At 46.7% G+C, this 144,179-nt stretch overlaps 2 protein-coding genes across 2 annotated transcripts; both read left to right on the top strand.

Annotated features, from left to right (window-relative positions):
- The first annotated feature begins 3,494 nt into the window (after window positions 1-3,494).
- LOC122933867 lies at window positions 3,495-37,096 on the top strand. Its single transcript, XM_044288951.1, has 12 exons — window positions 3,495-3,722; window positions 5,043-5,147; window positions 10,824-10,880; window positions 13,670-13,852; window positions 15,293-15,397; window positions 21,348-21,404; window positions 22,098-22,178; window positions 35,324-35,411; window positions 35,620-35,783; window positions 36,127-36,230; window positions 36,388-36,508; window positions 36,793-37,096. Exons 1-11 carry the CDS (start codon window positions 3,558-3,560, stop codon window positions 36,500-36,502), a joined length of 1,224 nt encoding a protein of 407 aa, XP_044144886.1. The 5' UTR covers window positions 3,495-3,557; the 3' UTR covers window positions 36,503-36,508; window positions 36,793-37,096.
- A 23,724-nt stretch (window positions 37,097-60,820) lies between these two features.
- On the top strand, window positions 60,821-106,337 carry LOC122933880 (C-type lectin domain family 2 member A-like). The gene is made up of 9 exons (XM_044288979.1): window positions 60,821-61,054; window positions 66,001-66,075; window positions 74,307-74,390; window positions 89,229-89,309; window positions 91,853-91,940; window positions 102,755-102,942; window positions 103,375-103,478; window positions 103,652-103,772; window positions 105,347-106,337. Exons 1-8 carry the CDS (start codon window positions 60,926-60,928, stop codon window positions 103,764-103,766), a joined length of 864 nt encoding a protein of 287 aa, XP_044144914.1. The 5' UTR covers window positions 60,821-60,925; the 3' UTR covers window positions 103,767-103,772; window positions 105,347-106,337.
- The last annotated feature ends 37,842 nt before the right edge of the window (window positions 106,338-144,179 follow it).

Below are 144,179 nucleotides of genomic sequence, written 5' to 3'. Positions count from 1 at the left end.
TAGTGTTGTGTAGGTTACAGTAATAAACAGTATGCACTCATCATCACCTACCAGTCGGCATTCCTGCTGTGTGTGAGTCACGGCATGAGTCGCCAGCTCCCTCCTGTCCCAGCTGCTGCTGCCCGCCGCCACTCGCCACGCCAGTCACACCCTCTGCTGACCCCGTTACTGTGTTGCACATGCACGCAGGCTGGGGCGGGCGGCGCAAGAACTACTAATCTTATTAATCATCTTTGATAAAATTATTTAGCCCCCATTTAAATATTTTCTAAATACATATCATAAAAAACTACTGTTCTCTTTTAAATCAAATTTTTATAATCCATTGTTTATCTTCGCTGCCCATGGATACGGCCACCGCTCGTTTGCCACATCCATGGGCCGCGCTTGCACAGTCGTTTTCCTTTCTGCTGCAGCCGGCCTCTCACTCACACTGTGAGCGCGCACATCGCCGGCCGCACATGCGCGGCTCCAACGCAGCACAAAAGAATATTGTTTTGCGCATGCGCGGCCGCCCAAACAGTTCGTGCACAGAAGAGACGAGTCCGGACAGCGGAGAGCCATCGGAGAACCGGGAGACAACTTCATAAGCAGTGGGTGAGTATTATTTTTACATGCACCACCAATTCCACCAACGATTGGGGGCTGATGGAGGCACTTGGTGGACTTATGGAGGCATATGGGGGGCTTTTGGAGGCACATGGGGGCTGTTGGAGGCACATGGGGGCTTATGGAGGCATATGGGGGGCTGATGGAGGCATATGGGAGGCTGTTGGAGGCATATAGGGGCTGATGGAGGCATATGGGGGCTGATGGAGGCACATGGTGGCTGATGGAGGCATATGGTGGCTGATGGAGGCATATGGGAGGCTGTTGGGGCATATAGGGGCTGATGGAGGCACATGGGGGCTGATGGAGGCATATGGGGGCTGATGGAGGCATATAGGGGCTGATGGAGGCACATGGGGGCTGATGGAGGCATATGGGAGGCTGTTGGGGCATATAGGGGCTGATGGAGGCATATGGGAGGCTATTGGAGGCATATAGGGGCTGATGGAGCCACATGGGGGCTGATGGAGCCACATGGGGGCTGATGGAGCCACATGGGGGCTGATGGAGGCATATGGGGGCTGATGGAGGCATATGGGAGGCTGAGGGAGGCATATGGGGGGCTGAGGGAGGCATATGGGGTGGCTGAGGGAGGCATATGGGGTGGCTAATGGATGTAGCAGAGCTGAATATGCTGCTGTTCAGCCATAGTTCTAATGGGGAAGGGAATCAATGCCGGTGGAAGAGATAAACAGATGTAGCAGAGCTGAATATGCGGCTGTTCTGACACAGTGCTGGTTGAAGAGATAAACAGACAGATGTAGCAGTGCTGTATATGAAGCTTTTCAGACACAGTGCTAGTGGGGGAGTAGAATAAAGGTGTAGCAGGGCTGTATAGGAAGCCATTCAGCCAAAGTGATGTTAGGGGACTGGAGAAGACACATGTAGCTGAGCTGTATATGCATCTATAAAGATACATAGTGTAAGGCCTCTTTCACACGGGCGAGTATTCCGCGCGGATGCGTGAGTTGAACGCATTGCACCCGCACTGAATCCGACCCATTCATTTCTATGGGGATGTGCACACGAGCGGTGATTTTCACACATCACTTGTGCGTTGCGTGAAAATCGCAGCAAGCTCTATATTGTGCGTTTTTCACGCAACGCAGGCCCCATAGAAGTGAATGGGGCTGCGTGAAAATCCGCACTAGTGCAGATGCGGTGCGATTTTCACGCACGGTTGCTAGGAGATGATTGGGATGGGAACCCGATCTTTATTATTTTCCCTTATAACATGGTTATAAGGGAAAATAATAGCATCCTGAATACAGAATGCTTAGTAAAACAGCGCTGGAGGGGTTAACTCACCTTAATCCACTTGCTTGCGCAGCCGGCATCTCTTCTGTGCTGTGTACAGGAAAAGGACCTGTGGTGACGTCACTCCGGTTATCACATGGTCCATCACATGATCTTTTACCATGGTGATGGATCATGTGACGGACCATGTGATGACCGGAGTGACGTCACCACAGGTCCTCTTCCTGTACACAGCACAGAAGAGAAGCCGGCTGCGCGATCAAGTGGATTTAGGTGAGTTAAATTTTTTAATGTTTTTTTTAACCCCTCCAGCGCTATTGTACTACGCATTCTGTATTCATAATGCTATTATTTTCCCTTATAACCATGTTATAAGGGAAAACAATACAATCTACACAACACCTAACCTGAACCCGAACTTCTGTGAAGAAGTTCGGGTTTGGGTACCAAACATGCCGATTTTTCTCACGCGCGTGTAAAACGCATTACAATGTTTTGCACTCGCGTGGAAAAATCGCGCATGTTCCCGCAATGCACTCGCACCTTTTCCCGCAACGCCCGTGTGAAAGGGGCCTAAGGTTTATACACAACTGGAGTACAGCTGTAATGGAAACCAATCTGCATCAGTGCTGGTGGGTGGGGGATGGTCAAGCTTTTGGGCTAATGTGTAATATGGAATTATAGTTTTTGATGCACAGAATAGGTTTGTAAAAGATCAGACTGAGACTTTGTGTGTAAAACTGTGCAGAACATGTTCCTGTACACTGAGCTCACTTCACATGGCTCTCTGATGATTTCCCAGCAGGGGGAGGGGCCTCACAGACACTGCAGGCTGCCAGACTGATGACTCATACTCTTCACATGAACTAGCACGCAAGGACATTCTGTTTTTATTTGTGCAATGTGTAGGAGCAGTGACAATGACCATTTTTGTAATATACTTTAATTACTGAAATCATACATTTCTATTCGAAAAATAGCTGTAAATTGGCCCATTTTGAGCCTTAGCAGCGTCCGCCCGTCTTCTGTTTACATAACTGTGGAGACCTGACACTGACCGCCTCCGCTTTCAGGACTGTCAGGCCCCATCCACACGTCCACCATTCTGTTCCGCATTTTGCAAAACGGAATTGCGGACCCATTCATTTCTATGGGGCGACACAATGTGCTGCCGGGATCCGGAATTGCGGACCCGCACTTCCGGGTCCGCAATTCCGTTCCCGAAAAAAATAGAACACGTCCTATTCTTCAAGATTAGGCATTTTCTATTAAGTGTCCTTGTTTTGGGGATCCACGGATCTGCAAAAGACTTACGGACGTGTCAATGGACCCTTAGGTGGAGAAGGCACCGGCAGAACTGTTACTTTTACTTTGGTTGTGAATGGAGAAGGAAATGACACATGAACCAGGATCAGTGAAAGAGAAGAGGAAGGATTTACACCGCCACTCTAGTGTCTCTGCAGTTTCCTTTACAATCACTGCCTGGGTATAGGGGCCACACCGTTTGGGGCCACCAGGGGATCATCCTGTAACTTGGCGTTGTATCAGATCTCATGTTGCACTGTGCAATGTCAAATGGGAGCTTCTGTGTCACACCCAGGAGTATCAGACGTCAGTGTGCGCGCTCCGCCTCTGTCATGTACCTCACGCCTCACTGTCTCTCCTGTTAGTAGCCGTCTACCTGCCAGAAGATGCACAGCGATGAGTGCAGCCTGGACGAGGACAATGGAGGGGTCGCCTCCTCCGGGGAGACCACCATCCAAGTGACGCCCTACTCCACCACCGACCGCAAAAAGTACCGCAGGTCCTCAGACATGGTAGCGGTGGCCCAGAAGGTGGAGCACTGGATGGAGATGGTGAGTGTATCTGCAGGTTATTCCTCCCTCTGTATATGCAGGACATGGTATCCACTCATCCAGAAGCGTGGGAAGTGGGGGCCCCGCATGCAGGTTTGGGGTACAGGTGTCATGCCACTATATACAGGGGTCACTAAACATAATTGCCTCATATTCGGGTGCTGCTCTTGGTGATCAGTAAAGGCACCACTGATCGCCGGTCAGAGCAACGACTCTTCGTTGTTTACCAGACACAGCGCCATACATCCAGAGGTGGTGGTGCCCGGTACTGCAGCTCAGGATAGCTTACTCCTATTTAAGTGGTTGCAGTACCATGCACAGCCACAACCGAATGTAGGCACTATACCTAGATAGAGATGGACACAACCCTTGTAATTAGATGATCTGTGGGTTGTCAGTAGTCGGGACCCTACCTTTAGGCTACATGCACACTGTCACTTTTTAAGTGATGTTTTTTCACTGATGCCTTTGTGAAAAACGGACACTAAAAATGGCCCCATTCAATTGTATGGGGGCTGTCGGTCAGTGAAAACGGACCTTCTATTTTTTTATGTCAATTATTTACTTGCCGTCTAAAAAACTGCCGTGTGAGTAACCCCATAGACCATTGTTCTTAACCATTGTGCGCGTGACGGCGGTTAAAAAAACACCCATCACACATCCGTTTTTCACTGTAAAGTATTAAAAAGCCCCTGTACCTTTAAGAGTACATTCACATGTTCCATCCATTTCACGCTGTCCATTTATTCTGCGCAGATTTTTTTAAACTCAAGTTATGACACAGTTGGGCAGAACCTAAAATCCGCCCTCCTGCCGTGCAGGTGCATGTGGGGGGGGGGGGGCTGCTCCGGCGGTGTGTGATGTTTGGGGCGTGACGACGGTGACTCAGGACACAGCAATGTGTCAGGCGACTCACAAGCGGAAAGTTATTTCTGTATGCTGAGTGTCTGACAGGAGGAGGTAGAGAGGGGCGGCCGCCTCGGTTGCAGAGCGCGCTGCAGTAGATTGCACAGCTCGTGAGAAATCCTGCTTTGCATTTCTGCTGCTTTTTGCACCATTTTCGGTCGCTAGAAGCGATAAGTCATTGGAATCGGACGGACGACCCCATTAATTTTCCGGAGGTTGCAGAAATCTCATTCAGATTTGTGTGTGAACGTGACCTAAATCTGTCCCAGTGAGGGATCCAGCGAGCGCAGCAGGTAACTCGCTGCATCGCTGTCTGCCGCTTCTTACGGACAGAGCTTCCGCAGTCCTCACAGACGTCATGTGCTTTTTACATTACTCACATTTTTATATTTTATACTTTTTCCGTTGTTTTAGGGACAATGTGATCAATCCGCCAGATGCAGGAGCGCAGCAGAGGAGTCACTGAATGCAGCAGAGGAGTCAGCGAGCGCAGCAGAGGAGTCACTGAATGCAGCAGAGGTGAGAGAGCGCGGGGAGGAGAGACGCTTGTGCCGGATCTCTACCTTCCCCCCCCCCTTTCCACCTGGCAGGTGACTTATGTGCTTGTACGACCAAGAAATCCACAGTCTCAAGTGCCACGGGGGCGGTCCCATCATGCTTTGTGCCCTTGGCTCTTTGCACTGAACGTGTCCCTAGCTCCTCCCCTCTGTGCAACGGCTCTAGCAGCCTCCTGATTGGACACTACAGAAAGGGGGAGGTAGGTGTTCAATGCAGAGAGCGGAGGTCACTACAGAGTATGGGGCCATCCCCCGTGCCCCTTTCGATTCCAGCGAGCATTAAAAGTTGGATTTTTTGCTCTTAGATCCTGCACGATCAAGCTCACACTGTTCCCACCTATATATAGCACTGTCAGCAGCTTTGAAGGGTCAAAACTTCTGACAGACTCCCTCTACACCCCTCACACTCATATGGCTCTGCAATCCTCACCTTCTAATGATAACGAGATGACTCTGCTTATAATGTCCCAGTCTATACAACAAAGCTCAGAAGTGGCCAGCAGAGATCAGGGGAGTCCGGCCTTTTGCGTCTGCTCTAGTGGTCAGTTTGAGAACTGCAATTTCATTCATTAAAAATTGTGAAACCTAATTATAAATGACCTCATGTTTTCTGATGATCAGCTATCCCTTTAAGCGATGCTATTATATTACTCTAGGATGATTATGCAGCGTGCGGCGATGATGTGAGTACAGTACAGCAGATCTGTGGTCAGGCAGGGACTCATTGTATCATAAACCACTATGATGCTGTGAGTTCTGGTCAGATGAGCCGCAGATGGTCTGGAGCAGTGATGCCCAACCTACGGCCAAATGCGGTCCGCGAAGCAGTGTCATGTGACCCGCGCAGTAACAGGACTTTATCAGCGCACTAGCGCAGGGCGCGCTGCGAACGGCACAGCCAGCAAAGCGATGCTGCCTGTGCCTGCAATCTCCCCGCCCAGCGCCGCCTCCTAGCTAATTTATTCACTGCACTTGCCTCTGTGAAATTGAAGAGAAGCGCCGTAATCTCGCACAGGCGCACTGGCAGAGGCATCGAAGTGCGCATGTACTGTCTTCCTGGCCTCTGCCAGTGCGCCTGTGCGAGATTACGGCGCTTCTCTTCAATTTCACAGAGGCAAGTGCAGTGAATAAATTAGCTAGGAAGCGGCTCTGGGTGGGGAGGAGATCTGTGGATGACACTGAGGGGGGATTTGTGGATGACACTAAGGGGGGGGGATCTGTGGATGACATTGAGGGGCGGATATCTGTGGATGACACTGAGGGGGATCTGTGGATGACACTGAGGGGGGGATATCTGTGGATGACACTGAGGGGGATCTGTGGATGACACTGAGGGGGGGGATATCTGTGGATGACACTGAGGGGGGATATCTGTGGATGACACAGAGGGGGGATCTGTGGATGACACTGAGGGGGGATATCTGTGGATGACACTGAGGGGGGATCTGTGGATGACACTGAGGGGGGATATCTGTGGATGACACTGAGGGGGATCTGTGGATGACACTGAGGGGGATCTGTGGATGACACTGAGGGGGGATCTGTGGATGACACTGAGGGGGGATCTGTGGATGACACCGAGGGGGGGGATCTGTGGATGACACTTAGGGGGATCCATGAATGACACTGAGTGGGGATCTGTGGACGACACTGAGGGGGATCTGTGGATGACACTGAGGGGGGAATATCTGTGGATGACACTGAGGGGGATCTGTGGATGACACTGAGTTGGGATCTGTGGATGACACTGAGGGGGGATCTGTGGATGACACTGAGGGGAATCTGTGGATGACACTGAGGGGGGATATCTGTGGATGACACTGAAGGGGATCTGTGGATGACACTGAGTGGGGATCTGTGGATGACACTGAGGGGGGATCTGTGGATGACACTGAGGGGGGATCTGTGGATGACACTGAGGGGGGATCTGTGGATGACAATGAGGGGGGGATCTGTGGATGACACTGAGGGGGGGATCTGTGGATGACACTAAGGGGGAATCTGTGGATGACACGAGGGGGGATCTGTGGATGACACTGAGGGGGATCTGTGGATGACACTGAGTGGGGATCTGTGGATGACACTGAGGGGGGATATCTGTGGATGACACTGAGGGGGGATCTGTGGATGACACTGAGGGGGGATATCTGTGGATGACACTGAGGGGGGATCTGTGGATGACACTGAGGGGGGATCTGTGGATGACACTGAGGGGGAATCTGTGGATGACACTAAGGGGGGGATCTGTGGCTGACACTTAGGAGGATCTAGGGGGGGGGGATGTTGGGGTGGGAGGTCCTGGAGGGGTGTTTGGGTGGGAGGTCTGGAAGGGGTGAGAGGTCCGATAGGTATGTGGGGGTGGGAGATCCGGGAGGGGGGCCCATAATTTTTTTTGCTATGGGGCCCAGTCATTTCTAGCTACGCCCCTGATTGGTAAGATTGGGCGGGCACTGGAGCGATAGAGCGCCCTGCTGTAGGAGAAGCCGGCGGGAGATGAAAAGAAGATGGGGCCAGCTCCGGTGGTGTCGGGCACACGGTGCAAGCATGGCGGTGGAGGATCTGACTGAAGCCTAAAGACCAGACATCAAGGTAGACCTGTAGAAGAAGGTGACAGCGCAGTATGTGATGTATACATGTGTGTAATGTATGTAGTGCAGTGTGTGATCATCACATACATGTATACATCACATGCCCCCTCACAGTAATAATGCCAAGATATGTGCCCTATTCACAGACTTAATGCTCACACATGCCCCCTCACAGTAGTTATGCCCAGATATGTGCCCCCTCACAGTAATAATGCCAAGATATGTGCCCTCTTCACAGATGTAATGCTCTCACATGCCCTCTCACAGTAGTTATGCCCAGATATGTACCCCCTCACAGTAGTTATGCCCAGATATGTGCCCTCTTCACAGTAGTTATGCCCAGATATGTGTCCTCTTCACAGTAGTTATGCCCTGATATGTGCCCTCCTCACAGTAGTTATGCCAAGATATGTGCCCCCTCACAGTAGTTATGCCAGATATGTGCCCTCTTCACATTAGTAATGCTCACTTGTGCCCCCTCACAGTAGTTATGCCCTGATATGTGCCCTCTTCACAGTAGTTATGCCCTGATATGTGCCCTCCTCAGTAGTTATACCCTGATATGTGCCCCCTCACAGTAGTTATGTCCAGATATGTGCCCCCTCACAGTAATAATGCCAAGATATGTGTCCTCTTCACAGATGTAATGCTCGCACATGGCCCCACACAGTAGTTATGCCCAGATATGTGCCCCCTCACAGTAGTTATGCCCTGATATGTGTCCTCCTCACAGTAGTTATGCCCTGATATGTGCCCCCTCACAGTAGTTATGCCCAGATATGTGCCCCCTCACAGTAGTTATGCCCAGATATGTGCCCCCTCACAGTAGTTATGCCCAGATATGTGCCCTCTTCACAGTAGTAATGCTCACACGTGCCCCCTCACAGCGTTTGCATTTATTTCTAGCAAAGCTACCTGTTTCCGGCCCGCAAAATTTATACCAAGTCTAGTGCGGCCCTCAGACGAAAAAAGGTTGGGCACCACTGGTCTGGAGGATGTGACATGAACTGCACACGGGCAGCTGGCACTGGATTTAAAGGGGTTGTCTCACTTCAGCAAGTGGCATTAATCATGTACAGAAAGTTAATACAAGGCACTTACTAATGTATTGTGATTCTCCATATTGCTTCCTTTTCTGGCTGGATTCATTTTTCCATCGCATTATACACTGACCGTCTCCATGGTTTACGACCACCCTGCAGTCCATCAGTAGTGGTCGTGCTTGCACACTATAGAAAAAAAGGCCAGCCTCTCTGGTGGCCGGGACCATTGGAGCGCACATAGGCTGGTGCTTTTTCCTATAGTGTGCAAGCACGACCACCACTGCTGGAATGTAGAGTGGTCATAACCATGGAGACAAGCAGTGTATAATGTGATGGAAAAATGAATCCAGCCAGAAAAAGGAAGCCATATGGAGAAATCACAATACATTAGTAAGTGCCTGGTATTAACTTTCTCTACATGATAAATGTTATTAGCTGAAGTGAGAGGACCCCTATAAGCACATGGGCAGAAAATCACGCCCTGGCATTCATTCACAGTGAGCTTAGTTTTTCCACATCTCCGACCAGAAGAACCTGTTCAGTCACAATGAAGGGAAATCAGCACAATCAGCAGTCAGTGAAGGGAAAGTACCTGAGGTGATGTTTCTGCATGTCATAAAGAATGTGAGGGTGATATCATACCTGGAGGCTGTACAGGTGTAGCTGTAATTTGCTGCACCATAAACCACCTCAGCATGTCTTCTCTCCTCAGGATACTTCTGACTGCTGGTGTCTACCACTAGAGGGAGCTCATTGTATACATAGATATATAGTCACCACTAGAGGGAGCTCATTGTATACATAGCTATACAGCCACCACTAGAGGGCGCTCATTGTAAACATAGCTCTATAGTCAATACAAGGGGGAGCTCATTGTATACATAGTTATACAGCCACCACTAGAGGGCGCTCATTGTATACATAGTTATATAGTCAATACAAGGGGGAGCTCATTGTATACATAGTTATACAGCCACCACTAGAGGAAGCTCATTGTATACATAGCTCTATAGTCAATACAAGGGGGAGCTCATTGTATACATAGTTATACAGCCACCACTAGAGGGCGCTCATTGTATACATAGTTATATAGTCACCACTAGGGGGAGCTCATTGTATAAATAGTTATATAGTCACCACTAGAGGGAGCTCATTGTATAAATAGCTATACAGTATAGTCAATACAAGGGGGAGCTCATTGTATACATAGTTATATAGTCAATACAAGGGGGAGCTCATTGTATACATAGTTATACAGCCACCACTAGAAGGAGCTCATTGTATACATAGCTATATAGTCACCACTAGGGGGAGCTCATTGTATACATAGCTATATAGTCACCACTTGGGGGAGCTCATTGTATACATAGTTATGTAGTCACCACTAGGGGGAGCTCACTACATACAGATATACACTCACCTAAAGCATTATTAGGAACACCATACTAATACGGTGTTGGACCCCCTTTTGCCTTCAGAACTGCCTTAATTCTACGTGGCATTGATTCAACAAGGTGCTGATAGCATTCTTTAGAAATGTTGCCCATATTGATAGGATAGCATCTTGCAGTTGATGGAGATTTGAGGGATGCACATCCAGGGCACAAAGCTCCCGTTCCACCACATCCCAAAGATGCTCTATTGGGTTGAGATCTGGTGACTGTGGGGGCCATTTTAGTACAGTGACCTCATTGTCATATTCAAGAAACCAATTTGAAATGATTCGAGCTTTGTGACATGGTGCATTATCCTGCTGGAAGTAGCCATCAGAGGATGGGTACATGGTGGTCATGAAGGGATGGACATGGTCAGAAACAATGCTCAGGTAGCCCGTGGCATTTAAACGATGGCCAATTGGCACTAAGGGGCCTAAAGTGTGCCCAGAAAACATCCCCCACACCATTACACCACCACCACCAGCCTGCACAGTGGTAACAAGGCATGATGGATACATGTTCTCATTCTGTTTACCCCAAATTCGGACTCTACCATTTGATGTCTCAACAGAAATCGAGACTCATCAGACCAGGCAACATTTTTCCAGTCTTCAACAGTCCAATTTTGGTGAGCTTTTTCCTATTTGTAGTGGAGATGAGTGGTTCCCGGTGGGGTCTTCTGCTGTTGTAGCCCATCTGCCTCAAGGTTGTGCGTGTTGTGGCTTCACAAATGCTTTGCTGCAGACCTCGGTTGTAACAAGTGGTTATTTCAGTCAACGTTGCTCTTCTATCAGCTTGAATCAGTCGGCCCATTCTCCTCTGACCTCTAGCATCCACAAGGCATTTTCGCCCACAGGACGGCCGCATACTGGATGTTTTTCCCTTTTCACACCAGTCTTTGTAAACCCTAGAAATGGTTGTGCGTGAAAACTGACACTGACGGTCTCCGCTTTCCGGACTGTCAGGCCCCATTCACACTTCCGCCATTCTGTTCCGCATTTTGCAAAACGGAATTGCGGACCCATTTATTTCTATGGGGCGACACGATGTGCTGCCGGGATCCGGAATTGCAGACCCGCACTTCCGGGTCCGCAATTCAGTTCCCGAAAAAAATAGAACATGTCCTATTCTTCGAGATTAGGCATTTTCTATTAAGTGCCGGCGATGTGCGGTCCGCAAAATGCGGAACGCACATTGCTGGTGTCCGTGTTTTGGGGATCCACGGATCTGCAAAACACTTACGGACGTGTGAATAGACCCTTAGGTGGAGAAGGCACCGGCAGAACTGTTACTTTTACTTTGGCTGTGAATGGAGAAGGAAATGACACATGAACCAGGATCAGTGAAAGAGAAGAGAAAGGATTTACACCGCCACTCTAGTGTCTCTGCAGTTTCCTTTACAATCACTGCCTGGGTATAGGGGGCCACACAGTTTGGGGCCACCAGGGGAGGGGCGTCGCTAGGTTAAAACATTCGGGGGCCCCGGATGTTTTGTCCCATGCCCCGAATGTCCTGCCTGCCTGCTAGATACAACTGTATTGCCGTACACAGAACAGCAAATACAATTGAATCTTACACTGGGAAGAGGCGAAGGACCTTTGGGACATCACAGGTCATGTGATCAGCAAAACAGGCTGTGATAGGATGACCTGGATGATGTCACCATCCAGGTCATCCTATCACAGCCTGTTTTGCTGATCACATGACCTGTGATGTCACCAAAGGTCCTTTGCCTCTTCCCAGTGCAGGATTGGACCGGAGTCAAGAGGAGAAGGAGCCTAATGGTGATGTCTGTACAGGAGAGGTAAGTGAAGGGAGAGGCAGAGAAATGCTGGGAGTTGTAGTTATTTAACTGGGATGTATGTTAGGGCTGAAGGGAGGGATGTTATTGACATGGAACTGTGTGCTTGAGGTGGCTGGGGGAGGGAGGGATGTTATTTACATGGGACTGTATGTTGAAAGTGGATGGTGGGGGGGATGATGTTTATGTACATGGGACTTAATGTTTTTTTAGGCTACGTTCACACTTGCGTTTGGTGATCCGCTTGTGAGATCCGTTTCAGGTCTCTCACAAGCAGCCCCAAATGCATCAGTTTAACCCCAATGCATTCTGAATGGATGCGGATCCATTCAGAATGCATTCGTTCGGCTCCGTGCGGTCCCCCGTTCCATTTTGGAGGTGGACCCCAAAATGCTGCAAGCAGTGTTTTTTGTGTCCGCATGGCCTTGCGGAGCCAAACGCATCCGTCCTGACAATGTAAGTCAATAGGGACGGATCCCTTTGCATTGACACAAAATGGTGCAATTGTAAACGGATCCGTCCCCCATTGACTTTTAATGTAAGTCAGGACGGGTCCGTATTGGGACTTAGAAATTAAAATCTAATACAAACGAATCGGTCCTGAACGGATGCATTCGTTTGTATTATATCGGTGCGGATCCGTCCTGTACAAGTACATGAACGCAAGTGTAAAAGTAGCTTTAGGGGGTGATGTTTACATGGGATTGTGCGTTGGAGGCGGCTGGGGAGGAGGTGATGTTATTTACATGGGACTGTATGGTGGAGGGAGGAGTATAACTGCAGGGGGCACTGCAGATCCAGGGGACATTATAGGCGTTCTTATTACTACTGGGGGCTCTATAGGAGGGTCTTATAGATCCGTCTTATTTCTACTAAGCGCATTATGGGGGCCTTATTACTACTGAGGGGTCTGTAGGGAGCTTTATTACCACTGGGGGAACAATAGGGGGCCTTATTTCTACTAGGGACTCTGTGAGGGTATTATTAATATGGGAGGGCTCTTCTAATAATGGGGGAATTGTTGAGGAGCATTATCACGGTTGGGGCAGTGTTACTAATGAGGGCATTCTAGAAGGGAATTACTATTGGTGGGACTATGAGGAGCACTATTACTATGGGGGGCAGTAATGTTTCTTTAGGATAGTATTTGGGGGTATGGGGGGGGGGGTTGAGGTTTTGGCACAGCAAGCAGCAGGATAACACTGTGGGGACTCCAGTTGGGGGATAATGATAGAATGTGAGGAAGCTAAGATGTCTGTGTGTCGCACTCTGCTGAGACGAGGCGGCTGAGAGAAGTTGTCCGGACCGAGAAGATGATGACAGAGAGGAGACGTCACCTGGAGGCCCTGGATGTGACAGGTAAGTGCTGCTGTATAGCAAGTACAGCATAGTGCGGGGGGGGGGGGGGCATATTTATTGGGGCTTGTGCCCCGGATCTTTTGAGACCCTAGCAACGCCCCTGGATCATCCTATAACTTGGCGTTGTATCAGATCTCATGCTGCATGGTGCAATGTCAAATGGGAGCTTCTGTGTCACACCCAGGAGTATCAGACGTCAGTGTGCGCGCTCCGCCTCTGTCATGTACCTCACGCCTCACTGTCTCTCCCGTTAGTAGCCGTCTACCTGCCAGAAGATGCACAGCGATGCGTGCAGCCTGGACGAGGACAATGGAGGGGTCGCCTCCTCCGGGGAGACCACCATCCAAGTGACGCCCTACTCCACCACCGACCGCAAAAAGTACCGCAGGTCCTCAGACATGGTAGCGGTGGCCCAGAAGGTGGAGCACTGGATGGAGACGGTGAGTGTATCTGCAGGTTATTCCTCCCTCTGTATATGCAGGACATGGTAGCCACTCATCCAGGAGCGTGGGAAGTGGGGGCCCCGCATGCAGGTTTGGGGTACAGGTGTCATGCCACTATATACAGGGGTCACTAAACATAATTGCCTCATATTCGGGTGCTGCTCTTGGTGATCAGTAAAGGCACCACTGATCGCCGGTCAGAGCAACGACTCTTCGTTGTTTACCAGACACAGCGCCATACATCCAGAGGTGGTGGTGCCCGGTACTGCAGCTCAGGATAGCTTACTCCTATTTAAGTGGTTGTAATACCATGCACAGCCACAACCGAACATAGGCACTATACCTAGATAGAGATGGACACAACCCTTGTAATTAGATGATCTGTGGGTTGTCAGTAGTCGGGACCCTACCTTTAGGCCAGGCATGTCCAAACTGCGGCCCTCCAGTTGTTGCAAAACTACAACTCCCAGTTGTAGTTTTGCAACAGCTGGAGGGCCGCAGTTTGGGCATGCCTGCTTTAGGCTATACGCACACTGTCACTTTTTAACTGATGTTTTTTCACTGATGCCTTTCTGAAAAACGGACACTAAAAATGCCCCCATTCAATTGTATGGGGGCTGTCGGTCAGTGAAAACGGACCTTCTATTTACTTGCCATTAAAAAAACTGCCGTGTGAGTAACCCCATAGACCATTATTCTTAACCATTGTGCGCGTGATGACCGTTAAAAAAACACCCATCACACATCCGTTTTTTACTGTAAAGTATTAAAAAGCCCCTGTACCTTTAAGAGTACATTCACATGTTCCATCCATTTCACGCTGTCCATTTATTCTGCGCAGATTTTTTTAAACTCAAGTTATGACACAGTTGGGCAGAACCTAAAAATCCGCCCTCCTGCCGTGCAGGTGCATGTGGGGGCTGCTCCGGCGGTGTGTGATGTTTGGGGCGTGACGACGGTGACTCAGGGCACAGCAATGTGTCAGGCGACTCACAAGTGAATTTGTCGGGCAGGTGTTTGCCTTCTTGCATCACAGCGGAAAGTTATTTCTGTATGCTGAGTGTCTGACAGGAGGAGGTAGAGAGGGGCGGCCGCCTCGGTTGCAGAGCGCGCTGCAGTAGATTGCACAGCTCGTGAGAAATCCTGCTTTGCATTTCTGCTGCTTTTTGCACCATTTTCGGTCGCTAGAAGCGATAAGTCATTGGAATCGGACGGACGACCCCATTAATTTTCCGGAGGTTGCAGAAATCTCATTCAGATTTGTGCGTGAACGTGACCTAAATCTGTCCCAGTGAGGGATCCAGCGAGCGCAGCAGGTAAGTCGCTGTATCGATGTCTTCCGCGTCCTACGGACAGAGCTTCCGCAGTCCTCACAGACGTCATGTGCTTTTTACATTACTCACATTTTAATATTTTACACTTTTTCCGTTGTTTTAGGGACAATGTGATCAATCCGCCAGATGCAGGAGCGCAGCAGAGGAGTCACTGAATGCAGCAGAGGAGTTAGCGAGCGCAGCAGAGGAGTCACTGAATGCAGCAGAGGTGAGAGAGCGCGGGGAGGAGAGACGCTTGTGCCGGATCTCTACCTTCCCCCCCCCCTTTCCACCTGGCAGGTGACTTATGTGCTTGTACGACCAAGAAATCCACAGTCTCAAGTGCCACGGGGGCGGTCCCATCATGCTCTGTGCCCTTGGCTCTTTGCACTGAACGTGTCCCTAGCTCCTCCCCTCTGTGCAACGGCTCTAGCAGCCTCCTGATTTGACGCTACAGAAAGGGGGGAGGTAGGTGTTCAATGCAGAGAGCGGAGGTCACTACAGAGTATGGGGCCATCCCCCGTGCCCCTTTCGATTCCAGCGGGCACTAAAAGTTGGATTTTTTGCTCTTAGATCCTGCACGATCAAGCTCACACTGTTCCCACCTATATAGAGCACTGTCAGCAGCTTTGAAGGGTCAAAACTGCTGACAGACTCCCTCTACACCCCCCACACTCATATGGCTCTGCAATCCTCACCTTCTAATGATAACGAGATGACTCTGCTTATAATGTCCCAGTCTATACAACAAAGCTCAGAAGTGGCCAGCAGAGATCAGGGAAGTCCGGCCTTTTGTGTCTGCTCTAGTGGTCAGTTTGAGAACTGCAATTTCATTCATTAAAAATTGTGAAACCTGATTATAAATGACCTCATGTTTTCTGAGGATCAGCTATCCCTTTAAGCAATGCTATTATATTACTCTAGGATGCTTATGCAGCGTGCGTCGATGATGTGAGTACAGTACAGCAGATCTGTGGTCAGGCAGGGACTCATTGTATCATAACCACAATGATGCTGTGAGTTCTGGTCAGATGAGCCGCAGATGGTCTGGAGCAGTGATGCCCAACCTACGGCCAAATGAGGCCCACGCAGTAACAGGACTTTATCAGCGCACTAGCGCAGGGCGCGCTGCGAACGGCACAGCCAGCAAAGCGATGCTGCCTGTGCCTGCAATCTCCCCGCCCAGCGCCGCCTCCTAGCTAATTTATTCACTGCACTTGCCTCTGTGAAATTGAAGAGAAGCGCCGTAATCTCGCACAGGCGCACTGGCAGAGGCCAGGAAGACAGTACATGCGCACTTCGATGCCTCTGCCAGTGCGCCTGTGCGAGATTACGGCGCTTCTCTTCAATTTCACAGAGGCAAGTGCAGTGAATAAATTAGCTAGGAAGTGGCTCTGGGTGGGGAGGAGATCTGTGGATGACACTGGCGGGGGGGGGGGGGGAGATATCTGTGGATGACACTGAGGGGGGATATCTGTGGATGACACTGAGGGGGGGATATCTGTGGATGAAACTGAGGGGGGATATCTGTGGATGACACTGAGGGGGGGGTATCTGTGGATGACACTGAGGGGGGGGGGATCTGTGGATGACACTGAGGGGGGGGGATCTGTGGATGACACTGAGGGGGGATATCTGTGGATGACACTGAGGGGGGGATATCTGTGGATGACACTGAGGGGGGGATATCTGTGAATGAGACTGAGGGGGGGATATCTGTGGATGACACTGAGGGGGGATATCTGTGGATGACACTGAGGGGGGGATATCTGTGGATGACACTGAGGGGGGATATCTGTGGATGACACTGAGGGGGGGATATCTGTGGATGACACTGAGGGGGGATATCTGTGGATGACACTGAGGGGGGATATCTGTGGATGACACTGAGGGGGGATATCTGTGGATGACACTGAAGGGGGATATCTGTGGATGACACTGAGGGGGGGTATCTGTGGATGACACTGAGGGGGGATCTGTGGATGACACTGAGGGGGGATATCTGTGGATGACACTGAGGGGGGATATCTGTGGATGACACTGAGGGGGGATATCTGTGGATGACACTGAGGGGGGATCTGTGGATGACGCTGAGGGGGGATATCTGTGGATGACACTGAGGGGGGGATATCTGTGGATGACACTGAGGGGGAATATCTGTGGATGACACTGAGGGGGGATATCTGTGGATGACACTGAGGGGGGATATCTGTGGATGACACTGAGGGGGGATATCTGTGGATGACACTGAGGGGGGATATCTGTGGATGACACTGAGGGGGGATATCTGTGGATGACACTGAGGGGGGATATCTGTGGATGACACTGAGGGGGGATATCTGTGGATGACACTGAGGGGGGATATCTGTGGATGACACTGAGGGGGGATATCTGTGGATGACACTGAGGGGGGATATCTGTGGATGACACTGAGGGGGGATATCTGTGGATGACACTGAGGGGGGATATCTGTGGATGACACTGAGGGGGGATATCTGTGGATGACACTGAGGGGGGGATATCTGTGGATGACACTGAGGGGGGGATATCTGTGCATGACACTGAGGGGGGGATATCTGTGGATGACACTGAGGGGGGGATATCTGTGCATGACACTGAGGGGGGATATCTTTGGATGACACTGAGGGGGGATATCTGTGGATGACACTGAGGGGGGATATCTGGGGATGACACTGAGGGGGGATATCTGTGGATGACACTGAGGGGGGATATCTTTGGATGACACTGAGGGTGAATCTGCGGATGACACTAAGGGGGGGATCTGCGGATGACACTGAGTGGGGATCTGTGGATGACACTGAGGGGGAATCTGTGGATGACAAGGGGGGATCTAGGGAGGGGTTGTTGGGGTGGGAGGTCCTGGAGGGGTGTTTGGATGGGAGCTCTGGAAGGGGTGGGAGGTCCGATAGGTATGTGGGGGTGGGAGATCCGGGAGGGGGCCCATAAATTTTTTTGCTATGGGGCCCAGTCAATTCTAGCTACGCCCCTGATTGGTAAGATTGGGTGGGCACAGGAGCGATAGAGCGCCCTGCTGTAGGAGAAGTCGGCGGGAGATGAAAGGAGGAGGGGCCAGCTCCTGGTGGTGTCGGGCACACGGCGCAAGAATGGCGGTGGAGGATCTGACTGAAGCCTAAAGACCAGACATCAAGGTAGACCTGCAGAAGAAGGTGACAGCGCAGTATGTGATGTATACATGTGTGTAATGTATGTAGTGCAGTGTGTGATCATCATATACTGCACTACATACATTACACACATGTATACATCACATGCCCCCTCACAGTAATAATGCCAAGATATGTGCCCTCTTCACAGATGTAATGCTCTCACATGCCCTCTCACCGTAGTTATGCCCAGATATGTGCCCCCTCACAGTAGTTATGCCCAGATATGTGCCCCCTCACAGTAGTTATGCTAGATATGTGTCCTCCTCACAGTAGTTATGCCCAGATATGTGCCCCCTCACAGTAGTTATGCTCAGATATGTGTCCTCCTTACAGTAGTTATGCCCAGATATGTGCCCCCTCACAGTAGTTATGCCAGATATGTGTCCTCCTTACAGTAGTTATGCCCAGATATGTGCCCCCTCACAGTAGTTATGCTAGATATGTGTCCTCCTTACAGTAGTTATGCCCTGATATGTGCCCTCCTCAGTAGTTATGCCCAGATATGTGCCCCCTCACAGTAGTTATGCCAGATATGTGCCCCTCACAGTAGTTATGCCAGATATGTGCCTCCTCACAGTAGTTATGCCCAGATATGTGCCCCCTCACAGTAGTTATGCCCAGATATGTGCCCCCTCACAGTAGTTATGCCAGATATGTGCCCTCCTCAGTAGTTATGCCCAGATATGTGCCCCCTCACAGTAGTTATGCCAGATATGTGCCCTCTTCACAGTAGTAATGCTCACATGTGCCCCCTCACAGCGTTTGCATTTCTTTCTGGCAAAGCTACCTGGTTCCGGCCCGCAAAATTTATACCAAGTCTAGTGTGGCCCTCAGACGAAAAAAGGTTGGGCACCACTGGTCAGGAGGATGTGACATGAACTGCACACGGGCAGCTGGCACTGGATTTAAAGGGGTTGTCTCACTTCAGCAAGTGGCATTAATCATGTACAGAAAGTTAATACAAGGCATTTACTACTGTCATGAGTAAGGGCTAAGATTGCATTGTGCCCGAAACATGTAGTCTCTGCTTTCTGTACCTGGATTTTATACTGAATTTTCAATAAAGAAGCTTTGGATTACCACAACTACAAGCTGGACAAAATCTCTTTTCCTCTATATTTCCGTATTTCTCCTGACTCGGGTGAAGGAGCTGTTCCGTGCTATACCAGTGGAATCCCTGGCAGGTGAGAGCTGCTCAATACTTCTGTTTTCTCCAAGGCACTTACTAATGTATTGTGATTATCCATATTGCTTCCTTTTCTGGCTGGATTCATTTTTCCATCGCATTATACACTGACCGTCTCCATGGTTTACGACCACCCTGCAGTCCATCAGTAGTGGTCGTGCTTGCACACTATAGAAAAAAATGCCAGCCTCTCTGGTGGCCGGGACCATTGGAGCGCACATAGGCTGGTGCTTTTTCCTATAGTGTGCAAGCACGACCACCACTGCTGGATTGTAGAGTGGTCATAACCAGGGAGACGAGCAGTGTATAATGTAAGTGCCTGGTATTAACTTTCTCTACATGATAAATGTTATTAGCTGAAGTGAGAGGACCCCTATAAGCACATGGGCAGAAAATCACGCCCTGGCATTCATTCACAGTGAGCTTAGTTTTTCCACATCTCCGACCAGAAGAACCTGTTCAGTCACAATGAAGGGAAATCAGCACAATCAGCAGTCAGTGAAGGGAAAGTACCTGAGGTGATGTTTCTAGATGTCATAAAGAATGTGAGGGTGATATCATACCTGGAGGCTGTACAGGTGGAGCTGTAATTTGCTGCACCATAAACCACCTCAGCATGTCTTCTCTCCTCAGGATACTTCTGACTGCTGGTGTCTACCACTAGAGGGAGCTCATTGTATACATAGATATATAGTCACCACTAGAGGGAGCTCATTGTATACATAGCTATACAGCCACCACTAGAGGGCGCTCATTGTAAACATAGCTCTATACAGCCACCACTAGAGGGAGCTCATTGTATACATAGCTATATAGTCACCACTAGAGGGAGCTCATTGTATACATAGTTATATAGTCACCACTAGAGGGAGCTCATTGTATACATAGTTATATAGTCACCACTAGGGGGAGCTCATTGTATACATAGTTATACAGTCTCCACTAGAGGGAGCTCATTGTATACATAGTTATATAGTCACCACTAGGGGGAGCTCATTGTATACATAGCTATATAGTCACCACTAGAGGGAGCTCATTGTATACATAGTTATATAGTCACCACTAGGGGGAGCTCATTGTATACATAGTTATATAGTCACCACTAGGGGGAGCTCATTGTATACATAGTTATACAGTCACCACTAGGGGGAGCTCATTGTATACATAGTTATACAGTCACCACTAGAGGGAGCTCATTACAGACAGATATACACTCACCTAAAGAATTATTAGGAACACCATACTAATACGGTGTTGGACCCCCTTTAGCCTTCAGAACTGCCTTAATTCTACGTGGCATTGATCCAACAAGGTGCTGATAGCATCTTTAGAAATGTTGGCCCATATTGATAGGATAGCATCTTGCAGTTGATGGAGATTTGAGGGGTGCACATCCAGGGCACGAAGCTCCCGTTCCACCACATCCCAAAGATGCTCTATTGGGTTGAGATCTGGCGACTGTGGAGGCCATTTTAGTACAGTGAACTCATTGTCATGTTCAAGAAACCAATTTGAAATGATTCGAGCTTTGTGACATGGTGAATTATCCTGCTGGAAGTAGCCATCAGAGGATGGGTACATGGTGGTCATGAAGGGATGGACATGGTCAGAAACAATGCTCAGGTAGGCCGTGGCATTTAAACGATGGCCAATTGGCACTAAGGGGCCTAAAGTGTGCCCAGAAAACATCCCCCACACCATTACACCTCCACCACCAGCCTGCACAGTGGTAACAAGGCATGATCGATACATGTTCTCATCATGTTTAGCCAAATTCGGACTCTACCATTTGAATGTCTCAACAGAAATCGAGACTCATCAGACCAGGCAACATTTTTCCAGTCTTCAACAGTCCAATTTTGGTGAGCTCGTGCAAAATTGTAGCCTCTTTTTCCTATTTGTAGTGGAGATGAGTGGTGCCCGGTGGGGTCTTCTGCTGTTGTAGCCCATCCACCTCAAGGTTGTGCGTGTTGTGGCTTCACAAATGCTTTGCTGCAGACCTCGGTTGTAACGAGTGGTTATTTCAGTCAACGTTGCTCTTCTATCAGCTTGAATCAGTTGGCCCATTCTCCTCTGACCTCTAGCATCCACAAGGCATTTTCGCCCACAGGACTGCCGCATACTGGATGTTTTTCCCTTTTCACACCATTCTTTGTAAACCCTAGAAATGGTTGTGCGTGAAAATCCCAGTAACTGAGCAGATTGTGAAATACTCAGACCGGCCCGTCTGGCACCAACAACCATTCCACGCTCAAAATTGCTTAAATCACCTTTCTTCCCCATTCTGACATTCAGTTTGGAGTTCAGGAGATTGTCTTGACCAGGACCACAACCCTACATGCATTGAAGCAACTGCCATGTGATTGGTTGACTAGATAATCGCATTAATGAGAAATAGAACAGGTGTTCCTAATAATTCTTTAGGTGAGTGTATATCCGCCACTAGGGGGAGCTCATTACAGATATATGGAGGATGTTGCAGACAGTGGGATCAGTTTGTGGTCGCCTCTGCCAGTGTCCGTCTGTTCTCACCATAACTTTTTATCTTTTTACAGAAACAAGATGATGGACAAAATGTGTCATCTGCTTTACTGAATATTGCCACGGTAACGGGGAAGAACGTGGAGAAGAAGTCTGTAAGTGACACTGTGTCCATAACGGAAACCCTCCTCAAATGTGACATCATATATGCTGAGTGAATAAGATGCGGCACCTCGAGAAGGGTCCAGTTAAAAATTCAGGGGGAGATTTATCAAAACTGGTGTAAAGGAAAACTGGCCCCTAGCAACCAATCAGAGTCCGCCTTTCATTTTCAAAAGTCGCTCAGAAAAATCTCTCCCCTACAGCTCAGATGCCCTGGCGGTGCATCCTGATATACTGCCCTCATGTGGTGATTAGTGGTGCTGCATCCTGATATACTGCCTCATGTGGTGATCAGTGGTGCTGCATCCTGATATACTGCCTCATGTGGTGATTAGTGGTGCTGCATCCTGATATACTGCCTCATGTGGTGGTTAGTGGTGCTGCATCCTGATATACTGCCTCATGTGGTGATTAGTGGTGCTGCACCCTGATATACTGCCTCATGTGGTGATTAGTGGTGCTGCACCCTGATATACTGCCCTCATGTGGTGATTAGTGGTGCTGCATCCTGATATACTGCCCTCATGTGGTGATCAGTGGTGCTGCATCCTGATATACTGCCCTCATGTGGTGATTAGTGGTGCTGCATCCTGATATACTGCCCTCATGTGGTGATTAGTGGTGCTGCATCCTGATATACTGCCTCATGTGGTGATTAGTGGTGCTGCATCCTGATATACTGCGCTCGTGTGGTGATTAGTGGTGCTGCACCCTGATATACTGCCTCATGTGGTGATTAGTGGTGCTGCACCCTGATATACTGCCTCATGTGGTGATTAGTGGTGCTGCATCCTGATATACTGCCTCATGTGGTGATTAGTGGTGCTGCACCCTGATATACTGCCCTCATGTGGTGATTAGTGGTGCTGCATCCTGATATACTGCCTCATGTGGTGATTAGTGGTGCTGCACCCTGATATACTGCCTCATGTGGTGATTAGTGGTGCTGCACCCTGATATACTGCCTCATGTGGTGATTAGTGGTGCTGCATCCTGATATACTGCCTCATGTGGTGATTAGTGGTGCTGCATCCTGATATACTGCCTCATGTGGTGATTAGTGGTGCTGCACCCTGATATACTGCCCTCATGTGGTGATTAGTGGTGCTGCATCCTGATATACTGCCTCATGTGGTAATTAGTGGTGCTGCATCCTGATATACTGCCTCATGTGGTGATTAGTGGTGCTGCATCCTGATATACTGCCTCATGTGGTGATTAGTGGTGCTGCATCCTGATATACTGCCTCATGTGGTGATTAGTGGTGCCGCACCCTGATATACTGCCTCATGTGGTGATTAGTGGTGCTGCATCCTGATATACTGCCCTCATGTGGTGATTAGTGGTGCTGCATCCTGATATACTGCCCTCATGTGGTGATTAGTGGTGCTGCACCCTGATATACTGCCTCATGTGGTGATTAGTGGTGCTGCACCCTGATATACTGCCTCATGTGGTGATTAGTGGTGCTGCATCCTGATATACTGCCTCATGTGGTGATTAGTGGTGCTGCACCCTGATATACTGCCCTCATGTGGTGATTAGTGGTGCTGCATCCTGATATACTGCCTCATGTGGTGATTAGTGGTGCTGCACCCTGATATACTGCCTCATGTGGTGATTAGTGGTGCTGCACCCTGATATACTGCCTCATGTGGTGATTAGTGGTGCTGCATCCTGATATACTGCCTCATGTGGTGATTAGTGGTGCTGCATCCTGATATACTGCCTCATGTGGTGATTAGTGGTGCTGCACCCTGATATACTGCCCTCATGTGGTGATTAGTGGTGCTGCATCCTGATATACTGCCTCATGTGGTAATTAGTGGTGCTGCATCCTGATATACTGCCTCATGTGGTGATTAGTGGTGCTGCATCCTGATATACTGCCTCATGTGGTGATTAGTGGTGCTGCATCCTGATATACTGCCTCATGTGGTGATTAGTGGTGCCGCACCCTGATATACTGCCTCATGTGGTGATTAGTGGTGCTGCATCCTGATATACTGCCCTCATGTGGTGATTAGTGGTGCTGCACCCTGATATACTGCCTCATGTGGTGATTACTGGTGCTGCACCCTGATATACTGCCTCATGTGGTGATTAGTGGTGCTGCACCCTGATATACTGCCTCATGTGGTGATTAGTGGTGCTGCATCCTGATATACTGCCTCATGTGGTGATTAGTGGTGCTGCATCCTGATATACTGCCTCATGTGGTGATCAGTGGTGCTGCACCCTGATATACTGCCTCATGTGGTGATTAGTGGTGCTGCACCCTGATATACTGCCTCATGTGGTGATTACTGGTGCTGCACCCTGATATACTGCCTCATGTGGTGATTAGTGGTGCTGCATCCTGATATACTGCCCTCATGTGGTGATTAGTGGTGCTGCATCCTGATATACTGCCTCATGTGGTGATTAGTGGTGCTGCATCCTGATATACTGCCCTCATGTGGTGATTAGTGGTGCTGCACCCTGATATACTGCCCTCATGTGGTGATTAGTGGTGCTGCATCCTGATATACTGCCTCATGTGGTGATTAGTGGTGCTGCATCCTGATATACTGCCTCATGTGGTGATTAGTGGTGCTGCATCCTGATATACTGCCTCATGTGGTGCTGCATCCTGATATACTGCCTCATGTGGGGATTAGTGGTGCTGCATCCTGATATACTGCCTCATGTGGGGATTAGTGGTGCTGCATCCTGATATACTGCCTCATGTGGTGATTAGTGGTGCTGCACCCTGATATACTGCCTCATGTGGTGATTAGTGGTGCCGCACCCTGATATACTGCCTCATGTGGTGATTAGTGGTGCTGCACCCTGATATACTGCCTCATGTGGTGATTAGTGGTGCTGCATCCTGATATACTGCCTCATGTGGTGATTAGTGGTGCTGCACCCTGATATACTGCCTCATGTGGTGATTAGTGGTGCTGCACCCTGATATACTGCCTCATGTGGTGATTAGTGGTGCTGCATCCTGATATACTGCCTCATGTGGGGATTAGTGGTGCTGCATCCAGATATACTGCCCTCATGTGGGGATTAGTGATGCTGCATCCTGATATACTGCCTCATGTGGTGCTGCATCCTGATATACTGCCTCATGTGGTGATTAGTGGTGCTGCATCCTGATATACTGCCTCATGTGGTGATTAGTAGTGCTGCACCCTGATATACTGCCTCATGTGGTGATTAGTGGTGCTGCACCCTGATATACTGCCTCATGTGGTGATTACTGGTGCTGCACCCTGATATACTGCCTCATGTGGTGATTAGTGGTGCTGCATCCTGATATACTGCCTCATGTGGTGATTAGTGGTGCTGCATCCTGATATACTGCCTCATGTGGTGATCAGTGGTGCTGCATCCTGATATACTGCCTCATGTGGTGATTAGTGGTGCTGCATCCTGATATACTGCCTCATGTGGTGATTAGTGGTGCTGCATCCTGATATACTGCCTCATGTGGTGATTAGTGGTGCTGCATCCTGATATACTGCCTCATGTGGTGATTAGTGGTGCTGCATCCTGATATACTGCCTCATGTGGTGATTAGTGGTGCTGCACCCTGATATACTGCCTCATGTGGTGATTACTGGTGCTGCACCCTGATATACTGCCTCATGTGGTGATTAGTGGTGCTGCATCCTGATATACTGCCTCATGTGGTGATTAGTGGTGCTGCATCCTGATATACTGCCTCATGTGGTGATTAGTGGTGCTGCATCCTGATATACTGCCTCATGTGGTGATTAGTGGTGCTGCACCCTGATATACTGCCTCATGTGGTGATTACTGGTGCTGCACCCTGATATACTGCCTCATGTGGTGATTAGTGGTGCTGCATCCTGATATACTGCCTCATGTGGTGATTAGTGGTGCTGCATCCTGATATACTGCCTCATGTGGTGATTAGTGGTGCTGCATCCTGATATACTGCCTCATGTGGTGATTAGTGGTGCTGCATCCTGATATACTGCCTCATGTGGTGATTAGTGGTGCTGCACCCTGATATACTGCCTCATGTGGTGATTACTGGTGCTGCACCCTGATATACTGCCTCATGTGGTGATTAGTGGTGCTGCATCCTGATATACTGCCTCATGTGGTGATTAGTGGTGCTGCATCCTGATATACTGCCTCATGTGGTGATTAGTGGTGCTGCATCCTGATATACTGCCTCATGTGGTGATTAGTGGTGCTGCATCCTGATATACTGCCCTTATGTGGTGATTAGTGGTGCTGCATCCTGATATACTGCCTCATGTGGTGATTAGTGGTGCTGCACCCTGATATACTGCCTCATGTGGTGATTAGTGGTGCTGCATCCTGATATACTGCCCTCATGTGGTGATTAGTGGTGCTGCACCCTGATATACTGCCCTCATGTGGTGATTAGTGGTGCTGCATCCTGATATACTGCCTCATGTGGTGATTAGTGGTGCTGCATCCTGATATACTGCCTCATGTGGTGATTAGTGGTGCTGCATCCTGATATACTGCCTCATGTGGTGCTGCATCCTGATATACTGCCTCATGTGGGGATTAGTGGTGCTGCATCCTGATATACTGCCTCATGTGGGGATTAGTGGTGCTGCATCCTGATATACTGCCTCATGTGGTGATTAGTGGTGCTGCACCCTGATATACTGCCTCATGTGGTGATTAGTGGTGCCGCACCCTGATATACTGCCTCATGTGGTGATTAGTGGTGCTGCACCCTGATATACTGCCTCATGTGGTGATTAGTGGTGCTGCATCCTGATATACTGCCTCATGTGGTGATTAGTGGTGCTGCACCCTGATATACTGCCTCATGTGGTGATTAGTGGTGCTGCACCCTGATATACTGCCTCATGTGGTGATTAGTGGTGCTGCATCCTGATATACTGCCTCATGTGGTGGTTAGTGGTGCTGCATTCTGATATACTGCCTCATGTGGGGATTAGTGGTGCTGCATCCAGATATACTGCCCTCATGTGGGGATTAGTGATGCTGCATCCTGATATACTGCCTCATGTGGTGATTAGTGGTGCTGCATCCTGATATACTGCCTCATGTGGTGATTAGTAGTGCTGCACCCTGATATACTGCCTCATGTGGTGATTAGTGGTGCTGCATCCTGATATACTGCCTCATGTGGTGATTAGTGGTGCTGCATCCTGATATACTGCCTCATGTGGTGATTAGTGGTGCTGCATCCTGATATACTGCCCTTATGTGGTGATTAGTGGTGCTGCATCCTGATATACTGCCTCATGTGGTGATTAGTGGTGCTGCATCCTGATAAACTGCCTCATGTGGTGATTAGTGGTGCTGCATCCTGATATACTGCCTCATGTGGTGCTGCATCCTGATATACTGCCCTCATGTGGTGATCAGTGGTGCTGCATCCTGATATACTGCCTCATGTGGTGATTAGTGGTGCTGCATCCTGATATACTGCCTCATGTGGTGATTAGTGGTGCTGCATCCTGATATACTGCCTCATGTGGTGATTAGTGGTGCTGCATCCTGATATACTGCCTCATGTGGTGATTAGTGGTGCTGCATCCTGATATACTGCCTCATGTGGTGCTGCATCCTGATATACTGCCCTCATGTGGTGATCAGTGGTGCTGCATCCTGATATACTGCCTCATGTGGTGATTAGTGGTACTGCACCCTGATATACTGCCTCATGTAGTGATTAGTGGTGCTGCATCCTGATATACTGCCTCATGTGGTGATTAGTGGTGCTGCATCCTGATATACTGCCTCATGTGGTGATTAGTGGTGCTGCATCCTGATATACTGCCTCATGTGGTGATTAGTGGTGCTGCATCCTGATATACTGCCTCATGTGGTGATTAGTGGTGCTGCATCCTGATATACTGCCTCATGTGGTGATTAGTGGTGCTGCATCCTGATATACTGCCCTCATGTGGTGATTAGTGGTGCTACATCCTGATATACTGCCTCATGTGGTGCTGCATCCTGATATACTGCCCTCATGTGGTGATCAGTGGTGCTGCATCCTGATATACTGCCTCATGTGGTGATTAGTGGTACTGCACCCTGATATACTGCCTCATGTGGTGCTGCATCCTGATATACTGCCTCATGTGGTGATCAGTGGTGCTGCATCCTGATATACTGCCTCATGTGGTGGTTAGTGGTGCTGCATCCTGATATACTGCCTCATGTGGGGATTAGTGGTGCTGCATCCTGATATACTGCCTCATGTGGGGATTAGTGATGCTGCATCCTGATATACTGCCTCATGTGGTGATTAGTGGTGCTGCATCCTGATATACTTCCTCATGTGGTGATTAGTGGTGCTGCATCCTGATATACTGCCTCATGTGGTGATTAGTGGTGCTGCATCCTGATATACTGCCTCATGTGGGGATTAGTGGTGCTGCATCCTGATATACTGCCTCATGTGGTGCTGCATCCTGATATACTGCCCTCATGTGGTGATCAGTGGTGCTGCATCCTGATATACTGCCTCATGTGGTGATTAGTGGTGCTGCATCCTGATAAACTGCCTCATGTGGTGATTAGTGGTGCTGCATCCTGATATACTGCCTCATGTGGTGATTAGTGGTGCTGCATCCTGATATACTGCCTCATGTGGTGATTAGTGGTGCTGCATCCTGATATACTGCCTCATGTGGTGCTGCATCCTGATATACTGCCCTCATGTGGTGATCAGTGGTGCTGCATCCTGATAAACTGCCTCATGTGGTGATTAGTGGTGCTGCATCCTGATATACTGCCTCATGTGGTGATTAGTGGTGCTGCATCCTGATATACTGCCTCATGTGGTGATTAGTGGTGCTGCATCCTGATATACTGCCTCATGTGGTGCTGCATCCTGATATACTGCCCTCATGTGGTGATCAGTGGTGCTGCATCCTGATATACTGCCTCATGTGGTGATTAGTGGTACTGCACCCTGATATACTGCCTCATGTGGTGCTGCATCCTGATATACTGCCTCATGTGGTGATTAGTGGTGCCGCACCCTTATATACTGCCCTCATGTGGTGATTAGTGGTGCTGCATCCTGATATACTGCCTCATGTGGTGATTAGTGGTGCTGCATCCTGATATACTGCCTCATGTGGTGATTAGTGGTGCTGCACCCTGATATACTGCCTCATGTGGTGATTAGTGGTGCTGCACCCTGATATACTGCCTCATGTGGTGATTACTGGTGCTGCACCCTGATATACTGCCCTCATGTGGTGATCAGTGGTGCTGCATCCTGATATACTGCCTCATGTGGTGATTAGTGGTGCTGCACCCTGATATACTGCCTCATGTGGTGATTAGTGGTGCTGCACCCTGATATACTGCCTCATGTGGTGATTAGTGGTGCTGCACCCTGATATACTGCCTCATGTGGTGATTAGTGGTGCTGCATCCTGATATACTGCCTCATGTGGTGATCAGTGGTGCTGCATCCTGATATACTGCCTCATGTGGGGATTAGTGGTGCTGCATCCTGATATACTGCCTCATGTGGTGATTAGTGGTGCTGCACCCTGATATACTGCCTCATGTGGTGATTAGTGGTGCTGCACCCTGATATACTGCCTCATGTGGTGATTAGTGGTGCTGCACCCTGATATACTGCCTCATGTGGTGATTAGTGGTGCTGCATCCTGATATACTGCCCTCATGTGGTGATCAGTGGTGCTGCATCCTGATATACTGCCTCATGTGGTGATCAGTGGTGCTGCATCCTGATATACTGCCTCATGTGGGGATTAGTGGTGCTGCACCCTGATATACTGCCTCATGTGGTGATTAGTGGTGCTGCACCCTGATATACTGCCTCATGTGGTGATTAGTGGTGCTGCATCCTGATATACTGCCTCATGTGGTGATTAGTGGTCCTGCATCCTGATATACTGCCATCATGTGGTGATTAGTGGTGCTGCATCCTGATATACTGCCCTCATGTGGTGATTAGTGGTGCTGCATCCTGATATACTGCCTCATGTGGTGATTAGTGGTGCTACACCCTGATATACTGCCCTCATGTGGTGATTAGTGGTGCTGCATCCTGATATACTGCCTCATGTGGTGATTAGTGGTGCTGCATCCTGATATACTGCCTCATGTGGTGATTAGTGGTGCTGCATCCTGATATACTGCCTCATGTGGTGATTAGTGGTGCTGCACCTGATATACTGCTTCATGTGGTGATTAGTGGTGCTGCACCCTGATATACTGCCTCATGTGGTGATTAGTGGTGCTGCACCCTGATATACTGCCCTCATGTGGTGATTAGTGGTGCTGCACCCTGATATACTGCCTCATGTGGTGATTAGTGGTGCTGCATCCTGATATACTGCCTCATGTGGTGATTAGTGGTGCTGCACCCTGATATACTGCCTCATGTGGTGATTAGTGGTGCTGCATCCTGATATACTGCCTCATGTGGTGATTAGTGGTGCTGCATCCTGATATACTGCCTCATGTGGTGATTAGTGGTGCTGCATCCTGATATACTGCCTCATGTGGTGATTAGTGGTGCTGCATCCTGATATACTGCCTCATGTGGTGCTGCATCCTGATATACTGCCTCATGTGGTGATCAGTGGTGCTGCATCCTGATATACTGCCTCATGTGGTGATTAGTGGTGCTGCATCCTGATATACTGCCTCATGTGGTGATTAGTGGTGCTGCATCCTGATATACTGCCTCATGTGGTGATTAGTGGTGCTGCACCCTGATATACTGCCTCATGTGGTGATTAGTGGTGCTGCACCCTGATATACTGCCTCATGTGGTGATTACTGGTGCTGCACCCTGATATACTGCCCTCATGTGGTGATCAGTGGTGCTGCATCCTGATATACTGCCTCATGTGGTGATTAGTGGTGCTGCATCCTGATATACTGCCCTCATGTGATTAGTGGTGCTGCACCCTGATATACTGCCCTAATGTGGTGATTAGTGGTGCTGCATCCTGATATACTGCCTCATGTGGTGATTAGTGGTGCTACACCCTGATATACTGCCCTCATGTGGTGATTAGTGGTGCTGCATCCTGATATACTGCCTCATGTGGTGATTAGTGGTGCTGCATCCTGATATACTGCCTCATGTGGTGATTAGTGGTGCTGCATCCTGATATACTGCCTCATGTGGTGATTAGTGGTGCTGCACCCTGATATACTGCTTCATGTGGTGATTAGTGGTGCTGCACCCTGATATACTGCCTCATGTGGTGATTAGTGGTGCTGCACCCTGATATACTGCCCTCATGTGGTGATTAGTGGTGCTGCACCCTGATATACTGCCTCATGTGGTGATTAGTGGTGCTGCATCCTGATATACTGCCTCATGTGGTGATTAGTGGTGCTGCACCCTGATATACTGCCTCATGTGGTGATTAGTGGTGCTGCATCCTGATATACTGCCTCATGTGGTGATTAGTGGTGCTGCATCCTGATATACTGCCTCATGTGGTGATCAGTGGTGCTGCATCCTGATATACTGCCTCATGTGGTGATTAGTGGTGCTGCATCCTGATATACTGCCTCATGTGGTGATTAGTGGTGCTGCATCCTGATATACTGCCTCATGTGGTGATTAGTGGTGCTGCACCCTGATATACTGCTTCATGTGGTGATTAGTGGTGCTGCACCCTGATATACTGCCTCATGTGGTGATTAGTGGTGCTGCACCCTGATATACTGCCCTCATGTGGTGATTAGTGGTGCTGCACCCTGATATACTGCCTCATGTAGTGATTAGTGGTGCTGCATCCTGATATACTGCCTCATGTGGTGATTAGTGGTGCTGCACCCTGATATACTGCCTCATGTGGTGATTAGTGGTGCTGCACCCTGATATACTGCCTCATGTGGTGATTACTGGTGCTGCACCCTGATATACTGCCTCATGTGGTGATTAGTGGTGCTGCATCCTGATATACTGCCTCATGTGGTGATTAGTGGTGCTGCACCCTGATATACTGCCTCATGTGGTGATTAGTGGTGCTGCATCCTGATATACTGCCTCATGTGGTGATTAGTGGTGCTGCACCCTGATATACTGCCTCATGTGGTGATTAGTGGTGCTGCATCCTGATATACTGCCTCATGTGGTGATTAGTGGTGCTGCATCCTGATATACTGCCTCATGTGGTGATTAGTGGTGCTGCATCCTGATATACTGCCTCATGTGGTGATTAGTGGTGCTGCACCCTGATATACTGCCTCATGTGGTGATTAGTGGTGCTGCATCCTGATATACTGCCTCATGTGGTGCTGCATCCTGATATACTGCCCTCATGTGGTGATCAGTGGTGCTGCATCCTGATATACTGCCTCATGTGGTGATTAGTGGTGCTGCATCCTGATATACTGCCCTCATGTGATTAGTGGTGCTGCACCCTGATATACTGCCCTAATGTGGTGATTAGTGGTGCTGCATCCTGATATACTGCCTCATGTGGTGATTAGTGGTGCTACACCCTGATATACTGCCCTCATGTGGTGATTAGTGGTGCTGCATCCTGATATACTGCCTCATGTGGTGATTAGTGGTGCTGCATCCTGATATACTGCCTCATGTGGTGATTAGTGGTGCTGCATCCTGATATACTGCCTCATGTGGTGATTAGTGGTGCTGCACCCTGATATACTGCTTCATGTGGTGATTAGTGGTGCTGCACCCTGATATACTGCCTCATGTGGTGATTAGTGGTGCTGCACCCTGATATACTGCCCTCATGTGGTGATTAGTGGTGCTGCACCCTGATATACTGCCTCATGTGGTGATTAGTGGTGCTGCACCCTGATATACTGCCTCATGTGGTGATTAGTGGTGCTGCACCCTGATATACTGCTTCATGTGGTGATTAGTGGTGCTGCACCCTGATATACTGCCTCATGTGGTGATTAGTGGTGCTGCACCCTGATATACTGCCCTCATGTGGTGATTAGTGGTGCTGCACCCTGATATACTGCCTCATGTGGTGATTAGTGGTGCTGCATCCTGATATACTGCCTCATGTGGTGATTAGTGGTGCTGCACCCTGATATACTGCCTCATGTGGTGATTAGTGGTGCTGCATCCTGATATACTGCCTCATGTGGTGATTAGTGGTGCTGCATCCTGATATACTGCCTCATGTGGTGATTAGTGGTGCTGCATCCTGATATACTGCCTCATGTGGTGATTAGTGGTGCTGCACCCTGATATACTGCCTCATGTGGTGATTAGTGGTGCTGCATCCTGATATACTGCCTCATGTGGTGCTGCATCCTGATATACTGCCTCATGTGGTGATCAGTGGTGCTGCATCCTGATATACTGCCTCATGTGGTGATTAGTGGTGCTGCATCCTGATATGCTGCCTCATGTGGTGATTAGTGGTGCTGCACCCTGATATACTGCCTCATGTGGTGATTAGTGGTGCTGCATCCTGATATACTGCCTCATGTGGTGATTAGTGGTGCTGCATCCTGACATACTGCCTCATGTGGTGATTAGTGGTGCTGCACCCTGATATACTGCTTCATGTGGTGATTAGTGGTGCTGCATCCTGATATACTGCCCTCATGTGGGGATTAGTGGTGCTGCACCCTGATATACTGCCTCATGTGGTGATTAGTGGTGCTGCATCCTGATATACTGCCTCATGTGGTGATTAGTGGTGCTGCACCCTGATATACTGCCTCATGTGGTGATCAGTGGTGCTGCACCCTGATATACTGCCCTCATGTGGGGATTAGTGGTGCTGCACCCTGATATACTGCCTCATGTGGTGATTAGTGGTGCTGCATCCTGATATACTGCCTCATGTGGTGATTAGTGGTGCTGCATCCTGATATACTGCCTCATGTGGTGATTAGTGGTGCTGCATCCTGATATACTGCCTCATGTGGTAATTAGTGGTGCTGCATCCTGATATACTGCCTCATGTGGTGATCAGTGGTGCTGCATCCTGATATACTGCCCTCATGTGGTGATTAGTGGTGCTGCATCCTGATATACTGCCTCATGTGGGGATTAGTGGTGCTGCATCCTGATATACTGCCTCATGTGGTGATTAGTGGTGCTGCACCCTGATATACTGCCTCATGTGGTGATCAGTGGTGCTGCATCCTGATATACTGCCCTCATGTGATTAGTGGTGCTGCACCCTGATATACTGCCCTAATGTGGTGATTAGTGGTGCTGCACCCTGATATACTGCCTCATGTGGTGATTAGTGGTGCTACATCCTGATATACTGCCTCATGTGGTGATTAGTGGTGCTACACCCTGATATACTGCCTCATGTGGTGATTACTGGTGCTGCATCCTGATATACTGCCTCATGTGGTGATTAGTGGTGCTGCACCCTGATATACTGCCCTCATGTGGTGATTAGTGGTGCTGCATCCAGATATACTGCCCTCATGTGGTGATTAGTGGTGCTGCATCCTGATATACTGCCTCATGTGGTGATTACTGGTGCTGCACCCTGATATACTGCCTCATGTGGTGATCAGTGGTGCTGCATCCTGATATACTGCCTCATGTGGTGATTAGTGGTGCTGCATCCTGATATACTGCCTCATGTGGTGCTGCATCCTGATATACTGCCCTCATGTGGTGATCAGTGGTGCTGCATCCTGATATACTGCCTCATGTGGTGATTAGTGGTGCTGCATCCTGATATACTGCCTCATGTGGTGATTAGTGGTGCTGCACCCTGATATACTGCCCTCATGTGGTGATTAGTGGTGCTGCACCCTGATATACTGCCTCATGTGGTGATTAGTGGTGCTGCACCCTGATATACTGCCTCATGTGGGGATTAGTGGTGCTGCATCCTGATATACTGCCTCATGTGGTGATTAGTGGTGCTGCATCCTGATATACTGCCCTCATGTGGTGATTAGTGGTGCTGCATCCTGATATACTGCCTCATGTGGTGATTAGTGGTGCTGCATCCTGACATACTGCCTCATGTGGTGCTGCACCCTGATATACTGCCCTCATGTGGTGATCAGTGGTGCTGCATCCTGATATACTGCCTCATGTGGTGATCAGTGGTGCTGCATCCTGATATACTGCCTCATGTGGTTTACAATGGAACTGCGTTAATGCATTTTTCTTCTCTTTAAGTTCTGCAGCCGGCCTGTGAAGATTCCTTGCTTTTGTCTGATTATCTGCTCGGTGCTGGTCGCCTCTTTGCTGTCTGGCTTGCTGTATGGTGAGTGATTTATCTGTACGAGGTACATTATTATCTGTGAGAATGCGGACATGACACAGGCGTGTTCTGAATACAGTCTTATGATGTCACACAACAGTGAATTAGGGGAGGGGCAGCGGGTGATGTCATACATGTCATGAGATGATACAATGTTGCAACTTCTTAGCAGTCAGTAGTTGGGAAAGTGACTGTTACTTGATACGTTTAGTGTGTTTGGTCGACTTCCGGGGACCCCCATGTGAAGAGTCCTGGATTTGGGTTGGAGGTCGCTGTTACTTCTTCTCAGTTGATTCTAAGTCCTGGACTGACAGCCGGGAGTTCTGCACTACACATGGCTCCACACTGGCCGTGCTCATCGATCCGGAGATACAGGTGACTTCATCCCCCTCCTCCCTCCCCCTGTCCTTGTCCTCATACATCAGGTCACCCCCTCGTTCATCACACCGAGCTCCTCCATCCTCAGGTATTTATGTTGTTCTGCTTCATCTCAGAATACCAAACCTTAAAGGGGAACTCCACCTAAAAAGCAAGAGACAGAGAAAGCTGGATGTGATCAGAAATATCTGAAGCTGCAGTGACTGGGAGATGAAGAGGGGACAGTATGATGTGTTGGCCTATCAGCAGTATCATATGGGGGAGGGGCAGAGACATCGGGGGGGATTGAGTTGCTACAGAGTTTTTGGGTACATTTATAACAATCCTTTTCCTCTTCTAGAAAACCATAAAAAGATACCGGGAAAAGGTTAATTACTGGATTGGGCTCAGCAAGAACCAGGACGGGCGGTGGATGTGGACTGACGGTTCTCTGTATGATGGCAGGTAGGTGTCCCCAAAATTCATGAAAACCCCATAAATATATTTCACTTCTTATATCTGTTCCTGGAAAGCTGGATGATAGTCAATCCATGATGCACAGATAGATTTAGTGGGGGGAGAAGATCTGCCGATACATAAGCGATACGATTGTATTTCCTAGTGTGGATAATGAGAACATCAGCCTCCTGAGATGCGCTTACCTGAACTCCCACCTGGGGGCGCTAGACTGCTCTACAGGACGTCAATGGATTTGTGTGAAGAACTCCGCCAGGTAGCAGCCGGTATGTTCTGGGACCCCCCAGAGTCGGTTTTGTGTAAGCTGTCTACAGGCTTCCCTTCCGTGTGAAAGCTGCTTATCTTGGCTCAGGCAGCAATTATCTGTCTGCAGTGTAACTGTTTGACCACTAGATGGCAGCACATGAGAAATCTGAAATACTACATCATTTTATTTAACTGGGGAATACACAAAATAATTGCCCCCTGTTGGGCCCTGAGCAGACAACTCACCCCCTATGCCCTACTCCTCCTGTATAGTCAGCCATTTATGTGTGATCTTGTCTTGTAGATTCCATATTGGAAGCCCAGAACCAGGGAGAAGATGGAGACATCACCATGAGATTCCTGGGGTCTTATTCTGGAGGCACTGGGCTACTTGAAGGGGGTTTTCTGATCATCTCTTTGACATATCATAAGACTGTGCTGGAGAAAGCAGTAGTGGTGCTGATGGGGGTGATAGTGGTGCTGATGGGGGTGATAGTGGTGCTGATGGGGGTGATAGTGGTGCTGATGTTACATAGTTACATAGTTAATACGGTTGAAAAAAGATATACGTCCATCAAGTTCAACCAAGGGTTCAGTGGGGACACGAATCCCAGAAGGAAGTGAGACTCAGATTCCTACACGTTTTCATAAGCATTAATGTTGTTTACATTTAAGAATTCGTCTAAACCCTTTATAAACCCGTCCCCTGTTCCTGCTGTGACCACGTCCTGAGGAGTCTATTCCACAGATTCACGGTTCTTACAGTAAAGAAGCTTTGAGGCTTCTGGAGACTGAGCTTTTTCTTCTCCAGTCGGAGGCAGTGCCCCCATGTCTTTTGAGCACATTTTACATGGAACAGCTTTTCACCGTATTTTTTGTATGGCCCATTTATATACTTGTACAAGTTAATCATGTCCCCCCTTAGACGTCTCTTCTCAAGACTAAATCAATTCAATTATTTTAATCTTTCTTCATAACTAAGACCCTCCATGCCCTTATCAGTTTAGTCGCTCTCCTCTGCACTTTTTTCAGCTGCAGAGCGTCCTTTCTATGGACTGGTGCCCCGAACTGGACTGCGTATTCCAGATTAGGCCGCACCAATGCTTTGTAAAGTGGTAATATGACATCCCTGCCCCGCAAGTCCATGCCTCGTTTAATGCATGACAATATCCTGGTGGCCTTAGAAGCAGCTGATTGACATTGTGCTGTTATTTAATCTACCATCTACAAGGACACCCAAATCCTTCTCTATAAGTGACTCTCCCAGTGTTACCTCCACTAGGACATATAATGCACAGAGGTTATTACTACCAAGATGCAGAACTTTACATTTATCCACATTGAACCTCATTTGCCAAGTTGATGCCCAATCACTCAGAGGACATCTTCCATAGACTGTACAGAGCTACACAGCTTAGTGTCATCTGCAAAAATAGATATGGTGCTATTAATCCCCTCCTCAATATCATTAATAAATAATTAAATAATAAAGGGCCGAGCACTGAACCTTGGGGTCACCACTTATAACCCGGGACCATTCTGAATAGGAATCATCGACCACAACTCTCTGGATACGGTCCTTCAGCCAGTTTTCAATCCAATTACAAACTATACTTATCAAGCCAATATACCTTACTTTACTTATTAAACGTCTTTGAGGGACAGTATCAAAAGCCTTAGCAAAATCCAGAAACACTACATCCACAGCCGCCCCTCTGTCCAGAATACATAGCTCTGCGACAATGCGGGGGGGCAATTCAGACCTACGGTTTGCTGCCTTTCCAGGTTATTCGGGTCTCTGGGGACCCGATAACCCGGAACAGGATAGTGATCGGTTGTGTGATAATCACCATCCTGCGATCCTGAGAGGTGATGGTGACATCACCTCTCAGGATCGGCTCTGATTGGTAGGTGGGCAGGCAGGAGTTTCAAATTACTGCAGCGCTCCTCTCCTCCTCCTTTCTGTGTCCGGGAGCTGAGGAGAGAGGAGCGCTGCATCGGATCTCTACAGCCAGCACCCGCAGCACCTGCATCTGTGACCAGCACCCCCTTCTGACCCTCCACAGTGCCCTCTGGCACTAAAAGGTATTTAGGTATTGGTTAGGGACAGGTTAGGCAGGGGTATTCAGGGATAGTTTAGTTGAAAAAATAAAAATATTTTTTTTTGTTGCATCACCCTAAATCGGGTGTCTGGGGTCCACAGCATAGCTGTGTGACCCTAGAACCCCCAGGGGTGCTGTAGCTTGTCCCCCCCCAACTTTTTTTTGGGCGCAAGCAGTTTATTTTTTTATTTTTCTGCGTACGCTGACTGTGGCTGACACTCTTAGAGTCCGGCCACTGTTAGCGCATCGCACACCCCACTGCTGATCAGCAACTTGAATTTTTATTTTATATTATTTTTTTTCAAATTTTTTGCCCTTTTTTTAATTTAGTTTATATATTTTTTCTGTTAGGTTTAGGCTAAGTTCGCGAACACCCGTGCCCCCACACACACGCACACTGAATAAAGATTTCCACACACGCACATACACACTCCCATATGGCCCGCCGGATGTTCTCGGCCGAGGAGGCATACGCCCAGCTTGCCTCCAACTCTGATAGTCCCAGTGAGGACGAGGATGACCCCACTTTCCTTTTGTCATCCGCGTCTTCATCATCTAGCGATGATGATGAGCCCCCAAGGCATTGGAGACGCCGCCAGGTGGAGCAAGGGGACCGCCATGCTAGGGACCCTGTGGCCCACCCTAGTACGAGCAGCTCTGGGGCTCGTACTAGTTTTCTGGCCGATCAGTTAAGTCGACCTGTGCCCCCTACCGGTGAACTTGCATGGTGTACCCCAGAGCATTTTGAGCCTGCGATTCCTGATTTTGTTGGCCAACCAGGAATCCATATTTCCACAGTGGGCTTCACTGAATATGACTATTTTAGTCTTTTTTTTCAGTGACCAACTGGTAAATCTAATGGTGGAGCAGACGAACCTGTACGCCCAACAGTTTGTTGCTCAACACCCGGGCTCCTTTTTGGCTAGGCCCGGTGGCTGGACCCTGGTCAGTGCAGCCGAGATGAGGACATTTTGGGGCCTCGTGCTGCATATGGGCCTAGTCAAGAAACCTAGTGTCAGGCATTGCTGGAGTGGGGACGTCCTCTACCAGACCCCACTTTACAGTACGGCCATGACACGCTCCCGGTTTGAGGCCATCCGGAAATGCCTGCATTATTCAGATAATGCAGCATCTCCCCGCGAGGTGATCCTGCCTATGACCGTCTGTACAAAATCAGGCCGGTCATCGATCACTTTGGAGCCAAATTTTTGGAGGCCTATGTACCTGGAAGGGAAGTCGTGGTTGATGAGTCTCTCATTGCTTTCAAGGGGAGACTCCTTTTCCGCCAGTATGTTCCCTCTAAGCTGGCGAGGTATAGCGTGAAGCTGTACAAACTTTGTGAGAGTACCTCAGGGTACACTTACAAGTTTTGTGTGTACGAGGGGCGAGATTCCCGTATTCAACCCCCAGACTGTCCCCCCACTCTGGGTGTTACCGGGAAACTTGTGTGGGACCTTATGTACCCACTGCTGGATAAGGGTTACCACCTGTACATGGATAACTTTTATACTATTATCCCCTTGTTCCAGTCCCTCGCTGCCAGATCCACGGTCGCTTGTGGGACCGTGCGGAAAAATCTACACGGCCTCCCTGCCTACCCCCTCCAGGTACCTATTCCCAGGGGTGAGACCCGTGCCCTTACCAGTAGAAACCTGTTGCTGGTTAGATATAAGGACAAGAGGGATGTCCTTGTACTGTCCACAATTCATGGTAACAGCACCACCCCCGTCTCTGTGCGAGGTACCGTGGCAACGGTCCTCAAGCCCGATTGTATTGTCGACTACAATCGGTATATGGGAGCAGTTGATCTCTCTGATCAAGTCCTCAAGCCATATAATGCCATGCGCAAAACCCGGGCATGGTACAAAAAAGTTGCAGTTCTATGAGGCAGTCCTCAAGGACTTGATCTTTTCTGACCGGTAAAGAGCAGGCCGGAGTACCTCGGGAACTGGAGGCGCCCGGATCGTCCCTGGCCAACACTTTCCAGGTGTGGTCCCCCATACTGGAAAGAAGGGACGGACCCCAAAAAAGTGCAGAGTGTGTCACAGGAAGGGGATACAGAAGGACACGACTACTCAGTGCGACACGTGCCCCGATCATCCGGGCCTCTGTGTTATTGGTTGCTTCAGGGAGTACCACACTAAATTTATAATCCCCTTCCCCAATTTTAATTCCATTTAGCCGCTGACAATAAAAAAATTATGGTTCTCAGACTTGAGACACTAAAACGAAAAAAAAAAAAATTCTAAAATATTATTTTGTAAAACGAAAATAAATAAAAAAAGTAGACTTATTAGGTATCGCCGCGTCCGTAAGAATCTGCTCTATAAAAAATACCCCATGACCTAACCCCTCAGGTGAACATGGTCAAAAAAATAAAATAAAAACGGTGCAAATAAAGGTATTTTTTGGGCACCTTACATCACAAAAATTGTGATAGCAAGTGATCAAAAAGTAATATGCCCCCCAAAATAGTGTCAATAAAACAGTCTTCTCATCCTGCAAAAAATGAGCCCCTACCTAAGATAATCTGCTAAAAACGAAAAAAAAACTGACTCTTAGACTATGGAGATACCAAAATTTTTGGGGGGTTTATAAAAAGATAATATAGTGTAAAACATAAATAAATTTAAGAAAATTAGACATATTAGGTTTCGCCGCGTCCGTAAGAATCTGCTCTATAAAAATACTCCATGACCTAACCCCTCAGATGAACACGGTCAAAATAATTAATTTTTTGGCAAATTTTCCATTTTAATCCATTTTTTTCCAGTAACAAAGCAAGGGTTAACAGCCAAACAAAACTTAATATTTATTATCCTGATTCTGCAGTTTACAGAAACACCCCGTGGTCGTAAACTGCTGTATGAGCAAACAGCAGAGCGCAGAAGGAAAGGAACGCCGTATGTTTTCTGGAAGGCAGATTTTGATGGTCTTTTTATCTGGGCACCATGTCCCATTTGAAGCCCCCCTGATGCACCCATAGAGTAGAAACTCCATAAAAGTGATCCTATCTAAGAAACTACACCCCTCAAGGTTTTTTTAAACTGATTTTACAAACTTTATTAACCCTTTAGGTGTTCCTCAACAGTTTATGGCAAATGGATATGAAATTTCAGAATTTATATTTTTGGTAACCATGCCTCACAAAAATGTAATATAGAGCAACCAAAAATCATATGTACCCTAAAAATAGTCCCAACAAAACCGCCACCTTATCCCGTAGTTTCCAAAATGGGGTCACTTTTATGGAGTTTCTACTCTAGGGGTGCATCAGGGGGGCTTCAATTGGGACATGGTGTAAATAAACCAGTCCAGCAAAATCTGCCTTCCAAAAACCACACAGAGCACCTTTCGCTCTACGCCCTACTGTGTGCCCGTACAGTAGTTTACGCCACATATGGGGTGTTTCTGCAAACTACAGGATCTGGGCAATAAATATAGTGTTTTGTTTGGCTGTTAACCCTTGCTTTATAACTGGAAAAAATTGATTAAAATGGAAAATTTGCCCAAAAATTTTAATTCTGAAATTTTATCTCCATTTGCCATTAACTCTTGTGGAACACCTAAAGGGTTAACGACGTTTTTAAAATCAGTTTTGAGTTCCTTGAGGGGTGTAGTTTCTAGAATTAGGTCATTTTTGGGTGGTTTCTATTATGTAAGCCTCACAAAGTGACTTCAGACCTGAACTGGTCCTGAAAAAGTGGGTTTTAGAAACTTTCTGAAAAATTTGCTTCTAAACTTCAAAGCCTTGCAACATCCCCAAAAAATAAAATGTAATTCCCAAAATGATCCAAACATGAAGTAGACATATGGGGAATGTAAAGTAATAACTATTTTTGTAGGTATTACTATGTATTATAGAAGTTGAGAAATTGAAATTTGGAAATTTTTCTAAATTTTTGGCAAATTTGGTACTTTTTTATAAATAAAAATGAATTTTTTGACTCCATTTTACCAGTGCCATGAAGTACAATATGTGACGAAAAAACTATCTCAGAATGGCCTGGATAAGTCAAAGCGTTTTAAAGTTATCACCACATAAAGTGACACTGGTCAGATTTGCAAAAAATGACTTGGTCCTTAAGGTGAAATATGGCCGTGTCCTTAACCACCTCCGGACCGCCTAACGCGCCGATGCGTCCGGAAGGTGGTTGCTTTTCTCCTCCTGGACGCATCGGCGCGTCATCTCGCGAGACGCGAGATTTCCTGTGAACGCGCGCACACAGGCGCGCGCGCTCACAGGAACGGAAGGTAAGCGAGTGGATCTCCAGCCTGCCAGCGGCGATCGTTCGCTGGCAGGCTGGAGATCCGAATTTTTTAACCCCTAACAGGTATATTAGACGCTGTTTTCATAACAGCGTCTAATATACCTCCTACCTGGTCCTCTGGTGGTCCCTTTTGTTAGGATCGACCACCAGAGGACTCAGGTAGGTCAGTACAGTCCCACCAAACACCACACTACACTACACTACACCCCCCCCCTCCCCCGTCACTTATTAACCCCTTATAAACCCCTGATCACCCCATATAAACTCCCTGATCACCCCCCTGTCATTGATCACCGCCCTGTCATTGATCACCCCCCTGTCAGGCTCCGTTCAGACGTCCGCATGATTTTTACGGATCCGATCCATGTATCCATGGATCCGTAAAAATCATGCGGACGTCTGAATGGAGCCTTACAGGGGGGTGATCAATGACAGGCGGGTGATCACCCATATACACTCCCTGATCACCCCCTGTCATTGATCACCCCCCTGTCAGGCTCCATTCAGACGTCCGCATGATTTTTACGGATCCGATCCATGTATCCATGGATCCGTAAAAATCATGCGGACGTCTGAATGGAGCCTTACAGGGGGGGTGATCAGTGACAGGGGGGTGATTACCCTGATCACCCCCTGTCATTGATAACCCCCCTGTAAGGCTCCATTCAGACGTCCGCATGCGTTCTGTGGATCCGATCCATGTATCCATGGATCCGTAAAAAATCATGCGGATGTCTGAATGGAGCCTTACAGGGGGGGTGATCAGTGACAGGGGGGTGATCACCCTGATTACCCCCTGTCATTGATAACCCCCCTGTAAGGCTCCATTCAGACGTCCGCATGCGTTCTGTGGATCCGATCCATGTATCCATGGATCCGTAAAAAATCATGCGGATGTCTGAATGGAGCCTTACAGGGGGGTGATCAGTGACAGGGGGGTGATCACCCTGATTACCCTGATCACCCCCTGTCATTGATAACCCCCCTGTAAGGCTCCATTCAGACGTCCGCATGCGTTCTGTGGATCCGATCCATGTATCCATGGATCCGTAAAAAATCATGCGGATGTCTGAATGGAGCCTTACAGGGGGGGTGATCAGTGACAGGGGGGTGATTACCCTGATCACCCCCTGTCATTGATAACCCCCCTGTAAGGCTCCATTCAGACGTCCGCATGCGTTCTGTGGATCCGATCCATGGATCCGTAAAAAATCATGCGGATGTCTGAATGGAGCCTTACAGGGGGGGTGATCAGTGACAGGGGGGTGATCACCCTGATTACCCTGATCACCCCCTGTCATTGATAACCCCCCTGTAAGGCTCCATTCAGACGTCCGCATGCGTTCTGTGGATCCGATCCATGTATCCATGGATCCGTAAAAAATCATGCGGATGTCTGAATGGAGCCTTACGGGGGGGTGATCAATGACAGGGGGGTGATCAGGGAGTCTATATGGGTGATCACCCCCCTGTCATTGATCACCCCCCTGTCATTGATCACTCCCCCCTGTAAGGCTCCATTCAGACATCCGCATGATTTTTTACGGATCCATGGATACATGGATCGGATCCACAGAACGCATGCGGACGTCTGAATGGAGCCTTACAGGGGGGTTATCAATGACAGGGGGTGATCAGGGTGATCACCCCCCTGTCACTGATCACCCCCCCTGTAAGGCTCCATTCAGACGTCCGCATGCGTTCTGTGGATCCGATCCATGTATCCATGGATCCGTAAAAAATCATGCGGATGTCTGAATGGAGCCTTACAGGGGGGGTGATCAATGACAGGGGGGTGATCAGGGAGTCTATATGGGTGATCACCCCCCTGTCATTGATCACCCCCCTGTCATTGATCACTCCCCCCCTGGTAAGGCTCCATTCAGCCATTTTTTTGGGCACAAGTTAGCGGACATTTTTTGTTTGTTTTTGTTTTTTCTTACAAAGTCTCATATTCCACTAACTTGTGCCAAAAAATAAAATCTCACATGGACGCACCATACCCCTCACGGAATCCAAATGCGTAAACATTTTTAGACATTTATATTCCAGACTTCTTCTCACGCTTTAGGGCCCCTAAAAAGCCAGGGCAGTATAAATACCCCACATGTGACCCCATTTCGGAAAGAAGACACCCCAAGGTATTCCGTGAGGGGCATATTGAGTCCATGAAAGATTGAAATTTTTGTCCTAAGTTAGCGGAAAGTGAGACTTTGTGAGAAAAAAAACAAAAAAAAATCAATATCCGCTAACTTATGCAAAAAAAAAAAAAATTCTAGGAACTCGCCATGCCCCTCATTGAATACCTTGGGGTGTCTTCTTTCCAAAGTGGGGTCACATGTGGGGTATTTATACTGCCCTGGCTTTTTAGGGGCCCGAAAGTGTGAGAAGAAGTCTGGGATCCAAATGTCTAAAAATGCCCTCCTAAAAGGAATTTGGGCCCCTTTGCGCATCTAGGCTGCAAAAAAGTGTCACACATCTGGTATCGCCGTACTCAGGAGAAGTTGGGGAATGTGTTTTGAGGTGTCATTTTACATATATCCATGCTGGGTGAGAAAAATATCTTGGTCAAATGCCAACTTTGTATAAAAAAATGGGAAAAGTTGTCTTTTGCCAAGATATTTCTCTCACCCAGCATGGGTATATGTAAAATGACCCCCCAAAACACATTGCCCAACTTCTCCTGAGTACGGCGATACCAGATGTGTCACACTTTTTTGCAGCCAAGGTGGGCAAAGGGGCACCTTTCGGATTTCGCAGGCCATTTTTTACACATTTTGATTTCAAGGTACTTCTTACACATTTGGGCCCCTAAATTGCCAGGGCAGTATAACTACGCCACAAGTGACCCCATTTTGGAAAGAAGACACCCCAAGGTATTCCGTGGGGGGCACGGCGAGTTCCTAGAATTTTTTATTTTTTGTCACAATTTAGCGGAAAATGATGATTTTTCTTTTTTTTTCTTTTTTCCTTACAAAGTCTCATATTCCACTAACTTGCGACAAAAAATAAAAAATTCTAGGAACTCGCCATGCCCCTCACGGAATACCTTGGGGTGTCTTCTTTCCAAAATGGGGTCACTTGTGGGGTAGTTATACTGCCCTGGCAATTTAGGGGCCCAAATGTGTGAGAAGAACTTTGCAATCAAAATGTGTAAAAAATGCCCTGCAAAATCCGAAAGGTGCACTTTGGAATATGTGCCCCTTTGCCCACCTTGGCAGCAAAAAAGTGTGACACATCTGGTATCGCCGTACTCAGGAGAAGTTGGGCAATGTGTTTTGGGGTGTCATTTTACATATACCCATGCTGGGTGAGAAAAATATCTTGGTCAAATGCCAACTTTGTATAAAAAAATGGGAAAAGTTGTCTTTTGCCAAGATATTTCTCTCACCCAGCATGGTTATATGTAAAATGACACCCCAAAACACATTCCCCAACTTCTCCTGAGTACGGCGATACCACATGTGTGACACTTTTTTGATGCCAAGGTGGGCAAAGGGGCACATATTCCAAAGTGCACCTTTCGGATTTCACCGGTCATTTTTTACAGATTTTGATTGCAAAGTACTTCTCACACATATGGGCCCCTAAATTGCCAGGGCAGTATAACTACGCCACAAGTGACCCCATTTTGGAAAGAAGACACCCCAAGGTATTCCGTGAGGGGCATGGCGAGTTCCTAGAATTTTTTTTTTTTGTCGCAAGTTAGTGGAATATGAGACTTTGTAAGGAAAAAAGAGAGAAAAAAAAAAAATCATCATTTTCCGCTAACTTGTGACAAAAAATAAAAAATTCTAGGAACTCGCAGTGCCCCTCACGGAATACCTTAGGGTGTCTTCTTTCCAAAATGGGGTCACTTGTGGCGTAGTTATACTGCCCTGGCAATTTAGGGGCCCAAATGTGTGAGAAGTACCTTGCAATCAAAATGTGTAAAAAATGCCCTGCAAAATCCGAAAGGTGCACTTTGGAATATGTGCCCCTTTGCCCACCTTGGCATCAAAAAAGTGTCACACATGTGGTATCGCCGTACTCAGGAGAAGTTGGGGAATGTGTTTTGGGGTGTCATTTTACATATAACCATGCTGGGTGAGAGAAATATCTTGGCAAAAGACAACTTTTCCCATTTTTTTATACAAAGTTGGCATTTGACCAAGATATTTTTCTCACCCAGCATGGGTATATGTAAAATGACACCCCAAAACACATTGCCCAACTTCTCCTGAGTACGGCGATACCAGATGTGTCACACTTTTTTGCTGCCAAGGTGGGCAAAGGGGCACATATTCCAAAGTGCACCTTTCGGATTTCACCGGTCATTTCTTACACATTTTGATTGCAAAGTTCTTCTCACACATTTGGGCCCCTAAATTGCCAGGGCAGTATAACTACCCCACAAGTGACCCCATTTTGGAAAGAAGACACCCCAAGGTATTCTGTGAGGGGCATGGCGAGTTCCTAGAATTTTTTATTTTTTGTCGCAAGTTAGTGGAATATGAGACTTTGTAAGAAAAAAATAAAAAAATAAAAATCATCATCATTTTCCGCTAACTTGTGACAAAAAATAAAAAGTTCTATGAACTCACTATGCCCATCAGCGAATACCTTAGGGTGTCTACTTTCCGAAATGGGGTCATTTGTGGGGTTTTTCTACTGTTTGGGCATTGTAGAACCTCAGGAAACATGACAGGTGCTCAGAAAATCAGAGCCGTTTCAAAAAGCGGAAATTCACATTTTTGTACCATAGTTTGTAAATGCTATAACTTTTACCCAAACCATTTTTTTTTTGCCCAAACATTTTTTTTTTATCAAAGACATGTAGAACTATAAATTTAGCGAAAAATTTATATATGGATGTCGTTTTTTTTTGCAAAATTTCACAGCTGAAAGTGAAAAATGTCATTTTTTTGCAAAAAAATCGTTACATTTTGATTAATAACAAAAAAAGTAAAAATGTCAGCAGCAATAAAATACCACCAAATGAAAGCTCCATTAGTGAGAAGAAAAGGAGGTAAAATTCATTTGGGTGGTAAGTTGCATGACCGAGCGATAAACGGTGAAAGGAGTGTAGTGCCGAAGTGTAAAAAGTGGCCTGGTCATGAAGGGGGTTTCACCTAGCGGGGCTGAAGTGGTTAAGGGGTTAAGCACTCTTGGATGTGATCCATCTGGACCCGGAGCATTGTTCACATTTACCTTATTTAACTTCTCTTGGACCATATCTACAGTTAGCCAATTGAGTATATTACTGGATGTACTAACAGCCCCAGCACCACAGATATCAGCTCCTTTCTCTTCTTTTGTATTTACAGAGCTAAAAAAAACTATTTAGGAACTTTTCCTTTATCTTCAGTGACTACCCCCCCCCCCTTTACCATTATTTAGGGGACCTATCTGCTCAGACCTAGGTTTTTTAGCATTTATATATTTAAAAAACGTTTTGGGATTTTTTTTGCTCTCTTTTGCCACCTGCTGTTCGTTTTGTATCTTTGCAAATTTTATCGCCTTTTTGCAGATTTTATTAAGCCTTTTGTAATCTTCAAACGCTCCAGCTGACCCCTCAGATTTGTATTATTTGAATGCCCTCTTTTTGTCTTTTATTGCTCTTTTTACAGTAGCTATAAGCTATGGGGGGTTTAATTTTAGCTGTTTATACTTGTTACCTAAAGGGATACATTTTTTGTGCAATTACTAGCTGGATTCTATCTTACAGGATGGTTGTTCACAGAGATAAAGGACTAAGACGCTGTTAACCCCCTGAATGAAGTTTATGAAACAAATGTTATTTAAATTTGAAAATTTTACTAGTTGTACTGTTTCTCTAATACAACAATTGTAAAAACATGTTTTTAATTGTGAATAAATTGTGTAAAAAAAATGCAATTTAAGTTGTTGGGAATTGTTTTATTTTTTTGGAGTAACGTCACTATATTGAATCCGATTGTTTTTCGCTTTTCTTCTTCATAAATGTAAACAGCAGTGACTCCTATTCTCCATCACAATGTATTTCAAAGGTGCATCCAATATGTCCACACACAAAACCCCCCTCACCATGTATGTACAAGGGCAGTTCATAGGGACATCACGTAACCACTACAAAATCAATAAAGCTCCTGGAGTAAAGAGAGTCTAAATTTGCTTAACGAAATGTATCTTTCCTTGAGTCCAAAGGCAGCACAACACAAATGGTTAATGTCTTGCTCCTCTTGTCTAGGACAGAAGATAAATCTTTAGTAAATCAGACTAATTAACCCCTCTATAAAGGAGGACATGCAGCGTGCCAGGCAACAGGGGCGTTTTTGTTATGTGAGTGTCACGGTGGTGATGTTCCGAGTGGGTGTAGTAGTACTCACAGTTCAGTTGCTCCCTGAGCCGGCCGTGCAGTGGATGGGAAGACAGCACCAAATCCTGCGAGGCCCTCTCGGTTACAGGGGACCCCAACCAGATGGAAGCTGAGGTGCCCTTGATGGTGGTGGTATTTAGGGTGCTTGTGGTGGCTGGGCCCCTGGTTCGTGACGTCAGGAGCAATGAGGAGATGGAATGGAATGATGAGAGAGGCAGTAGTTGAACCAAACAGGAACTTTACTTGTCAGATGTAATAAAGCATCTAATATCATCACTTTGTCTTGCATACAGATGGCAATAATGGTAAAGGTGCAAATCCTAATTAGCAGGCTCCTGGAGGTGAAGTGTAGAGGTTAGCTCCCGCTCACCTTAGTAGAGGTGATGTTCTTCCTTGTACTTGGTTCATGATCTTGCTCTGCTTACTCAGCCTTTAAATGTAGCTTAGATCCTCTGTAAGTGAATATTCTGACAGATGGCCTTTCTGTCCTTAGTTATGGTGGGCAGCTTGTAGCTTAGAATCCCTCCACCTAATGCAAAGGTGACTAAAGCCTGATAAACAGCAGTTATCTTCCTTTGTCTTTATAGTTCAGTAATTCACAACTTGACAACCAAACAGGGCGGTCTCCCTAGCGGCAGGCATCAGTCTTCTGCTCCATTATTTGAACAGGTTGCAGTTCTCAAAGTGATAGTTCACTTAATACCCTGGAAGGGCAGTCTACAGTATAGGGTCAGCTAGTCCTACTCTTGGACTCAAAGATTGAAGTAACATGCTTCCCTGGACACCACGGAGGTCAGAGACAAGGCTGTCTCCTCTCCTTCCTCCTCCTAATCTCCCATTTCTCAAATCTCCATTCTTCAGCTCCCCATTTTTCAACTATCTCCTAACTTCCTGTGGCTGCAATATATAAAGGGTGTGCTATAGTGACCTCTAGTGGTGGAAGTATGTAATGCATGTAAACAGCCTGTAATATGGATTTAGCTGCATAGACCAAGGAATAGTGTACAATAACATCATATTATAAAAATCACTTTGGAGTGGACCATACACACATATGTGGGACACTACAGGCACACCCACTAGGCAGACGTGTTTTTTCCAAGCAATGTCTTTTTCAAGGAGGGATATTTGTGCTGCCTTTGGACTCAAGGAAAGATACATTTCGGTAAGCAAATATAGACTTTCCTTTTCGTCCTTCAGGCAGCAAAATACAAAGGGATCTGAAAAGCAGTATTAAACAAGAGGGGGGCGAAATAGTAGCCTTACTAATCACTTGTCTGTCAAATGCCGAACCGCAGGCACCAGATACAGTACAGACCAAAGTTTGGACACACCTTCTCATTCAAAGAGTTTTCTTTATTTTCATGACTATGAAAATTGTAGATTCACACTGAAGGCATCAAAACTATGAATTAACACATGTGGAATTGTATACATAACAAAAAAGTGTGAAACAACTGAAAATATGTCATATTCTAGGTTCTTCAAAGTAGCCACCTTTTGCTTTGATTACTGCTTTGCACACTCTTGGCATTCTCTTGATGAGCTTCAAGAGGTAGTCACCTGAAATGGTCTTCACTTCATAGGTGTGCCCTGTCAGGTTTAATAAGTGGGGTTTCTTGCCTTATAAATGGGGTTGGGACCATCAGTTGTGGAGAAGTCAGGTGGATACACAGCTGATAGTCCTACTGAATAGACTGTTAGAATTTGTATTATGGCAAGAAAAAAGCAGCTAAGTAAAGAAAAACGAGTGGCCATCATTACTTAAAGAAATGAAGGTCAGTCAGTCCGAAAAATTGGGAAAACTTTGAAAGTGTCCCCAAGTGCAGTCACAAAAACCATCAAGCGCTACAAAGAAACTGGCTCACATGCGGACCGTCCCAGGAAAGGAAGACCAAGGGTCACCTCTGCTGCGGAGGATAAGTTCATCCGAGTCACCAGTCTCAGAAATCACAGGTTAACAGCAGCTCAGATTAGAGACCAGGTCAATGCCACACAGAGTTCTAGCAGCAGACACATCTCTAGAACAACTGTTAAGAGGAGACTGTGTGAATCAGGCCTTCATGGTAGAATATCTGCTAGGAAACCACTGCTAAGGACAGGCAACAAGCAGAAGAGACTTGTTTGGGCTAAAGAAGACAAGGAATGGACATTAGACCAGTGGAAATCTGTGCTTTGGTCTGATGAGTCCAAATTTGAGATCTTTGGTTCCAACCACCGTGTCTTTGGGCGACGCAGAAAAGGTGAACGGATGGACTCTACATACCTGGTTCCCACCGTGAAGCATGGAGGAGGTGTGATGGTGTGGGGGTGCTTTGCTGGGGACACTGTTGTTTTTTTTTTTCAAAATTGAAGGCATACTGAACCAGCATGGCTACCACAGCATCTTGCAGCGGCATGCTATTCCATCCGGTTTGCGTTTAGTTGGACTATCATTTATTTTTCAACAGGACAATGACCCTCCAGGCTGTGTAAGGGCTATTTGACCATGAAGGAAAGTGATGGGGTGCTGCGCCAGATGACCTGGCCTCCACAGTCACCGGACCTGAACCCAATCGAGATGGTTTGGGGTGAGCTGGACCGCAGAGTGAAGGCAAAAGGGCCAACACGTGCTAAGCATCTCTGGGAACTCCTTCAAGACTGTTGGAAGACCATTTCAGGTGACTACCTCTTGAAGCTCATCAAGAGAATGCCAAGAGTGTGCAAAGCAGTAATCAAAGCAAAAGGTGGCTACTTTGAAGAACCTAGAATATGACATATTTTCAGTTGTTTCACACTTTTTTGTTATGTATATAATTCCACATGTGTTAATTCGTAGTTTTGATGCCTTCAGTGTGAATCTACAATTTTCATAGTCATGAAAATAAAGAAAACTCTTTGAATGAGAAGGTGTGTCCAAACTTTTGGTCTGTACTGCACATCCAACTTTTGTTTTGTAAAGGTGCATGGAGAAGACCATGTAGCGGCCCTGCAGATTTTATCCAATGCCTACCCCCCCCCCCTCTTTTCTCTGCCCAAGCGACTAAGTGGACAGAGTTGAGTGTGCTGTAACTCCACCTGGTAACTGGAGTACTCGGAATTAAGAAGCAGACTTTAATTGTATTCTTAATCCAAGCAGTGTAGTTTGCTGGCTTTTATACTTCTGGTCAGCCGACCTGAAGGAACCTGGTTTCCCAATGACCAGTAGATGGGGTTTGTCTTGTTCAGCTGATTGAGGATTCTGATAGATTAATTTCTTAACTTACATGATGAGAGCTTTGGTAGGATATAGGGCATCAACCTTAACATCAGGTCCTCTTGATGTACTGGTTGATATGACAGATATGGCACATGATAGAGCTTGCAAAGTCAGACACCTTCTTGGCTGATGCAAATGCCACCAGAAATAAAACCTTCCAAGATACGAACCTTAGTGGTGCTTCTGTAAGAGGCTTAAATAGAGATTCAACCAGGGTCTTGAGGAAAACAGCCAGATCCCAGGCTGGAATAGGAGGCTTAACCAATTCATTTAAAATGTAAAAAAAAATGCATGAATGCACGAAGGCTCCATCTATGCGAGCAATGACATCCGTGAAATGCACTATTACAGTGTTAGGTTTTAACCCAAACTGGAAACCTTTCTGTAAAAAAATGTAAGACTTCAGAAAGATCAGGATTCTGTAAATTTTCCACCACCACACCTTACAAGCCCTTCTTCAGTCCTGAACCGTCAGATTCCAGGCTGTAAGCTGAAACATCTCCGGTGTTGATGCTGTAGGCCTGCTTGAACCAGAAGATTTGGCTGGACTGTATCGCAAATAATTTGCTCTGGTAAGTTGTAGCCAGTGAAGGATCATGCCCTCCTGGCCGGATGAGCACTATGGCTTTGGCTGAGACCCTCATTTTCATGAGTACTCAGGATACGAGGGGAAATGGAAGAAAATGTGGATGAAATATTCCTTTCCAACTGAAAGACAGGCCATCTATTCTTTCTGGTGGATCCGCTGGATTCAGGGATCAGAACTTCTTGAGCTTTGTATTGGAGGCTGTCCCCATTGCATCTAAATGGGGGTACCCCATGTGCACACAATCTGTTAAAAATACAGTCGCTAAGACTTCAACTGTGACCTACTTAACAGATCCGCCTGAACATTTAGAGTACCCTGAATGTGGATGGCTGTCTACGGTTTGACATTCCACTGCCCAAGTCATAATTTGACTGTATTGACTGTTCCGTGGATCAGAGCGAGTCCTGTGCCAATTGTTGATGTAGCACATGGTGGAGATATTATCTGTTCCACCACTGACCCTAAATGAAGAGCTAGATATATTGCTCCAAGGTCTCTGATATTAGATCACAGATACATTTCTTGAGGAGACCACCTGCCCTGAATTTAAAGAATGTGGAAGTGTACTTCCTGACCAGAGTTATTGGAATGGCCAGAAAAATGTACCATGTTCAGTATTTCTTGGACGAAGCCATCAAGACAGGTCTACCCGAGTTTCGGCTTTATCACCACAAGACGAACCAGACTTGATAAACATTGGTTTGGTTTGCTGGTTTGCAATCTACCCTAATGCCCATGTTACGGCTTCTGTCGAAGAGGTCAGGAAAGTATATATTTGTAGATAGAGCAGCTGCCTGGCCTGATCTGATAGCGATCGTGACTAGCAACAGGAGCGGCGGTTGCACGGGGGGGCTTGCACAGAAGTTGCTTGCGGGAGCCCTGTTTAAATATTTGCTGTGGGTCCCAGTTATGTCTAGTTACTCCACTGGGTCCTGACTGGCACTTGGTGATGGGACCTTAGATCTCACATCCACCTTGATTTCTGGATCTGCTCTTGTGAGAGCTTAACCCGCAGAGGACCCTCGCCGTACATGTACAGCGCTGGTGGAAGTGACTTAAGGACCAGCTCCTGCACCCGCCCGATCAGCGACACGGACCGTCAGTCCCTGACAGCCGGGCCCCTGCTGCATACGCCGGCATCAGTGAAAACACTGATACCGGCGTATTAACCCCTTGTATGCCACGGTCAAAGCTGACCGCGGCATGCAGAGGGTTCGCGGCGGGTACGGGTGCCCTCCGCTTTTCCATCGGGTCCCTGCGCTGCAGTGGCGGGGACCTGATGGCAGAGAAGGCAAGCCCGATGCCTTCCATAGGCATGGGGGCTTGCCTTTTACGGAAGCCTGCGAGATCCAGCCCTTAAGCTGGGTCTCACAGGCAGGCTATCAGCATAAATGCCTTGCAGAGAGGATTAGACCCCAGAAGTTGAAGTCCCAGAGTGGGACAAAAATAAAAATTAAAAAAAATGTTTAAAAAAAAGTGTTTTTCATAAAAAAAATGTTTCAAATAAAAAAATTAAAAAATAAATTCCCAAAATAAAACACATAAAATTGTAAAAAAAAATTAAAAAAAAAAGAAAACCAGACATATTAGGTATTGCCACGTCCATAACGACCGGCTCTATAAAAATATCACACGATCCACCCCCTCACCTGAACACCGTAGAAAAAAATGTAATAAAAACTGTGCTAAAACAATCATTTTTTTGCCACCTTACATCACAAAAAATTCAACACCAAGCGATTAAAAAGGTGTATGCCCCCCAAAACAGTACCAATCAAACGGTCACCTCATCCCGCAAAAAATTTGCTCCTACATCAAACAATCGGGCAAAAAATTCAAAAACTATGGCTCTCAGAATATGGAGACACAAAACATGATTTTTTTTATTTAAAAAATGCTTTTATTGTGTTAAAAGTGAAAAATGTATACATATTAGGTATCGCCATGTCCATAACAACCAGGTCTATTACAATATCACATGACCTAACCCCTCAGATGAACACCGTAAAAAAATAAAAATAAAAACGGTGTCAAAAAGCCATTTTTTGTCACCTAACATCACAAAACGTGTAATACCAATCGATCAAAAAGTCATATGTACCCCCATAATAGTACCAATAAAACAGTCATCTCATCCCAAAAATAATGAGCCTCTACATAAGACAGTCGCCCAAATAAGAAAAAAAACTATGGCTCTCAGAATATGGAGACACTAAAACATGATTTTTTTTCAAAAATGCTTTATTATGTAAAACTGAAACAATATTTGGTATTGTCGTGTCCGTAACAACCTGCTCTATAAGAATAGCACATGATCTAACCTGTCAGATGAACATTGTAAATAACAAAAAGTAAAAACTGCCAAAACAGCTATTTTTTGTTACCTTGCCTCACAAAAAGGAAAATATAGAGCAACCAAAAATCGTATGTACCCTAAAATACTACCAACAAAACTGCCACTTCTACTCTAGGGGTACATCAGGGGGAAGGGGCATAGACAAACGCTCATGGGCCCTGGTGCAAGAGTTTAGCTTGGGCCCCCCTTCCCTCAGTGCTTTGTGGCCAAGGGCAAGGAAGCACATAGCCTTTGTGCTTCCTGAAGCAAAAATTGAAATGCCCCCTCATGACAAATTCTTGACCTAACCCCTTTTTCTTCAGCCAGAGGTGTAACCTGACCAGCATGCGCTTTGTATAAAACCAATGTCTTCTTATGTGGCCCAGGTTTGAGCCCCCTCATGCTCCTGGGTCCAGTAGTGACTGCTACTGGGGGTCTTCAAATGTGACATGGCAACTTAAAAATATCCCAGTGAAATCTGCCTTCCAAAAACCATATGGCGTTCCTTTCCTTCTGCGCCCTGCCGTGTGCCCGTACAGCAGTTTAGTATGGCAAATGGGGTGTTTCTGTAAACTACAGAATCAGGGTAAGGGCTTATTCACACGTCGTGGGTGTCCTGTTGCCGTATTGCGGACCGCATATGTGAATTTGCAATACACGGGCACCAATCCGTGTGCAATCCCCAGCAAAAAATGCATACAATGGAGGATGCCCGCAATGGACCACATGTAAGGCAAATGTGCGGGTGTGGCTAAAAGAAACAGGAAATCACTGAAAAATGGTGCACTACAATGGTAAATGCAATTGACAACATATGGCTAAACCCTGATGCTGATATTAAAATGAGATTTCACCAATATATTCTTATATCAATAACATACCGGATCCCGCGCACGCCGTCAAGGTATCTCAGAACAGCACGGGACCTAACGCTAACCTACCTATGCCATATGGACAATTAATGATAGGTGCTTAAAGACCGCCACACAGCCAGCAGCTCCCAGTTACCTCCAGTGTGAAATCACACATACAATGGGAGGAGGTAGGAGGCTGTGAGTCCCACCTATAAATGGCTCATGTGACGCAGACTGCCCAGGTGCACCTGAATGTTACCCATAGATCAAAATTGGATGTGTGAAATCGCACATACAATGGGAGGAGACAACGGCAACGGCTACCAAAAGTTCTCTCTGCCCTTGTGAGCAGGGTGTCCGTATAAACCAGAGAACCAAACATTGTGCGCTAAGCGCTCATTACTGAATATACTTTAAGTATTGTCCACCGATACCAAAGAAAGCGCGGTGGTGTCTTCACTCTGTAGTCCCACCACTATGCAATGAAAAGCGCCCACAAAGAGAAGAGTGGCTTTATCCTGTATTCCCTTCCAACATCAAGGTCTAATTATGCTTTACGCTTCGTTACCTTGATGAATAAGACAGGTAGCAAAAAAAAAATCCTAAGCCGCTGCACTAGGCCTTAGGACATGAATTAGACATTAGGAGGATTAGTCAAACTCCAAACACTCCCATAAATCAGGAGGAGGAACAATTTCTCCTACAACTCCAGACATACGTAATTGCAGCTGGTCACCCTTAATGGTGTTAGACTTGCCTGGTACATAACCATTTGGTCTAGAACCATTAGTTATACATGTACTCGACTTAGCACACAACCACTTGGTTTAGAACCATTAGTTTTAGTTGTGTTCACCTCCCACTGAAGGTCCTTGCTCAGTAAGAAGGACAGAGTACAATTGCTGTCTCCTTCCCCCACCACCTCCTATGGCCGTTCTCACTCTGGGATCTGCAGTACTGGCACAGCACTTGCCAGTACTGTTTTTTGTTGTCTATTGGCTGGCAGATTACTATTACATCTGCTGCCAGTCAATAGTAGACTGTAATAGGATCAAACTCAACCCCCAGCACGAAGCTAGTGTAGAACAGACTGGTTGCTCCTGCACACAGAGCTCTGCAATACCTGCCCCCCCCCCCCCCACTGTGTACAACATCCAAGTTTAACAACCGTCTTTTTTCACTGCTTCGGACTACACTACGTCTGGGATGCAAGGATATCCAGGTAGGAGCACCGTGACACGTGCATACAACATCTACAGAGACATTGTAGGCCACTCTGGAAATCCTACCTTGGGTACCAACACTACCATCTACAAAGGGGACTCCATGACCTTGTTGCTTAACTGCAACTGGCGTCATGATTAATTGTTCTACAAGACGGACATATTTAGTAGAAACCTCCTTAGGGGCAAGGGATACCCCAGACGCTGGCAGTAGGCCCGTTGCAAAAACATATGCATGGACATACACGAGGAACAAACGGTGTAACAAATAGTACACTGGTGTCAAATATTCTGTTCTAGCCTAGTTTGGCCATTTTGACCCCTCAGAACCTGGTGGAGCGGATGCTGCTGAGAGGTAACCCCTTAATGGCCAAGCTGACTAGGCCCCACTGCACGAGTTGTTACTTGGTTACTACTACTGGACACATTGCAATTACTTGCACAAGGGAAATTCCTTGCAATGTGTCCTTTGTTCCCACACCTGGAACACCTGACTTGGCTTCCTGTCCTGTGTGTTTTGTACTTACCTGCTATGCAATATTTCGCAATATTTCGCTATGTGACCTAAGCCAGCACATGTAAAACATCCGATCTTTGTCCTGCATGGCTTAGGTCTGTCTACACTGCAGTCGTGCTGCCTTCTTCTGAATTGTTCCATCCTCAGGGTGCACTTTAAAAAAAAAAAAAAAATTTCCCAAAGTCATGGAACAATTTCTGTTATTCTGGATAGGTTAAAATTTTGGGAGATTTGGCCTATCACAGACTGATCTCCCCGTTTTTGCCCTGGACAGGGCAACATTTTTGGAGATTCTGGCCCTGACTTTAAGGAAAAAGAAAGGGCCGGCACCATTTTGTAAAAATTGTTGAGGACATGTTGCATGCCAGTCATCAGCTAGGACCTAACAGCAACCTCATAATTCAATTTGGCTACCATCACGTCAGTAGAGGCAGCCCGTTCCTTGAAGGCCTTGATCTCTGCATACAACTAAGTCAACTAAGCCTCAATTTCTGCCTCTGCAGCTCTACTAACTGTGACTCTGCCAGCTGTGCCCGTAATGCCGAAACCTGGTTCGAATTACTGGCACAGCACTGGCAATGAATGTTCGGAGGAATTCTTCCGATCAGCACCAACAGCGATAATTCTCAAAAAGCGACTTCTTCTATGGACGCTCACATGTGTTCAGGGGGCGAGTAACGCAGCAGAAAATCGTTAAAATACACAAACATATGGATATTGCTCTGTGTTTAGCTCTGATTGAAAAACTGCGTTACCTGTCCGAACTATCAGGCTCCGGACGCACAGAATCCACTGTCCGCGTCTCTGTCGCCTGACTCGTTCACAGAGTAAGCGATTTTCTTCCCCAAACCAAACACAGTGACAAAGCTGAAGCTGCGTCGGGGCTGGATCTTTCAACAAGACAACGACCCTAAACACTGCTCAAAATCCACTAAGGCATTTATGCAGAGGAACAAGTACAACGTTCTGGAATGGCCATCTCAGTCCCCATACCTGAATATCATTGAAAATCTGTGGTGTGACTTAAAGAGAGCTGTCCATGCTCGGAAGCCATCAAACCTGAATAAACTAAAGATGTTTTGTAAAGAGGAATGGTCCAAAATACCTTCAACCAGAATCCAGACTCTCATTGGAACCTACAGGAAGCGTTTAGAGGCTGTAATTTCTGCAAAAGGAGGATCTACTAAATATTGATTTCATTTCTTTTTTGTGGCGCCCAAATTTATGCACCTGCCTAATTTTGTTTAAACAATTATAGCACACTTTCTGTAAATCCAATAAACTTCATTTCACTTCTCAAATATCACTGTGTGTGTCTCCTATATGATATATTTAACTGACATTTTTTATCGGAAAAAACCAATGATTTATACAGGAAAATCATGATGATTAACAAGGTTGCCCAAACTTTCGCATCCCACTGTATGCACTTCCCTCTACAGTTCTGCATATGATTAGCCACCATGTAATACTATATGGTCAATTTCTCGGCTGTTGGGTAATTGGAGAAGGTTTCAGTATCAGTGTGAACCTGATGTTGGTGTAAATGTGTGACACTAGAGATTTGTGCCACAATGCTTAGGAGAGGAGCCGAAAGGCGCTAATGAAAGCTATGTTTTGGCCAAGTGTGGCTGGTCCCTGTTGGAGTTGACCTGCTATTGCCCTGCAAGATTAATTAGTCCTGGGGTCTGTCCATCAGAGGAGCATCATGGAACTGGAGGCCAAAGTGGGCTTACTCACTGAGGCAGAATCGGTGGGCTGCGGGCCTGCTGGACTCTGCACGGTGGGTTACCTGACACACTATCAGGAGATCTATGGTCGAGAATGGTCATCTTAACATCGCTGAGTGAGGCCTGGGGAATCACAAAGAGCAGGTAGAGAACCACTCAAACATTACAAAGGACTTCAACTACCTGCCATAATTTAAGAGTGGTGGTCCAGACTCTATATATCGATGACTTATCCTCAGGATAGGCCATAAATATCCAATCGGTGGGAGTCCAGCACCCATCATCCCCACCGATCAGCTCTTCTCATGAGCTACCAACACTGAAAATAACACAAAGGACGTAGCCGAAAGCAAGGCTGTTTTTATGAGATCAGTAAACATAATAATGTAATTTCTGCAGTAGTCACATGTGAGGCTGTAGAAGTAACTTTTTATGAATAGGAGATTGTTAAAATGTTGTTGGATTCAAATATATAGAAAACTGGACGGAGATCCAACTGATCATGATGTTCAAAGATATTCTACAGGTGGGGAAAGCATTAGAGCTTTTAAAAATAAAAAGTATTTTTTTAGGAAAATCCACAACTTATCATTATCTTTCATGTCCTCCTGAAAGCGCATAAGGAGAACTTTCCCTTGTCTATGAGACCAATTGTCTCAGGCATAGGTTCACGTCACTAATGGAGCATCTCCATCAGCCTCAGACATTGGTGGAGAGGATGCCTGTTTTCTTTTTTTAAGAAATCTATAGAGATGCTCAAAATTATGAGCGGTGGGTGAGGTGGCCTTGTTGTGTTCTTCCATCTCCCATGGCAGGGCTATCGGCACATTGTCAAGTCTACTCTACAGATACGCATCTTATTCCAATGAGCACAAAGAGAAGTCACTCCACCCCACCCCAGAAATGTTCTCGTTAAATGGTCTCCAAAAAGATGCCTGAAAAAACAAGCCCTCAAACATCTACATCGACTGAAGAATAAAGAAGTTACGGCTTTTGAAATGTGTTAATGAGAAAAGGAAGGGGTTAAATACTGTACTTAGTGTCATCTATCACGTTCTCCTCCTCTTTTTCCTCCTCCTCCTCCTCCTCCTCCTCCTCCTTCTCCTCCTCCTCCTCCTTGTGCTGTATGTTACACTGAGCTTTATTTTGCCTTTCAGTTGGCAGCCGTTCTGGTCTTCTGTACACCTGTCCGGCAGCACCATATACTGTGTCCACACACAGGGTCCATCTACAGCAGCATCATGGAGGATACTAATCACAGTATTGCTGAGTCCGGTTTTCTGACCAATTCCTATCCGCCAACCCTGGATGGAACTTTTGAAACTCTTTACACCAGCAAGGAGCAGCTGCGGATGTTCTTGGAGTCAGAGGTGAGTGATAGGGGCGTGGAGGGGGGGCACTGAGAATAATGAACATCTCACCCATGTCACCATACACACACATAGGTATAAGGCAAGAGGATTATTCTAGCCACAATGTCACCATAAATGGGTGACATATTTTATAATACTTGCCCTATAGCCGTCACTCGAAAGTTCTCAGCCACATACTACACTTTTGGAAGCCCCTGATAAATGTTTAGAGCAGGCATCTCAACCTGCGGCCCTCCAGCTGTTGCAAAACTACAACTGCCACAATGCCCTGCTGTAGGCTGATACCTGTAGGCTGTCCGGGCATTGTGGGCGTTGTAGTTTTGCAACAGCTGGAGGGCCGCAGTTTGAGATCCCTGGTTTAGAGGATTCTGGGACAATGTTCCCACACACAGGGCGGCACGTATCAAAACTGGCACTAGTTTTTCTTTTTGCACCAGGTTTTAAATTTTTTTTAATTCTCTCTCACAAATGGTATTTTGCAGTAAAGACGCTCAACATCACTGCCACGTCTGGCTCCTTAGATTCCTCTGTGCTGCTGTGTCTACGTTAAACGAGCAGTGACCTTAAAAATAATTGATAAAGTGTCCAGAAGAGAACGTCACCCCCTCCCCCATTGTCTGTCGGGATATTTTCCAACTCCTGTAACTAACTGGGTAAACAGTTAAAGGGCGTTGTCCGTGATTACCAGCGCGGTATTTGCAGTTTGACCCGTGTTTCTCTTGTCCTGTTACAGTCTCACCCTCCGCTCTACACAATTGCCGGCCTCATGTACTTGGATGTAATAAACCTGTAATAGGGCACCTATGGAGGTGTATGGGGTCTTATTGTACCTCCATATACTTCTGAAGTCATTCTCCATGTGGAACCGTGAGGTTCTGCTGTGCGGGAGGACGGAGCAATGAGAAAGAAATGAATAACTAATAATAATAATAATACTGTGATAAAAGAGACAATGTGTAATAATAAGACTGTGGTAAATGACATGATAGATGTATAATAAGTATAATAATATGATAAAAGAAGATATACAGTATAAACATAAGAATAATAAGACTATGATAAATGACAGATGATTGGTGTATAATAAGTATAATAAGATAAGAGGAGATATATAATAATAGGTGACAATAAGAAAGTGATAAATGATATAATACATCATAAGACTGTGTAGAATGATATTAGGTGATGTATGATGATATATAGTACCTGTACCACTGGCGCTCCTGCTGCCAAACAATTGTAGAACTGCACCCACTTAATATAAGGTACTGCGCAATCCCTTCTCCGCTACTTATCCTGCTCGCCGCCTGAGATGTATCCACAACAGGTATCAATATCGCGATCAAGATTACCTTGCTCTCGGATACTCTTCTGTGGTTCTTTCACCTCCTATCGCGGGTTTAGAGGCAGTTTTCTCGTGGATCGGGTGTTTCTTTCTCATAGGAGTTCGCCCCGGCCGGTGGCGCGACTCTGTATTAGTTTGAAGGCTCGGGCTCAGGGAACCTAGTGACGTCACTGGTTGAGCTACAGGTCGCTGTGAGGGCCAAAATCCAACGCGTTTCGGACAATGTTATCCTTCGCCAGGGAATCACGTGGCACTTCCCGATACCATCCTTTTATGCCTCCCCTAAACCGTTATTTTAACTCTTCATGTACCACATCCTACTTCAACTTCCCATTTCTTTGTTATGTTACTGAAAGGCGAATAGCTCTATTTCCCTATTCAGACCCTTCGATACCAGAGTATCCATATAAACCATTTTGTTTCTGCTCGTGACATGCTCTTTATAAAATCCCCCCCCCCCGCTCATCTACCCTTATTATTTCTACCCCATAAAATGTTGACCCTTCAAATTTTCCTCCGTGTTTGTCGTTGTAATGCCCCTCACATTTCCTATGGATATTATATATATATGTTCTCCCAGTCTTTTCTTTACTTGTCTCTTGGTTCGTCCAATGTAAGTCTTTTTACAGGGTCATATAATGGCATATATTACCCCCCTACTATTACATGTAATATGCCTTCTATTGTCATGTGTATATGACCCATCCTTATTTTGTATCTGGGAGTGTTTTTTATTTACAGATTTTCTGAATCCTATACATTTTTTGCATTGAAAAAACCCTTTCAGTAAATTTACCGGTATATTTCCCATGCTTTTTTACCTACTGCTGTACATCCTCTTGTAGAGGCCTCCGTGTTACCTACATTTTGTTGCCTTTTTATACACAAACCTAGGGCATTTCGGATGCATTCTCCAATAATCTTATCGTCTTTTAAAATATCCCAATATTTATTTACAATTTAAAAAAAAAAATTGTCTGACGGTATATAAGGTATAATAATTTGGTGGGATTTCTTCCTCATTTTTTTTCTGTTGTTTTTTGCGCATCCTGTCTACTTAATTGTTCTATTTCTGTTTTTTGTTTTATTAGTATTTCCCTATTATACCCTTTGGATTCAAACCTACTCTGCATATGTTCCGCTTCTTTTTTATATACCTCAATTTCAGTACAATTCCTTTTTATATGCAAGAACTGACTTCTAGGTATATTATCTAGCCACTGAGGTAAGTGGCCGCTTTCTCTAGAGATAAAACTATTAGCATCAGTAGGTTTATTAAATGTTTTTGTGCAGATTTTTCCTTTTTCAATGTACAGATCTAAAAAGTTGATTCCATTTTCACTATATCTAGGTGTTAATTCTAAAATTCTAATTCTAATAAAAATCATTTTTATTAATATATTTAAAAAAGTTCTACAGACTCCTTCCCCCCCCATATGAAGAGCACCTCATCTATAGAACGCCGCCACAGGACGAGGCCCGCCCGGAGTCCGTCCTCTGGATGTATGGCCTCCTGCTCCCACCACCCCACATACAGATTTACGAACCCCGTCCCCATCACGGCCCCCCACATCCGGAAAAAGTTTTTTTGTATTTAAAATGATTCCTCTGCAAAATAAATAGTATACATTCCCCTATATACTCTATCTGGTGTTTTGGCATCTCTTTCTTCTTATATAAAAAATATTTGGCCGCTTCACATCCCTTCTGATTCTCAATAACCGTATACAGTGATTTTACGTCTAGTGTGCCCATTATATACCCTGGTTTCCATTTTATGCTACCTAATATTTGTTACATATGTTTCGTATCTTTCAAATATGTAGGTAGGGCTTGGGCACATGGTTGTAAGTACTGGTCGACGTATCTCGAGAGAAAGCCAATCCCAGACACTATAGGTCTTCCCGGGGGCACTGGGTGTCTTTATGTATTTTTGGATTATGATAAAAAACTGCTATTCTAGGGTGTTTAATTTCAATAACTGTTGCCTCTCTTTTATATAGGAATCCTGGGCTCTTTCCCTTTTGAACTAGTTCTTTCAATTCTCTTTTATACATTTCTGTAGGGTCTCCTTTCAAAAGTCTATATGTATTTTTTTTTATCACTTAATATATTTTGCACTTCCTTATCATAATCTTCCTTATTTAAAATAACTTTACCTCCACCCTTGTCCGCCGGGCGAATAATTATGCTATTATTCTTGTTTTTTAAGAGCCAGCCTTCTCATGAATTTTCTTATCCCTATAAATGCCTCAAATTTATTAAAGAAAGTGGTGGGAGCAAATTTTAAGCCCTTTCTGAGGATCTGATACTTTGTTAAAGTATGTCTACTTAGATTGTATATTTGTTGCCCCACAATCTCCTCTTCCATTTCTTTCCTTACTTGTTGTTGCTTTTTCTTTTTGGTGAGTTTCCCCCGTCACCACTTGTCACAAATTAAGAGGGCCAGAATCTTGAGAGCCCTGAGGTTTATTACTTCAGCAGATCGCTACGCGCCTAGGTCGAGATGTAAGCACTGTTCAAGGTTGCGTGTCCTATTGGTTGGGAGAACAACAACAAACTGGAATGACAGCAGGAGGTACAGCGGAGAACCTCTGCACAGACGGATCATCAGATTAGCAAAATGGCGCGTAGTCATCCTTTCTGTTCTGCAAGTGAAGTTGTCACATCCCAAACCTAGGGCAGCAAATAGTGTCTACATAAACCAGGTATCTGGTATAAGGTATCTGCATGACATTGGGCTATGAGCCAGACCTCCAGCTACAGGTGCTCCATTGACCTCACACCACCAGTGTCAACAGCTATCATGGTGCACAACAAGAAGGCAATGAAGGCTGGTCTATCCTCCTTCGTGTCCTGTTTTTGTATTGGACAAAATGATAGCCAGAGATTCAATTGCAGACCACGTGGACAATGCCATGAAGAGGCCTTCAGAAAAAAATGTCACACTGGTCCTACTCTTGGGATTTTGGTTTGGAGTGGCATGATGTATGGTAGCTGGATCCCTCTGCTGTTCATCACAGGTACACCAACAGCTTGGCATTACATTTATTTGGTCCTGGAACCAGTTGTATGGCCTTTTCTCCAGAGTGTCACAGGAGCCGTTTTCAGCAGGACAGCACCAAACCACATGTTGCTTATGTTACTGTGAGCAGCCTGCGTGTCCTAAACATGCCACCATGGTCTGCAGCATCTCCGGACTTGTCTCCCATCGAGCACAGCTGGGACATCATCGGTCAGCTGGAGCTACCAGCAGCGGATCTCGATGATTTGCATGCACAAGTGTATTCAGCGTGGAGAACATTCCTCAGACAACCATTAATAACATCATTGATAGCAGCCAAGGCGTGGACGTGCGGGTATTTCTGTGTGTGGTGCTCATACTGAGTCAATCGAGATGTTCTGAATATTTTGTTTCCATTTTTTAATCATTTGCATATCATTACCATGTCTATCGATCCTGTGATTTCCATAATGCTACGACTTTTCCTTCTTGATGTTACAATTTCAATGTTGAGGAGTGTATAATGTTTAATAATACAACTGTGATAAATGATGGATAAGACGTTATATATAATCTGACACTTTATCCCTCCAGCCCAGCAGGAAAAGATTACACTCCTCATCTGTGTGTGCTTTGGACGATGAGCCCCAATTAACTTGCCCTTCACAGGTAAGGACCAGTTATTACTGGTATTTCTTCTATTGAGGAGAATGGACTGTACTGTGTTATGTCTCCTAAAGACACGTTTCATCCTCTCCAGACCCCTCTGTCCTCTCCAGACACCTCTGTCTTCTCCACTTTTCTCCCTAGACCCTTTTGTCCTCTCCTTTGTCTTCCTCAGACCCCTCCATCCTTTCCTCTGTCCTCGCCAGACCCCTCTTCTATGTCCTCTTCTATGTCCTCTCAAGACCTCTTCATCCTCTCCAGATACTTCTGTCCTCTCCAGATTTCTCTGTCCTCTCCAGACCCCTTCATCATCTCCTCGGTTCTCTCCACATCCTTCTGTCCTTTCCTCTGTCCTCTCCAGACCCCTCCACCCTCTCCTCCATCATCCCCAGACCTCTCTGTCCCCTCCTCTGTCCTCTCCAGACCCCTCTGTCCTCCTTTCTGTCCTTTCCAGACCCCTCTGTCCTCCTTTCTGTCCTTTCCAGACCCCTCCGTCCTCTTCAAACCCCGCTATCCTCTCCAGACACCTCTCTGTCCCATCTGCCCTCTCCAGACCCCTCCATCCTCTCCTTTGTCCTCTCCAGACCTCTCTCCTCCCTCTATCCTCTCCAGACCCTTCTGTCCACCCTTCTGTCCTCTCCATACACCTCTGTCCTCTTCAGACCCCTCTGTCCTCCCCAGACCATTATGTCCAGTCATTTGTCCACTCCAAACCACTCTGTCCTCTCCAGACCCGTTTGTCTGCTCATCCCCTCTTTTCCTCTTTAGACCCTTCCAGATACTCTCTATCCACTAGACTTCTCTGTTCCCTCCAGACCCATCTTTCCCCTCCAAACTTCTCCAGACTCTTCTATCCCCACCAGATATCTCTGTCCTCTGGCTGATCCTAGCTCCAGTGTACTTAGCACACCCTGAAAAGTTATATGACCTGTCAGTCTATTGCAAGGGTGTAGTGGCCTGAAAACGACACATTCTAAGGCTAGTTTCACACTAGCGTTCGGCTGTCCGCTCGTGAGCTCCGTTTGAAGGGGCTCACGAGCGGACCCGAACGCTTCCGTCCAGCCCTGATGCAGTCTGAATGGATGCGGATCCGCTCAGACTGCATCAGTCTGGCGGCGTTCAGCCTCCGCTCCGCTCAGCAGGTGGACACCTGAACGCTGCTTGCAGCGTTCAGCTGTCCGCCTGGCCGTGCAGAGGCGTGCGGATCCGTCCAGACTTACAATGTAAGTCAATGGGGACGGATCCGTTTGAAGATGCCACAATATGGCTCAATTTTCAAACGGATCCGTCCCCCATTGACTTTCAATGTAAAAGTCTGGACAGATCCGTCTGAGCAACTTTCACACTTAGCTTTTTTTTGCCAATATAATGCAGACGGATCCGTTCTGAACGGAGCCTCCGTCTGCATTAATATGATCGGATCCGTTCAGAACGGATCCGATCGAACGCTAGTGTGAAAGTAGCCTTAGCAGTATGAGTATAGTGTGTGTGGGGGAGAGGAATTACAATAAAAGGGGTTACTATGCATTAGTAAAGGATTCTTTACAGTAAAAACAGTTATGTACAGGACGAGGTCTTTATCGTAAAAGCAGTATAGTAAGCAGTTCTTACATAAAGGGTTCTTCTTAGTGAGAACAGTTACTATATAAGAAGTTTCTTTAGGCCTCATGCACACGACAGTATTTTTTCACGGTCTGCAAAACGGGGTTCCGTTGTTCCGCTATCCGTGTCCGTTTTTTCTTCCGTGTGTCTTCCGTGATTTTTGGAGGATCACCAGACATGAAGGAAAGTAAAAAAGAAAGTTGTTTTGGTGTCCGCCTGGCCGTGCGGAGCCAAACGGATCCGTCCTGAATTACAATGCAAGTCAATGGGGACGGATCCGTTTGACGTTGACACAATATGGTGCAATTGCAAACAGATCCGTCCCCCATTGACTTTCAATGTAAAGTCAGGAGTCCCTATCGGAGTTTTCTCCAATCCGATGGTATATTTTGACTTGAAGCATCTCCATCACCATGGGAACGCCTCTATGTTAGAATATACAATCGGATTTGAGTTACATCGTAAAAACTCTGATCCGACAGTATATTCTAACACAGAGGCGTTCCCATGGTGATGGGGACGCTTCAAGTTAGAATATACTAAGAACTGTGTACATAACTGCCCCCTGCTGCCTGGCAGCACCCGATCTCCTACAGGGGGCTGTGATCCGCACAATTAACCCCTCAGGTGCCGCACATGAGGGGTTAATTGTGCGGATAACAGCCCCCTGTAAGAGATAGGGTGCTGCCAGGCAGCAGGGGGCAGTCCTATATACAGTTCTTAGTATATTCTAACTTGAAGCGTCCCCGTCACTATGGGAACGCCTCTGTGTTAGAATATACTGTCGGATCAGAGTTTTCACGATGTGAAAACTCATCTCTGAAAAAGCTGTATGTGCTAAGGTAGCCTACGGACATGGATCACGGACGCGGATGGCAATCTTGTGTGCCTCCGTGTTTTTTCACGGACCCATTGACTTGAATGGGTCTGTGAACCGTTGTCCGTCAAAAAAATAGGACAGGTCCTATTTTTTTGACGGACAGGAAACACGGATCACGGACGCGGATGACAAACGGTGCATTTTCCGAGTTTTCAACGGACACATTGAAAGTTAATGGGTCCGCAGAAAATCACGGAAAATGGAACAACGGACACGGATGCACACAACGGTCGTGTGCATGAGGCCTTATACAGCAAGTATTTGTTGTGCATAGGAAAGGGGTTCTTTACAGTAAAAGTGGTTATATACCTGACAACCGACATAATGGCCTCTCTGAGTGTCTCCTGTTGGTTTTTCCTAGTACAATTGAAACAAAAACAGCAGCACTCTCCAGCCTTGATCCTTAATGCTTTATTTTCACCAAGACAAATGCGACGTTTCGATCAGTGTGATCTTTCTCAAGCAATCTAACATTGTGAACTCAAAGTCAAATACTTATACCCTACGAAACTGGTCATCTGTCCTAATCAATTATGCAAATACATCATTAAAAAAGACTGTGCATACCACCCCCACTGTTGTCCGTCTAACAGTGGGGTTAACCTGATCCACCATATTTAAACTTTATCAATTGTGCATATATAAAAATAAAACTCCATCAACTTACTATGGTGTAAGGCGTGAACCTGGGGAATCCGCTACTGCAGCAATCATAATTATACAGAAGGCCGATCGTCTTGCTTACTTCGGCGTTTCTCAATCTCCAAAGCGCCTGCGCCTGCGTGTCTCACTCATGACGTCAGTCTCAGGACGCCCAGCCAGTGCCATGGAGACCGGGCGCTTCTCCTCCTCGTCACCGCCAGGATAGAGTGCGCATGCGCACCTAGCTTCAGCGGCGACGGGATTCAGCGTCTAGTCCCGCGTCACTGCGTAGCGTCCCTAAGGCCGTCGCCATGGAGATTCCAAACATCATGTCCTATGTAAAATTCACAGACCAGACCAGGCTTTCATGTTTGTCATTATGTGTGTTCACCAATCGTATGGGGCAAATCGGTCTAGATTTATTAAAGTTAGGGGTTGATTGTACATCGATGTTAGTTTAATTTAAGAGGGCTATAGGTAGCTACGTACCAGGTGTCCACTACTCAACCATATCTTAAGATTAGAGTACCCAGTCACTAAGTTTAGCCTCATGATGATTAATCCAGGGTCCACAAACACATATACCAAGAGTGGCACTACTCAATCCAGTACTTATCACCCCTGTCATGGAGTGTGCTTGTGTCCACCCTCACCAGACGGACATGGTGGTCCTAATGGCAACGCGTCTTCCCCTATTACTGGGGTCAACGAATATAGCCATAGTCCACCCCACGCATTTTTTCAAGGGGGCATACCCTCCAAACCGAAGGGACATCCGTCCTATGGAACCAACCATTCAGACCCACATAGTCGGATAATAGGTATCCCCGTCTCCGGGTATACATCCATATTTCCGACCACTAAGTCATCTCAAACACTTCAACCCCCTCCATTATATATATAAATATCATACGGCTGTTCCGCAGAAACTGTGCATCTCATTCTCCCATACATGGAAAAGTAGTGTAACCAGCACATTGTCATCTAGTATATCAAACTTGACAAAATTTGTCCCCTCCCTAGGCGAACACAAAAATAACAAAAATGATAATGACTGGATTACCGTTAGATTGTATATATTCTGTCACTTCAGTTTGCGTCCCCAGGTCACTCCCACACACACAGGTATCTATATATAGAGGACAGAAAACTGTCTAATGATGAAATTTCACTGTTAGAAAAAGGGTTATCTTTTTGCCCATATTCTGATATAAACTGGTTTAAATATGAAGTAGATCTACAAAAGTTTTACAGACGAATTAAATTGCAAGTTTTCTTTAAGAATTCCCCAAAAATTTCAACAGGCGAACAGAAAATTGTCAATGCTGATATGTTGTGTCTAGGAGAGATGGGTCTGTTTTTACATAGCGATTTCCAACCACCGGTGATGAAAGATGCAGTAAACACATATATTGATCTAGTTAAAAAAGGTATTGAAAAAATTAAGAACAACTGTAACAGACATGGTAATCAGAATAATTTGAAACAGGGAGAAAAAAGAGCACTGAGGGAGCTCAGTAATAGAAAAGAGATCACAATAAAGAAAGCCGATAAGGGAGGAGCTACGGTGATTATGGACACCAATAAGTATCTAGCTGAGATACAGCGGCAACTGGGGGACAGTGCGGTATATCGGGCACTGGATGCCGACCCAAAATTTGCCATTCAAAGGAGACTCAAACTGTTAATAGACGATGCCTTTGCATCGGACATAATAGATTAGAAGCTCCATGAATACTTATTGGTGGACAAACCAGTAACACCACTCCTATACATACTGCCCAAAATACATAAGAGTCTGCTTGATCCACCTGGGCGCCCCATAGTCTCTGGGATAGACTCAATCTTCTCCCCTGCAGCTATGTTTCTAGATAGATATCTCAGAGACTATGCCATGTCCGCTAAGTCATATGTAAAAGACACTACAGACTTCCTCAAGAAATTGCAAACCCTACAGGTTGAGGAAGGACAATACCTGGTTTCCTTTGATGTGGTCGGTCTCTATACGAGTATCGACCACATCAAAGGATTAGATTCGGTAGAGTGGACCCTCACCAGAGGTGAGATTAAGTCGGAGATTGCTAGGTTCATCCTTTCCCTTTTGGAGATAGTCCTGACATGTAACTACTTCCTCTTTGAGGATACCTATTATGTACAGCAGCGGGGGACCGCAATGGGGTCCAAAGTGGCCCCCACTTATGCGAACATATACATGAACAGGTTTGAGGAATGTTCTATATACCCATCCAGCCACTTTACTTCGGTGAAGGGCTGGATGAGGTATATAGACGATATATTTTTTGTCTGGACTGGATCCCTCGAGAACTTACTTAAGTTCCAGGAGGAAATCAATTCGGTCCACACAGAATTGCAGTTTACAGTTGTGTACTCTCAAGCCAACTTACAGTTCTTGGACACGACAGTCTATTGTGTAGATGGAAGACTTTATACCGATTTGTTTGTAAAGCCTACGGACAGAAACAACATGTTGTTATTCCAGAGTGATCACCCTGGATTTATGAAAGAGTCACTGCCGTATAGCCAGTTGCTCAGGGTTAAAAGAATAGTTTCGGATAATGTCCAATCAGAGATAAGACTCAGTGAGATGTGCAATAAATTTTATGAGAGAGGCTATCCGAGGCCCATGATGCTGAGGCACAAACAAAGAGTGAATCAATTTAGAAGGGAGGACCTCTTGAAGAAAAAGGAACAAAGAGAGGAAAATAAGAGGGTTCCCTTTGTGTCAACACATACAATGGCCAGTAAATCTATTACACGTGTTCTCAGAAGTAATTGGCACATTCTCGCTGAGTCTTTTCCCGAAATTGAGGCATTTCGTAATACACCCCTTATGTCGTATAGAAGACCACGCAGTATAGGGGACAAGTTGGTTAATGCCGACACGAAACAACGTAGTTTACCGCTAGTACAGAGAAAGGGTTGTTTTCCCTGCCTGGGATGTTGTAATTGTAATGGGATCCTAAAGGGGAGTTCCTTCTCACATCCCAGGACAGGGAAAACTTACCAGATTGGGAATTTCTACACATGTAGATCTGAGTACGTGATTTACGTACTGCAATGCCCCTGTGGACTTCTTTATGTGGGAGAGACCACTCAGGAATTTAGAAAGAGAGTAAATCAACATCGGTATGACATACGTAAACTGTTACGAGGAGTGAAGGAGACCGACAATTCCAAGACAGAGTTACCTGTCCCAGAACATTTCCTCAAATATAACCACAATGTTTCGCAATTACGCTTTCGCATTATTGATGGAGTTCCACCCCAAAGAAGAGGGGGAGATAGGGAGAAGCTCCTAAAAAGAATGGAGTTGAGGTGGATTTACGAGTTACAAACACTCAAACCAAAAGGCCTCAACAGGGAGTTTAGGATCGGCTCACTTTACTGACTGTACAGAGTCAAGTTGCCTCCACACTTGTTGATTAATACTATATTCCATCTAAGTTTAATCATTTTTTTTATGAAGTTGGTACCCAACCTGATAGGTTGTGCTTTTTATAATGGTTTTGTACTATTTATGTGTTCTCTTATTTACACAATCTCTCTGTCTTCTATATATAGATAACTGTGTGTGTGGGAGTGACCTGGGGACGCAAACTGAGGTGACAGAATATATACAATCTAACGGTAATCCAGTCATTATCATTTTTGTTATTTTTGTGTTCGCCTAGGGAGGGGACAAATTTTGTCAAGTTTGATATACTAGATGACAATGTGCTGGTTACACTACTTTTCCATGTATGGGAGAATGAGATGCACAGTTTCTGCGGAACAGCCGTATGATATTTATATATATAATGGAGGGGGTTGAAGTGTTTGAGATGACTTAGTGGTCGGAAATATGGATGAATACCCGGAGACGGGGATACCTATTATCCGACTATGTGGGTCTGAATGGTTGGTTCCATAGGATGGATGTCCCTTCGGTTTGGAGGGTATGCCCCCTTGAAAAAATGCGCGGGGTGGACTATGGCTATATTCGTTGACCCCAGTAATAGGGGAAGACGCGTTGCCATTAGGACCACCATGTCCGTCTGGTGAGGGTGGACACAAGCACACTCCATGACAGGGGTGATAAGTACTGGATTGAGTAGTGCCACTCTTGGTATATGTGTTTGTGGACCCTGGATTAATCATCATGAGGCTAAACTTAGTGACTGGGTACTCTAATCTTAAGATATGGTTGAGTAGTGGACACCTGGTACGTAGCTACCTATAGCCCTCTTAAATTAAACTAACATCGATGTACAATCAACCCCTAACTTTAATAAATCTAGACCGATTTGCCCCATACGATTGGTGAACACACATAATGACAAACATGAAAGCCTGGTCTGGTCTGTGAATTTTACATAGGACATGATGTTTGGAATCTCCATGGCGACGGCCTTAGGGACGCTGCGCAGTGACGCGGGACTAGACGCTGAATCCCGTCGCCGCTGAAGCTAGGTGCGCATGCGCACTCTATCCTGGCGGTGACGAGGAGGAGAAGCGCCCGGTCTCCATGGCACTGGCTGGGCGTCCTGAGACTGACGTCATGAGTGAGACACGCAGGCGCAGGCGCTTTGGAGATTGAGAAACGCCGAAGTAAGCAAGACGATCGGCCTTCTGTATAATTATGATTGCTGCAGTAGCGGATTCCCCAGGTTCACACCTTACACCATAGTAAGTTGATGAAGTTTTATTTTTATATATGCACAATTGATAAAGTTTAAATATGGTGGATCAGGTTAACCCCGCTGTTAGACGAACAACAGTGGGGGTGGTATGCACAGTCTCTTTTAATGATGTATTTGCATAATTGATTAGGACAGATGACCAGTTTCGTAGGGTATAAGTATTTGACTTTGAGTTCACAATGTTAGATTGCTTGAGAAAGATCACACTGATCGAAACGTCGCATTTGTCTTGGTGAAAATAAAGCATTAAGGATCAAGGCTGGAGAGTGCTGCTGTTTTTGTTTCAATTGTACCTGGATTTGGGGAGGCATAGGACTGGCTTCTGACACAGCGAGCACCACCACAGTAAGGAAACTACTAATTTTTGTAGTGCTGCTACATTTTTTCTTCTTTGTTGGTTTTTCCTACAGATTCATTATCCCAGTGCTCCAAATATCCAAGATTTTTACAGAAGTAATGAGCAGGACCAGGGCGAGATCGATGAGGCCGACAAGGTAAGTAATGGTGGTGACCTCCCCATGTTCTTGTGGCTGGAACATGTATGGGCACAACCCTGACAAACCCCCCAGAAATGATACTCAGATATTTATCCTAACCTCCCAAAACTAGGACCAGACTATTTGCTATTTACTTTGACTGTTACTTGCTGGAAAAACAAAAAGTTTATGTAATCAGTGCGACGATGCTGAGCGATGAAAGCAGGAAAGTAAGTAACAGCAGGAGACTTTAGTGACATTTTCAATGGCTTTTGTGACAGGAGATCACAATGAGGTTTAGAGCTGCTCCATCTGCATTTACACAGTGGTTAAAAGATCCATTCCGAAAATAACTCGCCCTATACTCGCACTCTACACTCCGCAATCTATAGTCAGCGCTCCACACTCCGCAATCTATAGTCAGCGCTCCACACTCCACAATCTATAGTCAGCGCTCCACACTCCGCAATCTATAGTCAGCGCTCCACACTCCGCAATCTATAGTCAGCGCTCTACACTCCGCAATCTATAGTCAGCGCTCCACACTCCACAATCTATAGTCAGCGCTCCACACTCCACAATCTATAGTCAGCGCTCTACACTCCACAATCTATAGTCAGCGCTCCACACTCCACAATCTATAGTCAGCGCTCCACACTCCACAATCTATAGTCAGCGCTCCACACTCCGCAATCTATAGTCAGCGCTCCACACTCCGCAATCTATAGTCAGCGCTCTACACTTCGCAATCTATAGTCAGCGCTCCACACTCCACAATCTATAGTCAGAGCTCCACACTCCACAATCTATAGTCAGCGCTCTACACTCCACAATCTATAGTCAGCGCTCCACACTCCACAATCTATAGTCAGCGCTCCACACTCCACAATCTATAGTCAGCTCTCCACACTCCACAATCTATAGTCAGCACTCCACACTCCACAATCTATAGTCAGCGCTCTACACTCTGCAATCTATAGTCAGCGCTCCACACTCCACAATCTATAGTCAGCGCTCCACACTCCACAATCTATAGTCAGCGCTCTACACTCCGCAATCTATAGTCAGCGCCCACACTCCACAATCTATAGTCAGAGCTCCACACTCCACAATCTATAGTCAGCGATCCACACTCCACAATCTATAGTCAGCGCTCCACACTCCACAATCTATAGTCAGCGCTCTCCACTCCACAATCTATAGTCAGCGCTCCACACTCCACAATCTATAGTCAGCGCTCCACACTTCACAATCTATAGTCAGCGCTCTCCACTCCACAATCTATAGTCAGGGCTCTACACTCCACAATCTATAGTCAGCGCTCCACACTCCACAATCTATAGTCAGCGCTCCACAATCTATAGTCAGCGCTCCACACTCCACAATCTATAGTCAGAGCTCCACACTCCACAATCTATAGTCAGCGCTCCACACTCCACAATCTATAGTCAGAGCTCCACACTCCACAATCTATAGTCAGCGCTCCACACTCCACAATCTATAGTCAGCGCTCCACACTCCACAATCTATAGTCAGCTCTCCACACTCCACAATCTATAGTCAGCGCTCCACACTCCACAATCTATAGTCAGCGCTCCACAATCTATAGTCAGCGCTCCACACTCCACAATCTATAGTCAGCGCTCCACACTCCACAATCTATAGTCAGCACTCCACACTCCACAATATATAGTCAGCGCTCCACACTCCACAATCTATAGTCAGCGCTCTTCACTCCACAATCTATAGTCAGCGCTCCACACTCCACAATCTATAGTCAGCGCTCTTCACTCCACAATCTATAGTCAGCGCTCCACACTCCACAATCTATAGTCAGCGCTCTAGACTCCACAATCTATAGTCAGCGCTCCACACTCCACAATCTATAGTCAGCGCTCTTCACTCCACAATCTATAGTCAGCGCTCCACACTCCACAATCTATAGTCAGCGCTCTTCACTACACAATCTATAGTCAGCGCTCCACACTCCACAATCTATAGTCAGCGCTCTAGACTCCACAATCTATAGTCAGCGCTCCACACTCCACAATCTATAGTCAGCGCTCCACACTCCACAATCTATAGTCAGCGCTCCACACTCCACAATCTATAGTCAGCGCTCCACACTCCACAATCTATAGTCAGCGCTCTACACTCCACAATCTATAGTCAGCGCTCTACACTCCACAATCTATAGTCAGCACTCCACAATCTATAGTCAGCACTCCACACTCCACAATCTATAGTCAGCGCTCCACACTCCACAATCTATAGTCAGCGCTCCACACTCCACAATCTATAGTCAGCGCTCCACACTCCACAATCTATAGTCAGCGCTCCACAATCTATAGTCAGCGCTTCACACTCCACAATCTATAGTCAGCGCTCCACACTCCACAACCTATAGTCAGCGCTCTCCACTCCACAATCTATAGTCAGCGCTCCACACTCCACAATCTATAGTCAGCGCTCCACACTCCACAATCTATAGTCAGCGCTCCACACTCCACAATCTATAGTCAGCGCTCCACACTACACAACCTATAGTCAGCGCTCCACACTCCACAATCTATAGTCAGCGCTCCCCACTCCGCAATCTATACTCAGCGCTCTACACTCCACAATCTATAGTCAGCGCTTCACAATCTATAGTCAGCGCTCCACACTCCACAATCTATAGTCAGCGATCCACACTCCACAATCTATCGTCAGCGCTCCACACTCCACAATCTATAGTCAGCGATCCACACTCCACAATCTATCGTCAGCGCTCCACACTCCACAATCTAAAGTCAGCGATCCACACTTCACAATCTAAAGTCAGCGATCCACACTCCACAATCTATAGTCAGCTCTCCACACTCCACTGTCTATAGTAAGCGCTCTACACTCTGCAATCTATAGTCAGCGCTCCACACTCCACAATCTATAGTCAGCGCTCCACACTCCACATCTATAGTCAGCGCTCCACACTCCACAATCTATAGTCAGCGCTCCACACTCCACAATCTATAGTCAGCGCTCCCCACTCCACAATCTATAGTCAGCGCTCCACAATCTATAGTCAGCGCTCCACACTCCACAATCTATAGTCAGCGCTCCACACTCCACAATCTATAGTCAGCGCTCCACACTCCACAACCTATAGTCAGCGCTTTCCACTCCACAATCTATAGTCAGCGCTCCACACTCCACAATCTATAGTCAGCGCTCTACACTCCACAATCTATAGTCAGCGCTCCACACTCCACAATCTATAGTCAGCGCTCCACACTCCACAATCTATAGTCAGCGCTCCCCACTCCACAATCTATAGTCAGCGCTCTACACTCCACAATCTGTAGTCAGTGCTCTACAATCTATCGTCAGTGCTCCACTCCACAATCTATAGTCAGCGCTCCACACTCCACAATCTATAGTCAGCGCTCCACACTCCACAATCTATAGTCAGTGCTCCCCACTCCACAATCTATAGTCAGAGCTCTACACTCCATAATCTGTAGTCAGTGCTCTACAATCTATAGTCAGCGCTCCCCACTCCACAATCTATAGTCAGCACTCCACACTCCACAATCTATAGTCAGCGCTCCACAATCTATAGTCAGCGCTCCACAATCTATAGTCAGCGCTCCACAATCTATAGTCAGCGCTCCACAATCTATAGTCAGCGCTCCACAATCTATAGTCAGCGATCCACAATCTATAGTCAGCGCTCTACACTCCACAATCTATAGTCAGAGCTCTACACTCCACAATCTATAGTCAGCGCTCTACACTCCACAATCTATAGTCAGCGCTCTACACTCCACAATCTATAGTCAGCGCTCCACACTCCACAATCTATAGTCAGCGCTCCACAATCTATAGTCAGAGCTCTACACTCCATAATCTGTAGTCAGTGCTCTACAATCTATAGTCAGCGCTCTACACTCCACAATCTATCGTCAGCTCTCCACACTCCACAATCTATAGTCAGCGCTCCACTGTCTATAGTCAGCGCTCTACACTCTGCAATCTATAGTCAGCGTTCTCCAATCCACAATCTATAGTCAGCGCTCTACACTCCACAGTCTATAGTCAGCGCTCTACACTCTGCAATCTATAGTCAGCGTTCTCCACTCCACAACTATAGTCAGCGCTCCAAACTCCACAATCTATAGTCAGCACTCTACACTCCACAATCTATAGTCAGCGCTCCACACTCCACAATCTATAGTCAGCGCTCCCCACTCCACAATCTATAGTCAGCGCTCCCCACTCTGCAATCTATAGTCAGCGCTCCACAATCTATAGTCAGCACTCCACACTCCACAATCTATAGTCAGCGCTCCACAATCTATAGTCAGAGCTCTACACTCCATAATCTGTAGTCAGTGCTCTACAATCTATAGTCAGCGCTCTACACTCCACAATCTATCGTCAGCTCTCCACACTCCACAATCTATCGTCAGCGCTCCACTGTCTATAGTCAGCGCTCTACACTCTGCAATCTATAGTCAGCGTTCTCCAATCCACAATCTATAGTCAGCGCTCTACACTCCACAGTCTATAGTCAGCGCTCTACACTCTGCAATCTATAGTCAGCGTTCTCCACTCCACAATCTATAGTCAGCGCTCCAAACTCCACAATCTATAGTCAGCACTCTACACTCCACAATCTATAGTCAGCGCTCCAAACTCCACAATCTATCGTCAGCGCTCTCTACTCCACAATCTATAGTCAGCGCTCCACACTCCACAATCTATAGTCAGCGCTCCCCACTCCACAATCTATAGTCAGCGCTCCCCACTCTGCAATCTATAGTCAGAGCTCTACACTCTGCAATCTATAGTCAGCGCTCTCCACTACACAATCTATAGTCAGCGCTCCACACTCCACAATCTATAGTCAGAGCTCTACACTCCATAATCTGTAGTCAGTGCTCTACAATCTATAGTCAGCGCTCTACACTCCACAATCTATCGTCAGCTCTCCACATTCCACAATCTATAGTCAGCGCTCCACACTCCACTGTCTATAGTCAGCGCTCTACACTCTGCAATCTATAGTCAGCATTCTCCACTCCACAATCTATAGTCAGCGCTCTACACTCCACAGTCTATAGTCAGCGCTCTACACTCTGCAATCTATAGTCAGCGTTCTCCACTCCACAATCTATAGTCAGCGCTCCAAACTCCACAATCTATAGTCAGCGCTCTACACTCCACAATCTATAGTCAGCGCTCTCTACTCCACAATCTATAGTCAGCGCTCCACACTCCACAATCTATTGTCAGCGCTCCACACTCCACAATCTAGTCAGCGCTCCACACTCCACAATCTATAGTCAGCGCTCCACACTCCACAATCTATAGTCAGCACTCTACACTCCACAATCTATAGTCAGAGCTCTACACTCTGCAATCTATAGTCAGCGCTCTCCACTCCACAATCTATAGTCAGCGCTCCACACTCCACAATCTATAGTCAGCGCTCCACACTCCACAATCTATAGTCAGCGCTCCACACTCCACAATCTATAGTCAGCGCTCCACACTCCACAATCTATAGTCAGCGCTCTACACTCCACAATCTATCGTCAGCGCTCTCCACTCCACAATCTATAGTCAGCGCTCCACACTCCACAATCTATAGTCAGCGCTCCCCACTACACAATCTATAGTCAGAGCTCTACACTCCACAATCTATAGTCAGCGCTCTACACTCCACAATCTATAGTCAGCGCTCCACAATCTATAGTCAGCGCTCTACACTCCACAATCTGAAGTCAGTGCTCTACAATCTATCGTCAGTGCTCCACTTAACAATCTATAGTCAGCGCTCCACACTCCACTATCTATAATCAGCGCTCCACACTCCACAATCTATAGTCAGCTCTCTCCACTCCACAATCTATAGTCAGCGCTCTACACTCCACAATCTATAGTCAGCACTCCACAATCTATAGTCAGCGCTCCCCACTCCGCAATCTATAGTCAGAGCTCTACACTCTGCAATCTATAGTCAGCGCTCTCCACTACACAATCTATAGTCAGCGCTCCACACTCCACAATCTATAGTCAGCACTCCACACTCCACAATCTATAGTCAGCACTCTACACTCCACAATCTATAGTCAGAGCTCTACACTCCACAATCTATAGTCAGCGCTCTCCACTCCACAATCTATAGTCAGTGCTCCACACTCCACAATCTATAGTCAGCGCTCCACACTCCACAATCTATAGTCAGCGCCCCACACTCCACAATCTATAGTCAGCGCTCCACACTCCACAATCTATAGTCAGTGCTCTACACTCCACAATCTATCGTCAGCGCTCTCCACTCCACAATCTATAGTCAGCGCTCCACACTCCACAATCTATAGTCAGCGCTCCCCACTACACAATCTATAGTCAGAGCTCTACACTCCACAATCTATAGTCAGCGCTCTACACTCCACAATCTATAGTCAGCGCTCTACACTCCACAATCTATAGTCAGCGCTCTCCACTCCACAATCTATAGTCAGCGCTCCACAATCTATAGTCAGCGCTCTACACTCCACAATCTGTAGTCAGTGCTCTACAATCTATCGTCAGTGCTCCACTTAACAATCTATAGTCAGCGCTCCACACTCCACTATCTATAATCAGCGCTCCACACTCCACAATCTATAGTCAGCGCTCTCCACTCCACAATCTATAGTCAGCGCTCTACACTCCACAATCTATAGTCAGCACTCCACACTCCACAATCTATAGTCAGCGCTCCCCACTCCGCAATCTATAGTCAGAGCTTTACACTCTGCAATCTATAGTCAGCGCTCTCCACTACACAATCTATAGTCAGCGCTCTCCACTCCACAATCTATAGTCAGCGCTCCACACTCCACAATCTATAGTCAGCGCTCCACACTCCACAATCTATAGTCAGCGCTCCACACTCCACAATCTATAGTCAGCGCTCCACACTCCACAATCTATAGTCAGCGCTCCACACTCCACAATCTATAGTCAGCGCTCCCCACTACACAATCTATAGTCAGCGCTCCACACTCCACAATCTATAGTCAGCGCTCCACACTCCACAATCTACAGTCAGTGCTCCCCACTCCACAATCTATAGTCAGCACTCCCCACTCCGCAATCTATAGTCAGAGCTCTACACTCTGCAATCTATAGTCAGCGCTCTCCACTACACAATCTATAGTCAGCGCTCCACACTCCACAATCTATAGTCAGCGCTCTCCACTACACAATCTATAGTCAGCGCTCCCCACTCCGCAATCTATAGTCAGAGCTCTACACTCTGCAATCTATAGTCAGCGCTCTCCACTACACAATCTATAGTCAGCGCTCCACACTCCACAATCTATAGTCAGCGCTCCACACTCCACAATCTACAGTCAGTGCTCCCCACTCCACAATCTATAGTCAGAGCTCTACTGTCACGACCCCTGGTCATGGTCGTGACTCCTTGGGAGCCGCATGCAGTTATCCGCGGTCTGGTGTTGTCGCAACCGCAGCTGGGGGCACTTAGTGGTTTGCCTCAGGTGCGGTTGCCGCGAATAACAGGCATGCGTGCGGTTGCCCTTGGCAACGTGTTTTGGTGTGCACGTCCTTCGTCTGTGTTTGTGCGCACTTCCTGGTCTGTTTGTTGTGCACGAGGTTGTATGCACTTGGACACCTCCCTTCACCTGCGGTTGTCCGTGGCAACGTCTGGTGTTGTGCATGTGGTGGCAGGGTCTCTGCCTGCTGGTTGTTCTGCAGGACACGGTGGCCACGAATGCCGTTGCCAGCGGTGACAGGTGAGTGAGTGTGTGTGCTATTCCCCTTTAAGTTGGTGTTTTCCCTTCTGTGGTGTAGGAAGGGTTAACTCCCTTCCCAGTGTGTGTGTTGTCACTGGGTGTGGTTGACTGGTGGGTGTGGCCTTTTGGCCTATATAGCCTGAGTCTCTTCCAGGCTTCAGTAGGTTGCTCTCAGCCATGCTGGCTGGAGCAGCCTCCTGGCTCCTCCATCTGCCTGGTGAGGACCATCCTTCTGGTCATAAAACCTTGTTAGTAAAACCTTTGTTACCTTGTCGGATGTTATGTTTATGTGTATGTGGTTGCTGGCTTGTTGCACCTTATGGTTCCCTGGTTCCCTGTGTGATGTATGGTGTGTGCTGTTGTCTTTTCTGTTGTTGTAGACAGACAGCACTTTTGCATGGGTTCCGGGCGGTGTGTTTGTGGCAGGTAGGTGAGGTTGTAGTTCCACATACCTGCCACTGCCATAAGTTGTATTGGATTCCCCTTATTACCAGCTTGGCCTTTCTAGGCTCCTGTTCCTCCGTGTTCTGGAGGAACAGGTAGTCTATCCAGCTCCTAGCCTAGGGACCTGCGGAGGGATAGTAGGGACCCGAGGTTCCTGCGCATGGGTCCTCCTACCCTAAAGGTCGGCCCATGCAGGTTAGGAGTTAGGGTTAGATCAGGGAGACTTTAGGAGGTGACCTGCTCCCTGATCCTGTGGTCCTGGCCTTGCAGCGACCCAACATCTCCGGGTACCGCACGGCTGGGGGTTTCCCCCACCGCCAGTCGTGACATCTACACTCCATAATCTGTAGTCAGTGCTCTACAATCTATTGTCAGCGCTCTACACTCCACAATCTATAGTCAGCGCTCCACAATCTATAGTCAGCGCTCCACAATCTATAGTCAGCGATCCACAATCTATCGTCAGAGCTCTACACTCCACAATCTATAGTCAGCGCTCCACAATCTATAGTCAGCGCTCTACACTCCACAATCTGTAGTCAGTGCTTTACAATCTATCGTCAGTGCTCCACTTAACAATCTATAGTCAGCGCTCCACACTCCACTATCTATAGTCAGTGCTCCCCACTCCACAATCTATAGTCAGTGCTCCACAATCTATAGTCAGCGCTCTCCACTCCACAATCTATAGTCAGCGCTCTACACTCCACAATCTATAGTCAGCGCTCCACACTCCACAATCTATAGTCAGCGCTCCCCACTCAACAATCTATAGTCAGAGCTCTACACTCCATAATCTGTAGTCAGTGCTCTACAATCTATAGTCAGCGCTCTCCACTCCACAATCTATAGTCAGCGCTCCACACTCCACAATCTATCGTCAGCGCTCCACACTCCATAATCTATAGTCAGCTCTCTCCACTCCACAATCTATAGTCAGAGCTCTCCACTCCACAATCTATAGTTAGCGCTCTCCACTCCACAATCTATAGTCAGCTCTCTCCACTCCACAATCTATAGTCAGCTCTCTCCACTCCACAATCTATAGTCAGCGCTCCACAATCTATAGTCAGCGCTCCACAATCTATAGTCAGCGATCCACAATCTATCTTCAGAGCTCTACACTCCACAATCTATAGTCAGAGCTCTACACTCCACAATCTATAGTCAGCGCTCTACACTCCACAATCTATAGTCAGCGCTCTACACTCCACAATCTATAGTCAGCGCTCTACACTCCACAATCTATAGTCAGCGCTCTACACTCCACAATCTATAGTCAGCGCTCTACACTCCACAATCTATAGTCAGCGCTCTACACTCCACAATCTATAGTCAGCGCTCCACAATCTATAGTCAGAGCTCTACACTCCATAATCTGTAGTCAGTGCTCTACAATCTATCGTCAGCTCTTCACGCTCCACAATCTATAGTCAGCGCTCCACAATCTATAGTCAGCGCTCCACAATCTATAGTCAGCGCTCCACAATCTATAGTCAGCGCTCCACAATCTATAGTCAGCGCTCCACAATCTATAGTCAGCGCTCCACAATCTATAGTCAGCGCTCCACAATCTATAGTCAGCGCTCCACAATCTATAGTCAGCGCTCCACAATCTATAGTCAGCGCTCCACAATCTATCGTCAGCGCTCCACAATCTATCGTCAGAGCTCTACACTCCACAATCTATAGTCAGAGCTCTACACTCCACAATCTATAGTCAGAGCTCTACACTCCACAATCTATAGTCAGAGCTCTACACTCCACAATCTATAGTCAGCGCTCTACACTCCACAATCTATAGTCAGCGCTCTACACTCCACAATCTATAGTCAGCGCATCACAATCTATAGTCAGAGCTCTACACTCCATAATCTGTAGTCAGTGCTCTACAATCTATAGTCAGCGCTCTCCACTCCACAATCTATCGTCAGCTCTCCACACTCCACAATCTATAGTCAGCGCTCCACAATCTATAGTCAGCGATCCACAATCTATCTTCAGAGCTCTACACTTCACAATCTATAGTCAGAGCTCTACACTCCACAATCTATAGTCAGCGCTCTACACTCCACAATCTATAGTCAGCGCTCTACACTCCACAATCTATAGTCAGCGCTCTACACTCCACAATCTATAGTCAGCGCTCCACAATCTATCGTCAGCGCTCCACACTCCATAATCTATAGTCAGCGCTCTACACTCCACAATCTATCGTCAGTGATCCACACTCCATAATCTATAGTCAGCGCTCTCCACTCCACAATCTATAGTCAGAGCTATACACTCCATAATCTATAGTCAGAGCTATACACTCCACAATCTATCGTCAGCGCTCCACACTCCATAATCTATAGTCAGCACTCCACAATCTATAGTCAGCGCTCTACACTCCACAATCTATAGTCAGCGCTCTCCACATCACAATCTATAGTCAGCGCTCTCCACTCCACAATCTATAGTCAGCGCTCCACACTCCACAATCTATCGTCAGCGCTCCACACTCCATAATCTATAGTCAGCTCTCTCCACTCCACAATCTATAGTCAGAGCTCTACACTCCACAATCTATAGTTAGCGCTCTCCACTCCACAATCTATAGTCAGCTCTCTCCACTCCACAATCTATAGTCAGAGCTTTACACTCCACAATCTATAGTCAGCGCTCTCCACTCCACAATCTATAGTCAGCGCTCCACACTCCACAATCTATCGTCAGCGCTCCACACTCCATAATCTATAGTCAGCTCTCTCCACTCCACAATCTATAGTCAGAGCTCTACACTCCATAATCTATAGTTAGCGCTCCACACTCCATAATCTATAGTCAGCGCTCCACACTCCACAATCTATAGTCAGAGCTCTACACTCCATAATCTATAGTCAGCGCTCCACACTCCATAATCTATAGTCAGCGCTCCACACTCCACAATCTATAGTCAGAGCTCCACACTCCACAATCTATAGTCAGCGCTCCACACTCCGCAATCTATAGTCAGCGCTCTACACTCCGCAATCTATAGTCAGCGCTCCACACTCCACAATCTATAGTCAGCGCTCCCCACTCAACAATCTATAGTCAGAGCTCTACACTCCATAATCTGTAGTCAGTGCTCTACAATCTATAGTCAGCGCTCTCCACTCCACAATCTATAGTCAGCGCTCCACACTCCACAATCTATAGTCAGCGCTCCACACTCCATAATCTATAGTCAGCTCTCTCCACTCCACAATCTATAGTCAGAGCTCTCCACTCCACAATCTATAGTTAGCGCTCTCCACTCCACAATCTATAGTCAGCTCTCTCCACTCCACAATCTATAGTCAGCTCTCTCCACTCCACAATCTATAGTCAGCGCTCCACAATCTATAGTCAGCGCTCCACAATCTATAGTCAGCGATCCACAATCTATCTTCAGAGCTCTACACTCCACAATCTATAGTCAGAGCTCTACACTCCACAATCTATAGTCAGCGCTCTACACTCCACAATCTATAGTCAGCGCTCTACACTCCACAATCTATAGTCAGCGCTCTACACTCCACAATCTATAGTCAGCGCTCTACACTCCACAATCTATAGTCAGCGCTCTACACTCCACAATCTATAGTCAGCGCTCTACACTCCACAATCTATAGTCAGCGCTCCACAATCTATAGTCAGAGCTCTACACTCCATAATCTGTAGTCAGTGCTCTACAATCTATCATCAGCTCTTCACACTCCACAATCCATCGTCAGCGCTCCACAATCTATAGTCAGCGCTCCACAATCTATAGTCAGCGCTCCACAATCTATAGTCAGCGCTCCACAATCTATAGTCAGCGCTCCACAATCTATAGTCAGCGCTCCACAATCTATAGTCAGCGCTCCACAATCTATAGTCAGCGCTCCACAATCTATAGTCAGCGCTCCACAATCTATAGTCAGCGCTCCACAATCTATAGTCAGCGATCCACAATCTATCGTCAGAGCTCTACACTCCACAATCTATAGTCAGAGCTCTACACTCCACAATCTATAGTCAGAGCTCTACACTCCACAATCTATAGTCAGAGCTCTACACTCCACAATCTATAGTCAGCGCTCTACACTCCACAATCTATAGTCAGCGCTCTACACTCCACAATCTATAGTCAGCGCATCACAATCTATAGTCAGAGCTCTACACTCCATAATCTGTAGTCAGTGCTCTACAATCTATAGTCAGCGCTCTCCACTCCACAATCTATCGTCAGCTCTCCACACTCCACAATCTATAGTCAGCGCTCCACAATCTATAGTCAGCGATCCACAATCTATCTTCAGAGCTCTACACTTCACAATCTATAGTCAGAGCTCTACACTCCACAATCTATAGTCAGCGCTCTACACTCCACAATCTATAGTCAGCGCTCTACACTCCACAATCTATAGTCAGCGCTCTACACTCCACAATCTATAGTCAGCGCTCCACAATCTATCGTCAGCGCTCCACACTCCATAATCTATCGTCAGCGCTCCACACTCCATAATCTATAGTCAGCGCTCTACACTCCACAATCTATCGTCAGTGATCCACACTCCATAATCTATAGTCAGCGCTCTCCACTCCACAATCTATAGTCAGAGCTATACACTCCATAATCTATAGTCAGAGCTATACACTCCACAATCTATCGTCAGCGCTCCACACTCCATAATCTATAGTCAGCACTCCACAATCTATAGTCAGCGCTCTACACTCCACAATCTATAGTCAGCGCTCTCCACATCACAATCTATAGTCAGCGCTCTCCACTCCACAATCTATAGTCAGCGCTCCACACTCCACAATCTATCGTCAGCGCTCCACACTCCATAATCTATAGTCAGCTCTCTCCACTCCACAATCTATAGTCAGAGCTCTACACTCCACAATCTATAGTTAGCGCTCTCCACTCCACAATCTATAGTCAGCTCTCTCCACTCCACAATCTATAGTCAGAGCTTTACACTCCACAATCTATAGTCAGCGCTCTCCACTCCACAATCTATAGTCAGCGCTCCACACTCCACAATCTATCGTCAGCGCTCCACACTCCATAATCTATAGTCAGCTCTCTCCACTCCACAATCTATAGTCAGAGCTCTACACTCCATAATCTATAGTTAGCGCTCCACACTCCATAATCTATAGTCAGCGCTCCACACTCCACAATCTATAGTCAGAGCTCTACACTCCATAATCTATAGTCAGCGCTCCACACTCCATAATCTATAGTCAGCGCTCCACACTCCACAATCTATAGTCAGAGCTCCACACTCCACAATCTATAGTCAGCGCTCCACACTCCGCAATCTATAGTCAGCGCTCTACACTCTGCAATCTATAGTCAGCGCTCCACACTCCACAATCTATAGTCAGCGCTCTCCACTCCACAATCTATCGTCAGCGCTCTCCACTCTACAATCTATCGTCAGCGCTCCACACTCCACAATCTATAGTCAGCGCTCCACACTCCACAATCTATAGTCAGCGCTCTATACTCCACAATCTATAGTCAGCGCTCTACACTATGCACGCAGTACTCCACAATCTACACTGTTTGCTCTACAGTATATGTTCTACTCTCCGCTCTCTACTGTATTTGATTTATACTCCATGCACTCCACGCTCTGCACTCCTTTCTATACACTCCACGCTCTGCGCTCCAAACTCTGCACTTTATACTCCACAACCAATAAAAATGAAAATATGAAGCCAAGATCAGCTCTCCACAAAGTGTAGCTACTCTGCATTTTGTGATTATTATTTTTTTCCATTTATGTAGAAATTTGTTCTCTGTTCAAAAACTCTGTTTCCCCATGTGAATCGCTTCCTGTGCAGCCTGGGATAAGGAGGAGTTAATGTTGTGTAGCCGGTGTTAAGAAGAATGTTGTGTGTCGGTGTGGTTTTATGTGTAATAGAACGCAGACATGTGCTATGACTAAGCCCTCTTACACATCAGAGTTATGGGAACAGAACAATGAAAATAACGCAAGTGCCGGATTCAGCAAATAACTGAAGGAAACGGAGTCGAACAGAACCCATTGACTGTAATGGAACTGGTTCTGGAGAACACTTTTTTAGTAGAGAATGCATGCAGGACTGCTCCATATCCCGCACTCTATACTCCACACTCTGTATCCCGCACTCTATACTCCATTCTCCGCCCTCTATCTTCCATATCCAACACGCTGTACCCCACACTCCATATATCGCACTCTGTACTCCATGGTTCATTCTCCACCCTTTATACTCCACGCTTCGTATCCTACACTTTGTACACCACGTTCCATATCCCGCACTCTATACCCTACACTCCATATCCCACTCTCTAAACTACATGATCCATTCTCTGCCCTCTATGCTCTGTGCTTCAGTTCATATACAACACTCTATTCTTCATGCTCCATACACTGCACTGTATACCCCACCCTCAATATTCTGCACGCTATGTCTTATACCAAACACCTTATACTCCACACTGTATACACCATACTCTGTATCCCACACTCAATTTTGAACCATATTCTACACTCTTAACTGTGCACTGTGTATTCTGAAGTATGTTAGATCTGGGTTGTCTACTGATTGCTGTGTTGTTGGTCTCTTTGTACAGGAGCAAGAGACACCACTAGACCAACAATCGTTTAATATCTCTGGAAGGACAGGAGACAATGTAGAGAAGAAGAAGAAGTCGGTGAGTGATTACCATCACCAGATCACATTTTCCTATCTGAGCCTTGTTTGAACTATGTCAGGTCTGTGTAGACCCAGCAGCTCTTCCTTAAGGCAGGGTTTACACGCGCCTTCCAGAAAGCCGATTGTTGGGAAGGAAGTGTTCCATGCAGCGGTCTCCTTCACAGTATGAGGACAAGGGATCGCTATAGCTGCTGCCCAGAAAACGATGATTGATGTGCCTTCACGAATGACCGGACCACCCGATGAATGAGCGTTCCACTCGTTTATCAGGTGATCGTTGGCACATTTAGATGGGCAGATTGTCAGGAATGAGTGTTCGCAGGAACATCCACCTTTAGGATCGATATTCTTGCGATCACCTGATCAGTCGGATGACCCCCAGGATCAGTAGAGGCACTAGTTTTACTCATAGAACACTGTATGTATGAAGTTAAAGAAGACGGAAGTGGTGAAAACCTCATTTTAGGGGCCTAAATCTCTAGAAACTTGACACCCGAGTCAACTGGGTTCCTGAAGTTCTACAGTTGTTTTATTGTGCAGACTGCAGACCCAATATGTCTATTAGGTCATATGGATGTCATATACAGGTGAAACTCGAAAAATTTGAATATCGTGCAAAGTTCATTTATTTCAGTAATGCAACTTAAAATGTGAAACTAAAACATGAGACTCATTACAGGCAAAGCGAGATATTTCAAGCCTTTGTTATAATTTGGATGATTATGGCTTACCGCTTATGAAACCCCAAAGTCACATTTTTTAGGTACCTTTGCTCAGGGGGTATGGATTAATTAGCTGACTAGAGTGTGACACTTTGAGCCTAGACTATTGAACCTTTTCACAAAATTCGAATTTTAAGCTACATTAATGCAATTCCTTTTCATTTGCATTACTGAAATAAATGGACTTTTGCACGATATTCACATTTTTAGAGTTTCACCTGTATATGTGACCCCTTCCATGACGCAAAGTAAAAAAAAACTACTAACAAGTAAGGACTCTCCATATGGTGGACTTGAATTGTGTATACTTTTCATGGATGGCCAGTTTCTCTGTAAATTGGAAATGGTTCCAGAATCAGTGTGGGCCTGATGCTGGTGTGCGGGTGTCTCTGCTCTGCTCTGTGTCTCTGCTGATGAGAGGAGCAGAAAGGAGCCAATAAAAGGTGTGTTTTGGTGCCAATAACGGGTGTGTGGATGGTCCATGTTGGAGTTGACCTGCGACTGTCCTGTGAAATTAGTTAGTCCTGGGGCTTGTCCATCGGAGGAGCATCAGGAAACTGGAGACCAGAGTGGGCTTGTTCCCTGAGGCAGCATCAGTGTGAGCCTGCTGAACTCCACGCAGTAGGTTACCTGGCACACTATTGGGAGATCTATGGACTAGAGTTGCCATCTTGACATCGCTGAGTTAGGCTTGGAGAGCCATGAAGAGCAGATGGGCAACCACTCGAACACCACGTTACAAAGGAATAACACCACCTGCCGTAATTTAAGGGGTAACTGTAGATGAGCTTTAGAGGGGTTGTCCAGATTCTATATATCAATGACCTATCCTCAAGATTGGACATAAATATCAGATGGGCGGAGGTCTGACATCTATCACCCCCACAGATCTGCTCTTCTAATGAGCTACCAATGCCTCAAATTTATACAGAGGCTGAAAGCATGGCTGTTTTAATGAGATTAGTATACAGCCAGATACTCCTTTCCCTGAATACATTTGGCACAAGGAGAGGAGTTATTATAGAGTAGGGTCCCATCTAAAGGAGGCCAGCTTGCCATGGCAGATAAACACAAATCATTTTGATCCAATTATATTTGCTAAGTACCTCATATTCAATTCATGTAGTGAATATAGCATTAAGTAAAAGTGTCAGCATTTTTTTTTTGCTTGTGTCTCCATGGTAACAGACTACAAACAAACCCTGTGTAGTCTGATCCTGCCTTACTACCTGGACTTACTCTCTTCCATCTGTCCTCTGTTTTTTGCTAACATACATCAGACAGGTCAGTAAGAAGCAAGTGAAACATGCAAATGACTCAGTATAGACTCCAGGGTAAAACATGGTTCCTGACACACCCAGGACATCACATTCATGTCCTTCGTGTCTTCTAAAAATTTTGTGATCAGTGTCAGCAGCCCACGGTCTATGGGCAATAGTCAGACCTCCATATGCAATGATACTTCCATCATTACAGTCATTACAGCCCCAAACAGCCCCAAACAGCCCCAAACCCGGAAATGCCCAGTTATGGGCGGGTATTGCATCATCCCCGACCATTTTCAGGATGGGACAGCGCAGAATTACTGGGACTGTCTCTGAAAATCAGGCACAGTCCCAGCAACTATGGTCCTAGTCCCAGGAACCCAGGACAGCTGGCAACTATGCACAATAGAGCCTTAGTAAGTGGGAACTACATTCTCATATTGTGGCACTGTCTGTGATAACAGTGATGTGTCAGCGCACAAATGCAGGGGATGATGTCATTGGGACACAGTGACCAATTATGTTATTGTGTGAATTATTTTTTCCTCTTTCAGTTTTGGCAAACATCGGTGAAGATCCCACGGTGGCTGATTGCTTGTTCCTGTGTGTTCGTCCTCCTCCTCATCACAGCCGTAGTGCTAGGTGAGTGTCAGAATTATCACATGACTGACAGTGAATGGGCCAGATCTATCTCCAGGGCCAGGTAATAGTATGTATGAATAAGACCATTTCCTTCCATCACCCCATCCTGATCATGTGTGGCCTTCCCTGAAGATTTTCTTAGACCATACTTAATGGCTTCATCTGTGTTATTGGTACTATATCACAGTAGTAATATGGCTGTATTTCTCCAGGGAAACTCCTAAATCATCCTAGTTCACCAGGGATATCCTGAACCACCATTGATGTCCTAAATTATCCTAAACCACCAGAGTTATCCTAAACTATCTTAGACCATCAGGGATATTCTAAAACCACCCTAGACCACCATGGACATCATAGACCACCAGGGATATCCTAAATCATCCTAAACCACCAGGGATGTCCAAAACAATCCTAAACCACCAGGAACATCACAAACCAACCCAGACCACTAGGAATATCCTAAACCACCCTAAACCACCAGGGATATCCTAAACCACCCTAGAACACAGGGATATCATAAACCATCATAGAACACCAGAAATATCTTAAACCACTCTAGACCAAAATGGATATCCTAAATCATTGTAAACCACCCAGGATTTCACAAACAATCCTAAACCACCAGGGATATCCTAAACCATCCTAGACCACCAGGAATATCCTAAACCACCAGGAATGCCCTAAATCATCCTAAACCACCAGGGATATCCCAAACCACCATAGACCACCAGGGATATCCTAAACCATCCTAGATCAGCAGAGATATCTTAAACCCCTCGAGACCATCAGGCATATCCTAAACCATCCTAATCCACCGAGTATCTCATAAACGCTCCTAATTGACCAGGGGTATTCAAAACTAACCTAGACCACAAGAGATATCCTAAACTCCCCTAGAATACCAGGGATATCATGATCCACTCTGGACCACCAAGGATATATTTACCACACTAAAACAGCATGAATATCCTAACCACACTAGAACAGAATAAATATCTTAACCACACTAGAACAGCGGGTATATCCTAAACCACTGTAAACCCCCAAGGACATTATTATTAACCATTGACATCATCAACCAACAAAGAATGTAGGTAGTAATCACTAAGCTAATTAATTTGTGAGAACCCCTAACCTCTCTTCATATATACTCCAACAGCTAAACCCCCCTATCTTTATCTACCCCATAGATTCCCTTCCTGCCCTTGTGCCCCTCTTTACATATAGCTTCTTATACCTCAGAACACCATTATGATGACATTAGAATTCATGGGTTCACCATCTGTATCAGCATTATATAACATGTGCAACACGCCAGACCTGCAGGGTATGGCGAAGTGAGGTCACGGTTATGGGCAATCGAGGGTTGCTCACTGTATTGGAGAACCCTGGGCAGGCATGTGGCAGTGAAGGAGAGGTAGACACGGTTCCTCTGGGGCACACTCTGTATGTAGGGACCAGGCCTGATGGTGGATGAGGTGCCCTGGATGTTACGGGTATTTTGAGTGCCTGGGGCAAGGTCCCTGTTGGATTCGTGACGCCAGTGCCTTTGACGGTGGCACACCGATTGGTAGTTGGAATGATTAAGGTACACAGGTAGTATAGTGAACCAAACGTTACTTTACTGAACAGTCCAACTTTGTACAAGCAGGTGGTAACACAGTCCTTCAAATCACAGTTTCACAAGTAGGCTTTCTCCACAAAATGGCAGGTATTAATCATGCAAGATACTCAGAGGGTAAATTCACAATGCACTCAGAATCAGGTTGTACCTTTCCTCAGAAATAGCGTACACTGTTCTTTCTAGAACTCCTGTCTGGCTTTCTATCCCAAGGCCCGGATGCCTAAATGGTGGCTTAAATCCTTGGTAAAATATCTTCCTCTGGTATTAATTAAATCCTTGCTTTATTTTCTGCTGCATCTGCCCATTACTTATCTTTCCCTGGGATTTCCTTACTTGTTTGGTGAATGACTGTGGGTTTCTCCCAGGAGGTTCTGTCCTGCTACTGGGGTGACTTCAGAGCTAACTAAGGCTCTCTTGGCTTCAGGCAGGCTGGATCTCCTCACTAGCCTCCTGGTCATAGCTAGCAGCCAGGGCTATCAAGCTGCATGTCAGGAGAAGGCTTTCTAACCTCTGTCTTCTCAGACTCCTGACTCTGCACTAACTCTCCCTGTCTAGGCCTGGACATTTATACTAGGGGCTCCCTATCTCCCTCTAGTGTCTGGGATGTCTAACTACACCCAACTAGGCCTGCTATTGCATCATACAGGGGAACATTGCATATAAAAACACATTAGAAAATACATTAAATGCACAATTAAATATAACATTTCTGTCCCTTGTGAGTAGGAGTAACGCGCACACCAATTGACCCTTGTGTAGTGCCCACCCCTACCTAGTGGGACACTACATATGCACCATTCGTGCAATGATATGGACATGCTGGTTATTATGGTTCCATAAGAAAGAGTTCTCTTGGAGTGAGGGACACTTGGTGATATTTTTCAATTTTTGTCCATATTCATACATTATTTAGATAAATAGAAAAGAGACCCCCCCTCTGCGCTCCTATTGTATGGATCTGTGTAAATCTACCTGTATAGGGAGATCCTGCTGCTCAATGTCTGGTAAGGAGTAGTGATGAGCGAACTTCTGTTTTAAGTTCGGCGTCTAAAGTTCGGGTTCGGGTTAGCGGAGAATCCCGATATGGATTCCGAATTCCGTTGTGGTCCGTGGTAGCGGAATCAATAATCGGCCATTATTGATTCCGCTACCACAGACCACAACGGTATTCGGAATCCATATCGGGATTCTCCGCTAACCCGAACCCGAACTTTAGACGCCGAAATTAAAACAGAAGTTCGCTCATCTCTAGTAAGGAGCTATTGTTCTCCTTAGATAAATATATACAAAATGGATATATCACCCGTGGGAGATATGGGACATAAGCGCTGGAATACACAGTCCAAAACAACTAATCCTTTAGATGGGTATTAAGGTTAGATACTGATCTGAATAAATGTGTAATTTGCTGCAGAAATACATATACCGGTGTGAATGGTTGTAAGGATCAAAACATGTGGTCAATAGGTGGAGGTGACAAAAGGCATATAGCTCAGAGAATATGAGTATCGGTGCTGAAAATAAAGCTGTAAGTGAAGGGTTAATGCTGATATTCCCAATATCATTGGTACCTTGTCCTGTCCTCCAGAATATTCTCTTGGTGAATGTTCAATGTGCCGTGTTCTGAGTTCTTCTCGATGTTCCTGTAGGGATGCTGTTCTCCTTTCAGATCGCGGTGTTCTTCTGCTCACCTGCCAGCTGCAGAGCGGCCCCGGCCGGAAGCACGCGCGGCGCGAGGGAGCTTGGTCTGTTACCTGGGAGACCGCTTGCGGTGACGTCACCGGTGCAGGTACGGAAGCCTCCGTAGGACAAAAGACTGTAACCTACGCGTTTCAGAGCCTATTGGGCTCCTTCGTCAGGGTTAGTCTGTTAGTTGTACATTGGAGGCTTTAATAGCTTATCCGGTTTCCCATAGCAACGGGCAAGCATTGATCTTGAAATAGAGGAGGTACCAAACTGTCAATCTGCATTGGACGTACTGAGTGCGATTCATTTCCCCATGGATTTTTTCAAATGTTCACTTATGTGTTTGTTTCTTTATTTTTGCATTATTTGGGATTAGGTTATACAGAGGGGTGACAACTTTGGTCTATTTAGGTTATATACATGTCCATAGAACACCATCAATATCTTGTTTTGTAATTTTATTATTATTTTTTATTCTTTATTTTTTATTTTCTACTTTTTTGAGGGGCTTATTGGATGTTTATTTATTATTGAAATGCAAACAATTCTATTTCCTGGTTAAGTCCGTTAGGGGCCAAACTATTGCATTTAAAAATCCATTTGCTCTCAGTTCTGGACATGGCTTTGATGTAATCGCCTCCCCTTTCGTCTTGTTTGACTTTTTCTATGCCCCCAAAAGTAGATCCTAGGAATTTGCCCTGATGAAATTCTGTATAATGACGTGATAGTGGATGATTTTTGGATTTTTTATTAATATTATTAATGTGTTCCCTTAGTCTGACCCTCAGTTCTCTTTTAGTTCGTCCCACATACATCTTGCCGCACGGACACTTAATATAGTAGATGACTCCTTTGGTGTGACAGGTAATGTGGCGAAACCAACCTCGCCACTGGGTTTTGGAGAGGGCTGTTTAAAAGCCTCTTGCCTCAGGATTATGGCCCATAGTAACTGTAAAGGAGAAGACAGACCGGCCGCACAGCTTAAATCTGTCTGTAGAATTGTATTTTATGTTTATTATGCGTTCGGTTAAATTGTATGTTATGTGAGGGTACCCAGATAGCTAATATTATTGTATTCGTGTATTCTGAGTGCCATTCACCTAATGATATGCGCTCAGACTTGAGCTATCTGGGCATATGTTAAATGTCTGTGTTTGCTGTGGGGGTGTGCCATTGTGTGTTTGGGTGGTGATTCCTGTCCTGTTGTCTCCGCATGTGTATTGGTGATCTCCCCTTTGTCCTGAGAGATAATTGGATTGTGTTCGGTCGTCTCCGGGACAGAGGGGAGGAAACCATGATGCATTGTGGGGATATGTTGTATCTGTCCTGTATCTGCAAAAACTGTAATAAAAACCAGGCTGGGTGTGCCAGCACTTCAGACCACTGCTTGACCCTCAACACGGAGCCTTGTCTCGTTATTGGGGGATTCCCTGTATGCTGTTGGAGACTGATTGCCAGGAGTGTAAGCTGACGGATACGCTTTTCCTGTTCGTCTGACTGACAGCTACTTGTGAGGTTCCAGTTTGGAGTGCTATTTTGTATCCAGTTCGGGAGGTTGGTGTTCTGCAGTAGCTGTGCCTGTCTCTCGGAAAGGGGCATATCGTCTAAGCGGATCTTAACCCCTTGTCTGCGGAAACGGTGCCGTTACATTGGTGGCAAGCAGCGGGATCGTTCCTACAGCCAGAAGGACAGCTACAGGAGACACCATTTCTTTGGATTCTACAATTTAAGGGCAACGCATGTCCCAGTACAGCGACCCTAAAAGCACCAGGATGGAACCAGCAGTGGTATACGAGGAGGAGGACCTGGATGGCCGGGATGCATTAAGGAAAGGCATCTGGTACCAGGCCCTGGATAATGTACAATACCAGCGAGGTGAGAGTCTCCCCAGTGAAGAGCAGCGGTTGCAGAAGCAAGTGGCCCTGCGGATGCCCTTCCTGGGAGAGCAGCCCCTGGAGGAATGGGTAATGGAACTACAGCACCGGGTATGGCAGGAGCTATGGCTGGAGGATGCCTACCAGGCACTTTGGTGGTATGTGGCACAGTTTATACCCTGGACAGCTGAGCATGACAAGCCAGAGGGAGAGGAGTTTGATGGTCCTGGCTTGTTATGGGAGTCCTTTGCAGAGCCTGACTTCGGGAGCCCTGCACAGTCCAGACTTCAGGACATTTTCTATGAGAGGGAGGCTAGGCATGAGTGGGATGACCCCCATGAAGTAGAGAAAGACCTGGCTCACCTAGCAACCCTGGAGTGGGAACTGGAGCAGGACTACCGAGATCTCTTCCACTCCATTGAGAAGGCTCAGCAGGACGGTAAGGTGACAGACCCAGATCCAGACCCATTCAGCTGGGCAGATATTGTTGATGTTTACTGGGAAGAACCCCAGGTGGCCGGTGGAGATGGGACCGAGGTCTCTCCACCGGTCCTGCAGGGAATTGGGAGCCTAGTCTCCATTCCCCAGCGGCAGGCTGAGTTACAGGGGGCAGAGGTAGTTGTTCCTGCCCCCCAGCAGCAGAGTGATATGCCGGGAAGGCAGTGTAAAGTGCAGGGAGAGGAGAGCAGCGGCCTCCCTCCCCAGCGGCAGGCTGAGTTACAGGGGGCAGAGGTAGTTGTTCCTGCCCCCCAGCAGCAGCATGATTTGTTGGAAATTGGGAGCCGAGTCTCCATTCCCCAGCGGCAGATGGAGTTACAGGGGGCAGAGACAGTCGGTCCTGTCCCCCAGCGGCAGAGTGTCCTACAGGGAATAGAGAGCCCAGTCTCCTTTCCCCAGCAGCAGGACACTGTATTGGGAGCGGAGGCGGTCGGTCGCCCTCCCCAGCAGCTGGAAGTATGTATGGGAGAGGAGCTCGTTACCCCCTCTCCCCAGCGGCAGCTTAACGCACCAGGGGGAGACAGTAAGCCCCACAACTGTGCAGATGGGACCGTGGTCTCTGCACTTACAGCACAGGGGGTAGGGACAGTTGTTCCTGTCCCCCAGCAACAGGGCAGTTCAGCCAAAGGGGAGACAGTCGGTCTCCCCCTCCAACAACCAGGCTCCAACCAGGCTTCTTCCGTGGTAGCGCTGGCACCAGGGCTGAGTACCGCTGATCCCTGCCCACAAAGCAACCTCCACTCCAAACCAGGGAGCAACACAGAGACCGGGAGTACCAGCTTCCAACATAACTTTGGTAGATTCACTGGACAGAGACATGCTACGAAATTCAGCAGGTCCAGTATTTTGTTGTGGGTGGCCTGCCAGACTAACTCAGGTACCGACCGGCGTGAGGTCAGGTATCTGGTTAGTCTTCCCTGGGGGGGGGAGATGTGTGGCGAAACCAACCTCGCCACTGGGTTTTGGAGAGGACTGTTTAAAAGCCTCTTGCCTCAGGATTATGGCCCATAGTAACTGTAAAGGAGAAGACAGACCGGCCGCACAGCTTAAATCTGTCTGTAGAATTGTATGTTATGTTTATTATGCGTTCGGTTAAATTGTATGTTATGTGAGGGCACCCAGATAGCTAATATCATTGTATTTGTGTATTCTGAGTGCCATTCACCTAATGATATGCACTCAGACTTGAGCTATCTGGGCATATGTTAAATGTCTGTGGTTGCTGTGGGGGTGTGCCATTGTGTGTTTGGGTGGTGATTCCTGTCCTGTTGTCTCCACATGTGTATTGGTGATCTCCCCTTTGTCCTGAGAGATAATTGGATTGTGTTCGGTCGTCTCCGGGACAGAGGGGAGGAAACCATGATGCATTGTGGGGATATGTTGTATCTGTCCTGTATCTGCAAAAACTGTAATAAAAACCAGGCTGGGTGTGCCAGCACTTCAGACCACTGCTTGACCCTCAACACGGAGCCTTGTCTCGTTATTGGGGGATTCCCTGTATGCTGTTGGAGACTGATTGCCAGGAGTGTAAGCTGACGGATACGCTTTTCCTGTTCGTCTGACTGACAGCTACTTGTGAGGTTCCAGTTTGGAGTGCTATTTTGTATCCAGTTCGGGAGGTTGGTGTTCTGCAGTAGCTGTGCCTGTCTCTCAGAAAGGGGCATATCGTCTAAGCGGATCTTAACCCCTTGTCTGCGGAAACGGTGCCGTTACAGGTAATATAGTCCTTTATTATGTATTTGCCTTGTGGGGTATCTATCTGAAATATGGGTTTGACCTGGTGCCTCAGGATCTTACAGTTAGTACACAGTCTACAGGGATAAAAACCCTTTTTGGCGCATGTTCTCAGGATCCCTTTGTCTTTCTTAACAGAAGGGGCCACCAAATTGGCCAGGTTTGGAGCTTTTTTAAAGATAAATGTAGGGTTATTGGGGATCTTATTCCCAATAATCTTGTCATATTTCAAAATATCCCAGTATTTGTATATGATTCTTTTGAAATTATTAACCCCTACACTATATGTTGTAATGATGGGGATTTTGATATCCTCGAAATCTTCAGGGTCATTATTGTCTCCTTTTTTCCTGGATTTGTTGTCCTCCAATAAGGTGTTCTGGTCCAATTCTTCTACTTTTCTAATAATGGGAGTAAGTGTTTCTAGTTTATAACCTTTTTCTGTAAATTTAGCATTTAGCATTTCAGCCTCTTCTTGGTAGTTGACCTTAGTAGTACAGTTTCTACGTGCTCTTATATATTGGCTGTAAGGGATGTTATTTAGCCATATAGGTAAGTGACAACTGTCCAGGGGAATAAATCCATTGGTGTCTGTGGGTTTGTGGTATGTTTTGGTTTGCAATTTGCCATTCTCAATAAAAATATTCAGGTCAAGGAAGTTGATTTGGGTTTTATCATAGGATGGGGTAAATTCTAGATAAAAATCATTTTTATTTAAATCCGTTAAAAAACTATCAAGGGATGTGGTGTCCCCCTGCCAGATAAAAACAATATCATCAATAAACCGCTTCTAGAGGACCAGACCCGCACCGAGCCTGCCATGGGGGAAGATGGTGAGCTCCTGCCATCTGCCCATGTATAGATTTGCGAAACTCGGTGCGAATCTGGTCCCCATCGCGTTCCCCCACGTCTGGAGGTAAAAGTCAGGTCCATATTTAAAATAATTATGGTCTAAAATAAACATGATACAATCGCCTATAAAATGTATTTGGTCACCTGACATAGTACTGTCTTTTTAAAAAAAAGTGTTCCACGGCTTCTCGTCCCTTTGTTTTTTCAATCACTGTGTACAGGGCGGTGACATCAAGGGTGCCCAAGATAAAATCAGCCTGCCACTGGATACCCTCTAATATTTGTAAGATATGCTTAGTATCTTTCAGGTATGCAGGTAATTTTGATACCTTATCTTGTAGTATAACATCAACGTATTTGGATAAGTTGGAGGTGAGGCCTTCTATTCCAGAGATTATAGGTCTGCCAGGGGGATTAGTTTTATTTTTGTGAATTTTGGGTAAATAATAGAATAGGGGTATTCTGGGGGTTTGATTGTTGATGAAGAGTGTTTCTTCTTTAGAAAGTGCACCCATATTTTTACCTTTTAAGATTAGTTGGTTTAATTTGCACGTGTATTGGTTTGTAGGATTACCTGGTAGTTTCCTGTATGTTTTTGCGTCTGAGAGGAGTCTTACAGATTCTTTGTGGTAATCATCTAAATCTAGTATTACTAGTCCTCCTCCTTTATCGGCTGGTTTAATAATAATCTGGTTATTAGTTTGTAAGGATCTGATGGCTCTGGTCTCACGCTTAGTTAAGTTCTGGGGTCCTTTTTTCTTTTTTTGGGTCATATGGAGGAGGTCTCTAGTCACCAATGACTGAAAAGTGATCAATGAATCCGAATATTCTGTGATTGGATTGAATTTGGATAATGGTTTTAGATTAGTGTGTATAAATTGGTCCTCTAGGGTTAAAGTGTTGTTTGTGTCAGTTTTTACTGGTCTGGTATTCTCTTCATTTCTATACATTCTAATCTTTTGGTGAGTTCTATTATTTCTGATGATTATTCCCCTCTTTCGTTCCATTATAGAGATGTTTTTTAGTGAATTTGTTGTTTGTTTGTTCATTCTGCCCATTCTTTCCTTTTTGATCAAGAATTTTTTTAGGGCTAAGTTTCTCAAAAAAAATTTGACCCCAATAAAAGCGTCAAAACTATTGAATCTGGAAGTAGGGGCGAATTTGAGGCCTTTATGGAGGAGGGAAAGTTTTTCCATACTAAGGATGTGGCTACTTAAATTTAATATCCCTTCTCCTATAGTCTTTTGTTTCTGCAAGATTTTAGTTAGTCCTCGGCCTCTTTTTCCTCTTTTTGTTTTTTTCTTTTTGTTGGGTTTCGTGCCTGAAAAAAATCATTTTTAATAGTTTTCTTTATTGTTCTTTTATTATTGTTTTTACTTGTAGTTGTGCTATGTGCTCTGGTTTGTATAGATCTCTCTTTTTGTGTTTCTGGCGACTGTTGGCGTCGTACAACTGTAGCGTAGCTGACTTGTTGGTCCAGCTTGTCTATATTATTAGTTTGGGTAGTAGTCCCGGATAGTGGCGACTCTGCTTCAATAACCATATCCTCATTTATCTCCTCTAAAATAGCATACCTATTTGGTGATATTATAGAGCCGTTCTCCAGTTTTTTATTTTTACCATTATGGATTCTAATTTCCTGTGTCACTGATGATGGTTCTATAAGTACATCATTATCTATATTACTAGTGTTAGGCTCCTTTATGGGACTTTCTTCATGTACTGTTAGGTTGCTTATGGTGCAGTCGCACCATGTGTTGTCAATAGTATCAAATTCTTCTTCCATTGTTGGACAGATCTCCTGTTGGGTACGTCCATTGCAGATTGACAGTTTGGTACCTCCTCTATTTCAAGATCAATGCTTGCCCGTTGCTATGGGAAACCGGATAAGCTATTAAAGCCTCCAATGTACAACTAACAGACTAACCCTGACGAAGGAGCCCGATAGGCTCTGAAACGCGTAGGTTACAGTCTTTTGTCCTACGGAGGCTTCCGTACCTGCACCGGTGACGTCACCGCAAGCGGTCTCCCAGGTAACAGACCAAGCTCCCTCGCGCCGCGCGTGCTTCCGGCCGGGGCCGCTCTGCAGCTGGCAGGTGAGCAGAAGAACGCCGCGATCTGAAAGGAGAACAGCATCCCTACAGGAACATCGAGAAGAACTCAGAACACGGCACATTGAACATTCACCAAGAGAATATTTTGGAGGAAAGGACAAGGTACCAATGATATTGGGAATATCAGCATTAACCCTTCACTTACAGCTTTATTTTCAGCACCGATACTCATATTCTCTGAGCTATATGCCTTTTGTCACCTCCACCTATTGACCTCATGTTTTGATCCTTACAACCATTCACACCGGTATATGTATTTCTGCAGCAAATTACACATTTATTCAGATCAGTATCTAACCTTAATACCCATCTAAAGGATTAGTTGTTTTGGACTGTGTATTCCAGCGCTTATGTCCCATATCTCCCACGGGTGATATATCCATTTTGTTTTCATACATTATTTAGCTCTCCTCATCTTTGTGATTTAAGGTCTTCTATTATCCTGGGGTGCAGTGAAGGATGTTAGCCCCTGTGGACCCCCATGTGAAGAGTCCTGGATTTGGGTTGGAGGTCACTGTTACTTCTTCTCAAATGATTCTAAGTCCTGGAATGACAGCCGGGAGTTCTGCACTACACATGGCTCTGCACTGGCCGTGCTCATCGATCCAGAGATACAGGTGACTTCATCTTTATCCCCCTCCTCCCCCCCCTGTCCTTATCCTAATACACATACATCAGGTCCCCTCCTCGTTCTGAGTCTAGTCTCATCATGTCAAGCTCCTACACTTCTCAGGTATTTATGTTGTGCTGCGCTGGGAATACAAAACGTTAAAGGGCAACTCCACCTAACTTTCACCAAAAAGGCAGCAAGAAACAGAGAAATGCTCGATGAGCTCAGAAATGCCATCGGAAATACCTGGGGCTGCAGTGACCAAACGACATCATGAAGATGAAGGGGGGGCCGTATTGTGTGTTGTCTGATCATCAGCATCATGTGGGGGAGGGGCACAGACATCAAGACCTCATACGTACCCCGGGCAATACTTCTGGGTGGGAGATATATTGAGTTGCTGCACAGTTTTGACACTATTATAATAATTTTCTTCCAGAAAAACATAAAACGATATCGGGAAACTGTTAATTACTGGATTGGGCTCAGCATGAACCAGGACGGGCGGTGGGTGTGGACTAATGGTTCCCCGTATAATGGCAGGTAGGTCATGTATTAAAGAATGTCCCCCTAAAGTAAAGACCCACACCCATATACATAATTTGCTTCTTTTTCCGTTCTTGGAAAAGCTGGATGATGGCCAATACAACTTTCACATATAGATTATATAGGGGAGGGGTCTCTCTATATAACAGTGATATCATTGTGTTTAATAGTGTAGATAATCAGAACATCAGCGACCTGAGATGCGCTTACCTGAACTCCCACCTGGGCGCGCTACACTGCTCTACACGACGTCAATGGATTTGTGTTAAGGACTCCGCCAGGTAGCAGCCGGTATGTTCCACACTCCGCCATAGTCAGTTATCATATGGTTCTGTATGGTTATGAGATGTCTGCTGCCACCTATCAAATTGCTGCCCAGCCCCCACCTGGGCTCTGCCAGAAGCACCATTAGTATGACTGAAGTCTAATTTTGCCCATTCACACTAACATCATCAGTCTTCTCCACATAAACACACCCCTCAGTTTTGTGTAAGCTATCTGGACTCTTTCTTTCAGTGTGAAATCTGCTTATCTTGGCCTGGGCAGCATTACTCCAACAACTATCAGTGACAATGAGGTGACAACCTATTTAACCACTAGCTGGCTGTAACGAACCAGCAGGTGTGAACTCACCGTGCCACTGACTGGCAATTCTCTGGAGGGGCGCAACTAAGCAACACATGGTATTCACTAGAGCCTCAGATGGTGAGGATAAGCTTGGGCCGAAGGTAGTTGCCAGGGGCTACTTCAGAGCGTAAACCGAGTCAGTGGCAGTGGCAGGAAGCATAACATATAAGACATAACACAAGGCAAGGTAAAAAGCATGGTCAAGGCATAGCAAGGTACAGGACATGGATGAGGCATGGCATGGAACAAAACAATAACAAGGCATAGCGAAATACAGGGCATGGAGGAGGTATGGCATGAAACAAGACATGGACAAGACATAGAGGCAGAAAATGGGCATTCCCCCTCCGGGGAACACAGGAACCCTCTTCCGAAGGCAGGACATAGGACAGACATGAACAGAACATGGACATAAGCCAAAGGCACTACAGGACAGGTATGGGACAGGCTCTAAGATGCAGTTACGCACTGCTAGGCGCTCAGATGCAGTTACACACTGATAGGCATACATGGACAAGACATAGGTAACAAACAAGATACAGAGCAGGAACTGAGCATAATATAGGGCAGATACAGATCAGGCAAGGATAAACAAGATACAAGATACAGAATACAACAATGTAAAACCAGGCGGAACCATACAAACAGGAAGATGGTAAGACCCCTTGGGTCAGCAGCAAGAAGCTACACCTAGAACCAAAACTGGACAGACTGACCCCAAGCCCCACAGCTCACAGTAACTTAAGGCTGCATAAGGAGACACCTAAGAAGCCCCACCCAGGCTCAGAACAGGGGCGTTAACCCCAACAGAACCAGGCACAAACTTACAGGCAGAAGTACAGGTCGTTGCCCCTGGCAACCAGCATCCACGGAACACTGAAGCCATTATGCCAGAGCACAACAAACCTAAACACAACATAAACAGACAGGAGGATAGCAAAACACTCACAAGCAGTTCACAAAAGACACCGCAGCCAGCATGCAGCCCCTAGCAACCTGCAGCCAGTACGCTAGGGAGCCTGCAGCCAGCCTACACAGACACCACAGTCAAAGTGAACCACACTGTGACACTGGTATCACATGTGAAACACGTAATACTACATTCATTATTCTATTAGGAATGACACAAATTCATTATCCCCTCCGCATATAACCCTCAGTGTCGATACCTGAGAATGTGCTTCACATCCCTATGGCTCCTGTATAGTTAGTGATTCATATCTGGTCTTGTCTTGTAGATTCCATATTGGAAGCCTAGAACCTGGGAGAAGATGGAGACATCACCATGAGATGTCAGAGGTCTTATTGCAGAGGCGCTGGGCTACTTGAATGTTTTTTTTTAACCATCTCAATGACAAATCATAAGTCTGTGCTGGATTTCTGCACAATGCTGTTGGTAATGATAGTAGTGATCCTGATGGAAGTAGTGGTGCTGATGGGGTCATAGTGATGGTGATATTGCTGTTGATGTTCGTTTATCACAATGCTGCTCCTTGCACTGATCACTTCCCTGTAGCTGGCAGGTGGACATTAGGGCTCTATTGGGGTGTAGGTTTCTGGTTCTGGCACTGGATTCTATATTACGGGTTGGTTCTTTCCCACAGTCAGTGACTGGGTCACTGTTAATGCCCTGAATGTCAGTGTGATAGGTACATAAGCAATGATGTACGGAGGTCCAGAGGGATATGGTGAGAAATAGGTACTCTAGATACCACCAGCGTAGCTAAAAACCAAGATGTGAACAAAGCCTAAATGTTAGGCAACAACTCTTGTAAATATGAATTTATTTTTAGGACTTTTTTGATCAGATTGAAACAAAATGTTATTTAAATTTGAAAAATTATTTAGATTTACCATTTATCGCACACAGGAATTCTAAAAAAACACGACAACTTATAAAAATCACATTAAAGTAACTGGGGTGACTACAAATGAGACAAAATTATGTGTGGCAAAAAGGGGTTAATTAATTTTTCAAGTCTCTGTAGTTGTATTAGGATTTTAAATCTTCTGAAGTATAAAATCCTGAGTGGAAAAAGTGCGTAAAGAATGTTATTTCGATGGATTTAAAAAAAATGTATTAACATTGTGAATTACTCGCTTTATTTTTTTGTACAGTTTGATGAAAATAAGACCAAACTATTGTTGTTGTGATGCCGGATTAATAAATGTTACTATAGAAATATCTACAGTGGGATGCGAAAGTTTGGGCAACCTTGTTAATCATCATGGTTTTCCTGTATAAATCGTTGGTTGTTACGATAAAAAATATGAGTTAAATATATCATATAGGAGACGCACACAGTGATATTTGAGAAGTGAAATGAAGTTTATTGGATTTACAGAAAGTGTGCTATAATTGTTTAAACCAATTTAGGCAGGTGCATACATTTGGGCACCATAAAAAAGAAATTAAATCAATATTTAGTAGATCCTCCATTTGCAGAATTTACAGACTCTAATCGCTTCCTGTAGGTTCCAATGAGAGTCTGGATTCTGGTTGAAGGTATTTTGGACCATTCCGCTTTACAAAACATCTTTAGTTCATTCAGGTTTGATGGCTTCCGAGCATGGACAGCTCTCTTTAAGTCACACCACTGATTTTCAATTATATTCAGGTCTGGGGACTGAGATGGCTATTCCAGAACGTTGCACTTGTTCCTCTGCATAAATGCCTTAGTGGATTTTGAGCAGTGTTTAGGGTCGTTGTCTTGTTGAAAGATCCAGCCCCGGCGCAGCTTCAGCTTAGTCACTGATTCCTGGACATTGGTCTCCAAAATCTGCTGATACTGAGTGGAATCCATGTGTCCCTCAACTTTGACAAGATTCCCAGTCCCTGCACTGGCCCCACAGCCCCACAGCATGATGGAACCAGCACCACATTTTACTGTAGGTAGCAGGTGTTTTTCTTGGAATGCTGTGTTCTTTTTCCTCCATGCATAACGCCCCTTGTTATGGCCAAATAACTCAATTTTAGTTTCATCAGTCCACAGCACCTTATTCCAAAATGAAGCTGGCTAGTCCAAATATGCTTTAGCCCACCTCAAGCGGCACTTTTTGTGCTGTGGGTGGAGAAAAGGCTTCCTCTGCATCCCTCTAGCATACAGCATCTCCTTGTGTAAAGTGCGCCGAATGGTTGAACGATGCACAGTGACTCCATCTGCAGCAAGATGATGTTATATGTCTTCGGTGCTGGTCTGTGGGTTGACTCTGACTGTTCTCACCATTTGTCGCTTCTGTCTATCCAAGATTTTTCTTGGTCTGTCACTTCGAGCCTTACCTTGAGCTGAGCCTGTGGTCTTCCATTTCCTCAATATGTTCCTAACTGTGGAAACAGACGGCGGAAATCTCTGAGACAGCTTTCTGTATCCTTCCCCTAAACCATGACGGTGAACAATCTTTGTCTTCAGGTCATTTGAGAGTTGTTTTGAGACCCCCATGTCGCTTCTCTTCAGAGAAAATTAAAAGAGGAGGGAAACTTACAATTGACCCCCTTAAATACTCTTTCTCATAATTGGATTCACCTGTGTATGTAGGTCAGGAGTCACTGAGCTTACCAAGCCAATTTGAGTTCCAATAATTAGTTCTAAAGGTTTTGGAATCAATAAAATGACAACAGTGCCCAAATGTATGCACCTGCCTAATTGTGTTTAAACAATTATAGCACTTTCTGTAAATCCAATAAACTTCATGTCACTTCTCAAATATCACTGTGTGTGTCTCCTATATGATAGATTTAACTGACATTTTTTATCGTAACAACCAACGATTTATACGGGAAAATCATGACGATTAACAAGGTTGCCCAAACTTTCGCATCCCACTGTATTTGTTTTACTTAATAAAAATATTTTTATTTGCATTTCAGATATTAACTTTCATTTAAAGACACTTTCCCCACCAGGAGCAACTGCAATGAGTTACTCTAGCTCCACTCCCACAATCTTACAAACGTTTTACTTAGGCTGCAAACTGAGCTTAAATCACACCTTGATACAATCCGAAAGCCCCCCCCCCCCCCAATACACGCTACCACCATATACTGAGTAGCTGGGGACGATCGGTAACCCAACACCGATACTCTGCTTTTCAGCAACTATAGATGATTTAGACATTAATATAGGAAAGGTTGGGAGATGGAAGGATAGGTACTATTTAAAGGATCTTCCTTCCACAGGTTAGTACCAACTACTGATTAGATGAAATGCCCCCATAAAAATCTTCACACATTATATTGTTGTAAAGTACGCCAACCAAGAGGTGGTATAAAGAAGAAACAATTGTCTAAGCTTCTGCAAGATGGGCTAAATAGATCACCTCACTAATCTGGTGCACCTTCTGCCTGTCTGGTCTAGTTTTAAGCTGTCTAAATTTAAAGGGTCTTTCCCACCGACAACAGTTATCACCTACGCACTGGATATATGATGTAACGGATCTCCTGACACCCCGACTGGGTACCTCCATTGATGGATGCTCCTAGTGCTTCCTGAGGGCTCGAAGCACTCCGCACGACACCATAACCACCACAGGAACAAGGAACAGGAACAGCTCTTACAAGAGCTAGCGGTTATAGCCAGGGGAGTATACAGCGTATAGCAGTCACCACACACATGAGACAAGGGTCTATGTTGTAGGTAAAACAGGAACTCTTTATTGACCACACAAGCATTGACTTTTATACACATTTTCCACCAAGGTTACCACCCCAGTGGACCTGGTTGGGAACTGAGGACATAACATAGCATCCAATAATTTACAGTTTAAACACAAAACGATACATTCAACAAACACAATGGCATTGCCTGTGACGCAATCAACAAACACAATGGCATTGCCTGTGATGCAATCAACAAACACAATGGCATGGTCTGTGACATATTTAACAAACACAATGTACTCTCCCTGTGATATATTTAACAAACACAATGGACCAGGGGCGTAGCTAAAGGCTCATGGGCCCTAGTGCAAGAGTTCAGCTTGGGCCCCCCCTTCCTTCAGTGCTTTGTGGCCAGGGGCAGTGAAGCACAAACCTTTGTGCCGTCAAAGGCAAAAAACTGAAACGGCACCCCCCATGCCAAAATTTTTTACCTAACCCCTTCCCTCCAGCCAGAGGTGTAACTTGACCAGCATGCACTTTCTATAATGCTGGTGTCTTCTTATGCAGCACAAGGGTCTTTGGGCCCCCTCAGGCTCCTGGGCCCGGTAGCGACTGCCACCTCTGCACCCCCTATAGCTACGCCCCTGCAATGGACTTAATTACTCACAGGCATAAAATACACATTTTTCCCAACCACAGAAAACACCACATATCCCCATAAGAGTTACATCCCCTGATAGCCTTGATCTGGGTGAACAACCCATCCAAAAATCACCCAGATTGGTTCAGGAATTTCCTGGAAGTCCTATTGATGCCCGGCCGTGCACATGGTCACATGCCCCAAATAGTATGAGTAAAAAGTCCAAGGGGCAGAAACAGAGCCTTTGAAATCCAATATGCCCAAATAGTGTCCCAGGTGCCATACTCACAGGGCAAGAGGCCGGCAAGCAGGCCTCTCTAACTCCCAGTGACAAAGGTGCTTTTGCCACACATGAGATGTCTGATCACTAGGGAGTCCCACTGCCAGGAACCCCACTAATCGCAAGAATGAGGGTCCATGATTCCTCTGTGTGAATGGAGCCACACATAAGTGACCACCACTTCATTCACTTCTGTGGAATTGATAGAGATAGCCAAGTGCTGTACTTAGCAGTCCCATAGAAATGTGTTGCAGTGGTCACCTTCTCCTCGACCTGAAATGGCTGACAACAGAGAGCTATAGTTTATGTGTAACTGTAAATGGAGAGAAGATAGGGTGGGTTGTTTCCTGAAGATGTTCTGTAGTAATGACTCCCTATGGGTGCGGCTTCTGACAGCAGCTGTATAACAGGACGTTCCAGTGTATGTGCTCATCCTTAAATACTCTTCTGTAGCTTTCAGCTTTTAAAACTGCTGTGAATAGGTAGAAATGTTCTACAGGACCAGGAATGTAGCTAGAAGGCATGGGGCCTGGTTGTCAGGGGGTACAACCAAGTCCCAGGAATATAGCTAGAAGTTGAAGGCAGCAAACTGAATCTTTGCCTCAGGTGATGGAAAGCCTGGCTATGACTCTTACCAGGACACCCTGTTCTTTGCCGTTTCCTTTACCATGGAGCTCAGGGGATGCTGGGGATACACAATCTGTATCTTTTCTGTATTTCTTCTAGTTGCTGGTAATTTCTGCAGTAGCTTGAGGCTATAGAAGTTTGGAAGAGGCAGTGACCTGCAATATGAGATTATTATGATAGAATAAGAGCTGGTCAACAAATGTCTCCAGTGGGTCTAGTCAGCAACTGAGGTGTACACCAAAGTGACAGAACCCTGAGGAGAAGTGGAGCCTAAGACACTGCCATGTGTAGCTGTTGAGAGGGAGTGAGGTGGGTCCTGTATCTAGAAGCCCTCAGAGGGCGCTATGGTAGAGGATAGCCTTCCTTTAGACTCACAGCGACACAAAATGTCCAGGCAAGAGTTGTCAGCCATATTGGCCACAACCTGACCTCCGGGAAGATTTGTGATGAGGCGCACATTCCTCCAGGTCCAGACACGAGACTATTTGTCTGCAACTGTTCATCCTTTCCAGCGTAAGACAACCCATCAAGAGTACTGTAACACTTAAAGCGACAGTAACCACTAAGATTTATGTGCCTCTGCATGAGAAAAAAGAAATATTCTTCTTTTGTACCAAAAAACACCTGAAACTTTTCAGGGAGACGTATTGGATGAGCTAGCTTCAGACATCTTCTGCTGGAATAGCCACTAAATAAGAAACTTGAGTTTCCCCATGTCCCTTCTGACTTGTAGAGTCCTCTATCCACCCTACCGGTTCTTGGAGATGCTGTGCCGTCGGACAACTGTTGTAGCCATATATACAGGTCTATGGTCATAAAGGAAAGCTGAGGCACTCATTGAATAAACCAGATTTCTTCTTTTACTAGAAGCCCGATCAGAGGATGAGTACAGTTCTCCGCATCCTGTGACCATGATTTTAGTAAAAGAAGAAGTTTGATTTATGTATTGAGTCTCAAGACTTTCATTTCCTATATCTTGTTTCAATTACGGCTTGAAGGGGTTCTCTGGGTGTAGAATATCAATGGCTATTCCCAGGATAGGTCATCAATTTCTGATCGGTGGAGATCCGACTCCCGGCACCCCCGTTAATCAGCTGTTTGAAGAGGCCTCAGCACAGTAGTGCATACCAAACAGCGCACTGCACTGTATACTGGCCGTGCTTGGTACTGCAACCCAGCCCCATTCACTTGACTTAGCTGCACCTAGGGCGTATGACTGATTGCATCACTAGCCTAGGAAGAGGTGACTGCTCTCAAGGGTGCACCTCCAATAAGGCTAGGTGAGGCAATCACCTCAGGCAGCATCAGTGTCACGGATGTAGTAGGGGAGAACACCAAAAGACAATCAAGAAGGAAGGGGAAAGACACTAGGCCTCACCGCTAGGGAAGGAAAAGGGTCACCACCTATAAAACACTGCTCCTGGCCCTAACTACTATCCGTATGGGCACCTCTCGATAGTAGAGATACCCATACACAGGAACCTAGAAAACTCTGGTGACGCTCAGATGCCCTAAAGATAATGACAGGGCCGAGACCACCCGTTCCTTCTCTGGAGAAGAAACTAGCGTCTCACTGAGGCCTAGTAAACAACCAGGGGGAAGGGATACAAAACACAACAAGCGGAACACTTAACTTCAGAGGATGATGGATGAACAGGACTTCAACACGAACCACACTCCAGCTCTTCCAAGACCAAATGAAGCTAAAGGCCAAGTGACCACACCCAGTCAGGGAGTTAACCCTTACAGCACCAGACAGAGGGAGGCTACAACTTAAGGGGAAGTGCACACTCAAGCATACCAAACACGTTGCCACGGGCAACCGCAAGTGTGGCAACAGTGTCACAGCATACACCATAGGCCGTGACACTCCCACCCCTCAAAGCCCCCCCAACAAAAAAAAGGAAACTAAACAGAAAACCCAAAAGACAACAGGGCGGGTGGGGGGAAGGGCTGTAGGGGAAAGTAACAGGATCAGCGTCCGTGCAAGCAAGTCTCTAAAAGACTGCTGCCAGCCTCCGGAACCACCTAGAAACCAGGCAGCCAGCCACCATATAGCTCAGAGAGACCGCACTGAACACTGTGTCCACCTCAGACCCAGTTCCCACAAGGTCGCTGCGAGCAAGCATTCCCAACCAGCACACCGCCAGTACACCACAGGAATGCAGCCGCCAGCACACAACACAAGTGACAAAAACACTGAGACATGGACAAGGGGAAGTAAGAAGATTCAGCGTCAGAGTAAGGATGTCTCTCTAAGACTGGAGCAACACACAGGAACCAGGGCACCAACCACCAAACAGCCCAGAGAAACCGCACTGAGCGCTGCGTCCACCTCAGACACGGTTCACACCAGGTCGCTGCCAGCATGCATCCCCAACCAGCATACACCAAAGCCAGTTCAACACGAACCACACTCCAGCTCTTCCAAGACCAAATGAAGCGAAAACCCGAGTGACCACACCCAGTCAGGGAGTTAATCCTTGCAGCACTAGACAGAGGGAGGCTACAACTTAAAGGGGAAGTGCACACACAAGCATACCAAACACGTAACCACCGGCAACAGCATGAGTGGCAACCATGTCCCGGCAATCACCCAGAAGGCCAAGACACAGCCACCGCATGCTCTCACAGCAACACGTTGCCGCGGGCAACCGCAAGTGTGGCAACAGTGTCACAGCGTACACCATAGGCCATGACAATCAGGTAGGGGCAACAGGGGGGCAGCCGAAGGGAGGAGTAAGGTTAAGAAATTGTCATTGGGAAGGGGGGGGGGGGGTGCAATGCTCTGTTTCTCCCCACAGGGGGCGTGTGCTGGAGGAGATTAGCAGTGGGCTGATTTACCAGCTGCTCTATTCCTGTGTGCTAGTGCTTCTGACTAATGGACCTATCAGGACTTGGCGCTCTATTTAAACCCTCATGTTTTGTACCTCGGCTCGTCCTTTCACCACTCTCTGTCTCTCATTTTTGTGCTGCGTTCTATTCTCCTGGTTCTGACCAATTTACCTACAACTCTGTCTTTGTGTTGCTTGTCTCTAGGTGTTTATCTGTCTCTGCATGTTAGTGCAGGGGCTGTCAACCAGTTGCGGTCTTGCTACATAGGGCTTGCACTGCAAGTAGGTAGGGAACGTGGGCTGGGTTCTAGGTCATAGCTGACTGTCCGTGTCTGTCCCTACCTACACACGTTACAAATAACTTTTATTTCTGTAAAGAGCACTTTAAATCTTACACATCCAATTCTAAATCAAAACCAGTAGCAACATTTCCCCAGCTTGTGTTAACCCTTTACAGAAAGTAAAGACAAGGGAACGTCTGTTAAAAAAAATAGTATCTCCATAATTTTTCTTTACAAACTCTTCTTTGAATGACCTAATACTATATTCGAAAAAAATTAATATAGAGCAATTTAGCTAATATAGTGCTATAATCTTATTTGTCTAATTGTTGTAATTGTTTTCTCATCTGAAGTTCAGATTGGAAAAAAAATTGCAACTATAAAAAAAAGATTATAGCACTATATTAGCTAAATTGCTCTATATTCGTTTTTTTCGAATATTCGCTATATTGCTATAACTTTTTTCGAATATTCTAAAACAAGAATATATAGCAATATAGCGAATATTCGAAAAAACAAATATAGAGCAAAATTTGCAAACACTACTACTCCTAAAGTCAAGTATATTGCAGCCTTCTTATTGGCCCACAAGCTAGAAGCAGGGAGGGATCATGTGTACTGATTAAAAAATAATAATAATAAAAAATCTAATAAAAAAAAAAAGGAAAAAAATTTGAATATTCGAAATTACGAATATATATAACTATATTCGAAATATTTGCGAATTTTCGAAGTACCTATATTCGCAATAAAAATTCGAAATTCAAATATTCGTGATCAACACTACATAGCATAGTGGGAGAAACCACAATAAATAGAGAAGGTAAAATGACCACAATAGCCACACCTGGGGATAGAAGGAGTGGCACACGCCAGAGACAACAGATGTCAGATCAAACCACGTGTTGCCAGTCTCACAGATCTCCTGCCACCTGCCGCGGGAATGTCCGTATGTCTCCGTGACAGCGGGATGCAGGTCCTTATTGTTGGGTCTGTTTTTTCTATTACTCTACTATGCTTACAAGTAATTGATTTGCTGTGTATAACTATCTCTTCTACCAAAACACTTATTTATCAGGTTAATGATGTCGGACACTACTGTATCTGTCTATGATAAATGTATTGATTATATATGCTGTATGTAATAATGATACTATATAACATGGACAATCTCGCCCCCTTTGGGCTGTGCTTTACCTGCTAAACTTGGGGAACATCAGGAGATGTGTTATTCCACTTCTGGGTGCAGGAGGAGACCCCCCTGGTTCCGAATGCCGCACCCCAATCCCAATATTGCACATGAACGGCTACACGATCTGCTCTAGGCTCTGCTGCACCTACATGAATGTAGCAGCCACCCTGGAAATAAATGATAGAAAACAAAACAGGAACTCGCCCACATATGGTTTGTCAGGGCTTTCTGCAGCTTTGGAAGGGAACAATCTTGGAAACGTCTTGCAGAGAACACGGGGTTAAATACTGGATAAAATTAATGCTCAGCATTTAGCTTTGCTCCTGTTCATGAGGAAATCAAGTGAATGGGGAACAGTTGCAATACCAGTAATAGCCATGGACAGGAGTGGCGCTGTTTCTGTAAAAATACCTTTTAGATCTATATGTTTCTTTTCCGGACATTTTATGTGTATTTTCTCCTTTTGAGGTTTTCTTTGTTCCCAGCTGAGCCCTCTGATGTAGACAAGCTCCACGTGCCTGGTCATAATCTAGCTCCATACAACCTCTGCTGTAGAGCTGTAAAAGGGCCCCATCACAGGTGTACGGGGCCCTAATGCACCTCTATATGCCGCCGATTTATGAATCTGGTAGTAAAAGTATCACGGCTGTTCCATCTATGGTATAAGGAAGCTTGTGAGATAAAAGGTGAGACATACCAGGGAATACTGGGAGTAGTGATACCAGAGCATGCTGGGCAGAGGTCCAAAGAAGGTAGAAGACTCCCGTGAGACAAACCAAGGGTTCATTTTGGAGGATTTTTAAAGAGGAACTAAAAAAAATAACTGACATTTTATATGTGGAAACGGCAGGAGTTCGGAACGGAAGCTGAGCGAAATCACACAGTCACTTCCTTTACATTTTTGGTGTTTTTTATTAATTAATAAAAAAAATGAAAATGTAAAAATGTACAGTAGAAAACACAAGAGAAGACAAGTGCTAGTGGCTAAGCCTGCCCCGGGGTACACAGCACTTACTGCTACACAGCCCAGACCTCTATGGCAGGGCTAGCTGAATCCCAGCAAGACCCCGCTGTCTACCCCTAACGTCTATCCACAGATACAATGAAAGAACCTCGACTGGAACACACGTCACCGTAGGAAGCAAATCTGTGCAGCGCGACCGGTCACACGGTGTAAGGAGAGCTTCTTTACAGTAAGAGCAGTGAGTATATTTATGAAGAGCGTTTATAGTAAGGGTTGTTACTGGGTAAAACGGACGTGTGAATGGACCCTAAATATTAGATAGAAAATGATTCTTTACAGTAGAGTAAGAGTGATTACCGTGTAACGGACAAGGATTCTTTACAGTAAGAGCAGTGAATATGTTTGTGAACTGGGTTTAGAGTAAGGATAGTAACTGGCTCTAATAAAGAGGAGATAGAAAAGGATTCTTTAAGGTAGAGTAACAGTGATTATTTTATAAAGGAGGAGGATTATTTACAGTAAGTGCAGTGGATACATTTATGAAGAGGTTTCATCGGGACGCTATTCTGTTAGAATCTAGAACCTCTGATAAATTTACGATTGAGGGAAAAAATATAAACTTCTATCCGGATTATTCAGTGGCTACCAATTAACGTAGGAAAAATACATGGATATAAAAAAGGTTGAGAGTAGCTGGTCTGAAGTATAGTCTGCTCTTTCCTGCTAAACTTCGAGTAGTGTATCAGGATAACGTTTTCTTCTTGTGGTCTCCTGAAGAGGCAAATGATTGGGCAGATGTAAAGGGCCTGTGAGATAAAACAGGTTAAAGGCGAGGGGGGATATAGGGAGGAATATGTGTGGTTTAGGGGCCTTCTTGGGGGAGGGGAGGTATGGGGTATTTTAGGGAGAGAGAGGAGGGATAGGGGTGTTTTTTTTTTTTTCTCCCTGAATAATGAGAGTAGTATCACTTAGGCCTCTTTCACACGGGCGTTGCGGGTGATGTGCGGGAAAAGATGCGGGTGTGTTGTGGGAAAATGCGTGATTTTTTCCCCCGTGAGTGCAAAGCGTTTTTATGCGTTTTGCACGCTCGTGAGAAAAATCTGCATGTTTGGTACCCAGACCTGAACCCGGACTTCTTCACAGGACCTGGGAGGAAAAGGACCTTTGGTGATGTCACTGCGCTCATCGCATGGTCCATCACCATCGTGATGGGCCATGTAATAGCCTCGCACTCATCAGATGGTCCATCACCATGGTGATGGACCATGTGATGAGCGCAGTGACATCACCAAAGGTCCTTTACTCCCAGGTCCTCAAAGAAGACGAGCCGGGATGCACAAACAAGTGGATGAGGTGAGTTTAATTTTTTTATTTTATTTTTTTAACCCCTCCATTCTTAATTTACTATGCATTCTGTATTAAGAATGCTATTATTTTCCCTTAAACCATGTCCCATAGAAATGAATGTGCCCGGATTTAATGCGGGTGCAATGGTTTCACCTCACGCATTGCACCCGCCCGTGTCAAAGGGGCCTTAATGTAATGGGGCTAAGAGAGAGATTAATAAGGTTTGCTGTCTTCAACTGGTTGAGTGAATAGTTTAAAGTTGTATATTTTTTTTTTCCCCTCCTCTCTTTTTTTATAAGGGGTTGATTGGGTTTTGGTTTCATAGTAAGGATAGTAAAAGGATTCTTTACAACAGAGTAAGGCCTCATGCACACGACCGTTGTGTGCATCCGTGGCCGTTGTGCCGTTTTCCGTTTTTTTTCGCGGACCCATTGACTTTCAATGGGTCCGTGGAAAAATCGGAAAATGCACCGTTTTGCAGCCGAGGCCGTGATCCGTGTATCCTGTCCGTCAAAAAAATATGACCTGTCCTATTTTTTTGACGGACAACGGTTCACGGACCCATTTAAGTCAATGGGTCCGTGAAAGAACACGGATGCACACAAGATTGGCATCCGTGTCCGTGATCCGTGGCCGTAGGTTACTTTCATACAGACGGATCCGAAGATCCGTCTGCATAAAAGCTTTTTCTGATCTAAGTTTTCACTTCGTGAAAACTCATTTCCGACAGTATATTCTAACACAGAAGCGTTCCCATGGTGATGGGGACGCTTCTAGTTAGAATACACTGCAAACTTTGTACAAGACTGCCCCCTGCTGCCTGGCAGCACCCGATCTCTTACAGGGGGATATGATAGCACAATTAACCCCTTCAGGTGCGGCACCTAAAGGGGTTAATTGTACTATCATATTCCCCTGTAAGAGATCAGGGCTGCCAGGCAGCAGGGGGCAGCCCCCCCCTCCCCAGTTTGAATATCGTTGGTGGCACAGTGTGCGCCCACCATCGCCCCCCCTCCCTCCCTCTATTGTAATAAATCGTTGGTGGCACAGTGTGCCCCCACCATCGCCCCCCTCCCTCCCTCTATTGTATTAAATCGTTGGTGGCACAGTGTGCCAACCACCATCGCCCCCCCCCTCCCTCTATAGCAGTAACATTGGTGGCAGTGTGCGGTCTCCCATTCCCCCCCCCATCATTGGTGGCAGCGGAGTTCCGATCGGAGTCCCAGTTTAATCGCTGGGGCTCCGATCGGTAACCATGGCAACCAGGAAGCTACTGCAGCCCTGGTTGCCATGGTTACTTAGCAATAGTACAACAGTAGAAGATTCATACTTACCTGCTTGCTGCTGCGATGTCTGTGAACGGCCGGGAGCTCCTCCTACTGGTAAGTGACAGTTCTTTAGCAATGCGCCGCACAGACCTTTCACTTACCAGTAGGAGGAGCTCCCGGCCGGACACAGACATCGCAGCAGCAAGCAGGTAAGTATGAATCTTCTACAATTGTACTATTGCTAAGTAACCATGGCAACCAGGGCTGCAGTAGCGTCCTGGTTGCCATGGTTACCGATCGGAGCCCCAGCGATTAAACTGGGACTCCGATCGGAACTCCGCTGCCACCAATGATGGGGGGGGGGAATGGGAGACCGCACACTGCCACCAATGTTACTGCTATAGAGGGAGGGGGGGGGGGCGATGGTGGGCGCACACTGTGCCACCAACGATTTATTACAATAGAGGAAGGGAGGGGGGCGATGGTTGGCGCACACTGTGCCACCAACGATATTCAAACTGGGGAGGGGGGGGCTGCCCCCTACTGCCTGGCAGCCCTGATCTCTTACAGGGGAATATGATAGTACAATTAACCCCTTTAGGTGCCGCACCTGAAGGGGTTATTTGTCCTATCATATCCCCCTGTAAGAGATCGGGTGCTGCCAGGCAGCAGGGGGCAGTCTTGTACAAAGTTTGTAGTGTATTCTAACCTGAAGCGTCCCCATCACCATGGGAACGCCTCTGTGTTAGAATATACTGTCGGATCTGAGGTTCACGAAGTAGCTCATATCCGACAGTATATTCTAACAGAGGCGTTCCCATGGTGATGGGGACGCTTCAAGTTAAAATATACCATCGGATTGGAGAAAACTCCAATCCGATGGTATAAAAGAACTCCAGACTTTACATTGAAAGTCAATGGGGACGGATCCGTTTGAAATGGCACCATATTGTGTCAACATCAAACGGATCCGTCCCCATTGACTTGCATTGTAATTCAGGACGGATCTGTTTGGCTCCGCACGGCCAGGCGGACACCAAAACGACTTTTTTTTCATGTCCGTGGATCCTACAAAAATCAAGGAAGACCCACGGACGAAAAAACGGTCACGGATCACGGACCCACGGAACCCGTTTTTGCGGACCGTGAAAAAAAACTGTCGTGTGCATGAGGCCTAAGAGTGATCACTGTGAACAGGAGGGTCTGTAATCTTTCTTTTCTTGTCATTGTGTCCCTTAATACATTCAGTGCTTCACCCCATACATTCACGTATCTCAGGACGCCATTACAAGGACATTAGAATTCATGGATTCACCACCTTACCATTAGTAGAAAAGCTGGTTATTATGGTTCCACCAGTAACAGTTCTGTTGGGGTGAGGGACACTTGGTGACCTTTACCCATCTTATGGCCACTCTCCTACTGTATTTGGCTCTACTCATCTTTGTGATTTCAGGTTGTCTATTATCTTTGGGTGCGGTGAAGGATCTCAGCTCCAGTGGACCCTCATGTGAAGAGTCCTGGATTTGGGTTGGCGGTCACGTTATTACTTCCTTAGACCTAGAATGACAGCCTGAGGCTCTGCACATGGCTCCACGGTGGCTTTGCTTAGAGATCAGGAGATACAGGTGACTTCATCTTCATCCCCCTCCTCCCTCTCCTTACACCTCCATGTCCTGAGCCTGATGCCATCACACTGAGCTCCTACACCCCTCAGGTATTTATGGTGCGCTGCTTCATCCTGGATTACCGAACCCTAAAGGGCAACTCCACTCAGATAACACCAGTTATTATAACATGGCAGCAAGAGACAGGGCGAGAGAAGTGCTCCATGTGATCAGAAATACCTGGGACTGGAGGGACGACCAAACAGCATGATGGAGATGAAGAGGGGGCCGTATTATGTAATGGGAGTTCAGCGGCATCATGTGGGGGAGGGGCAGAGACGTCAGGACCTCCTCCAGTTGGCAATACTTTTGGTGGGGCATATGGAGTTGCTGCAGAGTTTTTGGGGTGGGTATAATTATAAAAATCCTGTTCCTCTTGTAGAAAACCACAGAATGATACCAGGAAAATGTTAGTTACTGGATTGGGCTCAGCATGAACCTGGACGGGCGGTGGGTGTGGACGGACAGGTGCCGCTCAGTAAAATCCTAACCCCATGCTTTATGTGGAGGAGGCCTCCTCCATATACCAGTGATACAGTTGTATTTCCTAGAGGGGAATCAGAACATCAGCCTCCTGAGATGCACTTTCCTGAACAGCCACCTGGGGGCGCTAGACTGCTCTACAGGCTGACAGTAGGTAGCAGCCGGGAAGTTTTGGGATCCTCCCCATGATTCACGTTACCAAAAGCAAATGTACCCTTTGACCATTTCACTACAACACTTGGCAGCTGTGCTGGTCCCATGTTCATATGTGCCCGCATTGCTGAGAAAAATGAAATTTTAATATATGCAAATGAGCCTCGAGGAGCAACAGGGGCGTTGCCGTTACACCTAGAGGCTCTGCTCTCTGCCGCACCCTCTCAACTTTGATTGACAGGACCAGGTGTGATGATGTTTTCACTGTCTGGTCCTGTCAATCAAAATGGAGAGGGCGTGGCAGCTGCAGAGAGAGCAGAGCCTCTAGGTGTAACGGCAACGCCCCCATTGCTCTTAGAGGCTCATTTGCATATATTGAAACTTAATTTTTCTCAGCAATGCGAGCACATATGTACATGGGACCAACACAGATGCCTTCAGCTGCCAAGTGCACATGTAACAGGTCAGCCAGTGTCATAGGTACAGAACTGCTGACAGATGCCCTTTAGTTATGTCTCAAGACCTGCTTAAAAAGTCGAGCATTGATTGATAGGACAGCTACCGTCCATCTGCTATGAAGGCACAGTCTTCTTTTTGTTCTGGTCTGCAGGTGAGGTACAGGCTATCCTCATCCTAAATTATGACTCAAGCCCTAGTTAACCTCTTTTCTACCGCTGCATGAATTTATACGTCATGGCGGTAGGCTCTTATCTGTAACCCAATGTATAAAAGCTCTGGGGTTACATCGCGATCTGCCGACACCCGGTGGAGCTGTGACCGCGCTGTCATTAGAGAGCCGTGGTAACAGTGAAAAGCACCGAGCCCAGTAGAAATAAAATCCTAAAAAGTGAAAGAAAATTAAAAATAATATTAGCAATAGTTACTAGTACTATCCTAGCATTAGTACAGCAGACTGCCCCACACACGTACACACAGCCCTCTTTTTGTGTTCATAAAAAAATAAAATATAGAAATATTATACAAACCGGATTCCAAAAAAGTTGGGACACTAAATAAATTGTGAATAAAAACTGAATGCAATGATGTGGAGATGGCAAAAGGCAATATTTTATTTGTAATAGAACGTAGATGACGGATCAAACGTTTAATCCGAGTAAATGTATAATTTTAAAGGAATAATAAGTTGATTCAAATTTTCACGGTGTCAACAAATCCCACAAAGTTGGGACAAGTAGCAATAAGAGGCTGGAAAAAGTAAATTTGAGCATAACGAAGAGCTGGAAGACCAATTAACACTAATTAGGTCAATTAGCAACATCATTGGGTATAAAAAGAGCTTCTCAGAGGGGCAGTGTCTCTCAGAAGCCAAGATGGGTAGAGGATCACCAATTCCCACAATGTTGCAAAGACTTTGCATCTATCATCATCAACTGTGCATAACATCATCCGAAGATTCAGAGAATCTGGAACAATCTCTGTGCGTAAGGGTCAAGGCCGTAAAACCATACTGGATGCCCGTCATCTCCGGGCCCTTAAACGAGACTGCACCACAAACAGGAATGCTACTGTAAAGGAAATCACAGAATGGGCTCAGGAATACTTCCAGAAACCATTGTCAGTGAACACAATCCACCGTGCCATCCGCCGCTGCCAGCTGAAACTCTACAGTGCAAAGAAGAAGCCATTTCTAAGCAAGATCCACAAGCTCAGGCGTTTTCACTGGGCCAGGGATCATTTAAAATGGAGTGTGGCAAAATGGAAGACTGTTCTGTGGTCAGACGAGTCACGATTCGAAGTTCTTTTTGGAAATCTGGGACGCCATGTCATCCGGACCAAAGAGGACAAGGACAACCCAAGTTGTTATCAACGCTCAGTTCAGAAGCCTGCATCTCTGATGGTATGGGGTGGCATGAGTGCGTGTGGCATGGGCAGCTTGCATGTCTGGAAAGGCACCATCAATGCAGAAAAATATATTCAGGTTCTAGAACAACATATGCTCCCATCCAGACGTCATCTCTTTCAGGGAAGACCCTGCATTTTTCAACAAGATAATGCCAGACCACATTCTGCATCAATCACAACATCATGGCTGCGTAGGAGAAGGATCCGGGTACTGAAATGGCCGGTCTGCAGTCCAGATCTTTCACCTATAGAGAACATTTGGCGCATCATAAAGAGGAAGGTGCAACAAAGAAGGCCCAAGACGATGGAACAGTTAGAGGCCTGTATTAGACAAGAATGGGAGAGCATTCCTATTTCTAAACTGGAGAAACTGGTCTCCTCGGTCCCCAGATGTCTGTTTAGTGTTGTAAGAAGAAGGGGAGATGCCAGACAGTGGTGAAAATGGCCTTGTCCCAACTTTTTGGGGATTTGTTGACACCATGAAATTCTGATTCAACATATTTTTCCCTTAAAATGGTCCATTTTCTCAGTTTAAACTTTTGTTCCGTGATTTATGTTCTATTCTGAATAAAATATTAGAAGTTGGCGCCTCCACATCATTGCATTCAGTTTTTATTCACGATTTGTATAGTGTCCCAACTTTTTTGGAATCCGGTTTGTACATTCATTAGTTTTAGTGGAATTTGTGTATATAAAATATACACTTTTTCTCCCTTAAATATATTTTAAAAAAACCTATCATTTATAAAAAAAAAGAGTTAAAAAAGGAAAAGCCAAACACTTAAAATTTCCCCAATACTTTAGGGGGAGAACATAAGAGTCACTTTTTTATGTCGGAATGTTTTAGCGCTGTACCGGCAGTACGGAGACATAAAGCCAGCAATAGAAAAATAAGTCGCCAAAATCCAGGATGCGGCCCGGCCAGTGGATACATTACATACATAGCCTCCATTTTCAGGGTACGAGCGTACGGGATGGTTTTGTCTTAAAACCTTTTGAAACAGTTAGTTAGAAAAAAAAAAAATTTGCCATAATTTTAAATTTGTCCTTAAATATTTTTTGGAATATTCTGTCATCTAAAGGCACAAAAGAAAGGTCTAACGCGTCCTGTGGAAAATCCTATTGAACACATGTAGCTGGCGCAGAAATTAGTCAGTGCTACAACTGAAAAACTGGCCTGTAAGAAAGGGTGGCAAACACTCCGGTAATGAAACGGTTAAAGGTAAATTATTTCTCGTTTTCATACGTCGCTGTGCGAGGAGCAGTGCGCCGATACCGGATATATACGTATTAGAAAAGCAAACTATCATATGATAACTGTGGACTGACTGGAAGGAGAATCTCCCCTCGGCTGTACGGTGCTTAGTACAAGGGCTTTGCTAGTCTGCATTAATACAATTGGCCACCTGGGGGCAGTATATACCTGAAAATGTAGGGAGGAGAACACGCAGCAATTTCTGTATTGAAATAATATTTTGTAAATGTGAGACACAAAAAACCATCGCGGATCTGCGGCCAATAACTGATTACGTGTTACCGGCCGACGCGGTTTGTAGATATTTTTAAAGAAAAAAAACAAACAAAAAAAACAATAACATTTTTTTTATATTTATTTCTTATTAATAAATAAAATAATTTATTAATAATTATGTGTGTGTGGGGGGGGGCCCAAAAAAAAGGGGAATAAAAAAAAAGATAAATAAAAGGAGTGGAATCATTTAAAAAGCGCGTACGCCTTATGCCGCTAATACCTCCTTTCACCGGCCGGCCTCTGCTGCTTCACTGAGGCGCGGGGATTGGCGCTCTGAGGTTCCCCCCCCCGGGGCCTGGTACCTGCGGGAAGTGTATTATGCGGTCAGTCTGCGTTATTTCAATAGATTCATCGTTCCGTTTTTCCGAGCAATGTCTGGGCGACGCATGTTTCAGGTACTTACTTCTGACCTTTTTATCCACTTCCATCTCCTCGGTGCCTCATTAACATATCTAACCACGCCCACTTGTCAAAAGTGCTGCAAAACCATAAAAACTTTCAAAAATACTAAAATCCTGCCATGCGGAGCAGATTAATTCTCACCTTGGTTTTAAAAAGGTTTTACACTTTTGTGCAATAAAACCGCTCTTGATATGAAAATGAGTCACATGACGAGACGTCTCCGCCAGGCGGACTGCTATGGCAGCGCACTGCCCCCTGCAGATGGGGGGTCAGAGGGAGCGCCGTGTTATATTCTATCAGTTCATTTTATGGGGGGTTTTTTATATTGTTTTTATCACATACAGGAATTATTTGTATTGGTCGTTATGTTACAGTGTAATCCAGTATCGTATACATATATACTGGTGTCAGTGGTGGACCGTCCATGGATGCAGACCACATGACTGCTATGGGACACCACGGGTAGAGTGCAGGGCGGGGGGTTCATGTAGTGGCCACTAGAGGGAGCACAGTGGGAAGAGATTTATACAGATTCCACTGAGGTCGGTGGTCAGTGTGCACATTCCTATGCACTGATCGCCCCCTAGTGGTGGCTGCTGGCAGACAGTTTTATAATACACTATGTGCCGGGAGGCAGAGGCTTTACAGCTGTATGGGGGAGAAGCACTTGCTCCACTTTGTATTTGTTCAGGGTCTGGTCTGGAGTCTGTATTTATCGGTCTGCATTACTTTAGGGGTCTTTATTTATTTTGTATGGTGTCTCTTAGTTTTTAGGCTCAGGGTGGGGGGGGGGGGGTCTGTATTTATTTTTGGGTGTGATAAAGGGGGTCCCCTATACTATTTCTGATTGGGGGCATGTCCTATATACACGGGTGAGGTGCGTACATTTTGTAGACGTCTTCAGGACCTGCCTGGTCTCCCTTCTCAATAGTTGGTAAGTACATATGACCAAAAGCTCAAACAAGGAGGTTCTGCAGCAGGATAATGGGGGGCACTGGACCAGTCTAGTGTTTGGTTCGGTAGAAACACAGGGGTCCGAGTGGTACAGCCGGGATAAATATGGAACCTCCAACATGCAAAAAATACAGACTTCTATAACCAGGTCTGCAGGTGTTGGGTGCAGTTAGCACATTGTCCAGGAGATGGCGCCAGATGACACCATGCGTTGGTTTTGTGGCAGTACGGTGAATGCTGTGGTTTTGCCGTTTTCAGCCACTGACCTCAGCGAGGAAATCAGCAAAAACACAAACCAATCCACAAATATACAACAGGACAGAACGTCCTGGATTATTACTGTAATCTAATACAAAATCCCCCTGATTCCCGCAGGGGCAGGTTCCTCATCCATGGACTGAAGCCCATAATAAAACATCAGAGACGGTGCGGGTAAGAAAAGGCCGAAGCTGCATTTATAAAGTTAATTTCCAAAAATAACATCTTTACCTTTGTTACAAAGAGAGAAAAGCGCATAAAGTGCAAATATACAACGTGACAACCTGTGCCTGACAGATAGAGGGCGCCCTCACACCCCAGCACCGGGCCGGGGGAGCAGGGGCTCTGGATTTACCGGTCTAATTCCTTCTTGTTTTTTTTGCAGTTTCTTAAAAAAAAAAATGAATTCATTAAAACAAAGACGACAAAGAGAAACCGATTTGCCGACATGAGCAGGAGAGTAAATCCACCCAAAACCTCGGTGCACAGTGACCGGGCCGCCCTGCTCCATCCTGACGCTTCTCCTGTAGGCCGTCTGTAGTTCTCATTATATTATAGAGTAGATTATCAAAAAATCATCCGACCGTTCTGTGTATGCAGCTCCTGTGCAGAGATTGTTCTAAAAGCACATTTCATAATGAGGTATAAATAGGTAAAAGCAGCTTTATATAGAATACGTTCTACACGAGGAGTCTCTCCGAAGTCTCTGATCCCTCCAAAGTGCAGTCACAGCGGGTCCTGAGGACGTGGCGGCTCCTGGAGAGATGGAGAAATGGACAGAATTAGATGAGATAGTCTGCAGCCCGAGGCCAAGGTCAATCCAAATCATGGCAGGTGGACTGCGGACATTACATTATTACAGTATACAGCTATACACATAGATGGCAGTACATCACCTGGAGGACTGCGGACATTATGGAGGATGGCGGAGATACAGATACATTATTACAGTATACAGCTATACACATAGATGGCAGTACATCCCCTGGAAGACTGCGGACATTATGGAGGATGGCGGAGGTGCAGATACATTATTACAGTATACAGCTATACACATAGATGGCAGCACATCCCCTGGAGGACTGCGGACATTATGGAGGATGGCGGAGATACAGATACATTATTACAGTATACAGCTATACACATAGATGGCAGTACATCCCCTGGAGGACTGCGGACATTATGGAGGATGGCGGAGATACAGATACATTATTACTGTATACAGCTATACACATAGATGGCAGTACATCACCTGGAGGACTGCGGACATTACATTATTACAGTATACAGCTATACACATAGATGGCAGTACATCACCTGGAGGACTGCGGACATTATGGAGGATGGCGGAGATACAGATACATTATTACAGTATACAGCTATACACAGAGATGGCAGTACATCCCCTGGAGGACTGCGGACATTATGGAGGATGGCGGAGGTGCAGATACATTATTACAGTATACAGCTATACACAGAGATGGCAGTACATCACCTGGAGGACTGCGGACACAAATTAGTGCACAACTTGGGGAATGCCCCCATGAGCAGTACCAGAGGAGCAAGAAAATTCCTCTTCTATGGTTTTAGTTGGATTCTTTGGAGCATTATAGAGTAATAAATAAGATAATAGAGAGAACACGCACTGAAGGAGCGCCAACATCAGCAGAAATCTAGGTTTCCAAACATATGAACCAGCGACGAGTGAGACAATGCATCCGGACAAATCCATGGTCCGTGTTATAGATGAAACAATCACTAGTGTTCCTAGAAGACAATAGAAACTGATTTTATATAGAATCCATAAATGAGGAGCAGGACTGTACCACTGTACAAGGAGGTAGGGTGATGAGGAGCAGGACTGTACCACTGTACAAGGAGGTGGGGTGATGAGGAGCAGGACTGTACCACTGTACAAGGAGGTGGGGTGATGAGGAGCAGGACTGTACCACTGTACAAGGAGGTGGGGTGATGAGGAGCAGGACTGTACCACTGTACAAGGAGGTGGGGTGATGAGGAGCAGAACTGTACCACTGTACAAGGACAGGGGGTGATGAGGAGCAGGACTGTACCACTGTACAAGGAGGTGGGGTGATGAGGAGCAGGACTGTACCACTGTACAAGGAGGTGGGGTGATGAGGAGCAGGACTGTACCACTGTACAAGGACAGGGGGTGATGAGGAGCAGGACTGTACCACTGTACAAGGACAGGGGGTGATGAGGAGCAGGACTGTACCACTGTACAAGGACAGGGGGTGATGAGGAGCAGGACTGTACCACTGTACAAGGACAGGGGGTGATGAGGAGCAGGACTGTACCACTGTACAAGGACAGGGGGTGATGAGGAGCAGGACTGTACCACTGTACAAGGACAGGGGGTGATGAGGAGCAGGACTGTACCACTGTACAAGGAGGTGGGGTGATGGGGAGCAGGACTGTACCACTGTATAAAGAGGTGGGGTGATGAGGAGCAGGACTGTACCACTGTATAAGGAGGTGGGGTGATGAGGAGCAGGACTGTATAAGGAGGTGGGGTGATGAGGAGCAGGCCTCTACCACTGTACAAGGACAGGGGGACATTACCTCCTCACAGGAGCCGCCCAGAAGTCTTCACCTTTTGTGATACAATCAGCCGCTGTCTGTAAACACAGGACACCGCTATGAATTGCCAGGAAGATATGTAATGTCGGATAATATGATGCCCCCTACTGCTTCATCTGTTATAGGCCTCAAGCACACGGCCGTTTTGGTCCACATCAGAGCCGCAGTTTAAGCGGCTCGGATGTGGACCCTCTCACTTTAATGGAGATGCAAAAGATACGTACAGCACTTCGTGCGCTGCTCGCATCAGTTGCTCCATTCCGTGGGCCCGCAAAAAAAATTAATATAAAATGTCCTATTCTTGTCAGCGCTTTGCAGACAAGAATAGGCAGTTATATTAAAGGCTATCAGTGCCGTGTCACAAATTGCGGAACGCACACGGACGCCATCCGTGTTTTGTGGATTCGCGATTTGTAGACCGCAAAACACACAATGGTAGTGTGCATGAGCTCATACACTGTGGATGAGGAGAGTAATCATCGCTGCCACCTACCACTGCGCTGTGTACAGCCGACCGTGCAGCAGGACAGCGACTGCACTGTGTACAGCCGACCGCGCAGCAGGACAGCGACTGCGCTGTGTACAGCCGACCGCGCAGCAGGACAGCGACTGCGCTGTGTACAGCCGACCGCGCAGCAGGACAGCGACTGCCCTGTGTACAGCCGACCGTGCACCATGACAGCGACTGCGCTAGCCGACCGTGCACCATGACAGCGACTGCGCTAGCCGACCGTGCACCATCACAGCGACTGCGCTAGCCGACCGTGCACCATCACAGCGACTGCGCTGTGTACAGCCGACCGTGCACCATGACAGCGACGGCCCCCCTCACATTACAGGAGGTCAGACTGATCACCTTCGTGTCCTGCTCAGTAAGGAGTCTGGAGTTGCGGCTCCTGCAGTATTCCTCGCTGCCAGAGAACGTCACCATCTTCTCGTGTACGACACATGTACCTGCAATACAGACGTAGGAGGCGATTATACTGTCCAGGGGGTCGTCTGACAGGTGGGGGTCTGTGGTCGTCTGACAGCAGTCTACAAAGTGGTCAGTTGCCAGTTAGCCGTTCTCTGCTCAGTCCTCGGAGGTCTCTGTAGTCTCCGCCACTGTGGAGGGTGACACATCACAATCACACACTAATGTCAACTACAGTCTAAAGCTGCTCACACACCTTCCATACCGGCCCAGAGCTGTCCCTCTCCACCAGGGGTGCACCGAGTCCTTCTGCTTCCTGAGGCTTAAACTGAAATGGCTCTAGAGGAGGGGCCGGGCATTCTGGGGGTCTTATAGGGATTGGATAGCCCCTGCACTGTATGCTTTATAGTGAACTATAGACTGTAAATAACGTCTGACTGCATAAAATACACTTAAACCTCCCCAAAACCAATGTGTGAAGTCAGTCTTAAAGGGATAGGGATCGGGGCCATATACAGAAGTCAGAAAGACATGAGGTACAATGGCCGACCGAGGAAACTGGTGTCCAGAGGGGCCGTTCTCTGCCCAGTTCCATGAAGTGCGCCATTCATAGCAAACCAGTTTATCGCGTTATAGAAACTGGATTAAACTAATAAGTAAAGTTGAACTTACTGGTCTGACTGGGGGTGGATGACGGGTCATTCCAGGAGGCCGTGGACAGTTGAACCTATACAGGAGAGACGTCAGCGTGGGTGCGGAGGAACATAGGACACCCCCGCACCCCATTATATTCTGAACACATGGGGGAGATTTATCAAACTGGTGTAAAGTAGAACTGGCCCATAGCAACCAATCAGATTCCAGCTTTCATTATCCAAAGGAGGTCTGAAAAATGAAAGGTGGAATCTGATTGGTTGCTAGGGGCAACTAAGCCAGACTTCCTTTACACTGGTTTCGATAAATCTCCCCCACCGTGTCTGGCCACTGGGGGTGCTGTTCATGTAATTAACCCTCGTTGTACCCCAGACTTTACTCAGGACACACTCACCTGGTTGAGTCCATTCCTGGTACCTGATGAAGAAACAGACACAGGAGCGGTTATTACCTCTGACCTCCATCACTATGACCGGAGCCGCTCGCTTTTTATTAGATTTTACCCTTTCTTTTACATAACATCTATGGCGGTATTTTGACGCCTATTGTATACAGACAGCAGGTGCGGCCATATTGAATACAGTAATGGAGGGCGGGGCTTTCTACCAGGACTGTCACTGGTGGATAAACTCTCATTCAGGGTTAATAGCCACTAGAAGCTGCACCGATCTGGCGGTATAACCTCCGCCTCGTACTGACCCCTTAAGATACCCCTGACATAACATGGAACGTATATATTACCTGGATAATGGAGCATCAATGTACAAACAAGGACCAGTAAGGGAATTGCAGCAACAACTACTCCCATCAGGATGCGTTTTCTTTGGTAAATCTGAAAGACAAGCGTAGACTGATGATGTCACCAGTTTAGGGGTGTGACCAAGGTACAGCTTTGAATCCACCGATGGCAGCACTCAGCAGTGACAACACCACCCTTATCAACCCCAAATTTGAAGACGCCCCTGTGCCCACCTAGTGTGCCCCCTGCTGTGTGGAGGGCGATGCCCCCGACACCTCTTGGATGCAGTGATGCCTCCGGATCTGCAGGTTCACACTTTACCGATGTGAGGGGCGGTATTTTGTACCCCACTGGACGGGTCATTTTATGGACACCATCATTTGTGTGGAAAGTGTGGGTCAGACATGATGGGTCTGGGCTGGGAGATATCAGTGGCCAGACGTGAGACAATTGATGTCCCATCCTGGAGTCTAAGCTAATCTGGAACTGGCCTTCTGGCCCTTTAAAAGTTTAACTGCTTTGTCCAGCCCCCATGATTTACACTGCAGCTGTGTTGGTCAGGTAGGTCGCTGTTGGAGTAAGTCAGTGCATGGAGACAGTAAAATACAGCTCAGATATTCCCTCCCCAGGAGGAGTCGTCTGTGTCCCTGTATACTGTACACCTTTACCAGGACTGGAGAGATGCTTTCCAGGGAAGGAGATTCAGCCTGGACCGGACGCGCAGAGCGGAGTTGTCTGCACAGTGTAGCAGTGCATGTGTCAGAGGAATGCAGGTGAAGGCGTCAGCAGAGGGGATTCACTGGAGAAGCCAGAGAGCAGGACCACTGCTGAGAGGTCCTGGTGGTCACAGAACTACTGCCACAACCATCCAGACCCAATAGCTCCTGGGCCGAAGGGAGTCCATAAGAGGTACGGCGACCACCCAGAGAGACTCCCCGACTGAAGAGCTCCCGGAGTACACCGACACTGAGCACGAGGGGAGGGAGAGAGACCAAAATCCTAAACGCATTGTGCTGGACGGCAGAAGAGACTGCTCAGAGTTTTCTGGCGGCTGTGAGCAAGTGTGCGAGTTATAGTAAAAACCTTCAGCAAAGAAAGAGTTAATCGCACAGAGCGTCCGTTGCTTCCCCGTCCACCTTACCAGCTGATGACCCCCGGACTATATAGAGCAGCGCGAGCTCCAGATTTCCTCACCTCTTTCCCAGACTGCCTGGTAGCCTCCATAGGAAGGAAGACGTGTTCTGGTCGGGTCTCAGCGCGTTCTGCCATCTGGAAGGAAACAGAGAAAACCAATGGCTGCCTGTACAACCCTGACCGCGTACAGAGCACCGCCAGCTCCAGGAGCGGACACCTCTGGGCTGCACGGCAGTGGCGGACCGGACTGCAGAGGGTCCCTGTGCCCGCTCTGTACCCCCTGTACCCATCCTACTAGAGCAGGAGGTGCTGAGCCCACTGCTCCGGGAGAACAGAGGACGGCCACGTTCTGTATGGGCAGAAGACAATGCAAGAAACAGAACTATCAAACTATTTTCATTTCCCCAATAAACAGAAAAAGGGAAAAATGAAGCAACTTCACAAATAGACTTGATGTAAAACCCATCATGTCATGCACACAGCTGCTATGCCGTGGTATGGATCGCCATGGTAACAGACTACAAACCTGTGCGGTCAGATAATGCTCTCTGCCATCTATTCTATGCGTCTTCCTAATCAATTCTATGTATGTAGAAGACGGATGACGGGAGGATCAGACTACACCGTTTGTTTGTAGTCTGCTGCCATGGAAACACAAAACCTTACATAGGAGCTGTAGACAAGAAATGGCCGAGTTCAGAAAATCTACTGTAACTGAGCGTCATCTCCTCCCCGTCCAGCGGCCGGAGTCTCCCATCCCTTCAGTCTCTTCAATATTGGAATTACTTGGATTTCTGCAATGATTACTAATAACATGAGGTGTCCCGATCCGGAGTTGCAGGGGGAGGGTGCGAGGTGGCTGCCTCCGCCTCTCCCAATTTATATGACCAAGTCCTTGCCGGGGTTCCAGTCTCCTTTGCCCCGGTCTGCTCCGCTTCGGTCCCTTCCGCTGGTATTGTTGTGGCGGCGGGGAGTGGAGGCGCAGTGGGAGTGGTCAGGGGTGGAGGGGGTGGGGCTTCGGATATTTACAAAGGAGCTCAAAGCAGTGTTTCTGTAGGCAGAGGCGGAGGGGGCGGTCTAGCTGCATCTTGTGGGCAGATTAGATGCAACCTGTGTGGTGAGCTAGGGCACCCGTTCAGTCGTTGCCCTCGCTCTGTCGCCAACGTGGCTCGTGCACGCGCGGAGGCAAGCCGGGAGGCCCCCACTGCCGAGGCGAGTGCTGGCGAAGGCGACAGGGCAGTGGGGTCGATGAAGAGAAAAGACAGCCCGTCCCAGCAGAGACGGAGGGAGAGGCATCAAAAGGAGAGGGGGCAGGTGGAACCCTGTCCTGGGGTGATGCCTGTGCCCTCCTGTCACGGCCACGGTTATGGCCGTGACTCCTTGGGAGCCGCATACAGTTGCCCGCGGTTTGGGTAGTTGTTTCAACCGCAGCTTGAGGCATGATGTTGTTTGTCTCAAGTGCGGTTGCCGCGGACAACAGTGATGTGTGCGGTTCCCTTGGAGTTGTGTGCTTGTTTATATGCACTTTTGTATGTCTGTGTGCACTGTGTTGTTTTGGTGTGCACTGACATCATTCCCCTCACTGTGGTTGCCCGTGGCAATGTTTGGTGGTATTGTGTACATGTGGTGGCACTGTCCCGGCCTTCGGGCTGACTCCCAGGACATGGTTGCCACCCATGTCGTTGCCAGCGGCAACAGCCACAGTGTGTGACGTTAGTTGGTCACTTCCCCGTTTATGTGGTGTTGGAAGGGTTAACTCCCTTCCCAGTGTGTGTGTGTCACTGGGTGTGTCCAACCGTTGGGTGTGGCCACTTGGGCCTATATAGCCTCTCTCTTTGGCATGGCTCAGTAGGTTGCTTCAGCCTTGCTAGCTGGAGCAGCCTCCTGTGTTTTCTATCTGCCAGTGAGAGCCACCACTGTGGTCATAAGTTTAAGTTAAGTCTGGGTGATGTTCTGTTTATGTTTTCCTGTTTTATTCTGTGCAGCCATGTATCTGGCTTCCTGTGTGTGGATGAGTTTGTGCTGAGTTATGTGTGTTTATTTGTGGACTTCTGCTTGCCTGCACACGGATCCAGTCAGCAGGGCTGTGGCAGGTGGCTGGAACTAGTGCAGCACCTGCCATATACATAGGCCTGCATTTGTTCCCCATTCCTTGCAGCTTGGCCAGTGAGACTCCTGTTCCTCCGTGTCCAGAAGGAACAGGATGTCTTAACCTCACTCCTAGCTAGGGACCGGACGGAGGGTAAGTCAGGGCTCCTAGGTTCCTGCGCATGGGTCCTCCTACCTTTAAGGTCGGCCCATGCAGGTAGGAGTTAGGGTCAGGTTAGGGACGCTGTAGGAGGTGACCTGCTCCCTAATCCTGTTGTCCTGGCCGAGCAGCCATAACATCATCGGGCATCTCACGGCTGAGGGTTTCCCCCATCCTCAGCCGTGACACCTCCCAAGAGAATGCCTCTCCTAGAGCTGAGACCCTGGGGGATATCGAGGTGAATGAGGAACTTAGGAGACTAGACCGTTCCGAGGTGACTCTGTCCTCTTGCTACGAGAGTGCAACAGAGGAGAGTGAGACAGAGTCTAAAAGAACAAGATGGAAACGTCTGACCAAAAAAAGATCTAGCCCGACTAGAGTGCCTGTGGAAGGCAAAGCCAGCTCCCCCCTGGACCTCTCTAATCCTGACTCTCTTCCCCTGGATCTTTCCAACCGGTACCTCACCTTGGATGAGATCTCCGCCTCCTCTTCTTCCGGGGAGGAAGTTGAAGGTGGGGAGCCGGAGGGGCAAGAGAAGGAGCCTCTGGAAGGGCCCGCGCCTCCCTCCGGTGAGGATGCAAGGTCCTTGGGAGGTGGGGCGGGTCCAGACACTGGGAATGGGAATGACAAGGGTGGTGCGAAGGAGGAGGCGGTGGTGACTAATGAGATGGACACCACTGTCTCTCTCAAAAGAGATCGTGCCACCTTAGGGGGTAGCCCCAAGAGGGGTAAGAAGAAGAACAATAAGGGGAAGGGAAGGAAGAAGGCCATCTAACTTAATCACTCTATATGGCGGCACTCTCTCCGTTGACGCTGGCGACCATTAATGTCGCCAGTATTAAATCGGATGCGGCTAGGTTTGCAGCCTTTGATTTTCTCAGCCGGGTTGAAGCTGGCATTTTATTTTTGCAAGAGACCAGGCTGCCAGATTTGGCGGCTGTGTATAAAGCAAAAAAGGAGTGGAGGTGTGGTCCATCATATTGGTCTCTTGCGGCTGAGCCGTATAGCGGAGTGGCGGTTCTTTTTACCGCATCAGTAGAAAGCCAACGAGTGATTGAGTTAGAAATGGGGAGGTGTTTGATTTTAGATGTCCTCATGAAGGGTCAAGAGCTTCGCCTAATAAACATCTATGGTCCCCAAACCAGGTGGGATCGGAAGCGTCTCTTTATGAGGATCAAACCTTTCCTTTTTACGAGTCGGCAGGTGGTCTTTGGCGGGGAGTTTAATACAGTCACAAGGTCCCAAGACCGGGGAGGCGCCAGAAACCGGCTGGCTTATGATAGTGTATCCCTGAATAGCATAGCTAGCGAGGCTTCCCTGGTGGATATCCACATTAGGCACACCCCAGGCCACGGTGGTTTCACTTATTATAGAGGTAGCCAGATTAGGTCTAGAATAGACAGGTTTTATTTAAAGGAGGAGACTACTTTTTCACCTTTAGAGGTGGAATTCTCTGATCACTGTCTAATTATGTTCTCTTTAAATGTATCAGAATCCCCCCAAATGGGAAGAGGCTATTGGAAGCTAAATTTGGCCCTCCTGGAGGAAGCAGAGGTGAGACAATCCTTTAAGGACTTCCTTCAGAGTCAGGTAGAGTTGCTGGATCTTTGTGACACTAAGTCTGAGTGGTGGGAGATATTCAAAGATCGGGTGGCAAGATTCTTCCGCCAGCTCTCGAGCCTCAGGTCCCTGGACAAGTACCGCTTGTATCAGGGTCTGAGGAGGAAACTCGAACAACTGGTCTCGACTGGAGGTAGCCGAGAGGATATCTCCAGGGTGAAATCTTTGCTTAAGAGGTGCCAGTACGATAGGCACGCATCTTTGGTTTTTGAGAGGGATTTCGGGACGTACCACTCGCCTGACCCTTACAGAAACTGTAAGATGTCAGTGAAAAGTAAGTTGGTGATGGCACTGGTCAATGGTACGGGATCTCTGGATAGGTCTAGATCAGGGATCTTGGAAATCGTCAAGTCCTTCTACTCGTGCCTCTTGAGGAAGAAGGATCTGAATCGGGACAGGATTTCGGCTTTCCTGGCTGAAACCATTCCTGAGTCAAGAGTAGACCACTCTCTTGGCGTTTTGATAGAAGAAATCAGAGAAGAGGAAGTCAGCCTGGCGATCAAAGCGCTTGCCCTAAAGAAGTCGCCAGGCCCGGATGGCTTAACATCCGAGTTTTATAAGACCTTTAAGGACTCCTTGGTTCCCCTCTTGACTAAGGTATTCAATGAGTGCCTTTCCTCGGGTGCTCTGCCGAAGTCAATGAGGAGGTCAGCTCTGATCCTTATATCAAAGGGTAAAGATCCGAGCCGTATTGAGAATTGGCGTCCCATAGCACTTCTCAATACGGACAGAAAGATCCTGGCCAAAATACTGTTTAATCGGTTGGTGCAGTTTGCGCCCCGGCTCCTTTCAGAGACCCAACATTGCTCAGTTCCAGGCCGAAGCACGTTTAGTGCTGTGCTCGGTGTCCGAGAGGCAGTGGAGCAGAGTAGGGCGGGTAACTGGAAGGGGTACATGCTGGCTTTAGATCAGGCAAAGGCTTTTGATCGGGTTAACCACGAGTACCTCTAGGCAGTCCTTCTGAAATATGGCCTGCCGGGGGGGGGGGGGGGGGTTTGTCGATTGGTTAAAGATCTTGTATGTAGGGGCAGAGAGTTTCCCGCTGGTGAACGGTTGGTCTGGCAGCCCTTTTGAGGTCGGGTCTGGAGTTCGCCAGGGTTGTCTATTGAGCCTGCTCTTATACGTGTTTGTGATTGATCCTTTTATTAGGAGGATTGATCGAGGACCGTTAGCGGGAGTCAGGATGAGTCTGGAGGAGCCAGAAGCCACTCTGAGGGTGGTGGCGTATGCCGATGACGTCACTGTTTTCGTGTCCTCGGGAGGGGAGGCGGAATACATGATGTCGGAGGTAGAACGCTACTCATAAGTCTCCGGGTCCGTGATTAACCGGGATAAGTGTGAGAGTCTCTGGCTGGGAGGGGGTGATCCATCTTTCGGTCTCCTGGACACCCTCCCAGAGCCCCAGTCGTCAGCCAAAGTCCTAGGCGTTCAATTCGGCCATGGGGATTATCCCACCCAAAATTGGGACAGCAGGCTCACGATCGCCGCTCAGAAGGTTGACCAGTGAAAGGGTTGGTCTTTGACCCTCAGGGAAAGGGTGAACCTGATCAAGACTTACCTTCTCCCTTTGCTTATCTATTTGGCCAGTGTATGTGTCTTGCCAGAACCTCTCTGGACTCAGGTTTACAGTCTGTTCTTTCAACTGTTATGGGGGAATAGGCTGAACCTAGTCAAGAGAGAGGTGACATACCGTACGAGGAGATTAGGGGGGTTGGGTATGGTCAACCCAGTGGTGTTCCTTGTGAACACCTTTGTTAAGATCAACCTGGCAATCCTCTGGAAAGAGAGGGCTCCTCCGTGGGTAGTCTCTTGCAGGGGTTGGTTTCGGCCTTTCTTCCAGGAGTGGGAGACAGGAGGGCAAGTGAAGGATTTGCGTACACCTCACGGATATCTTCCGGCTTATGTCACCCCGATTCTGAAGGTGATCCGCCGGTGGGGTTTGGGAGTGAGGGAAATCAAGTCCCAGTCAAGAAGATCCCTTGATGAGAGGGTCTTGTTGACCCACTTCCAGAAGCCCCTGGCCCTTAAGGATTGCCCAAGCCAGGATCTAGACAGGGGGTTACAGTTGTTAAATTCGGCAAGGATCCCCTTTAAGTTTTGGGACTTGGCTTGGCGCTGCTTTCACGGGAAGCTGTATGTAAGGGGCAACTTGAGGTATAGGAACTCTGATGAAAGGGGTTGTCCCCGGGAGGAGTGTGGCGACATACTGGAAAGTATGGAGCACTTCCTGCTTCAGTGTCCCTTTAATACAGAGGTATGCAAACGGGTGGGCGCATCCATTGGCTGGCCTAGGCTAGCCAACCTCTCCTATGCGGAATGGGCTTATGGAGCATTCAAAGGTTTGGGAAGAAGGGACCCATGCACAGCCTTTGTAGTTAGCATAGTGGTCAGGTACTTCACATGGAACGCACGGTGTTTAGTTTCAACCCAGCAGAAAGTCCTCCCTGTGGAAGAGGTGTGTAGGAACATTCTAGGTGACCTGGCGAAGGTTCGCTCTCTTGAGTGCGAGACGGTGGGTATGGATGGGGTCTCTTACCTCTGGAGAGGCTTCACCTTTGATGTGCCTTAGCCTCAGTAGCACTTTTCCTGGTGTTGGGCTGAGGCTTTCACATTAGGTTTTTGTTTTGTATTTAAGATGAGTTTTTGAAGAAAGGTTTGCAAATGACTGAACTTGGGCCTTCGGGTGGATTTTAATATTGGTTTGTATAGATTGATATGGTTGTTATACGATGTATATAATATATGATAGGGTAAGTGGGGTGTAGTTAGGTTGGTGGGATGGGGTGGGGTTCATATTTTTTTCGTGTGGGGAGGCCTGCATCCAGCCCTGGACTATGCGGACATAGGAGGACATGAGGCCAGGGGCTGGGTGTGGGTGGTGGAGGAAGGGCTGGCCTCATGGAGGGACAAGAGGCGGAGGTTGGCCCTGGGTGAAGGTGATGGGATAGATAGAGTGGTAGGGTTAGTATAGGTTTGTTTTTGTTTTTCTCATATATGTGTGTGTATAAAAAATAAAATTAAAAAATATGTATATATAAAAAAAAAAGTTATTATTTATTGTGACAAGTTGTCATTTATTTTCTGTTAGAAACAATTTGTATAAATTTGTATATAGTCGGGGTTCAGCCAGATCGGATGTTTACATTAGGCTAGGTTTTATTTTCTCTTTTTAGTAGGTATGAATGAGATAGTATGCATGGAGCTGGGCCAGTAGGGTAAGTGTATATACTTGTTTTATATATTGTTTGGAAATTTTATGGCAAAGTTTTTGTATTTTTGTATAAAATTAAAAAGAGTTCCTCAGTATCTGCTCTTATTCTGTATATATGGACACTGCACAGTACCACTTCTCCTGTCCTGTATAGTGGGTGTAATCCTCAGTATCTGCTCTTATTCTGCAGAGTTGTGCACATGGTGCTGCCAGTTTCAGTCTCTGTAATGTCGGGATCTCTGTGGTTCCAGACATGTATCTCTGCTGTATCTCTGTGTCTGATGTCCGGCCCGGCTATATCCTCTTCTGAGATCCCAAGGCTTGTTATAAAGTCTGATATTGACTCATAGGGAGACACTACCCATAGGGGGTGATGAGGAGATGGTTCTCCTTCTTGGGAGATACTGAAGCTCTCTACAAATAGAGACAATCCAGGACTGCTGCTACTCAGGAGAGGATGGCCTGATCAGATCCGTCCAAGAACACAGTGGACAATCCAGAAGGAGCTGAGAAAGAACCTGAAGATAACAGAGGAGCCACAGAGGACTCTGCAAAACCCTCTGCCCACGTGTCCACTGTTAGCAGAACACTGAACATGATGGTGGCCATGGAAGGACCATGAAGGAAGCCACTGATGTCCACTATGTCCACTCTCAAGTTCATATGAGACCAAGATATTTCTTCTTTCTTGAAGTTTCCTTTGTTCTTAGCTCCTTTTTCTTTAACCCTTTAATATGGCCTAATACACGCGGCATGTTTTCTACATCATTCCTAGAAGGGGGGACAATCTGGAGACTTCTGAATAGTGCTTGGTATCATTGCTGGTCCCTCAAATAAGTCGGAAGAGAGAAGAGGTCCACTCCTGACTTCTAAGCTTTTAACACCGCAGTCAGGTATTAAAGAGCATCTGTCAGCCGTTCTGTCCCTATGACCCTGGCTGACCTGTTACATGTGCACTTGGCAGCTGAAGACGTCTGTGTTGGTCCCATGTACATATGTGCTCGCATTGCTGAGAAAGATCATGTTTAATTACATGCAAATGAGCCTCTAGGAGCATCGGGGGTATCACCATCACACCTAGAGGCTCTGCTCTCTCTGACAGGTCCAGGTGTGAGGACATTTCCACTGCAAGTGCAGAGAGCCGATCCTGGTGTTAGTTCAGTTATTTTGTCTATATTTGTCCCTCACATAATGATCAGAGCACATTGCACCAGAGCAGGAATCAGGGCCATTCCATAGGGTTCACTTACCTCTTCTAGAAGCTGTATGTGAGTAGAGGTAAGTGTCATCTCTGCCCGCAGCCTGTACTCTGCAGCCTCTCCTCTCTTCCCCCGGTCTGGTCCCCGGTGTCTCTGGCAGTACTGACCGGCTCCGGTATGTGACAGCTCGGGCAGTGGCTGGAGGAGCAGTGAGCGGGAGGCCTGTGTTCTGCTGAATGACTGTGGACTCCCTGTGCTGCTTTACTCCGGGCATCTGACAGCGCGGCTCCGACAGTTACAGCAACTCCCCTCCAGATGGTTCTGCCCCTTTATGGATGGTCCCCTCCAGATGGTTCCGCCCCCTCCCGATGGCTCTGCCCCTGTCCCAGCAGTCGGGGATTTCCAGCCGTCAGTCGCGGAGGAGGAAGCAGACTTAGAGGCCGTTGCCAGGAGCTCTCCTGACCCCTGTACAGAGAGAGAGAGAGACTTCCCCGGTACAGAGAGAGAGACTGCCCCTGTACAGAGAGAGAGACTGCCCCTGTACAGAGAGAGAGACTGCCTCTGTACAGAGAGAGAGACTGCCTCTGTACAGAGAGAGACTGCCCCTGTACAGAGAGAGAGACTGCCCCTGTACAGAGAGAGAGACTGCCCCTGTACAGAGAGAGAGACTGCCCCTGTACAGAGAGAGAGAGAGAGACTGCCCCTGTACAGAGAGAGACTGCCCCTGTACAGAGAGAGAGAGACTGCCCCTGTACAGAGAGAGAGACTGCCCCTGTACAGAGAGAGAGACTGCCCCTGTACAGAGAGAGAGACTGCCTCTGTACAGAGAGAGAGACTGCCTCTGTACAGAGAGAGAGACTGCCTCTGTACAGAGAGAGAGACTTCCCCTGTACACATGGGCAGCTTGCATGTCTGGAAAGGCACCATCAATGCAGAAAAATATATTCAGGTTCTAGAACAACATCTGCTCCCATCCAGACGTCATCTCTTTCAGGGAAGACCCTGCATTTTTCAACAAGATAATGCCAGACCACATTCTGCATCAATCACAACATTATGGCTGCGTAGGAGAAGGATCCCGGTACTGAAATGGCCAGTCTGCAGTCCAGATCTTTCACCTATAGAGAACATTTGGTGCAACAAAGAAGGCCCAAGACGATTGAACAGTTAGAGGCCTGTATTAGACAAGAATGGGAGAGCATTCCTATTTCTAAACTTGAGAAACTGGTCTCCTCGGTCCCCAGACGTCTGTTGAGTGTTGTAAGAAGAAGGGGAGATGCCACACAGTGGTGAAAATGGCCTTGTCCCAACTTTTTGGGGATTTGTTGACACCATAAAATTCTGATTCAACATATTTTTCCCTTAAAATTGTACATTTTCTCAGTTTAAACTTTTGTTCCGTGATTTATGTTCTATTCTGAATAAAATATTAGAAGTTGTCACCTCCACATCATTACATTCAGTTTTTATTCACGATTTGTATAGTGTCCCAACTTTTTGGGAATCCGGTTTGTATGTGTCTGTATGTATATGTGTACGTACGTACGTATGTATGTGTGTGTATGTACGTGTGTATCTGTAGTGTCCCACTAGGTAAATGTGGGCACTACACAAGGGTCAATTGGGCCACGTTATTCTCCTACTCCTGAGGGACAGTGGCATTGTATTTTTACAGTCCATTTTAATGTATATTGCTATGTTTTTATGTGTATTTTCCCTGTATTCTGGGTATCAGGCCTGTTAGGGTGTAGTTCCTGTTCCTAGACAGTAGAGGGAGCTAGGGAACCCCTAGTATAAATAGTCGGGTCCTGTTCAGGGAAGTGTGTGTGTGCAGAGTTGGGAGTTCAAAGTGTGTCTTTAGCCAGAGTGGAGCTGAAGGCCAACTACTGCCAAGCAGCTAGATAGCCCAGGCTTCTAGTTTGCCACCGGGAGAAGAAGCTACCTCCTGAGAAACCTGAAGTTCCTATAACCAGTGCAGAGCACCTGAGGGCTGAGGGGCAGAAGAATATATTGAAAGCAAGGAGATATATACCTGAGGAAGTTTCCCCTAACCAAGGATAAAGCCAGCTATAGGGCATACGGGCCTTGGGATAAAGGCAGACAGGATTCTGAGGAAAAGTGCAGCCTGATCTGTAAGTGTTTAACCCTCTGAGTATCTTGCAAGAACAGTGTGCCTGCCATTTGTATAAGCCTGCTTGTGACTGCTGCTGACATATGGAACTTTGCCAAAAGACTGTAAAAAGTTAACTGTTTCCAGTAAAAGGAAGTTTTGGTTCACCACAACATCGTGTTCCTCAATTATTCCTACCATAAATCAGTGTGCCACCGTTACCGGCACTGGCGTCACGAATTTAAAGGGATCTTGCCACTGGCACATTAAACACCTGCAACATCCAGGGCACCTCATCTACCATCAGGCCTGGTCCCTATACACAGAGAGTGCCCCAGAGGTCCCCTGTGCCAGCCTCTCCATCACTGCTGTACGTCTGCCCAGGATATACAAAAGACTGTGAGTACTACAACCACCCTCGGTTAGTAACTACCTCTGTGACCTCACTATTCGCTTCACCCTGCAGGGCGGCGTACTGCATATTTTGGCGCCACGAACAGGATACGAATATTCCTACGCCATTGTAGAACCTGAACTGTGTGCCGTTATTATTTAGCTATAAAGTGATAAAGGCCCCATCCGTTTATTTAAAATTGTTGGGCCAAAGAACTGTGAAGATTTGGGGTGGGAAAAACTGTATTGTGTGAACTGTTTGCCGCTTAATTAAGTCACCGCTTGCTGTCAGTGAATTAATAGCCTTATACTCAAAGATGGCCGCCTAAAACTGACTGAATTTACTGCTGCGCCATCACTGTATCTTATTGGCGGGAAAAAGTTGGCGCCGTCTGCCGAAAGTGCGGGAAAGACTGTATGTTAGCGCCACCGCCTTATCAGAAAATTTGCATGTCTGCTAAGATGGTCTCCGCCTCCCCCATGTTGGAGTACCTGGGGGGCGGCCTCCCAGAACAGTGGGAGGTCTTCTCGGAAACAATGTGTGCCGCCCTGTCCCTCTCCAGAGAAGGATCGAGCATGCTGAAGAGCGAGGACTGCTCTGATTTTATGGCCACACCTGCTACCCAGATGAAGGAACCTACCATGCTGGAGCAGGAGGAAGCACCACCGGCCTATACTCCGGAACCGGAGAGATCCACCAGCCTGCCACCAGGATCACAACCTGAGCCATACTTCGACTCATGGAAAGACTTTGCTCGACCCAGTATGCAATGGTCTGCGCTGATGGCAGAGATACGAGAAGCGGCCATACAAATGACTACGCGCAAGAAGATTTACTTTGAAGAACTGGCCAAAACAGTCTACAAGCGCCACGCCAATACTCAACCCCGCCTGGAAACGAGGATGGGGGTAGTGGTCGCCTTTGACAAGAGCCGAGGATTCGGCTTTATAAAAGATGATTCCACCGACAGAGACTTGTTTGTAAACCGGAGGTCTGTCAAGCACAGCTACCTGCCGGACCACATGCACAACCTCCGTGAGGGAGAAGAGTTCACCCCCGCCGAGGGCCTGAGAGGCCCATACACTACGGCAGTAGTCCGTCCCAAGCCGGGACGAGAAGATTGGGAGGAGCCCGATGAGCCCAGTAGTCAGGAACGTAAGCCGGAGCGCCCGCTGGAACCGGCGCATAACACCTATCAAGAGGGGGGTTACTTCACTGGCCCCAATGTCTTTTGGCAACCCACCGTGCTGGAGAAATGGGTGAGCCCTTATCCCTCCCCCGAGTTGCCTCGTCGGGAAATAACTCTGAAAGAAATGGAGAATCTGGAGAAATTCCATGCAGCACTTGATGCCCTAAGGAAATGGGAAAGTTTGGATCCAGCGCCGGAACCTGCGGTGACTGTGCCAGAAAGCCCGGATCCCGTACCTGAGCCTGCTGCAACTGTGCCGGATACATGCAGCGACGCAGCGCCCGAGAGACTGGAGGATCAAATAGCCAGGTTAGAGATTCACCTGCATAGCCTGCTCCGACTTGTTGCATCCAGAGCGGCGCCTAAGCCACTGGATAAAGAGGATATCCTAAAGGACTCAGATGTCCCTGAACCTGTAGTCAGGGTTCCTGTCCCTGCCAGCTGGGCGACCCCCAGAGTTGAGCCCGTCGCCGTTGGCACCGGAGAGACAATGTTATGTAAGAAGCTGGGTCCGTTGCTTGCAGCCAGCGGCACCCAGGCACAGGGAATCTCCTGAACCGTTGAGACCTCCTGTAGCATTAACCCCCAGACCCATGGGGCCTATACCAGTAGCAGGCCCATTCATGCTTCAGTTGCCAGCCAACACCATTTTGTGGGCCCAGCCATACATGGATCCTTGTGTCAGGCCAAGACTTCAAGCAGAGCCAGGATGTACCAC

This window comes from Bufo gargarizans, chromosome 4 (assembly GCF_014858855.1).
Source record: "Bufo gargarizans isolate SCDJY-AF-19 chromosome 4, ASM1485885v1, whole genome shotgun sequence".
Taxonomy (NCBI): domain Eukaryota; kingdom Metazoa; phylum Chordata; class Amphibia; order Anura; family Bufonidae; genus Bufo; species Bufo gargarizans.
This window is presented reverse-complemented; position numbering and strand designations above follow the sequence as displayed.

Bases quoted from the DNA above. Each gene is read 5' to 3' on its own strand.
- LOC122933867 (XM_044288951.1), top strand. From the start codon at position 3,558: ATGCACAGCGATGAGTGCAGCCTGGACGAGGACAATGGAGGGGTCGCC. The intron at 13,853-15,292 runs GTGAGTGTATCT...CCGTTGTTTTAG, and splicing joins TGGAGCACTGGATGGAGACG to GGACAATGTGATCAATCCGC. The intron at 35,784-36,126 runs GTGACTTCATCC...TTCCTCTTCTAG, and splicing joins TCATCGATCCGGAGATACAG to AAAACCATAAAAAGATACCG.
- LOC122933880 (XM_044288979.1), top strand. From the start codon at position 60,926: ATGGAGGATACTAATCACAGTATTGCTGAGTCCGGTTTTCTGACCAAT. The intron at 66,076-74,306 runs GTAAGGACCAGT...TTTTTCCTACAG, and splicing joins AATTAACTTGCCCTTCACAG to ATTCATTATCCCAGTGCTCC. The intron at 102,943-103,374 runs GTGACTTCATCT...ATTTTCTTCCAG, and splicing joins TCATCGATCCAGAGATACAG to AAAAACATAAAACGATATCG.